Raw genomic sequence first — 117,242 nt, forward strand, 5'->3', positions numbered from 1 at the left:
CTCAAACTTTTCCTTGAAAAAATTTAGCTTCTTTATTTGTTGTATAACAAAATCTTTTTAAAAGGAGGAATTTTGTGAAATTTTGTCACTTCAGGCTTGTTTTGTTATTGTTAGATGCCCTGTCTTAATAAAAGTAGCCAAGTTTGGAAAATTTTAGCCTGTTGGTAAAAAAGTTGTGACTCATTCAGCCTCATGTTATACTGGTGGGATTAGAGAATAATTCTGGGAAAGACTGAGGATATTTTTCTTTATTTAAATGTGGTTAATGTTGCTGCTCTTACAGACTATAATAAATGGAATGTAAAGGTGGCACAGCCCATTGGTGTGTTAGAGCAATGGTTCTCAAATGGGGGTACGCAAGGGTACTCCAGGGGGTATGCAAGATTCAAAGATATTAAAAAAATAGAAACCAAGCAAAATTCCTTTATCACCATTTATTTAATCAACATTTGAATCCAATTTATGTTTAAGTTCATAAATGTGATACTATACTCAATAGACACTAGGGGCACAGTGCTATGTGCTATTTTTTTTTTCCATCCAAAACTGCTTTGTGCTTGTCAGGGGGTATTTGGCGGGAAAAAAAAAACATATCATAGGAGGTACATCACTGTAAAAGGTCTGAGAACCACTGTGTGAGAAGACCACTCTTTGGCTAATACCATTGAGAGCCATTGCCATCTGATGCACTGAAATTTTATGAAATATTTAAGAATCAAAAAGCAACCAAATCTGCTTTAAAACAAGCATAATAACGGTACTATATCTATATCTATATAGTTATTGGCTAGCTTTTATAATTTAAGCCCCACCCAAAATTGGTTTGGCCCACCCAAAATTGAAATCCTGGCACCGCCCCTGCTTGATTCTCAATGCAATGAATGTAATGCTAAATCTCTATGTAATGAAAATGACCTCCGAAAAAAAGAGTCTTACCCACCGAGCATTAATAAGTCATCTTGTTCTTTTTTTTCCTCTCCAGGTACAACGCTTCTGACTTTGTCTGTGGTTCAGGAGTGGCTTGACACCACGAACACAAAGACAGCTGTAGCCACAACCCTTGATGCGTCTGTCTTGCTCTTGCTGTCTGACTCCACCTCCCAGTTGAGGGTGTCAGTGACTGTCTTCTGAACAACTTCCAAGTCTGTAGTCTCCCCCCTGCTTGTGAGCCAACTGAACCAAGAGATCACTCAAAGACCAGGGATGTCCCGATATTACATTTTCACTTCCGATACGATACCGATACTGCAGCATTGAGTATTGGCCGATACCGATATTAATCCGATACGATATAAACATTAAACATGCATACTTTTATTACTTATTTTGTCGTATGTCTGTCATGTTAGAAAAGGCTTGATTAAGTGATATTATTCAAACAAAGAACAGTAATCAGCAACAGTATGAGGAAAAACTGACCTAGTTATCATTAACCAATGGGTAACAGAAATTTTAACATTAAACATAAGAATACACTAGTAATTGAATAAAATAAAGAATAAATTAGAAGACCCAGACAATAACCTAAATAAATCAAATAAAAACAGCAGGAGCGGAGTATGGAATGGACTGCTTGTATCAGAGATTTTAGATGCATTCCGATACGATACCGATATTTATTTTTTTGCTGATATCGACCGATATCTGATATCAATATCGGACTGGGACACCTCTATCAAAGACTCAGGGAACCTTTGCAGATGTTTCTGGTAAATTTGCTGATGAGAGCGTGACAACATGGTTTCTGAACTAAATGGATACATTTATATATTTTAAAACCCAGGCTCATATTCCTGACACTAAATCCATCAAAATGCCTTAAAACTGATTGTGAATGTTTGCCTCTTGTCTTATTAGCTGCTTGAGGTTTTTATGTAGAGAGAATCAGTGAGAAGAACAGAGTAGATTTTTTGGAGAAACACAAGCAGACAAAGTGATTCAGACTGACAACGTACAGAATTTTATCCTTGAATCTTTGATTATACCAGAGCGGGGAAAATAAATGGATGTGAAATTGAAGGAGAATGAGTAATTAAAGTAATACTTGAGCACACAAATTAATCAAACTTTGACCTGATGGAATTCATTTTATCGAAGGATTTACCGCAAAAAAACTGAAGCACAGCATTCAGTCCCGTTGTAGAGACGCGTGTCAAACCTTGAGCATTGTGCCTGCGCTCACATTCGTCCTTAAGCATATTCATCACTGTATATTAAGAGGTTACTTTTTGTCTGGTTGAATAAAACTTTCTGATAAGTGGCTGTAAACATTTATGTGTATGTTTGGTTTGAGCAAGCTTTTTTTTATTCAAAAACAAGATAAGTTTGTTAACAGCAGAGAGAAGTGAGGCTTTTAGCCTTGTTAACTCTCATAGACTGCTTGTGCTTTTGAATGTAAATCAAGTAGATAGCTCCTTAATGTCTCAATCGAATTCTCCGCTTGTTTATTTGCTGCTTTTTAATTTGTTTTCCCTTTAATTTCAGAACTAAAACCACAATAGATTACAAAGCACTTGAAACTTCAGACAGACCTAATGAAGGGGAGCTTAAATGATGTTAAATGAGTTTAACCTGGACATCTCTACATGCTTGATGAGTATTATTTCTTTGAGAGCCTTTATTTCCTGAAATGCAGATGTTTTTAATGTGCACTGATGGAACCAACCACATTTAATAGTACAGCTCTGAAATAACACAGAATCTATTTGCTCCATCCTCAGTTTCATCTCTCTATCTCTTTCTCTGACCGTCTAGCTGCTGCTCATTTTTGCCGGTACATAATACATTTACAACAACCTCAAGAGTAAATGTGAGGTGTATAAAAAAAAAATAGTGGATGGAGCGTGCTGTCAAAGTAAAGGCCCCAGGTACACCCAGCCTCTTCTTCTCTTTTGTGTTTTTAAATGCCCCCTTTCATAGAAATGGGGAGCAGGCAAGCTTCCTTTTGATTTTCTGACATTTATTTGATGCTTGGATAGGGAGAGCCGTGCAGACATGAAAGATAGCAGTTCCAGGCTGATGTTTAGGGGCTCAATTTCCATGATCACCATTGATCTCACTGCTCTGAGAGGGAACCAGAATGGATGAACTAGTCAAAGGAGGTCACCAGTGCCTTCTCTCCTCTGTTGCCTGGCAGAGGGAGAGCGGATCTGACTCACTTTATCCTTTTGTGTCATTATGTGCATCATAAGTGATGAGGGAGGACCTTTGCTTTGAGGGGACCACACCGTAGGCAACTGTTCAGCTCCAAAAAGACTACAATAACTGCTCTACATTCATGTGTTTCCTGTTAAACTACTGGTGGGTCACAAGTTATTTTGATATAAAGACATAATGCACACATACTCTCAATGATCCATGGATGGAGTCTCTGAGATGTCATACTGTAGTTTATGATACAAAAGTTTTAGAGCCCACCTTCAGCGAGCTCCATTTGAAAAAGCTTGACTCAGCCGTGCTGTGTTGGAGTGTGGATGAGGTAAAGAGGGACCTTCCTGTGAGACAAGTCAGCCATGTCCTGAAATGGGCACAACCAGTGGCGGACTGGGACTGAAAAACAGCCCTGGACTTTAACTCAACCCAGCTCATAACAACGGCTAATTAGCCTTTAGCCCGGGCCGAATTGCTCTATAACACAGTGTCTAAGCTGTTTGTGCTAATATTCATTCCAACCCACATGCAGCAGTTATTCTACAATGGTCTGTTTAAATTTGAGAGTCTATCAATAAAATGGAGAGTGAGGTTATGTTAGCTCTGCTTGGAAGATAATTAGCAGGACATCACCAAGATTTACTAACGTTACACATTACAGACTTAGAGGTGCAGACTTAGAGCACCGGGCTGTCAGCTGCACTAAATATAAATGGCTGATAATCTACTTATAAACTGACAGTGTTAACTTGTTGTCATGTTAGCCTACAGATATGTTGGAGCACTGGGCTGCCGGTAGCACCACATATAGCCGTTAGCTTGATGTCATGTTTCAAACCGTATAGCTACATAACTGTACTGATAAATACCTTAACTCAGTGCATTGTATCCAGTTTAAAGTTGTCTTGAACAAATAAATTTGTTTCAATCCAATCTCCATTTAATTCCAAAACAAACACATGCTGAAAGAAATTTACAACAGTGTGCGAAGACTCCCGGCCAGAAGGTGGCGAGGGAGTGCAGTTAAAACCATTCACCAGTGGTGGTTACTTGTGTAACAGTTAAACTATGACCTACCAGATGCTGGCCAGGGTTGACTATGTTTCATTTGCACACATACCCACAGGGGTGAATTTAAATGTTTAATCTGAATACTAGAGCTGCACGATTTGGGGAAAAGGTGCGATTTGCGATTAGGTGGACAATATTGCGATTGCGATTGTGCTTGCGATTTAATAAAAAAAGTTGTGTCAGGATGAGTCTACACGCTTGCTTGGTTATCATGGAGAAAAATCTGAATTGCATGTGCTGACATTGCGATTGCGATTGCGATATCCTCTTTTGCGATTACATAATTGCGTGTGCTGACATTGCGATTGCGATTGCGATAATCGTGCAGCCCTACTGAATACACAGCAACAACACGGCACACAGAAAAGTATACCTCACTTAAAATTGCACTTTCTCTTAAGTCATTGAAAAAGAAGCTATTAATCCACAATGCCCAGGTTATCATAAAGCAATAGGCAATGGGTCCAGTTTGTCTAAGTCTTCAATAAATTAATAAATAAATGTTATCTCAAGACATTTTCAAAACCTGGTTCTGCTTATGTTATATTATTAACAAAGACCCATCAGTCTCATGTTAGACAGACATTCACTTGTAAAGACCACGGTGACACTGCAATAGTTGTAGCAGCTGGAGTTCAGGTCCAGCTCTAGCTAAGCTTTATTAAAGACACTGTGAGGAGGATCTGTTTTAAATGGACTGCCTCGCTACCTTCTGGCCCAGAGTCGAACGTACACTGTCTTGAAGATGTGACTTTTAACCAGGCGTGTTTGTTTGGGAACAAATTTTCTTTGTTCAAGACCGGATACAGCGCAACGAGGTAAAGTATTTATCAGTACAGTTACGTAGCGCCACTGTTTGAAACATAACAAGCAAATGTAAGTTTGTACCGTACGTCAGTAGCTGGCTGTATGCAGCACTACTAGCAACCCAGTGCTACGACTTAGCTGTAGGCTAATGTGACAACAAGCACACTGTCAGTTTGTCAGTTTGTACAGTAGTTCAGTAGCCATCCATATGTAGCGCTCCTGGCAGCCCAGTCCTGTGAGGCGTGTCTGTAATGTGTAACATTAAATCCTGGTTAGCTATGTCCTGCCAGTCATCTACCAAGCAGAGCCAACGTAACCTCACTCTTCATTTTATTGATAGACTCTCAAGTTGGAACAGACCACTGCAGAATAACTGCTGACTGTGGGTTGGAATGAACATTATTACAAACAGTTTGTCCCCTGTGTTAGCCTGTATCTCTGGCTGTATCACTCTCCTGTTTATCTTTCTTCTGCTCTTCTGTCCTTTTTATGTTGGACAGTTAGGCTCCAGCATCCACCATCACTACAAAATTAATCACAGAATTTTTTTTAGCAGAGAAAAACACAGCTCCCTCTTCTCACCTCTAAACTTCATCAGCTGGCCTGGTGTTGTAATAGAGACTTATACGTGTCGTGAATCTATCCAGTCCTGCTCGACCCGATCGGATAGCTACAGAGTAGCATTTTGAAATATGATATATTGGTGCTGATTATCTCATTTTAAAGTATGGATTACGATCCGGCATATATCTAGAAGGGAGACTTTTCAAGATCACTGAAAAAAATCTCACAGCCCCTTTAAAGATGAAAGTTTAAAGCTTACTTTATGTCATAAAGCTTTATTTCCAACACTGTGGGTTGCGTACAAAATCACAAAACCATCTGATAAAATCATGTTATGAATAGGTGTGGGATAAAACAACCATCATTTTAGAAATGTCAGACTTTCAAGGTAATGTATTATGTTTGTGATGCTCAGCTAATAGATTTTTCCCCCATTCACACCTTGGAAATAAAAGAATGTACCATTAGCTAGCTTAAAATAATCACCAACCTTTTCCCTTTATTGATCTGTGTCTAATGAGGAGCTTGGGAAGTTCAGCAACCAAGGTTTTTTAAGTTTTGCCAGTATGCTGTTTTGACAGCTCCTGTGCTGTAAAGAACGGCCACAGTATGACTTGGGGGACTGACTGGGTTTTGTGGTACGGCTAGGTCAGTTACATGTTGACTTGGTTCAGGTTAAGATGGACTCAAAAGTGCTTCGGTGAAAGTTAACTTCGAAGGAAAGTTTTGCCTGAATAAGGTCAAAATAAGTCATTTTGCTTCATTTAATGCAAAATCTGAGAGTGTCTGGGCGTGAATGGAAATGTTGAGAGACTAACATGTTGTGGATGATTGTAGGTGGAAAAGTGTTTCAACAAGCAGACCAAGGCGTCACTATGAGGGTGTAGTCTGGAGATGCAGTTATTTGTCCTACAGTGTTTGAGTGAAATGTGTGAAGAGGTCTGACAGGTGCAAGCGTTCAGTGGAGATTAAGTAGATTTGTCAGAGGCTTTAAAGGTCCCATATTATGCAAAATTCAATTGCGACTGGTTTTGAAACAGTAAAATGTGTCCTCAGCCTGTCTACAAACACCCCTGAAATAAGAAAATTCTATTGTCTCCTTCTCTTGCTTGCTCCAGACAAAGTTCGCTTTCAGGACGTGTGTGCTCAAACCATAGACTGTAACACGCAGAGCTGAGATCTGCCCTGCATGACGTCATGATCCTACAAAAGTAACACCTCCAGGCCCGCCCCTTGTACTGCCCTTTCTGTGCCAACTGTCCAACTGCTCTACCAAGCACGATAGCCTGATGAATGTGGTTTTAGTATGGCAGCTAACGTAAGTTACGGTTCGTAACTGAGTTTCCTTACACTACGTTAACACACATGAGTAAATAATATCAGGGGACATTAAAGAAAGGATATATGGACACATTTTTTACGTGAAGCTAGCTTTATATACACAATGTTATCTTTTGTTTGGACGGATGTGACTACCGGTACTTGTCGCGGTAGCCCTCAGTGGAGCTAATGTTGTGCTACAGGGTAGCGAACACACTCTCAGCTGTTATTATGGACGCTAAGACCACTAATGTGTGTGTTACTGCTGCAGTTTAGTTTGCTTGATAGATGTCCCTCATGGTACTGTCTGGAAACCCAACAGTCCAGGCTGCACACAGTTCTTTCTGCTCGGTATGGTGGTATAACTCTGTTTAGCACCAAGCTGCTAATGTTAGCTTTGTTTACCTGATGGTAACTGCAGTCGTTACTAACCACTCGGAAACGTCCTGCTGCAGTCGTAGAGTTTGGATTTCTTCTGGCGCCTCCTGGATCAAACTGGTATGACTGAACCACGGCGTTTCTATGAGCCATATCACCGCAGCATGTTACCGGAGTGAAAGCTACACCCTTGTCCTAAGAAGTTGTGAAGGAGGCGTGGACAGGGCAGCTCATTATCATGTAGAGCTACACCCACAGAAACAGCTTGTTTTCAGAAGCGCTCGGAAGAGGGGATTTATTTTACCGAGTGGCTGAAGTCCAGGAAATAACTGGATTTAGAGGCAAAAAACTTTAAATTGACTGTCCTGGGACCTCTCAGACCTATTTAAACTTGTTGAAAAGTTGCATAAAATGGGACCTTTAAAGAACACGTGTAACATGTTAACCCGGGGCTGATCAAAAGAAAGTGCTGGGACTCCAGAGAGCAGCTCAGTAAAAGAAATCCCTCCTCTGAAGTAAACTTGGGTGACAGACATTCTGAATTCAAGGGCTTGATGAGTGTGTGTGTGACACAGCTAGCTAATGTAGCGATGATGTAGTGATGGCTAGCTAAAAACAAAAAGGGAATGAAAAGTTTGGCTCAGTGTGAAATGTTTCAGCAGCACCACAAAAAGGAGGGAGCACATCGATAAAACTGCACCACACACTACGGTGCAGCATGAAAAACATAAAGGATGAATGTGTTTAGTATTATTATTAAACATGATCAAGTCAAGCCCCTGATGTCATTATCTGTGTACTCCTCTACTTACTGAATGTATTAGTGTCCTTTTATTTCATGGATCATTCAGTGTGAACCAACGACTTGAGATTATCATTCACATGTTTGCACATAGTAACAAGCTTTTGTGTCTGTTGGCTCTCATCATACAGTGAGCTCTCACTGTGAGTATACTTCACAGTGATCACAGCCCATACACACTTGAACCCACAATGGGGTATAGTTTATGAGTCTCATAGAGTAATATGTCCTCTCTGTCTCCCTGCTTCATTCAAACCCTCCAACATCAAACAGTTTCTCCTGAGACGTTTGTCAGAGCACAACATGTCTCATCAGTCTACGTACGACTGATGAGACGGTCCTGCTCCGCTCTGTAACATTACCTAAATGGAGCTCTTACGAAACATTACTGAGCTAAATGGTTGAGCCTTTTATCTAACGCCAGATAATATGATAATGTGATACTTAATCGATCCTCCCAAAGAAAACAGTCTTTTATGAAACTCTTTGTATATTTAGGAGGTCAGAGGTCTTTTTGAGTCGTAGCTGGGAACCTTGGGACCAGCTGCAGATTTGTGTTATGATCAGGGTACTGGGGGGTGGGCAAATGGAGTATTAGTGAGGCCTCTCTTGTAAAATAATGGCTAAAAAATAAGGATAAGGATTGCATGTCTAATTTATGTTCAAAACTAATAAATAAGACAGAGTGAAATCAAACATTATTCTTCCAAAACCTGGCTTTAAACTGTTTTGTGAATCACAGAAACTGCTTAGTGAGACAATTGTCTCTGTGATTGGTGGATTACTGAAACCTGACAGAAAATATTTCATTTCTAATCGACATTTCTTGGAAGCGGCGCTCTATGTTTCCAATACCATGGTGTCTTTAATCAGAGGAATGTGGCCCCATGTGACACATGCACAGAGTGACAACGCAACAATAATTCAATAACAGTAATGTAACAAGGTAATAACGAGAGTAACTGAATTGTTCCCTGGAGCTGGGTCGAGGGGGGCGGAGAGGAAATGATCATAACATGGTTTCAGATCCCTCAGGATTGGTCACAAGAGAGCATCTGAGAGGGCAATCATCACAGGATACGATTACACGTAGACAACGCTGTAGTCCATTCCAGGCATTCAGTTGACACAGATGCCATTTCTGTGCAGACACAGCTTCACAGACACACTTCCCCCTCGCAAAAGATTCTTGAAAAACTGCACGACCAAGGAATCTGAGCCTCTGCAAACTCTGTAACTTTAGCCTGTACAGCATTGTGATAGTGCAGCGTTACACTGTGCGATGCTACGAGTAACATGCCATTTTCTGCACCTTTAGTAAAAAACCCTTTCTTCTGTCTTCAAATCTGACCCAAACTCACAGCTTTCTGCATCCTTCCATGAAGAATAAACAAGATATTTTTCAGGGAGTGAAGTATTTATTAAAGGTTTTACATGAAAGAAAATTGATCCATGACAGAGAACGTGTTGTCAGATCAAAACATACACATTTGGTGCATTTGTAAATTGGAAATGTAAAATAGACCCAGAAGGACACAAAATACTTTGAAATCTACTTTTTATCAAAAATGAGACATATATTATGAATTACCACAAACTAAATATGTCATGAAAGTGAATCTTAATGAGAAAAATAAGACGAGTGTTTGAGTACAAATACAAGTGAGCCAGAGGCTGGTTCTGTGTTTACTGCTTTGGTCAAATAATTCAAATGTTCCCCTACACATGGAAAAATATGGAGCATTAAGACAGCAGGGGAACAGGTACATCATCTTATAAGTATTTAGTGTTCACATGTTTAAATAAAGGCACTTAATACTGATCTAAACAAACGCAGGAAAGAAAAAACTTCAACTGAGAGTAAAAAAGGAACTGGTGTATCACAACAGGCAATAAATACAGCTCAACACTTTCTTTTTTTAAATTTAAATGTACGAGTATCATTGAATTACTATAAAATCTCCCCTTTCACTCTCTCAGTGTAGGGTGACAAATATCTTTTTACAATATGGCTCTAAAAATATAAAATATGTCAACTCCTTTAGTGTGTCTGCTGGATTGTGAAGCTGTCAAATATATACTTACATAAACGTTTTGTGACACACAACCTACGTCTGTTTGTTCAGGAATGAAAAAAAGTTAGAACTATGTTTTTATGTTTTTTTTTCTTCAGAAAGGACGTGATACAAGCTTTATGAAAACAAAGCCCTTGAAAACAGAAAGAGGAAGAATGTATTGAAAAGCTTTATGGTGTGTTCTTTCGTGCTGCACGTCGTCTTCAGTCAACGTTTCTGTACCTGGTGAAAAGGTTGTAGAGGACACGGAGCGTGGATTTGAGGTCACAGTTCACAATATCTAAAAGAAGGAGAGGAAAGATCAGTTATACTCACACATGCATCAAAAACTAACGTTTTCATCATCACTTCCAAAATGGTTTGCATATAGTTGCTGACTAAGTTTTTGTGCTGGGCACAGATTAGGTTGTTTGTTGAATACACAAATAACTGCTTGATAAAGACACGTGACAGCGAGTTGACCTGTCCTCTAGCGCCAACATCAGGCCAAACTTTTAAAAGTTTTCATACAAAGCCTCTCAAATTTACTAACAACCTTAATGACCACAAGAGTATGAGCCTTAATGGTTTTGGTAATGATATGACCTTTCCTGTACAACACCATCAGGTCAAACTTTCAGTTTGAGAGTTAGTGGATCTTAAAAATCTTTCATCCAAATCTTTTCTAATTTGGGGTGATTATTCATGACTCTCACAGAATGATCCGTATTGACTGATGTTGGTGTCCATGTGTCATTGTAATTATTAGGAAATAGAACTCCACTCAAAATCATCCAACCCCAGTTTTCATAGTAAAGCACTAAAAGTTTCTGTGGCTGAAGTTTGCTCACAAGTTTTTGTTTTCTTTTCTGTGGAGTGATAAAACAAAAACTTTAACTTTTTAGGGGCATATAGAGCAGCAGCTTGTTTAAGAAAGAGTGAAACAAATGTTGATAAGAACACCCCCCTTACGAAAGAAAAATATATTGCAGCATATTGGAAAATATCATGTTATATATTAGGTAATATATTCCCAGATATGAGATTTAGTATTTATATTTTCCAATATATTGCAATATATGGAAAGCGGCAATCATTCATATATTTTGCAGTATATTGCAATATATTTCATGAATATATGATATATTGTATATGTGCCCTCATATATTATTCCATGTATATCATCATATATCAATAATATATTACAATACATTTTAAAAAAATATATTGGTACATATATTTTTATTTCATAAGGGCCCGGCTAGAGTCAAGCATGGTGGTGTCTCTGTGATGCTCTGAAGCTGCTTTGCTTCTTTTGACACTGGAAACTTGCATCGTGTGGAGGGCAAGGATGGTCTCAGAAGAAGTCATGGAACATTTTATAGTGGTTATCACAGTCAATGGACTTGGACCTCATAGTAAATCTCTGGTGAGATTTAAAGAAGGTGGTTGAAGCATGCAAACCCAGTAATATTATTGAACTAGAGGCTATCGCTCAGGAGAAATAGGCTTATAAATCTAAGGACCACTGCCAGAGGCTGGTGTCTGTTCATGCAGGACTAAAGCTGCTTGTCATGAAAGGCTGAACTAGCCAATGCCAACACAAAAGTGGAATTTTGTGTTGAAACAGGAGGAATCACTTGCAAATATCAATTCTTTCAAGCAATTTAAAATGTTCTCATTAGTTTGTTTGCTCCAGAAAGTTGAAAGTTTGTAAATTCTCATTATAAAACTAATTTGTGAGGAGGGTTGAATCTTTTTGAGTTAAACTGTATATGCAAATAACAGTTAAGGTTTTTCCATATCAAAGGAATTTGTTGTTCACATTTTTGAATATATTTTTTTCAAGAGATGGGTGTCGCACCCTCTGGTCGGGGTTTTGGTCTCTCCAGGCCTCCATCCTGCATCAGCTCGAAGGAGAAGGACACATTGTGGACCTGCAGAGAGATCGACGGGTTAATAAGGTGCCATAATGAATACTGCAGTTGGACAATATTCACCTCCTAAATTTTACACATTGAGGCAGAATCAGGTAAGTACGAGTCATGCAGCTCCACAGCCAGCTCCTCACTGATAAGAGCACTCAGGCACTGGTTGGTAAATCCTACAATACACTGTGGATTGATTCAAATCATGCGACCACAGCCTCCTGTGTCGGCAAACACAACATGGCTCTGTTCTGTAAGACCATAAGCCTTCAGCAGCTGCACAAACACTCTGCTCCCTCATGAATCAACAGATAGTTGTCAGCAGTGTCACTCAAAAACCTCCTTACTCCAAGAAAGTGATACTAACACTGAAGCCAGATCCTCCAGTCACAATTGTTTAAATGAAACTTTTAAAATGGGGTAAATGTGGACAACTAACGTGCAGCACGAGGAGACAGAAACAAACAAAGCACAGACTGGGGTGCTGGATTAGCTCAGTGGTTAAATTGCATGAAGGCAGCAGCCATGAAGCAGCAGACCCCAGTTCAATTCTCACTCTTCAGCACATCAACCCCCACTCCTCCCTGTTTCCAGCCCTGTCCACTGACCAGTCCTCTTCGTAAAGGCGTCATAATCCAAAAACAAAATCAACAAAGAGATGCATTTTATTTTATCTTATGGACGTAACTATCATCATTCAAACCATGAGGCAGAAATCTTGTCCAGGTAAACCAGTTAAAGATTATTAGATTTTCAGTCCCTCTTCATGCTGATGCTCTATGTAAGAAACCAGCGAAGACATCTCAACCTATTCGACAGTAAGCATCAAAAGAACTACAAGACAAGAGGAAACCAACCAGAGGACTTGAAAGATCTTTTTTATTCTCTGCCCATTGTATCCGTGTGTGTGCGCGCTTCCTGCTGTGATGTGCTAAAAGCTTTGCCTACAAGGGCTTATTGTGTGAAAAGCATGACCATAGCAATCTAATGCAGTCAAAGAAAGAAAATGGAGGAGAATAAGAGTTACATAGAGATCTACCGAGAGATAGCAGGAGTGCTTTCTTGATGCCTCGCGCTACCCTTGGTGTAACATTGATAGGCTTCTAGGCTCACACAAACACATACACACACACAGGGACAAACAACCACACACAAACACGAGCTGAGCCCCCGAGCCACTCCAGTCCTTCCCAGTGCAATACGAGATTACAGATGCTGTGGGGATGGTGCCTGCTCTTCCAGGCCAGGAGAGTCTGTGTGTGTGAACATTGTAGCACGGATGCCCATTCCGCTCGGCGCTCTGGCAGGGGCTGCTGGCCAAGGCCCAAACAAAAGGCTACTGTGGTGTCTCCACAGATTGCCTGTTCAGAATACCGTAGTACTACAGAGGCCACTGGAGAGCAGAGATGGCTCTGCGCTGAAAGGGCTCAGGAAACGGATGGCATTTATCAAGCTATTGAGAGGAGAGGCCTGGCTCCGAGTGCATGATGCTCCTCACAAATGAAGTGTTGATTTAAGAGCGGTTTCTAAACTAAAGGTCGGGATCAAAGATGGGTCACAGCCTTTTTTTTCCTCTGCTGCCTTTAAGGATTTCTGTCTTTCTTTCTTTCTTTCTATAAATATATATATATATATATATATATATATATATATATATATATATATATATATATATATATATATATATATATATATATATATATATATATATATATATATATATATTACAAATGAAAAAAATTATACACTTAATTAGTATAAAGCTACTTCTTCTGATTCTGTCTCTAGCTGATAGGGTTAAAAACAAAGCTAAGAAGTTAAAGCGGATTACTTTGAAAACAAAACATTATGGGCAAAACACTGTTACCTTTGTGTTCACACAAATTAAGGCCAAAGGTGTAAAGATAACTACACTGATCACTGAATAACCACATAAACTGCAATTAGCCTGTCAATGAGAAGTTGTTTTGGTACCTTTTTTGAGAAAGAGACTGTGTGTACTTTTACTCCCAGGCAAATCTTCCACGATGAAAACCTTTAATTCAAAACCAAAATTGCATGCTAAGGTTCGAAATTACAAGAAGTCTCTGGGTGTTTCTAGTGGTTCAGTAATTTCAATGCAAATGGACTTTTTGTTCCAAAAAGAACAAAATCTATTGGGCTAATTCTTACTTGTATGCACACCAAACTCTTAATGACTATCATTTACTTTTTACATTTGTCATTCTCAACCAAGATGAGCCAGACTGGCTGATTGTAATCCACTGTAAAGGTTTGCTCAAAGTTTAGCAGTTCAGAGCCATTTTCAGTTTTGTTGAGGACACAAGCTACAAGGAAATGTTTCTGGCTCAGTCTTCCTCGATTAGTTCAGCTCACTGACATACTGTTAGTAAAAAGTGACACTTTACCTTCTGGTCAAAATTCTCAGGTGTGAGGAAGAAGTTGTAGAGTGGTACGAAGTATCCCTCCAACAGTCCCATCAGCAGCACCAGGTAAACACCGTCTGCAAACTGAGACGTCAGCAGAGAGAGTTCAGCAGACTGACAGAGGAGGCCTTTGTTAGTGCATGGATTACAAGTTGAGCTGGTTTGTAAACATCAGGTGCTTTTCAACCACAGGAACTTTCTCCCAGAACTATGTGCTGTTCTGCCCAGATGAGCTAGAGTCCAAATTTAGTCTGGGGTTAACATATTTACCCCTGAAAACAGCTTTGCTTGGGGGGATATACCTTCTAGTTGTCCAGGGACTGTAAGTGTGACCCTGTAAACTGGAGACCTTTAACCCAACGTGTCAGTGGATACTGAGTTTAAAACAGCTATTTAGGCACAGAGGAAGTCCTCTAGAATTCAACCTATTTCAGTTTTATTTTGGTATATGTAGGGATGGGTTCCGAATTATGTACTTTAATAGGAACCAACAGAATTCTATCAAAGGTACTGGGTACCGATTCACATAAAAATCAAAAGGTACCATGTCCTTGGGACTATAAGGGAGAGGACGAGTAGGCAGTTTTCCATGCTGGACATGAACACAGCACTGCAAGGTTATATACTGAAGAATTAATATGTTAGATTGAGAAAATAAAAAAATATATTTTCAAACAAATTGATATTTTTTACCACATAAACATGAAAAAAGTACCAAAAATTGGTACTGTTGAGTACCGGTACACATTGCCAGGTAACAGGCATTAGTACCGTATGGTTTCTGATGTAAAAGGTACCCATCCCTAGGTGTATGTATGCCTTTATTAGACGGCAGAGCAGCCCTGTGCTTCTCCAGTCAAAACTTTTTGGGGCTTTTTAAACTGCTTCAACCAGCGACTTCTTTGCCACCAGCACTCATCCCCTTCCCACGTGTAGCAGTAATAAAAATGCCGGCCTGTTTGTCTCCTCCTATGGGGTAGTTTTTGCTGGTTAGCCTTCACGTTCATCTTACTGCCCTCTATTGGTCCAGTGGTGTCCAACTCTAATTACACAATGCACTTAGCCCTGCTGTGGAAACTCTGACAAACAAAAGGCCACAGGAACCATGTAGTTCCTGGAAGTGTTTTATAGTTCCTGGACCTTCTGGTCAAAAAGCACCTATAGCTCTGCTGTATTGGTTTTTAAACTCTGTTTTAAACAGACTAAAATCTCTTCAGGTCAAAAAAAGAAATCATCAAAATTTCACTAAAAGCAACAGCTAGCTAGATAGATAGATAGATAGATAGCTTTATTTTCATTGTACAGAATACAACAAAATTCTGTTTGGCAGCATCTCTCAGCAGCAGCAGCAAGATAATTCAAGAGGCAACACAGATAAAGTGCAAGTCAAATTGAACTAAAGTATTTTGGTGAATTATACGGTATAGAGCATTAAAGAGTAATGAAGTAATGCTTCAAATCAAATTCCACAAACGTCATACCTGAACAACCTGTGATTTATACATAAACGTTCTGTTATTATGGCTCCTCTTGAGTAACGCGGATGGCAAGCAGAAACAAACCCCATTGAACAGAAACTGATATGAACAGGGTTATTGAATGGCTTTGTATTAACGGTCAACGTTAAAGACAGTACCTCTGGAGTAAGAAGAGCCTTAAGTATCACCTGCTATTTAAGCACATAGTTGTGAAAGAGTGCCCTCCTTCTCACAGTTGAGAAGGGCAACATACTTTGTAACGTGGATACCTGGACAGCTGGACAGGCAATAGAAAACTTTCAAAAGCAAAGGCTAAAGGGACAGCTGCAGATTAAAGGTGGGAATAGTTTGTATCTCATCCGATGACAGCACATATGAAATGTGTTCAAGAGCCACCAAGATCATCTGATCCCCAAATCAAGGCACAGATCAGAATTGATTTACACTGATAATTAAGAATTTAAAAATATTTGACCTTAGATTAATAATAATACAAAATACTAACAGAATTGTTAGACTTGGTGTTTTACTGCAGTAGAGGAGCTCTCTGATAGAAGGCACAAAAGTAGATGTGTGATTTACCTGTGTGTCTAACTCAGAAACTTCAAGGTTGAGCTTGTTCAGGTGTTTGTTCACAAAAGTGATTAATGTCTATGGAAACAGACAAACAAAAGACGTTGGAACAAGTGGGCAGTGACTGAAAGAAGACAGGAAATACTGACACACACATGCAGACTGATATGTTCATTAAAAATCATCTACTACATGACACTGAGAAGCTTTTTAACACAAGGCATCATGAAATACAAAACAGCTGAACCTTTTGATGATGTCTGATTGGATGTAAAACTGGAGGCACTGTTCAGTGTCATACAGAGAAAAACAAACAGTAATGTAAACTCATAATAGGTTAACCATCTTCAGTCTTTGTACCTTTTTGACAACATTCAGTTTGTCTGGAGCGTGGTCAAACAGAGTGTCGAAAGCATCACGTTCTGTGGAGAATGAATGACATAGATTTTTTTTTGCACCACAAAAGGGGACATATTTGTGTCAACATTCCTGAGAAAAGATTGCACCATGCACATTATACTCTTCTGTATGGCTACATACCATGTCTGCCAGAGAAAGCCCTGCAACAAAGACAGAATGAAATCAGAGACAAATATTTGAAATCCACAAATCTGAATCAATTCCAGCTTCAATATTCATTAAAAAGAAAAACAGGAGAGGATGGAGGACAAGTGCTTCCAGTTCAACCACAGAGGAATGTACCGAATGGAGGGATAATGTTGCAGAAATGAGAAAACAATGATGTTGTTATGGTATTATAATTTGATTAACAATAACAGAGGCATACATTGGGTATTCAAATAACACGGGTATCACTACAGGGATGTTCACAATGAGCGCTCACTGAAACAATGCAACAATCTCAACAGCAGAACAAAACTGCTGGGTATTGATACAATGAATAAAGATGTGCCTGTCTGTACATGCAGCTTTCTATGGGAATGGAGGGTCTCTCTAGTCTATTATAACAGTGTTAGCAGTGTGGAGGATGTTTTTGTTGGAAAGGGTCAGGTGCTTTTGGAGGACAGGGAACACTGCAGTGTGAGAGTCCCCTGAGGAAGACATATCGCAGTGGGCAGGCCAGCAAGAAATGATACACACACACACACACACACACACACGCACACGCACACACGCACACACACAAAGAGCTCTCACACATGTTCACAGTGTAATCTGTGATGGCAAAGCAAGGCAAGTCTGGGCAATGGTCCTGGTTGTGGGGTAATAACCGTATTTCCACTGTGATCGTAAGAGTGTGTGTGTATGTGAGCATGAGAGCGCGCATGTGTGTGTGTGTGTGTGTGTGTGTGTGTGTGTTATTAACAGTGTATCCATCTACCATGACTAAATGTTGTGCCTGTGCCTGTTGGCCTGCTGTTATCTCCCTCACTGCTGCTGTCGGGCTGCAGGACAGCCTCCCAGGTAGAGAAGTCGGTTTGTGCTTGTTTCAAATTGTCTAATTCTTCAAAGGGTGCCATCACATGTCCCTATTCTAAGACTTCCTTTATATTAATAGCAGTGCATTTCTTTTTCAAGTCAGAGAAAGCAGTGTGCTGCAGATTTGCGAAAGGATGATATTCAAAGTTTTTGTATCAAGTGCTATCATGGTTCTTAATCCTACTGTCATGATTTATGCTGCGCTATGCTATGCAATGTTACATTACACCGTGTTGCGTTGGGTTGCTGTTTTGTTATGTAATTTTATGTTAAAGCATAAAGCATTATGCTATGCTTAGTTATGCTTTGTATTGTTGTGTTATGCAATGTTGTGCTTTGCTATGTTTTTATGCTTAACTATGTCATGTTATTCTACCATAGACTGTGTAAAATATGGGCCTGTCACGATAATCAATAAATCGATTCACCGAACGATAAATAAAAACGTCCTCGGTAAGTTTGTCAGCCTCGATAAACTGACACGTGCATGCATGTTTGTTTTCCTCCTCTCTTTTGACCAAAGAGGCTGAATGAGAAGATGGCTCATTACGTCTATCTTTCCTAACATTGGGGTGCAAAGGTTCTATAGCGGATTTATAGCGGATTTATAGCCGAGTGAGCATCTGTCAAAAATGCGATCTTTGGCATCTTTTGTAACGGGGCTGCTCGCACGTACACACGGAGGGAGCTGAAGCGAGCGTCCTGAGGGGTAAGGAGGAAACACACGTTAATATGAGTGATGCCACGAAAGACACAGTTCTTAAGCCGCCTGCCGCAGTCCCAGTGTGGGAATATTTTGTTTTTTATCAGAATGAACAAAGTGTGAGCTCATGAACAACAACGAGCTGATATGTCGCATTTGTTTGAAAATAGTGGCGACGAAGAAGAAGAAGGGGAGGTGCAGCGGATCCTTGTTCTTTGACAATCGGCTCTTACTGAGGCTTTTGGTCGGCAAAGTAAATAGAAATAAAAGCACCAAATGGTGGCGCTCAAAGACAGCTACATTGCCAAAGAAATGCAGCCCTTCAATACGGTTGAAAGCCAGAAATGTTAAAAATGTTTGACAGACAGTACGGATTGACTGGGAAAAAGTACTTGTTACAAACAATTCAGGAACTGTATAAACTCCCTTTTATTTAGGCTACAGTTTTTATTGTTTTTTTTGGGGGGGAGTTTCATTTTTTTCTTTAGAGACAGGGTCTATGTTTTATTGTTTTTGATTAGTATTAATTATTTTCATTGACATGTGTTTTTTTTCTAAAAGAGAGTCCATTTCATTTTCATTGTATATTTTTTTTCTCTTTCTTGTTTGTTAAATTTATTATATTTTTTGTTTAATTTATCTTATTTAAAAGATCCTGACCTTTTAATTACAGTTAAATACTCTTAAGAAATTAAAGTTTCTTGATTTTGATTTGGTGTACTCATTTTATTATCCCATTTATCATAATTATATCAATGAAAAAATAGAAAATGGAATGGAAAAAAAATGGAAAAAATCAAAATAATATTGACAATAATATCGTTTATCGGCAATAATATTTTGGAAAATTATCCTCTAGCAAAATTTGTTATCGTGACAGGCCTACAGGGACGTAGTCTCCCTGACGTCACCTGTCTGTTTCTGAAACGGTAAATGAAGCACATCGGCTATAGCGGCCATATTGGTAGTGGCAAGGGCATCGCGTACAGCTATAGGGCGCCTGTCAGTCATGTGATCCTGAGCTGTGCCTCTGATTGGGCAAGCTTGGAATCTTAATATCCTCTAAATGGCCGGGTCAGAAAAAAATTTACCCCCCATACAGTGTGTGCTGATAGTGAAATTAGCGACACAGACAGGAGACGTTTTTTTGAACCAGGCTGTAAATACGTTAATTTCTGCTTTGAAAACAGCTTTTTTTCTGGCTTAGTGTGTTTGTGTCTTCAGGTACTTTCAGAGCCAACCCCAAGCCGACACTCGAGAAACAGCAGATTTTAGCACTTCAGCTTTATCTCATATTCCTAGACCAGAGGTTGCTGCTTGTATTCTATATATAAGGGCCATTAATAGCCAAGCAGAATTTAATCACTGCCTTTTTTTCTATTGTTTGGTTTTCCTATTTTTTTAAGCCACAGGACTTGATCTGATAAACTGAAAGGAAGTCATTAATCTGGTAAGTTTTTAACTATAAGTAGACTATCTAATATCTGTCCAGCAGATTTCTGAGTGATTTACCCTTAACTATTTTTGAACAGCTGAATCTCAGCATTTCTGCATCAAGTAATTCCGACACTTTGCTGAACTGATGTGTGTTGTACCAAATGCCCACAACTTAAGAAGCTTTCAGCTGTAATGTTGTCCAAACCTGCTGCTTCTCTCATTGATACTGCTTACATCTAACCTTCAGCTTCAAATCCAATGAAATTTTCTGACAATACAAAAGAACAAAAGGTCAAAATATTCTGTTTGCTCTGGCAGTGATAAGTCAAACATGCTACAACTACACTGCTACATGTAAACATGAGTTAGACAACTGAGACTCTAGTTTGGGAAAGAGCTGTGAGGCCACTGCGCACATTAAAACTATGCAAATGAGCCGGAAAGACATTGTACGATTTAGAAAGGACACACAAAGGGTTCAACGCTCTATAAATATCTCTGCAAAGCAAACCAAGTCTCTGCGAGCGAGTGTTGTTTGATTATATTTAAATGAGCCATTAAGCATTCATTAAGAGCAAAACTAGCTCTTTTTATATTCAAATGAGCATCATTACGAATAACACCCTAATTTACCAACACTGGAGCTAAACACCCAAAGCACCGTGACAATATGTCACTTCTGTCACCGAATCCACTCCCACATAAAGTGGTGGGAACTCCCCCCTCTTCTCTGTAGATCTGATGTCGTCAGGATAAGACGTCACAGCACAGATCGGAGATGCTAACAGCTCATCTCAGTCACAGTCAGGTGCAAAACCGGAGTACAGTGAACAGGGCTGCAAAGTGTTGAAGGCATTTCTGCACAGAAATACCATGGATGCAATTAGCTTTGTGAATCAGACCAGTCTCTTCTCTGTGGATTAGAGTACTCACTCTGTGTTACCGGTGATTTCCTCTTGAATCTGTCTGGACTGAAGGATGCCCTCTCTTTTCTATAAGACATGACAAGACAAAATGTAAACTTTTAACGTTTGTATTTTACTAAAGTTGACTTGATTCATTTAGTAGCGCATAAGTAACAGGATAAAAACTCATCTTCTGTTTTATTCTGCATTCAAAGTAATTTCACACCCACCTGGACAACGACAACTTGAATCGACACATGGTCTGGCAATCTGATTGGTGCTCTGAAGTGCTGTGACAGCGCCACCAGCAGGTGCAGGATGGCAACAATGCTCTTAGCATGAACAGCTACCATGGAGGAAAAAAAACAACAAAATAATACTGAGAGGAACTGAACAAAGTGATGGTGCATCAGAGCTAACCACTACTATTTATTTGTGCTTCTTTCAGACCTTTCTGCACATGTGTAGATCAGCGCGAGTACAAAGACAAATGCTTTATTTCTTTTCTAAAATTCAGACTCAGACATAAGAGTCCGAAGTCTTTTAAGTTGCAAGGTCACATACCTTCAATAAAATGAAGTACACCATTCAAAAGTCAAATTTAAATCAGATGAAAACAGGCAAACACTAAAAGTTTCTCCGCATGATTTAACCTGAAAAAAGCTCTTATGTGTGTTCAAGCACAAAGATCTTGTTCAGTCACATATGCTGAGTGACGTGTCTAATGAGACTTACCTTTGGACACACGAAACAATCTCAATCAATTAAGTGCCCAAAGAAGCCTTTGATTGTAAGCAATGGCACTGGCAAATCACAGAGAGCAAGCTTAAGACCTTCATAAAACCTATTAGATCCCTACTGCATAAGAGCATCCTAATAGGTTATTCACAGACTGGAGAATGGAGGGATGAAAATAGGGACAAACAAAAGTTAATTGATTAAAAGAAATCCAAATAAAAGGACAGAAAAATCAATTAAATACCATGTCATTCACTGCGCTCTTTCCCATTTACAGAGAAACATCACACAAGAGCTTTCAAGGACAAGCTTTAACCAGAGTTACGTCCAAGAATGTTATAGTATTAGGTTTCAAATGAATTCGTCAGATACAACTCTTCTTTTCTAGGCCTCCATCAAAAATGTTCTGTTCCTTGTCCGAAAAGATTTCTGTTTCTTTCAACCAATCCATTTTTCTTCTGTGCTCATACAGCAGTTTGCTCAAACACACCCACATTTCCTTCTCCCAGCCTCCATTTTTCTTTATACATCTTGTATCTGAAAAAAAAACATTTGATAAAGCTAAAGACACACTGTAGGTACAAGGTAGTGTGCAGGGAGACAGAAAACTATGATCCTTACTTCCTGCGCGACCAAGAGTTTTGTCGAAGGAGTTGTAAAGAGCTCCACTGACATGCAGGGCTTTGTGAATTCTCATTTGAAAGCTTGGAGCTCAATAAGTAGCATACCAATATGGACAGACAGGTATGTTAATAAAAAAAAGTCTTTTTAGGGGTTATATAAAAAAAACTTGGCATGGAGCGTCTACTTTTATTTTTCTCATCTGATGTTCTGACTCCTTATGGCACCTTGGCAGGTAACACAAGACCTGTATTTGTGTAAATTAAATAGGTACAATTTAATCTGTGATGATGAAAAGAAATGTGCCTTGATGACATATTTGTTTATCAGACGCACTAAGTGTAAATAGTCTGGCTGAAGTGTTGTATGTATCACAGGATGTGGCAGTCAGTAATTGCTCTCAGCCCAGCACGTCACATGGTCCTGTCGCTCTGAGGCAGCTGAGGTAATCACAGGGAGACATCAAACAGTAGCTCAGCAAACAAAAGGTGTTGTTGTGTAATTGTACGGGAGGATAGTGGTGAACGCTCAGCCTGACAACAGAAGACTGACAAACTACTCACTGTTTTCTGAGGCTGATTTAAAGAAATTTTGGTCTAGAGGTGCAACTAACAATTATTTTTGATGTAGACTAATCTATTGGTTATTTTTTCAATTATTTGATTAATCACAATTATTTATGTTTCAACCTAATTTGGCCTTCAAAATGAGCAGACCTTTATGATTAAACCAGTGTGTTGCAGAGTTAGGTTCTAGCCTCTGATTGGTCAGCCCTGTGTCATGTGAGTAGGTAACAAGGAAATGAAATGTTGTTTGCAGTTTTGGCAAGACCGCTTATAAGTGACTTTGTGCTTGTTTCCTAATGTTTAGTGGCTTATTGGGGCTTGCTTTGCTCTCTGTCTAATACAGCCTTATTGTCTCCCAGCTCTCTATGACAACACGTTGAGTTTTGCTTCTCTGCATGAGACCCTTTCACTTTGCCCATGCCCACCTCCCCAAATCATTGCCGATGAGACCGGTGCTGTATGAGCGTGAATGAGCTCCTTCAGATAAAGGTCCTAATTTTTAAAAAGTTATGGCAGTTTTGACACTAGTATGTGACTCATATCCTGAAAAACTGTCTGTAACAGAGAGTGAAGGAGACTCATAAGGCATTAAACACCGGGAGCTGTCAGTCAGTCCAAACCAGAGATGCAGAGCCTCCGTCAGTGCGCAGTGCTGTTGAGGTGCAGAGATTTTTCCTCATCCTTCCTTATGTATGAACTTAGCGATTTTTTCCCATAAAAGTATCCTTTAACGTGGCGCCTCATGCAGTGAACTGAAGTCACAGATGAGCATTTACCACCTGGTTTTTCATTTCACCATATAACAACATCAATAAAAACAATAATATGATGCTTCAACAGCTAAAGCTCTCATCAATTAATTTTTATAGTCAACGTAGTCGATTATGTGGACTAATTATTGCAGCTCCATTTTGGTCTGAAGTTTTAAATGGTCTGCTTTTATTTACTAGCACTGTCCTTCCATTGCTGCAGATTCGCTACAATTAACAAAATGAAGTCCATGTATCTATTTATCATGGATATCTGTTGTATACTGTTATTCTCCTTTCCCAACCAGCCTATTCCCTCTTTACTCCACTTTCTTTTGTTTTCTCAGGTGTATTTTCATTGACCTAACTGTATTAAGAGTGTTGAGTCGAGAGCAGCTGTCTGAGAGAGAAAAAACAAAGTTTAAGTGCATCATTTTGATTATTCAATAGATTATTTATAGAGCAGGGAATTTTTTAAGTAACTATTGCAACAGCAATAAGCCTAAATATCATCTGCATTACAACTATTAGCATTTTGTAAATAGTATGTGTATCTCTAGTTACAACCAACAGGACAAGTAAGTTGGAGTTTTTATGTATTTAGATAATTTAGATTTATATTTAGATTTCTTTTTACATGATGACTTTAACTGATGCCTGTGCTGGTGCAGGATTAGCAAAAAGAAATACAGGTTGGGGTGTAAACAGAGGCATTCTGAGTTGGGCTGAATGAGAACATAACACAGCCTGATGTAGACACTCCAAGCACGTCTACTCAAATGGAAAGGACATTGGTTAAAGGTTAATGCATTAAAGTTGAATAAGAAGTGAGAAATACGTATTTAGAGATATGCTTACAATCGACATTCCACCGAATGTTCCTGGTGGAGAGTTTGAGCGAGTCGTTGATTCGCTCTAACACAGTCTGCAGCTTCTGTTTCTGGGCAATCTCTGACTGAGTCACCTCGGCCACATTCAGCTTCTCACCTTCAAGCTTTTCTGAAACACAAGACAAAAACAGATGGGTTCAGGTTAATAAGCAGGAGAGGAATCTGCAGTTCACTGTGAGTGAAACATCATTACAGCTAAGGACTGTTTGTTAATAGAATAAAGACCAAAAACTAAATGCACAACTAAGCTAATGCCTGCAGCAATGGTATGGTCCAACTCCTTACCAAATAGTTTCTGCAGCACCTGTCCATCGTACAGATCTTCAGCAAGATCTTTCACAATGATTCTCTCCCCCACGAGAACATCATTTATCCAGTCGATCAGCACCTATATGAGAAGAAAAGGGGAGTTATTATTTTCAATTCTAAAGGTAATATATTGACAAATATACTAAAACAAATATATGAAAGAAATTTGAATAAGATAGAGTAGGAAACTGGGTAGAACGGGGAATTTCAAAGGAACTTCGGGTTGGAATCAAACCTGGACCACCTGCTTTGAGGGGCACAGCCTCTGTGACTGAACCAGCGCAGAGTGTTGAATGGCCTTAAAGTAGTCATGTTTACTGGGGTTTGCTTACCAGACTATTAAAGGATATTTACCGTGGCCAGTAGGTGTCAGACGATTTGCAAAAGCCTCAGCATGAATGCAAACGCCACAACACAGCAGGAGTACAGATATTAGATAGAGTCAATTTAAATTTCATTTGTTATTTATCTTTCCTTGTGCATATGCTCAGCGGCCACTTTATTAGGTACACCTTGCTAGTACCGGGTTTGACCCCCTTTTGCCTTCAGAACTGCCTTAATCCTTCATGGCATAGATTCAACAAGGTACTGGAAACATTCCTCAGAGAGTTTGGTCCATATTGACATGATAGCGTCACACAGTTGCTGCAGATTTGTCGTCTGAACATCCATGATGAGAATCTCCCGTTCCACCACATCCCAAAGGAGCTCTATTGGATTGAGATCTTGGGACTGTGGGGGACATTTGAGTACAGTGAACTCATTGTCATGTTGAAGAAACCAGTCTGAGATGATTCCAGCTTTATGACATGGAGCGTTATCCTACTGGAAGTAGCCATCAGAAGATGGGTACACTGTGCTCATAAAGGGATGGACATGGTCAGCAACAATACTCGGGGAGGCTGTGCCAACAGGCTTGAGCCAAGAAAATATCCCCCACACCATTACACCAGAAGCAGCCTGAACCGTTGATACAAGACAGGATGGATCCATGCTTTCATGTTGTTGACGCCAAATTCTGACCCTACCATCTGAATGTGGAGCAGAAATCCAGACTCATCAGACCAGGCAACGTTTTTCCAATCTTCTATTGACCAGTTTTGGTGTTGCTGTGTGAATTGTAGCCTCAGTTTCCTGTTCTTAGCTGACAGGAGGGTCACCCGGTGTGGTCTTCTGCTGCTGTAGCCCATCTGCCTCAAGGTTGGACGTGTTGTGTGTTCAGAGATGCTCTTCTGCAGACCTCGGTTGTATCCAGTGGTTATTTGAGTTACTGTTGTCTTTCTATCAGCTACAACCAGTCTGTCCATTCTCCTCTGACCTCTGGCATCAACAAGACATTTTGTCCCACAGAACTGCTGCTCGCTAGATATTTTCTCTTTTTGGGACCATTCTCTGTAAACTCTAGAGATGGTTGTGGGTTAAAATTCCAGTAGATCAGCAGTTTTTGAAATACTCAGACCAACAACCATGCCACGTTAAGTCACTTAAATCACCTTTCTTCTCCATTCTGATGCTCGGTTTGAACTGCAGCAGATCATCTTGACCATGTCTATATGTCTAAATACATTGAGGTGCTGCCATGTGATTGGCTGATTAGAAATTTACATTAACAAGCAGTTGGACAGGTGTCCCCACTAAAGTGGTCGGTGAGTGTATTTTTCCAAATACCACATAACAAAACTACAAAACAATGCACATGAAAGTTAAATTATGATTGACAGTTTTAACCTTACCTTCATGAGTTCCTGCAGTTTGCGATCATTCTTGGAGTTGGGGTCAACCATGGTGCGCACTTCATTCTCCTCTAATAATGAAAAAAAAATACAGGAAAAAACACTCAAGTCACTCTCTCGAGTGAAGGAAAATATAATCTCAATCAATAATTCATTGGAAATAAATCTTATACCTATAGGTATAAACAGGCTTTGCAATGGGTGAATGTGACTAGCAGTGAAAACAGTTTGAGTAGTTAAAAGACTAGAATAGTGCTATATAAATAACGTCAAAAACCCTATTAAGTATAAAATTCAACTACGTCCTTTGAGCAAACATTAAAGAATATCTCTATTAAAGTTGACAGGAACTGAGGCTATTTACCTAGCATGGTGTCTTCAGGGTCCAGCTCATAGTGTGAAGGGCTGAGAGGAAGGTTAATGGCATTGATCCCTTCTTCCTGAAGCTCAGACACTGTAAGAGAGAGGAACACACAACCCATCAGTCTGTTTGACCAGACAAACAAAGATGTCATGAGACAGCCCTCCAACATTTCTTTACATCCACTTTGATTCTCAGTTTCTTCTTTATCATCAGTGTGAATAAGCTTAACTATTGGAAAAAAGAAATTGGCATAATTTCAGTTTCTCTTGTTAAAAAAAGTAAGAAGAAATCCAGTCACTTTGTAATTTTCTCTCACATTCCTATCCTGAGAGCCTTTCAACAAAAACAAGTTCAAGAGGTCGTGTCTGGTTCTTAGAAAAACACTTAAGATCTATTTAATGAGCTTGAAAATGTAGTTAGTAGAAAATAAAACCATCTTCCAGAAAATCTTTCTTATTTTCAGGTTCTCACCCAGATTATTTAGAAGCAGTTTGGTTGAGTAATTGCTGCACTAAGACGGTGCATTTAAGATTGAATACATATAATATGATCCAAAGTCTGGTCTGTAACTATAGATCAAACATATTATAACACTGATCGTAAATGGATCACCAATGTTCTGCACAAATCTGTCAATCATGGGATAAAAGAGCTCATAAAACTGCTAATAATGGCTGAACTACAGCATTTAAATCAAATGGCAACTTTTTTTTGTTTAAAAAAACAATACATAAAACGAAAGACCCAGAGTTTGTTTGGACACTCTGTGACAGGGTAACTGTTTCCAACGGTTGAGATTGGCCTGATTTGAATCAGTCAAGATTAAGATCTGTCAAAATAGTCGTGGTGCCTCAGAAAACAATTATTTGCTTTCAGGTCGGTCTTTGTCTCAGGCTGCCTTAACAGCCAATCAATCAAATGAGAAAGACTGTGACAAAGACAGAGCTGCTCCCAAAATAAACTTTCCAGCAGCATATCGTCCACAGCTCCTTGAATGTAACCTTAATCTCACAGTCAACTTTAAGCGAGACCTCGATGAAACCCTTTTGATGTCTGCAGACACAGACTGCTGTTGCTTCCTGCTTCTCAGCGGGCTGTACAGAGGCCCAGCATGCCGTTCTTCTCAGTGTGTCAGATACCTGAGGAGACGGCTTCGCTGCTTATCTGTGCGTGTGACTCTGACCGTGTATGTGTGATGAGCGCATGGAGCGAACATCCTGTGCATTTCTCTGCCTCTGCCTCTTAATCAACACCATCCATAACTGCACTGCACACATACTCTTTTGCAAGCTGCACACAGGAAACATATTGGCTTCATGACAGATGTGGCACATGACATCACAACATTGACACAGCTGTGAGGACATCCCGGCTTTATAAGAGTCATCAGCATTGACCGTCTACAGGTACAGTGGAAGAGACATAAAATTATTTTTTCAGTGAATTATCATTAGTACATGTCAAACAGCACATACAATAGGGCTGGGACAATATGCTGTTCTCAGGATTTGATTCTATTGTGATTTTTGGGGTGCTGATTTGATTTTAATTGCGATTCTTCGATATTTGCATTTTTTGTGATTTCTAGTTTGTTTTTTTGAACACCAGACCATGTACAAAAAATGTTAAATGATGATGACAATGTTTACAGACGATATCAGGAGCCATATTTTCACATAAACTGCACATCACGTGAGTCAGCGATAAACATTTCGCCCTCTGCTGGAGAAAAGTGGTAACGTTTTCCAATCCAGTTTATAAACAAAGACTGAAATTAAGAATTTGCATTTGGAAAAAAACATTTTTTACATTGAAGAATCACGTTTTTGATGTTGCCAAACAAAAAATCCTGAAATATCAGAAAAAGTTTTTTTTTTCTCCCACCCCTTATATACAATTTACACAACAGCTACTATTTTCCAAACAGCCTCTTTGCCATACCTGTAGATAAGTCGTTTCTAAGTCTGAGTAAAAAAACAACTGTCAGCGACCGCCAAACCTCAAATCAATTACTCTGTAAGTGAGATGGTGTCAGAAATGTTCAGTGGAGTCAGAAAGCTTTGCTAAAGTGTGGTTCTTCACACTGATCCCTGCTATGTGGTCCAGCAGGACTGTGATAGTCTATTTCATGAGAGACCGGGGAATGAAAAGCACCCACATCCAAACCTGCTACTTTCTCCAAGATCACACTGGGATGACCTGATAAGCTGGAGGCCCAGCCTGACAGGACTGGTTGCTATAACAACTGACAACAGGAGTAATGTTGTCAGAGCAACTCAACAAGTGGCAGAGGTTGCTGTGGTTTGGTCACAGACTTTGGTCAGTGGTGAGTGGAGCGCTGAATGAAGTGATTAAAAGACACCAGAGATCTATCTGGTATTTCAGCCTAAATGTGAATATGATTATTGATATTTTCTGACCAGTCCTGCTTTAATGTTGATTTAAAAAATAAATAAAAGAAATACTGAGATTTAATTGTATTTTTACAGCAATGTAAAGTCTAACGTTAGTGAATCCTGGTTCTGTCCTACCAGTGCTCATCTACCGACTCCAGCCTCACCAAGCAGAGCTAACGTGACCTCACTCTTCATTTTATTGATAGACTCTCAAGTTTGAAAAGACCACTGCAGAATAACTGCTGACTGTGGGTTGGAATGAACAGTATCACAAACAGTTTAACCTGTGTTTTAGCCCAGTGGTTTTCAAAGTGGAAGCCACAGCCCTTGGGGGGGGCACCAGTGGGCCTCAGAAGATTGGAGGGAAGGGGGAAAAAATCCTGCTTTTTTATTTTATTTTATTTCGTTTCTTTTTTTCTTACAACCATTTGTTCTCAACAAACAACACGTAAAGTGCCATGATCGTCAGATCCTTAAGTTTCCGATTGTACCCAACTGCACCTTGTGTGACAGCTGCAACTTTGACATGATGATGTCATGATCCCTGTTAAACCTGGAGTTTTTTGCTTGTTATAAAACTATTTAAAAATCTAAACTGAACTTTAAGGCTCTTCCCCTGTCTAACTACTGACTACATGGAAGAAAGGAGTACCCCACCGTGGCTGACAAAGCCCTGAATCGCCCTCTTCCCTATGCAACAACCCACTCGTATGAGTCTGGCTATGGTTTATTCACAATTTCCTGTTCTAAACAAAGGTAATAATTATTGAAAAGTGAACAAAAGTTAGAAAATACGTTCTTAAAGTTGGTATTTCTTTACATATTTTGAATCACTGTCTGTATCCAAAGGGGGTCCCCAGCCAGAAGCAAATGCTGTTTGGGGACCTTGGCATAGGAAAGTTTGGGAACCCATGTTTTAGCCTGTTCTCTATCACTCTCCTGTTTAGCTTTCTTCTGCTCTTCTGTCCTTTTTCTTTTTGTCCATCCAGCTCCAGAGGTCACCATCAAAACAAATACAAGAAACCCTTTCTCCAAAAAAGGGGGACAGATCTTGTGTGTCACTTGGTCAACTCATTTCTTACTGCTAAACTTTTCTTTCAGGCGAAGTGTCATCAAAGGGACTTTTGGTCTATGTGCAGTAAAGAGATTCATGTTCTTGTGGGAAAACCTGAACTGACCACAGACACTGACATAATATTTACCAATAACAACAACACAATTGTTGATTTTGAACAGGCCGAAATATAATAGTGAGACTATTTCAAGATCACTTTAATAGTCCTCACAAAGTCTTTAAAGCCAAAGATCACAATTTTTTCTTCCTCTGAATGTTGTGCATTTGATTCATTGACTGCTGTGATTAGATAAAAAGATCTGAATGTGATGGGAAATCCCTCAAGAATTGTTACTAAATAAATAGTATGTACTTTAACTGTCTCATCAAGATCAATAAAAATTTCAAAAACAAAAATAAACAAGTTAGTAAAAAAGTAACTTGTGATAGAGCATATTTTTCTGTTCAAGGAACGTGCCAAAGACCTGACAAAACGTGCACAGCTCATGTGTAGTGAGACATTTTCATTTATTTATTTTCAAAGGTACAAAGGAAATGTTTCTTTCCCTGAAAGCAGAAAATTAAAGAAACATTTTTAATGGTTTGTGTTTTCAGGAACATGTATTTTTTATAGCTCCTCAACATGATGTGATATGACTGTAGTCATCTTGTGTTTTACATTGATGAACAAGGAGGACCCAGTGGGTTAATATGAGAAGTGCTGTGGTGACACGTAGTGAAACGATGAGGTAGTCATCTTCCTAACCAGCTGTTTGATTTACTGGTTAGTCTAACACGTCTGCTATGATTTAGTGTTAGTTACAGTATTTTGTTAACTTTGTTTACACATTCTTCCCCTGGTCAGCGCAGATTGTATTTGAAGTCAGCGCAGACAGCATGAAGAAAAGCCACAGACGTCCTCAGTGTCCTCACTGCATTTCACTCCTCCCCCTCTGGACCAGAGTCATAAAATGCAAATCTACCCACTCCGTTAAATAACGACAACTACAAATGAAAGCCACAGCAATGGATGCAGCCATCAAGTGCATGCTTTCTGTGTGATGTCTTCACTTAGAGGAAAAGAACATGCTGATGTTGTGCCTTACCTGGAGGGCAGAGCGCTCCGCAGCCCATGTCTGTGTGTCTCCGTCCCCCAGATTCAAGCATCGTCTCCTGGCTAACAGGAGCCGCGCTCTCCCCTGCAGCTCAACCTCATTAAGCTAAGCACAAGTCTCTCCCAAACTGACAATGATGGAAACTCTCAGTCCTCTTTTTTCAACTAATGTGAGTGTTCTGGTTTTATTTCTACACACAGACACAGTTAGTGTCCATGTGGATACAGAGCAGCTCCTCTATGTTTCCTAACCTGAGCATGTCATCTCTTTCTAATCAAACAGCCTGTCCCTACTGTCCTCTGTTTCAACCTGAACGCCCTTTATTCATCTTTTTATCTCACTGTTACTCACGTTTAATCTGGCAGGCCATCCATTCTTTACTCAGCGCATACAGCGACTGCTATAAACGTCACAGGGACTTAAATTTAATCAATGCTCAAGACAAGAGCCACCAACCTACGGTTTCCATTAAATCCCAGAGCACTCACACACTCAAACACACACACACTGCACTCAGTGGACCTGTGTGTATGTGTGGTGAACACAAGACAACACACAGTATAAGGTGATTGCATGCATGTCCAGTAGACAAAGGCATAAAATGGGGCACAGCTGTGCTCCAGCATCTTGAATGACACAAAGTAATCATCCAATTGAAAGCAACCTTTCTCATTTGATGATAAAACCTGGATTCAAACAATGAATGTCATCCTTTTTCAATCCTTCCGTATTTTCCTTTCTCATCATGGCTATAACCGGAGTCTAGTAACTGAGATGGAGACGTCATGGTAACCATCTTTATCGCACTCTTCGGTGGTTAAAATCCATCAGATGAATTCACAAGCAGAGCTGTTAGTCATGATGCTTTCATTGGGATCTTATTCCTGCTCCCAGTTTGGCTGCTAAAGTAAAAGTTATGGAAATAAGGTCCGGATCAGAAACCAGGATACTTAGACATATTGGATCTGTAGTTGATTATTAAAGGGAAGTTACACAGAAAAATCAGCAGTGTTAATTTAACACCTGTAGCTTTAAAACATACATATTAAAGAATAGATATTTTAAATTAAATTTTTTAAATATTTTTTACTAAACAAATTGATATTTTTTTACCACTTAAACACAAAAAGTACAGAAAATTGGTACTGTTGAGCACCGGTACCGGTTGCAAGGTACTGGGCATCGGTATCATATAGTTTCAAATGTAAAAGGTACCCATCCCTAAACAGACTAGATAGCCCTATGCAATTTATCCAGTTTACATGACGGGATGCAGTTATACATCGTCAAGTTCACATTTCTCCTCACGCTGTTTCTTGCAGCGTGTTCACAGACACACAAACACGTGCGCACATTTACGTATACAAACAAGCACGTGTTTGTCTTGATCTCGTGTGTCTGTTTTCCGCACGAGACAACTCGCGGAAAACACAACACAGCCTTCATTCTGCATGGCAAGTTCCAGCGCCTTCTCTGTGAAGATGCAAGACTTGCTTGTGTGCTGCCCCCCCACGCTGCCGAACCCCCCCCCCCCCAAAAGGCTGTAAACACTGACCTGCATGCCCTATTGTGGGATCACACTGGTAATGTTTGAGAAAAGGCAAAAAATGAGTACATATGGAACAACTGAATTTAATATTCATTTAAACTATAGAAGATTTAAATGTGTATGGATTGTAGACTGGTAATGCAGCAAAAACAAAGAAAGTGCATCAGAGGAAACTTTTCAAACCAAGTGGACAAAAGCACAGGTTAAAAAAAGGCATAGAGCTGGTTGCCTGAATCAGCACCATGGATTAGCCCCTTCCAAATGACACTGATCCAGCTTTAAAGGGCTGGACTGGACCGGTACCCAACACCAGGATCGGTACCGGTGCAAATAACCTGGCTGTGAGGCCTATCTGGAAAAGCTAGTGTTTTTCCTGAATAAAGACTCTGTTTCCCATGAGCACTTGCAACCACTGTTGTTGTGATAAAGTTTAGTTTAGAGGTAGTGTACATATTTGAAGAGATGTAGCTCTGTTGTTTGAAATGTGACAACAAGCAAACTTGGTTTGTACCGTAGTTCAGTAGCAGCCTATATTTAGTGTTTCTCACAGCCTGGTGCTCTTAGACATGTCTGATAAGCTTAACATTAGTGAATCCTGGTTATGTCTTACCTGTGCTCATCTACCAACTACAACCTCCAACTGCTGCATGTGGGTTTTAAAGCACATCATCACAAAAAGCTTATCCCATGCTTTAGCCCGTGGTCTATTACTCTCCTGTTTAACTTTCTTCTGCTTTTCTGTCCTTTGTCACTTTGCCAGTCCAGCATCAGCACTTAGCATTACTACATTATATAAATTTAAGAAATTGTTTTCAGCAGAGAAAAACACAGATCTCCCCTTTCAACCAAACTTTACTGGTCGGCTGATGTGGTATTGTCATGGGGACTTCAACGTGCCGTGAATTGGAATGGGTACAGATGCCTGGCACTTGGCAATCGGTATTGGTACTCAATGGTACCAATGTTAATAAATTAATTTGTTTGGTAATTAATTCTCAAAGTTTTTCAATTTAACACATTTATTTCAGAATACATAAACTTAAAAGCTTTGTTCATGTTCAGCATGAAAAATCACCTGCTGTTCCACTCTCTCATGGTCACAGGGATGTACCAAAACATGGCACCATGTGATTTACTCAGTACTCAGTAGTATTGACGGAATTTGGTCTTTACCTATAGAAGTAGGCTACCTAATCTGGTGCCTATCCCTAGCCAAAAATAAATCCTGTTTTGTCCAACCTGAGAGGAAAGCTGAGAAATAGCATTTGGAAATCACCTACCTTGTCACTGATAATCTCATTTAAAATTGTGGATTACAATCAGATATGTATCTAGAAGTGAGACTTTCTCAAGATCACTTGGAAGGTCCTCACAGCCCCTTTAACTCCCTGATTCAACAATAGCTCTTTTTGAACAGAACATCAATTATCTCATATTTGAAAGACACACAAGAAAACTCAATATAACTCACTGTCATACTTTCAGCTCTAACACTGAAAATCCAACACCTATGATTTTTCTTTGAACACACTCTATAAACATAGTTCCAAATAGGGCTGCACGATATTGGAAAAAACTGACATTGCGATTTTTTGGGGGGTTGCGATATATTGCGATATTTATTGCGATATCAAAAAAATAATAATTTTCACCAGATGACTTGAATAGCTCTGTTTGGGAAGAATTTGGTTGACTTACAATGACACCATTGTATTCTTATAATACAGTTTAATCCAGTCTAAGGGGGTTTTCTCTGTGAATGATGAAGATTGCTGTATATGAAAGGGATCCAGGAGGCCATGTCTCTGTACAAGATAGAATAGGTTTCAATTTCAGTTGCTTTTTTTCCATTTCTCCAATAAATGAGGGAAATGCGATAGTCGCATCACATGCGCGATGTGACTATTGCACATTCGCATATTGCGATGGCGATGTTCAAACGATATATTGTGCAGGCCTAGTTCCAAATTTGTGTTACCTATAATAGTTATTTAAAAATACAAAAGCAGACAACTGCACTGTTTTCTATTTAGGGTACCATATGAGGTACTTAAATAGGTACCAACCGAATACAATCTGTAGTACCGAGTACTGATTCACGTAGAATCAAACGGTACCATGTTGAGGTACCCAAGTAGAGGAGGATGCAATTTTCCATGCTGAGCTCAAACACAGCTTTGTGAATTTATACTTGATAAATAAATATGTGAAATTGAAAAACTTTGAGATTTAATCACCAAACAAATCAATACTTAATAAGGCATAAACACACACAAAAGTACCACAAGTTTGGTAGCATTGAGTACCGATGCTGATTGCCAGGTACCCTATCATTTCAAATATGGAAGGTACCCATCCCTTTTTCTATTTCACCTCAAGGCTTTCGGGTCTGGATAAGCTTTGTTTAGCTGAAATTGACAGCTATTTAACTTTTACAACAAGATGAACGGTTTCCCAGCCCAGTTTTTAAAGAAGTCTGCAGACTTCCTTAGACAAATATTCAATGTGAAATATCTTTGTGTTCCAACTTTCTGTTTTCAGGAGCTCCAGTGCTGCTGTGGGATAACATGGCCCTGAACCTATCAGCCTTTCCCACCGTGTTTCCACAGTGTGTGTGTGTGTGAGAGTGGAGCCTCCTGCCTCAGTCAGTGACGGCCTGTGTTTACTCATTCCTCACTTATTACAGTAGTAGAGGACTCAATGCCTTACATGGGAACAGACAGCCCGCGGCCATGAAAACACACTCTACCAAACCCACGCCTCAAATCAGAGTTTCTCCAAAGCTGGATTAAAAAGATCAAAGTCAGATACTGTGCTCCTGAGACCGTGTTTAGTACTCCAACAGGCCAAACGTCGCTAACTTTAAAGTCTCCAGCTCCTGCTGCAGGCGGACACTTTCAAAACTCCAGTTATGTCATAAAAGTTTCAGGAAACAGTGTCACCACACAGCGGATAAAACCAGCAGAAAACTGTTCATTTAATTTGGCAAAAAGTTATTTTTGTTTACCTTCTTTGGCTTTTTTCCTCCTTGCCAGAGTTCCTCCGAGTTTTCCCAGGAAAGAGTCATCTTTCTTTCTCGAAGACGGGGATTTGGGTGTCGGAGATTTCGGTGAGGACGGAGACTTCTGGGGCGAAGACGCCATTGTCGTCGCTGTTAATTTAATCCCAGAGAGACAGAAAACTGTGTGTGGACGCGGAGTGCAAAGTTGTTTCGAGAGTCAAGTAAGAAGAAAAAAAATCACCGTCCACTCCCTAAAGCGGAAACGGAATTCCAGACATTTTCTGTCGGAGTTTGGCCGAGTGAATGGCCCCTCCTCTCCTCTCCTCCTCTCCTCTCCTTCTTTCCTCTGTGTGGCGCAGAGGAGGACAGAGCAGGCAGGACGGGGCTGACCGCGGGAAGTCCTTGGTGGACATGCTCAGGAACCACAGCAGCTGAAGAGGAGCTGCTAAAAAGTGTTAAATAAATACATGTAAACATTGACTCCATGTGAGGCCATGCTGAGCCACTGTTATCAAAAGGAAAAACAAATCAGTAACAACTTGTGTGAAGAGTAGTAGTAAAATATACCATACTTATAAATTTTTAGAAAAAATGTATCAGGCTCGATGCACGCCTGACGTGAAGTGTATGCAAGTCCCAAAAGGCCACAATTTAAAAGATTTTATTTTACAAGTTATTGTACAGGGGCGTATTTAGTGGATTGGGGGCCCAAGGCAAACCCAGTCAATGGGGGCCTCCATGACTTGTCATGCCTTCCCTGGGTCCACTGTCTCTTTCCCAGAATCAAGGCATGACACAGTGCTAATCTTGTACATGGTAACTTAACGCAACTAAATGCATTCCCTCAAGTTCTGTACTTTAGTTTGATTTTGAAAAAAGTGAACACATAATTTAGTCCACTTTGTCCTGGATTTGAAATCTTTTATGGTCAATTGACAGCTTATTTGTCCCACAGTGGGGAATTTACAGAGTAACAGTAACAAACAAGAAAGTATGAAGTGAAAAACATTACAATAGGTAAATATTGAAAAATATTATTTAGCGAAGAAAAAATATGTAAATATCAAGCACAACATAAAACTGGAAAGAAATCTACTGAAAGAGGTGATATTTACAGTTACCATACTTTTTGGTACTATTATTTTAAAGTTAATATATTTTTATTTGACCCCCTGTCCAGTGAGTTTTGTATCTAAAAAAGAGATTTTGTACAATAATGTTTATTACAAAATCAAAAAGTTTGATTTTGAGAAAATTATCCTGTTTCCGGGGCTAGATAAAGTCCTTAAAATCCTAAAAGTCTTATATGTTTATCTCAGATCTCAGAGCAACATTGTTTTTATATCCGACTTGGTTGAAAATAGAAAAAAAAGGGGAAAAGAAGTGTTTTTTACCACTTTCTTCCTGAATCAAATTTTCAGATGTGTTGTAACATGGAATAGCCCATTGAATAAGAAGGGAGGGGGAGTACCCAAAACAATCATTAAAGATGGTGTATTTTGAAGCATGTGAAGTAAGATTTAGAAAAAAGAAATGCTTTCAATTGAAGAGAACTTCATAAATCAGTTTTTAAGAGATGCTTTGGGGGCCCCTGGGAATCTTGGGGCCCCAGGCAACTGCCTGTGTTTGCCTAATTGTAGCTACGCCCCTGCATGGGTTAAGCATATTTTTTTACATAATGAGATGCTTAAGTTATGTCAAGACAAAAACATTTTCTCAAGATCATTTTCAATCCAAATATCAAACCAGCAGGTTGATCGCTGTTATTTACAGAGGCCCTAGAAGGTCACGTTACTTTCCATTCTCTCAGGGTTTTTTTTTTTTTTTTAAATATAATTCAACTTAAGTTCTTTTCTTGAAATCTCAACTAATTTTTTTTGGTATCTGCAGGAAACTTTTTTCCCTCCACAGACTATTTGACATATGGATGCAGTCCATGTGCCGTAACTCACCTGTTCATGATACAGAGTAGTAAAGCAGAACGTTGGCAGAGGCTATATTGGAATTGCTGACTCAAAAGGCAGGGCTTCACGTCTCCTCACTTACAGCTATAGCGCAACAGACCTGTCAGTCACATGAGCTATGGCTCTGATTGGGCAAACTTGTGATCTTAATATCTTCCAAACTGCTGAGTTAGAAAAAAAATCACCCCTATACACTGTGGCGATATTGAAATTAGTCAGCCAAGACATTTTTTGGACCAGACTGTAAAAAGATGTTTAAATGCCGTAAAAGTTTTTTTTTTTTTGGCCTGTTCTCTATGTGGTGTCCAGTCTTTCGGCTGCCAGCCTCAAGTGGTCACATGCTGAACTGCAACTTATGGCACTTGTGATTTTCTTAAAGTGACAGGGTAATTCTCTGACATTCTAAAAATCAGATCTGTAGGTCGATTGCTATCATTAGACAATATGGCATGGCTTACTGCCTCTCTGCTGATGTACACATGATAGAGGTAAGTAGAGTCTAGCTTTGTCTCCTTGTGCTTTTTCACAAAGTAACACTTTGTAAAATCTTGGGAATATCTTTGATTTCTCATGATAAATAGATAAATAATAACAATATCTACAGAAAACAAGATTTGTTTTCTGGAGATAATAAGAAAATTATGTCAAGATCTCAAGAACACTACTACAAGTAACTCATTTTTACAAAATATTTGAGAAAATAAATTGTACTACTGCTCCAGCCCACATGATTGAGGTAAAGCACGTAGAAACTCAGAACTAGGTTTCCTTTATCTAAATCATATTGGTGGCATCAGAGAAGCAGCTTGGTATGCTGTTTTCTGGCTAATGATAACAATAAAACAGTTGGCAAAAAAAAAAAAAAAAAAAAAAAACATTGACTTGAGGAAACACATAAACTAAGATTAATGAGAGAATAACTCAAGCTTTCGAAAAGAACAGAAAAAGAAAACAACTGAAATCAACTCTCTAACTCAAGAAAACACAGAAAACAAATTGGTTTTAATTATGGCCTTCCAGGACTTCTGTAGAATCAATTTAGTTTTCTCCCTTTAAGGAAATAAAAAAATACTAAAAAGACAGAAGTTTCAGTAACACAAGTCTAATTAACATGTGTGACTTTCAAACAATCTGATACAAGAGAAATGCTATTAGCAGTTATGTATGAGACTGTGTCTGCAACAATACTATTTTTTAAAAATGTACTTTTTATTAACATTTTAAAGGTATAAGCAGAATAAAACAAACATTTACAGAAACACTTCAAATCCATACAATGTTGAAAAAGAAACACAACTCAGCGTTTAGCCATTCACAGTGAACCTGACATGAACCCATGAAGCATTGTAGGGTCTTGTCCTGGGTTAAAACTCATGTAAACACAATGTTAGTTGTCTCTTGTAGAAGATGAGGCTGTGAGAGCTCACACACAAAACAAGCACGAAAAAAAAAAAATCACAGTTCAGCTAACAGTAGTTGGGTGAACAGCTTTGAAATTAGACAAATCAGAAAAGTGCATTCTTTGCAGATTATTTTTTTCATGTCTGTCTCAAATTGCATATCTGTGAGATTAAAAAAACTCTGGTGCAATCTGTATCAAACGTGCAAGATGGTTTTAACCTGTGCAAATGAAGCTTTATGGGTCAGTTTCATGTTAAAAGGGATAATTTCAGGTACATTTCAGCAGCTGACAATGAGTACATGGCAGTACAAATCTTACTTTGTGTTAAATAGTGTCTTTGACTATGTAAAAGGATCAGTTTTGACTTTATTAGAGAGTGTTAAGGTATAAAGTGAGAAAACATACTTAATAAACAGAAGTGTAAGAAACAAATAGCCACAAAGTGATCGACAGTGTCTTCATACTAATGAATTTAAAACTAATAAAGTGAAAGACACAACTTCAGGGAAAGGGTTGAGTTGCTCTTTGTGCTGTCCAGTGAGGCAGTTCAGTGCTACATCAACAACAAATAAAAAAAACTTCACAACAACTTTACTATTAAAGAAAGCAACTAAACAGCTGAGGTTTGCCAAAAACTTTACAAGACACTAAAATTAGTCAAAGTAGTTCATCCTATTGTATTTTTCAGTCAGTTTTAAGCCAGTGTTGGGACATAACTGATTACAAAGCCAAGCACAGATGTCACAGACATATCATTAGCCCACATGGAAAGCATGCTAATCTTGGGATCCATTTCCATTCATTTGTAGCATTCAAACTCTGACAGCAGCAGAGTGAGACGAGATGGCGCTGCTGTATTTGATGTTTCATCCTCAAATTTTGCAGTTTTAGCCTCACGGAAGGAAAGAAACTTCTGATGTGAGCTGTCACATTTTTAGGTCAAACAGTGTCATCACATCCTCCTTTACCCTCTACGATCTGCTCAGTTCATCCTGAGGTTCAGTTCAGTTTCTCCTGCCCCCAGCTGTCATCGGACTGGATCCAGTTAAACTCATAACCCTTGAACATTATAAGGCTCTCCAGGTCCCTGTCCTCAGCCCTCTCCTTCAACCTCTGCTCCTCCAGTATGGACACCAGCATGTCTCGTTTCTCCACCGTCCTCATGATCTCTGCCAGGATCTCCTGCTCCTCCTGCAGCTCTGAGGCACTTTTGCTTGTATCTGGAGAAAGGTAGAAAAAAGCAGAAAGAGAGAAGGTAAGAAGGTTTATCCAACGATCAGACTGTTTGATTTTTGTGCTTGATCAATGTTTACCCTCTGTTGCCATCCGATGCCGCAGCTCCTGCTGCAGTCTGCTCTGTGTGTCCTCCAGTTCAAGCTCCTGTGCACTGCAAAGAGGAGGACGTTGGTTTGGGAACTACATGAAGCAAACATGATTCATGGTTTCTGATGCTGTCACTTACAAGATCATGAGTTCAGACTCGTATCGTGCCAATCTGTTCTTCTCCAGGACGAGCTTAAACCACGACTGATAGAGCAGGGCCTCCTCGCTGTCATCTGTTGGAGATGATCCTTAGAGCGTTAGAAAGAAAGGACAGAAGAATGAAAAAAAAGTGTGAGAGAAGTTTTTTTTAAGGAATGAAAGAAAAGAGAGGGATCGATGGTGAAGGATGTGGCCCGGTTGGTGGGGGATGAGAGGAGACAAGTCGAGAGAGGCAGAAAAATATTTTAGTTTTTACACCAATTATGTGAGGCCATTATTAAAAATACATACTTGAATCATCCTCTCACACAAAAAACACAAAGGCTACGCGCTTTGCCTTAACTTGACAAGACCAGGCTATTCACTGAACACAAACAAAAGCCTGTGCTGTGAAAAGATGAAGTCTCTCTGTCTATTGTGAGAACAGCCATTAACTGAACTGTGTGTAGAAGCTTTTAACCAGACCTGCATTACAAGGCAATGCTTTTTGTAAATGGTTTGAGAAGTATTGGCACATCAATAAATAGAGTAGAAAAATGAAGTATTCAAAGTGGAATTCCATTGGGTATTATATTGAACCGAGGCGTATGGTTCAGAGTTTTATCAGTGAAAGTAGCTTCTAATGTCTTGTTCAGACTCAAGGACCTTTGTAAATCACTGGTCTGTGGGTGTGTATTTTGTCCAGTACCTGTTTCTCCTCTTATAGTCTTTTCAATAGCCACTCCTCTCTCTTCCAGATCTCTCTGCTTCTCCGCAACCTCCTCCAGTTGTCTCTGGATGGCCTGAGAAACACAGAAATGTGACGTTATACAACACACGGTGGCTAAATACTCTGTTCAGTGACAAAGTAACTTGCAAAAGAAAGTCTCACTGGCATTTGGGGATACTTAGGCAGTAGAAATATACTTTTTTTTTTTCATTTTAAACATATTGTTATCAGCTTCATGGTGTTGAGGTCATGACAGAAATGCAACTGTTACTATCCCAAAACCTGAAGGATGCCAAATAACATGAGCATGGCTTGATTTTACTTATTATTTCAATTAGATTTAAAGAGGGGTCATTAAGTCTTCTCGTACAATAAGCATTATAAAGTAACAATGCTAGATGTCCATACTAAATGCTACCTATTTATATGTTACAGCAACATCAGCTAGACAAAGCATTTCGGGTCGATTGGCTTCAAGCATTTCAAAGTTTTCTAAAACTGATAATTATTTAACGCCATTAAGCTTAAAAAAGCACAACACCCCCCTCTTTAAATTTGATGAAAACACTAATAAGAATCATATGCTTTTACCCACTTAGAGTGGATCCTTCGGACATGTGACTAATAAAAATGCACAGTAATTCACTGAAATACACATAGAGAGAGTAGAAATTTTGTCTTCAGTTTTATTTCTTTTTGAAAGCTTAGATAGATGACACAATCTAGTATGACCTATCCATCACATACTGCCTTAAAGGTATACATGTGATTTGCTTTAATTAAAGCAAATCACAAGAAACTGGAAAAAGACTTGAAAAAGTGGTTAGAAATAGTGGACAGATTTTATAGAAAGGAAAAAATAACCCAGAAAAAAATAGGAAGGAAAGGCTGTTTAAAAAAAGATGGGCCTCCTTTCATATGAAGTATAAAACTAACAATGTAAACGTGGAGTAAAATCAGATGGAGTGAGTTTTCTTATGTACATGTATAGCTTAAATATGAATTAATCTGATAAATGAAATGATATAGAAAGCCAATTATTTTATTTTATTTATCTTTTTTTCTATTTTATTGTTTTTTTTTCTGTTTGTATATATAATTGTTAGTTTTCTTCTGTTACTTTATTATTATGATATACCCTGTTTCAATGATATATAAATAATGGAAATACATGTTGTGAATGTAAACTCAATTTAATGATATTTTTGGAAAGTTGCTGCCAAGTATATGCAATAAATTTGGAATTGTATTATTTATCCATTATTATGATATTATGATCCTATGAGTATCAGTTGTTTATGTATGTATTATATTCTGTCTGGGTGGTGGTGCACAAAAAAAACCCCAGAAGGGAAAAAAAGTGTCAATTTTGTTAGAAAAATTAAGATATGTTTCATTGTATTAATGACGCCAACTGACACAGTAAAATATAAAAATATAAAGGTATACATGTGCATATGTGGTACCCAGCCCTAAAGGCATATACACGTAAATATTGCATCTAAATGGTTTAAATTCAGTATGAAGTTAGAGCTAGCATCTTGTTAGCTTGGTTTAATATAAACCCTAGCATAGCCATCCTAAAGCAACTCTGACATGGTGTCAAAGGTGAAACCCTCACTTCCGATACCTCTTGGTGAAATCAAACAGTAAGAGTCTCACGCTTCAAACATGTCAGTGAAAAAGCTGAGCTTTTCAAAGACAGATCAGTACCTGAGCACGGTGAAGCCTCTTCAGCTGCTCTCTTTTAGCCTGCTGGGCGACGATCTTCTCCTGATTCCTCCTCTGTTTCTCTGTAAACAGCTGGAACAGGAAGAACATCACGATAAATTCACAACCTATTCCTGCACCAGTCACAATGTCCTGCAGCGCCTCAAAGATAACAGCCTCCACCAACCTTCTGATTGGATGTGACATTTTCATCTTCATCATCACTTGAGGAAAGATCCTCCAGACTCTGTTGACTTGAGGCTACAAAAAAAGACAGAAAGAGTCAGGACAATGTCACTTTTTGACAAATACCTATGAAAGCTATCCAATAAATATGCAAGAAAGCTTTTTCCTGACATTGATTGATTTAATATCATATTAAAAGCTGGCTTTGTTATCTGCTGGGTGTGTCAAAGTTAAACATATGCATTGCTTTCTTTATTTATAGAAATACATCTATGTCATTTTTAGCATTCCATGGCACAGCTTGTCTCTTGCTTCATTGTTTTAGAAAGTGTTTTCTTTTCAGTTGAAAGTGTGTTTAAATGTCAGCGTTGTGAAAAAAAAACACTTGGTCATTCAAGGATTGTTCAACAATGTTGATATTGTGGTTACTTTAATGCTTATGAGAAAGCGTTGGGAAATCCCTGTAGCTACCTTTGTTACTGAGGTTTGTGAGGATCGTCATGATCTCCTTCTGCATTTCCTGGTCCTGCCCCTCGTTTTCTGCCGTCCTGCTCTTTTTCAGCCTCAGGGATGAAAACAAGTTGACCCTCTTGCGCGGTAAAGATGCCATGTCATCAGAGAACACCCCTCCAGAGTCTCGACGCCCCCTGAGGGACACACTCTGTAACAGCGAGGGCAGGTCCTGTCCAGACTCCCACGGATTGCTCCCCACAGCTGCCCACTGAGCATCGGCCTTGTTTTCATCTCTGGATGGCTCTGAAGCCGCGGTGCTGAAGAGGGAGGAGAGGCCTATGGCTCCTAATGACATCGGCCTCTGTCTGCGGTTGCCTTCACGTTTGGGCCTCCTGATGAGTAACGAGAATTAATCACAAATTACTTTAAAATCTGAACATAACTAGCACAGAAAACATCACAGAGTTGGTTTGGGCCGTATCTTGGTTGTGGCATTTTGAACAGGTTTTCATAAAAGCAAATATTAGATACAAACATTGGGACCGCAGCGTTGGAGTTGCTGGATGGATTGGTCACACTAAATGTCCTCCTGAAGGCGTTGGCTATGAGCTGGAAGGCTGAGGTTGATGAGGCAGAGGTTTGGCTCTGGGATATTTCCCCATCCTGGCTGTGGTCCGTCTGAAGCTTATCTGCTTCTGTCTCTGCTTGCACCTGATAAAACATCAGAGGACAGAGGAAAAATGTAGTGAGGAGCATAATCTGGAGCAGAAAAACAAGCATGTCCAAGTCTTTGTTTTCTAGAAGAAATGAAAAAGCTCCGTTAATAAATGACTCACTTGAAGTTGATGAGTGTTTTTGTTGTTCGTGATGCTCAGGGTTTCCTCAGGTGTAACCAACTCGTCCCAGCTTAGAAGCTTCTCTTTCTCAGAAAGAGATAGCATCAAGCGTTTCTTTGGAGAGGATGAGTTGCTGCCAAGCTCCTTTGTTGCTGAGGGCTCTTCACTTTTCTCACTTCCCTCTGAGGAATTCTGAGTATCTGCCGATGTCTCTGAACTGCCGTTGGGGCACTGAAAAGTACAGGCTCTTGTTAGTGCAGAAAGGATACAGCGTTGCATAAAAGCAGTAGTTCATCACATCTTCTCTCAACATGTTTACCAAGTTTTAGTAAACTCACAGTTTGTTTTTCTGCTGCGATGATCTCAAAGTCAGAGTCTGCTTCAGGGACAGTTTCTGGTCCCAGTCTGTCTTGGGAACACTCCCTCTGGAAGTGTTTGATGAAGATGAGAGGGAAGGCTGTACAGAGGCAGAAAGTCAACGCGTTTATCAAAGAGATTGTGATATTTGAGGAAAAATGGTTATATTTAACTTTCATCCCTGTTGAAGGTGTCCTTGCTGAAGAAAGTGAGAAAATTGGATAAAAATATCAAAAACTACAATGAGTGCTTTCAAAAATGAAGTTTTATCAGTGAGTCAAAGGAAGGCTGCTAAAACCAGTGAACACTACCAAGAAAGTCTCAACACTCAATCAATTCTTTAAAAGAGAAAAATGCTGACTCCTAGTGGTGTTTAAAACTCATTACAACAATGTTCATGTCCGTAGAGCAGCCAGCCACTGCATCCTGCCATGAACATCACTTTAACCATAGTAAAGCATGCAGATAGTGAAGAAAGTTTAACTACACATCACCAAATCTCTGTGTGATTTCAGGAGAAAGAGATCCAGCTCTACTAATCAATCAAACCCCAATGAAAAAGTCTTTGACACCAGGAGAGATACAACAAAGATTGGAGAAGTCATGCAAAGAAAAGCAATTTACATCGAGGTACCCACTCGCTCTGATCTTCCTTTTCCATCGATTATTCTGTTTGGTCTTACAAAGAACCTCTGAGATAGGAGACAGAGACCAAAACACACGGAGAAAGGCAGACTTTGAGTTTTAGGGGACTTGACAAATAATCTGTTGGATTAAAACAGCACAAAGACTGAATTCTCCACGGTGTGTTTTCAGGAAAGAGTGCTGGCTCTGGCTCAGCTCACTTTAGCTCACTGCAGGCGACGTAATGAGAGATAACAGGCCGTGAGAATGGAGTCAGTGCCAACAAGGAACCAACATGCTCTACATTAATTGCCAACTTTAATATTTAGATAAGAGGATGCAAAAAATGTAAACGAAGCCAGAAAATAAAGCACCAGTTCAAAAGACACATATATAGATCTAATTGGTGGGTAGGAAAAGTCAGGATGAAACAAGAGACCCCATGATCCATCCTCTGCACACAGGAACAAAGACAACTATGATCATATGTCCAAAAGTTGTTCCAGCGTGGCAGAGGACTAATAAGTACATTATCCCTCTGCTCCAACGGTTAGTACAGGAAATATAAACCCCAAGAAACTCAGACCTAACTTTCTGCGAAAAGCATCAAACTAGAAATATTCTACAACTTAAATGTCTCTCTTTAAAATGGACACCTTTGGATTTAAAAGCTTGGTTTTAAAAGAAAGAAAATATATGATCAGTGTGGGAAAAAAATATTAAAACTGGTCACATGATCTTTGTAATATGACAGAATAATTTTTTAAACAATGTTACCGCTGCCTACATGAAGCAACACCTTTCACATTTGAACAATACGGTACCCAAAATTGGTACCTGGCAATTGGTATCGGTACTCAACGGTACCAATTTTGGGTACTTTTTGTGTTCATGTGCTAAAAATTAACTGTTTTTTTAAATAATAAATAAATTGTTCAATTTCACATATTCATTCTTCAATAAGTAACCTTGCAATGCTGTGTTCATGTCCTGCATGGAAAATCACCTCCTCTTCCACTCCCTCACAGCCACAAGGATGCATTTAGGTACCTAAACATGGTACATTTTGGTTTTACGTGAATCAGTACACAGTACTTTTGACAGAATTTGGTCAGTACCTATAAAAGTACCTAATTTGGGACCCATTCCTTGATACAGCAATGTCTCTCAGAGGAAATCAAAGCAGATCAAGAGTTTCTTTTCCTGCGACCTTGAGAAGCAAATATTGACAAAACACTTTTTTAAAAGCTTCAAGGTCTTGTGTTTTCTAAGTATGACATGATTTCTCTAAGCTATCAGATCATCTTTTCTCTGAGAGATTCTGATTCTGAATTTAGGAAACCCTGGTCTACTTTATTTATTTCCTCATACTCATAAGATTTCTGTATATTACAATAGTCAAGATATTCCAACAGAATTAAAAACAACATAATAATTAATATTTTCTTTCTTTTTATTCCCTTACAGGATGGTAGATAAACCCAAAACACCCTGCAAGGATCTGCACAGACCACACTGACCTTTGTTATTCTCTTGGCTCTTGGCTCCTGTTGGATCTTTAGCTGTGGGTTTGGCCGTACTGGACTCATACAGAGCTTCAACAGCCATCTCTGTATCTTCAGGAAGTCTTTTCTCGTGTTTGTCAAGCTGATGGTTGGATGAGCCTGTGGATGCCCAGGCTGCAAAATAAAAGCAGTAAATGTCGGACTTAAGTTTTTCATCATTTCTGGGTGAACATCACATTTTACCAAAAACAAACAACAAAAACTGAAAAATAAAAAAAATCTTGACTGTTGCTAACATCATGCATCATAACTAACTAGGTCTCCAGAAAAGGTTTAAAGTTACTGCACTTCTTTCTGCCACATTACTTAAAAAATCTGTTTCAACAGCCCTGCAGCAAATATATCATTACATACATTACAGACAGAAGTAAAAGTTTCTACTGAAAACAACAACATGGCACATGCACTCCATTACAGCTTTGTTATTCCACAGTATATTAATCTCTATTTGTAACACAAGCACTGATAAATCATGTGACATGTCCATCGACAGTACTCACAGAGTAATGAGGTCAACATTGTACAGAGGAGATTCCACTTGGTCAGAGCAAAGGAATGAAAGTGTGTTGATGAAACCTTTGTGTGTAGTGTGTCGGTCATTACACGTCTAAAGCTTTTTATTTTAGAGTTTTTTTAAACAGTTTATCTTGGTGTGTTCATATTGGTGTGTCTTAGTGTTGAAAGAGGAAACGTAAGACAATCACAAGGGGCAGAAACTGACGACAAACCCAGAGGAAAGGATAGAGCAGACCCACGAGCAGAACCCACGAAGAAGTTGACGAGAGGAACAGACTGACTGACGAAGGGATCAACAGGGTTAGATTTGAATCAACTCAACAATATTTGGTAACAGCTATGCTTCATTAGTCTTATGTCTAGCTCTATGAGTTATTTATCATCAGTGTGAAAACTGGTCTCACAGTGGAAGCCCAATGAAAGGCAAACTTTGTGCGTATGTCCTGGTGCGTCTCCCTCTCTGCAAACTATAAGGCTTTCAGCTTTTCATTAAGTGTTACAAAGCACATGTTATTGTTGAGTTAACAAAAGCTGTGATGGCAGAAATGATTTGTCTGGGTGATGTTACGTTGACTTAGCAAAGGGATGGAGGAAGGGTTTGCTTCGATGGAGGCCTTTTGACAAAGTTGGACGTTTAAATCATGACACAGGTCACCTGCATCATGATTAAAAGTTAATTTGATGATGCAGTTTGGTTATTTGGTAACAAATCACGAGGAAAATTATCAGATATAATCGATTTGATTTATTTTTAAAGAAATCAACAGCTTATAAATACCATAAATTACGCAATTTTACAGTTGAGAAAAACAAATAACAAGGCTTTTAGGCTGCTTCAATACCAAAACAGAACTATGAAACACAGAATACAGCCGACAAAGTGTATCTGGAAGTGTGCAAAAAGCTGCTATGGTGCTGCAGATCTCCTGAGCAAAGTCTAGGAGGTGCATGAGAGAGATCTGGAGAGGGGCTCTGAGGGGGGGAGGCCTCCTTCTGAAACAGAGGGAACCACAAACAGACCACAGACACGTAGACACAACTGTTACTGTCAGATGGGCCTGAGAGGAGGGGAGGCGGCTTCTCATGCTTCTCATGATGCACTAAGAACAATATGACGATCAGGAGCAATCCACAGGGTGTTTGTTGTGAGGGAGGTTATGAGGGGGACACACCACGAGTAGGGTGTTAGTGGGGTTAGTGCAGCAGTCAGGACTAAAACAGACAAACCACAGGGCTACAGGTGCATCAGCGTATCACTGCGACAAGTTTCCAACAACCTCTGCACTTCTTTCTGTGAGCAGGTCAGCTCATGGAAAACTATTTTCTTCTTTAAAATGGAAGGGCTGTAACTCAAGCTAGTGTACAGCTTGAACAGCTCTCTTAGGCAGAAAAGTCAGGTTTGTCAAATAATATCCACCTGAACCAATAAATTTTATCTAATAGTTCTGTCCTGAAATGAAGTTTTAGTACCGTCTCATTTCAGGGTCAGGTAAAGTTGGGGTCAATTGGAACATTTGTGCTTTCGCAGGTAATTGTTCAACCGAAGTTTTGGACTGAAAATTCTGAAAGTAAAACCAGTGAAGGAGCTGTAAACGAAACATAACTTCTGTAGATTCATTGACTATTTGTTTAAATCTTTCAGTTCAAAGCAAGAATGGATGCACCGCTTGCAGACTGTTTTTATTTAACTATAGCACTTTCTCATGCAACGAGCAAGCTCAGCACAGTGAAACAGGCCGACAGCCTGATGTTGGTTTTGATCTATCTCAGAGTTTTCAACATCAGCTGCCTAAAGACGAGCAGTTTGAATATATCTTTAGACCAAAAGCTAGCCAATCATCATGCTGGCAGAAGTCAGCCAATCAGAGCCCTGGAAACTTGAAACAGCAAAATAATTACTTTGAGAGGGGGAAAGGAAGGATTAAGAGAAGGAAATAAGGATAGAAATGAAGGATGGAAAGAAACCAGAGTGCTGAGTAATAAAGGGTGTGTACAATGTGCAATAAAGTGATGAAATAAAACAAAGCATAAAAATAAGAAAACAGAAGAATAAGATCCTCACTTTTCAAAATGAAACCAATGAACAAAAGAAAAGAAAAAAGAAAATACAAAAACTTTGAACAACAAAGGAATAACAATACAGTGAGATATTTTCACTGAGTCCAACCAGACATCCAAACATTTCAGTAATTTGTAATTTTTTTGGTGTCTCTTTTTTTCAGGCAAAGACTGTGTCTACTGATTAAAGAAGAGAAAATCAACCTCTGAAAACCAAAGATAACACTCTGTGTTTTTGGCTTGTTCTTATTTCCAACTGAAGAGCATAAATTTAGTCAAAAAGGCAAAGATTGATCTAAAAATGTAAAAATACTGTAACATTTATAAAGCAGAGACAAGGAGTACAAAAAGTAAACATAAAAAATGAACAATGAAAATACATAATACTGAATGTAATAGGTCAAGTGCAAATGCAAAACAAAGAAGTACTAACACTGATACATAGATTATAGTAAGATAACAATACTGATAATATCAAACCTTATTAAACCTTATTAAAACATAACCCTGTTTTGGCATTTCCAATGCACATCTCTGTGGTGAGACGTTATAGTGCAGCAGGCAGAATGCAGGGTCAGTGTGAGTGTGTTGGTAACACTGGCAAACACTGTTTTTCACATCATCTATGCTGGTCCAGAGTGCAGGTAACAGGGTTTAACTGTTTGGTCATGTTTGACAAAGATGGATTTCATGAGGAGGAAAAATAATTCCCACAGAAGCTTTTGTGTATCAACCACTCAGCAGGTTGTGTTTGATAGAGTCAGAGGACAAAGGACCAAGGGGACAATCTGTTCAAGATGGCTTCTTGTTATCACTGTGAGCAAAACTCACACCAGGCAAGGAATAAGTTTATCAAGCAAAGCAGATTATAATACTAAGCTTTGCTAAATACCTTTAATATCAATAACTCTGGACTGATAACACCTTTTTTGGTTTCTGATTTAAACTTTCAGATCCTTGGTTTAGCTTTTTTAGGATTTACACGGAAAGTTCCTGCGTAACTTCCCTCCCAGTAGCAGCCAGTCAGACACTGGCTGCTACTGGGCCAGCTGTGACTCCTGGTAGATCTGCCCCAGCACCTCGTGCATCATGCAAAGAAGAGGACAACCCAGGCTCAGCAGCTCATACAGAAATATATAGTCGTGTGAGTAGCTCCTCATGTGGGATCCCACAGCTGTGAAAGACTCACACACACTTCCAAACAGCTGCTGGGGCAACACACACACGACCCGGCTAGCTCGCCTGGGCCAGCTCAGGCCTTGCCTAAGCAAGGAAACCAGGGTACCTGGGGACTGGATCTGGACGCTGCCTATGGCTGAGAAGCTCCCGCTGGACAGAGAGGGTTTGGTGCGGCTTTGGTCTTCCTGTATCATAAGAGTCACAGATGGAGATGTTTAAACACATTGAACTGGTCAAAAGAAAAATGAGTGTGTTTAGATAGAACAATTGGATATTAATAAAACAAGTGACATTTTTGGGGGGTGGGCATAAACTCTAGCAACTTTTTCCAAGTACGAAAAAAGTGTTAAAGATGCAGCATGAATCAGAAACAACATTAAGACACAGGATGTTATAAATGAAAGGAAGACATTTTCTTTAAAAATAACCTGCAACTTCTGGAGCTCATAAGCTGCACTACGCTGAGTCCATATGCAATGAAGTCTTTTAGATGACAGCTTTTAAACCTTGAGAGGAAGAAAAGATTTTCTCCACTGGGTTTTACTGATCAAAACAGGCTGCTAAGAATTCAGTTATTTTGACAAACCTGGATCCTTGAGTTATAAAATCAAACCAGAGTTCACATTACAGTTAGTCTACGGTCGTCACAGAAACAATGCACAGTTACCCTGACTTATTCATCTCAAAAAGCCTTTCACACTGAACTTTTTGCCGGATGAAAACAGAGACTTTCCTCTTTATTCTGTTTTGAGGCAGGGTCAACTCCATTTGCACTTCAAAATCAGCACAATTTCAGACTCAGACCTCTTTCAACCAGACTGCCTTCAGGAGGAAAGTGATGGCCAAACAACAAATCTGCAGCTGAGTAGCAGCACATCAAATCATCTTGGAGCAGGTAAACAAAAGCCAGAGAGTAAAGGAATGAAAGCACTCCCTAGGTTTTAAAAGGCAGCTGAGCTTCAAGTATAAATGAAGTTCCTTTCTCTTTGAAAACGTCTTTTAAAACTGCTTTTCTAATTGTACTTTTTCTCTTTTTTTTTGGTGTAAAGCCATGAAAGTCCTCCTTACCGTTCTCCTCCTAAACCTTCCCATGTGAGTGCTGGACTGGCGTTGGGCATAATGCATCTTACAGTAGAATTTTCCTGCAGAGGAAGCACAAAAACGTCTCAGCCGTCATTCTTTGTAGCAAAAAAAAACTACACACACACACACACACCATATATGTAATATATATATATATATATATATATATATATATATATATATATATATATATATATATATATATATATATATAATATATATATATATATATATATATATATATATATATATATATATATATATATATATATATATATATTCCTTTAAGTAAACAGGAAGTTATTTGTCTTTATAAAGTGGAATCAGTTATATAAGGTTTAAAGGTCCCTTATTATGCAAAAACTACTTTATTAAGTCTTTTAGTGAAATTTGTGGCTCTTTGGCTTTCCTCCCTGCCCACAAAATGTGATATTTAATGACAAAACATCTACTTAGTAGTGCTTGTGAATGTAAAATCCTGACCTAAAATGAGCTGTATGGAATTTTCGGGATTTGCCGACGTCAGCGATTCCCTTTTTTGACCAATCAAGAGCAAGTCTGAACTGATTGGTCCACCGGAGAAGATACCCCTGAACCCCCTCCCCAATGCCAAAGTTAAAGAGCCATCACTGCTTTGTTTTTTGGCTGTAAACAGCCACATAGTTCTATGCTCAAGCTTCACACCTCGGAAAAAGACAAGACTGAGTGGCTACAGTTCATTTATGAGGGAAATGTGCCAACTACACTCAGTAAAACTGTGCATGTGTGTGCTAGTCACTTTACGGCCAACTGCTTTTCCAACTTTGGACAGTACAACAGAGGGCTAGCGAATAGACTGGTCCTGAATCCAGGCGCATTACCAACCATCCACCAACAAACCTCGGGCCCTGGAAATGTGAGTATTTTAAATGCTGTGTGCTGTGGAGCAGATGTAAGAGCTTTTGCTCAGTGTCCCCCTGTCTCTGTGTTAGCTTCAGGATGCTAACTTTAGCTGAGGTTAGCCTGTTGTTTTAGCCTGTAATGTTATGGTAAACAAGCTTCGTTGTTTTCTAGACATTGTGCCCTCAGAGCTTGTGGCGCCGCTCTCAGTGACGCTGAAGAGCGGGGCGGTATCAGCGGTGTCTCATTGACATATGAAGGTCATGCCCACTAAATCAGAGCGTTCTGAACAGAGGGGCTATGAGAGCCTGGGCACAATGCTGCTGTGCTTGATTTATTGGCTTTTTGGACCAAATCATGTTACTACCATTTCATGAAGACATCAATGATCCATATTAAACTGCAGAAAATGAGCAGAATATGGGACCTTTAACTGGATGAAATGACCAAACTGCATTCATAAAACAAAATCTGCCCACTCATACAACCAAACACTCTCCCAGCTGGACCAAAGACATTAGCAGTTTCAGTAACTCAAACCTACCCTCATGTGAATCAAAGGCGTGCCCTCCAAGACGTAGGGTGGAGTTGCAAACGTCACAACGGAAACACTCTCGGTGAAAGAAGTACCCCTCAGCACTCAGTCTCTCCATCACATACACCCGCTTGGTGCAGAAGTAGCAGATGTCACTGCCACCAAGGCCAGGAGGGAAGTCCTTACGCACCACACACTGAGAGGGAGAAGAGCAGGACGGGGTTAGAGGTTAACACCAGACATGTCTTTGTTTAAGGGATGATGATTATTCCTGAGAGATGGCAGCAGAAGACTACTCAAAGCCAACGTTTTAACAGTCCAGCAGTTAGCAGGTACTCCCATCATAACAGGCAAGACTACACTTAAAAAACTTAGCACTTTAAATATAACAACAAAATGTCTCATGAGTTTCCCAAAGCTCACAAACATTTGATATGCTGCATGTGTGATACTTTAATTCTCCTACTGAAATAAAGTTTTGTGAGGAAGCAATGCTGCAAATCTGTGCCAAAACCAACACATTTGTACTGCAGGGTAAAACTACTTCTATAAAAAGTTAGTGTCAGTGATACTGATAAAAGTCAGGCAAGTTACTTGTGGTTTGCCACAGACTCTATGGATTCAAGCAAGTCAATGGTTTGCTGGAGATCCTGATTAGGCCTCAAAGATGGTTTAATATCCTGGAAAATAGATTTTTACTGAATTACAGAGTGGATGAGTGAAGCAACATCGCAGATAAGTCGCCAAACAACATTTATGGAGTTTTTTGTCACTGGTCAAGATTTGGGATAGGAAAAAACTTGATTAAGAAAAAAAACAAACAAAAAACAAACAAACAAGAAAAATGACATGTTGTTACTCTGGATTAAAAATGAAAGATCGTTCAACAAAAATGAAAAAAACAAAGTTTCTCATAATGATGCATCATGTTTTGGAAAACACTTCTTTAACTTCAGCGTCTAAATTTAGAATTAACATTTTTTAGGTCTAAGGTCAGCTCTAGGGTGGAGCTAAAGTCACGTCAACACTTTGTTAGTTCAGTGAACCAATGTTTGTAGCTCCATGCTAAATTTGTACATAACCAAGTAGAGAATTTTACTGACTTGCTACTGAAAACATCCACTGATCAGGTTAGTTCAATGTAATTTCAAAGGTCAATGTCCCTTAGCCTCGTTACACCCACTAATTTAATCTCTCTGTACATTAAAACTCAGTAGTAGCCTTGTAAAAAGCAGTGACGAAGCAGAGCTAAGGGTAAAATGTTCCTCTGGTAGAGTCATGCTGTCAGTCTGTCTGATAGCACCTGACTGCACTGAGCAGCAGCAGCTGAAGCCTCCGCTTACCCCATCTGCATTTATTTGGCTCAAACAAAGTTAAAACTCAGCAAAACTGATCCTAAGGTGTCAATATCCACACGCAGATGTGTATAAGCAAGCTTATAAACCACCAGCTAGCACTAAATAGCCACATACAGGCAAAGCACAGCCTATTTACCGCCTTGGGACCCCTTCGTTGCCAGGGAACAAGAGCCTGCAAAGGCGGATCAACTTATGTCAAAGAGGTGAGGAGCAGGAGGACAGAAACATCCTTCCTTACTCTTAATTTGCCATTTCCAAAAAGCAACAACAAAAACAACAGACTGAGCAGATGTTTTGAGTTAGGTTTGTGTTGGACACTCCACATGCAGCTTACCGGCGTGGCATTGGGCCTGTGGTCTGTCTCATAGAGGACGGCCAGTAACTGAGCTTTAGCATCTATAGCTGATGATACCTTCCCAACAGTACGCTACAGTACATGTCAGGGAGACACAAAGGAAGCAGAAGGAGGAGGGGAAAAGAGGAGGAAAGCACAGGGTAACCACAGAAGAGAGTGAGAAGGAGGAGAAGGAAATAAAGCTTTGAAGTTATGAATTATTTTGAACCAGAGTTACCTCTTTCAAGTAACTCGGAGCTCCAGTTGGACAACTCTCAGAGCGGACAAATGACTTATGAGCCACTTCTTTAGGGCTCTCAAAAGTGCAGCTCCCATTGGGCTGGATGAACACCAGAATACAAGTCACTCAAAAGGAAGGTACTTCTCATTAGTCAAATAAAAAAGAAGAATTTTTCAGATTTGTTCTGTTTTTCATTCATAAAACTTTATGAGTTCATAGTTTTTTAAATCATATTCATTTCCTGGCACAAGAATAAAACATACAAATTTTAAAGATAAGTCTGAAGTTCAGAAGTCAAAAATACCTACCCTACCACACTTCATATACATTTAAATTTAAAGAAGCTAATTTTTCACTTTCTTAAGTCAGTCTAACTTTCCATAAATTAGGGACATACAAAAAAGGGTAAACAGCTTTATTTATACTTTGCAAAAAATCCCTTATCATCTCTCACTAACTCACCAAAATGATTAGCAACCACAAACTTTAAACCCTTGAATCTCAATAACACTTTTTTAAAGCCTTTTAGTGGGAATAGGCTGGTGTCACCACAATGATTATTTTGTTGTCCTTAAGAAGATGAAGAAATTCAAAATGTCCTTTCTTCCTGATTTAATGACTGGTGTCTAACCCCTAAGTCACTGCGCAAAACAAGCAGCTGGTTCCCTGCTCAAAGCATGCTGGGAGACCAAGCCGAACATATAAGAGAGACGCGCAGATCTCATAATTATCTAAAAACAGAGACTGCTGGTGGAACACTGCAAAAATGGAAATCTAAGCGAAAGTTGTTGTTGTTTTTTTAGCAAAAAAAAAAGTCTATTAAAGTCGATATGAGCCATATTCACATTAAAAATCGAATAAAATGCCATATTCTAAGATATCAATTGACAAAAATAATGCCTGAATTATTTTGAAAGAGTAAAAAAATCTCTCAACGAGGTATGAAAAAAATATTTCAGTTTCTTATTTTAAGACTTTCAATAAACTTAACAAACAAATTCTTGTTAGCCCCTTGGCAGATTTTTTTTTTAACTTTGTACACACATTTTAGGCATCACTTTTTTTTTCTTTAATATCCTAAAATAAGACATATTTTCTACAAAATAAGACAAACACTTGCTCATATTTCTTTTTTTTGCCATAAAAAGGCTTGTGGGAAGTTGATTTGAATGAAAATACTTGCAAACAGGAAGGATGGTGGATGTTAGTGGGCAGTTTAAATAAAAAACTGAAGAGCATGAACTTCTTAAAACTTTTGGTGTAAACAGGTTTTAGAAAGCCTTAAGCTTAATAAACTGAATGTGGGATGTTTTAAATCGAGACCTGAGAGGTAACACTGCTGACTAACAGATTGTATGGAAGTCTGTGGATGAGTGAGGGGGTACTGTTACCTTCGTGTGATTGTCTTTTGACAGTTTCTCATTGTAAAATATCCCCTGAGCAGTTTTTTTAACCTCTTCTTGCTCATTTCCCGACTTTTTCTCAGAAGTGTCATTTGTCCTCTCAAAGTCCTCTTCGTGCACTACAGTTTTACAGGTTTTATCAGAGAGGGGAGAGGAGATCTCGAAGCCATTTGAGGTAAGGGCAGCAGATGTGTTGTTGTTGCATGCTGGGGAATCAGCAGGACGTAAGGACATTTGATCTGTTCTTTCAGAAACAGAGAAGAAGGAGGAGGGAGATGAGTCTTTCTGTTTCTTGTCCTTGTGTCCAGCAGAGTGCAAAGGGACAGAGGAGAAACCAGCCTGGACAGCAGGGTCAGGGACAGGATAGATGGTGGAGCTCTTGGATACAGAGGCAGAGGAAGGAGGGGGTGAGGAAGAGCAAGGAGATGAGAGGGAAGGTTCCACCTGGAGCAGGAAATTCAAAGAGAAATTATCAAAAGAATAAAACAAAGGTGTAAAAAAGAGAAAAAACTATTGTTGGGTTAAAAGCATTTTTTACAAACTCAAAATATGGAAAGTATTTTAATGGATGCCAAACCACTGATAAGAAAAAAGAGATCACAAACAGCTTTTTGGTACATCTGCTGGTTTCCTTCTGATTAACTTTTTTCTTTCAGCCTCTTTATCTGTTTATCACTGGTTTTCAATGAGCCAGGCCGAGGTGAAAAGAGACACACTGCAAAGTCATGCACCAAACAAAGAGTGAATTATGTAAAACCAAATCCGTGCTACATTCATACGTAAAAGTGGGATGAGCAGCAGAGCTGAGTATGAAACATTTGCCAAATCTTTTTTGCCAGTGCCAAACAGCTTTTCTTCTGGTAACATAAATGCACCATAAATGCATGATCCTTACAAATGTGGCACCAGGTCAGAATGAAACTAACAAGCGTCCTAACGGTATAAGATTTATGATCAAGAAGCAATGTTACAACAAAGAAATGATCAACCCAAACACAACAATACTTACTTATTGTGCCAATTTTATAAAAATACATTTTTGTGAAGGTAATGATGACACATGCAAAGGTGACATATCAAAGGTCGGGTGTGGAGCAAGGCTGTAAAATAGCTGCATGAATTGGTTGAATTGAACACACAGTGCACTGAAACTTCCTAAAGGGACTGTGATGTGTTTATGGTCATTAAATGAATCCTCAATAACCGCCTCATTCCTGCACACGAGGAGAAGGGAGATTGTTTTCTATGAATAGAACTTCTAGGGTTTTGCTCATAATCTGCTCTTTTAAGGGTGTTGGAGCCATTTCAACCAGCAGCCACTAATGGTGCTGTGAAAAGGTCACATCTTATTTAAAAGACCACAGTGATTGTCACAGGTGTGGTGCATATGGGGACCTGTTGTTTTTTGACCGTGGCCTGGCTTGGTATGTATTAGATCAGGGATCTCAGATTCATGCCATAGAGGGGCAAGAGGATGCAGGTTTTCTTTCCAACCAAAAACTTCACCAGCTGATTTCACTGATTACATCACCTTCAAGCATAGAGCATGGACTAATCAGTGAAATCAGCTGGTGGAGTTTTTGTTTGGAAAGAAAACCTGCAGCCTCTATGGCACAGGTTTGAGACCCCTGAATGAGATGGATTGTGAAGCAATCACTCTTTTCATTGAAATCAAAATGTTTAAAAAAGTAAACTGATTATTATAACACATAGCTAAACACATCGCGATAGAGCAATGTGTGAAATTTTACTTCAATTTTTGAACATCATGAATTTTGATTGGACATGAGCATGTCAGCTAAGTTATACCATACATTCTTTAAAGGAACTCAAGCATGCGTCAACAAAGGGGTATTTCTACAAGTGTTGTGCGTGAACAAATGAAAATGAGCGTTCATTTGGCACGCTCATATTTTCATGAACGGTAAACTGAGTCGCTCAGTTTATTACTCATGAACCGGAACATGAGCAAAGTTCACTCCTGGGGCAGTGAGCGGCCGCTCATAATCCGATGCACTGAGATAGATCGCAACAGAACTCAGATACACCACCACCACAGTCTCAGTGCACAGTTCACACAATACAGTTATGTTTTTTTCTGTCTGTGATGCTATGATGGCATACAGGGATTCATTTGTTTGAAGAATTAGCTCAAGGGATATGGATTAAAGCATAGATGGCTTTACCAAAAAAGGGACTTGTTGCAAAAAAATGAATGTGAACAAGTTTATTCTTTTGGAATAAGCTCAAAATTTTCAAAAATGAACAATGAACATGAGCTAGTTTGTTTAAGCTGGTATGAACTGGACTTTGAGCTAGCTCACTTTGTGTGTGAACTGGCACAACATTGACTTCTACAACACTGAGCAGATCATGCTGAGATCTTTGGTCAAGCTCATGAATTTAAAGACCTTCAATCACTGAGCAGTCCTCAGATTCATTATTATTGTAATAAAGGGCATTTAGAAATTCTAGTTTATCAGGATGAAGATTGAGTCATGCAGGCTTAAGCACCGCTGAACTGATTTGTTTCTAATATCCATGCAAATATGTGTCAGTGATTCACCATTCCATATAAAAATGCAGGACACTTCAGAAACTCCCACTGAGCATGTGACATGGTTATCTGACAGATTGGTATGCATGCTGATGATATGAGCATGCATTTATCACAACTTTGGCAGCCGAGCATTAAGAGGTGGTTAGTGAAGTACACCACCTGTGTTTCAGAAAGAGGAGACAGACAGTCTGAAGGAGGTTTCTTGGACCCGGGGAACATGGAGGAGAGGAGTACAGCTCTCTCCTTTATACTTCTTCCAGAAAATTCTTTAGCAGACATTCTCTTGGATTTACTCTGGGCAGGAAACAAGTTGTCACGAGTGAAGAAGAAAACAAATGCCGTTAAAAACAAAGTCAAGGTTGTTGTGAAAAGTTTTAGGCAGACTGTAGACAGAATTCACCTGCTGCACCGACTCCTCTGACCTGTCAGAGGAAAGATCCAGAGTACAGAGGGAAGAAGCAGAGAGCTGATTGGTTGTCAGGTGGGGAGAGGTACGCTCTGGGGTGTAATGCCTTGTGACTTTAGGGCTTGGGGAGCGGGAGGGGTTTATTGGACTTGTAGAGCGCGAGGCAGATGGAGAAACACTGCAGTCCCACTCAGAAGGAGGTTTCGGGGTGTAAAGAAAACTGGTTTCCTGAGCAACAGCATTTGGATTCTCCAGTAAGCGAAGGTAGATGGAAGGCTGGAAACAGGGTGAGGAGGAAAAACTGATTCTTAAAGAGTTACACAAGCTTCATAGAGTGCTCCTTTTAACAATATAATCACATTGTTTTCAGGAGGAGGTCTACCTGCCACTTAGGGCGAGGAGGAGGCGGGGGAGGAGGACGAGGGACTTCTTTTGGCTTTGCAAAACGAGGGTTTTCTCTCTCCTCCTCCTCCTCGTCATCTTCATCCTCCTCTTCAGAGGAAGGAAGTGGGGAAGTGGAAGGAGATAGAGGAGGAGAAAATGAAGGGCTGGTTGGGTCTTCATCAGACTGATGAAAGAAGGAGAGGGAAGAAAAGGAGAGGAAATGAGGAAAGGGAGGAAGGATTCTAAAGAGATAGAAAACTCATAACCTGAATAACACAATCCTTGAGCATGTTTGGAAAGAGGATGATGGAGAGAGGCACATTATGGTGCAGGGGCCTCACTAAACCAAACGCTTAAAGACAAGATCACGATAAGAGAAAGCATGTTCAGTGTCAATAAAACAAGTAGGTTGTCAGTGTTGGAGCTGACATAAGATTGGGAATATTTAAGGGATATGGTTGGAAGACAATCAGCTTATTTTGGCTGCTTATGTTGGTTATTTTAAGGATTGAATGGGAAGGACAGAAACAAGGTTTGGACTTCAGCTTTTTCCTTTTGTGGTCTCTGCTTGTGTGAATCTCCTTGTTTGAAATGTGCCAGAGTAAACATGTAAAACTGTTTATTCTGTGTTTTTGTGAGGTGGATGTTCATGCTAATCTGAGTTTATGTCAGACACCAACTACGTATGCTGGACTGTGACCAAAGGTGTCAAAAGTATTCACATTCATTACTCAAGTAGAAGTATAGAAGCTAGGGTTTAAAAAGACTTTTTTAAGAGTTGAAGTGTCAACTTAAGTAGATGTGTAAAAGGTGTAAAAGTACTGCTTTCAAGACTACTGAAAGTATAAAAGTAAAAGTAAATTAAAGAGGGGGAAATGCAAATCAGGTCAAAAGCTGAGGCTGTGCCACACAGGCGTATAGTTGATATAGTTCATCCCCCACTCCTGAGTCACAGACTAGCGAGGCTAATTCTTAAAACATGCAGAGTAGAAAGTAAAGATATTTGCCTGAAAATGGAAGGAAAAGAAGTAAATGTAGGCTGAAGAATAATTACTTAAGTAAAGGATGGATACCCAAAATGTTTACTTAAGTAAGGTAACAAAGTATTTTTATTTTAATTAATTGACACCTCTGGCTGTGAAAAGCTGAACTAAAATAATGGAACAATAAAGGATGAGGAAAGAAACAGAAAAAGTCAGATCCCTGTATTTTATATACAATGTGAGTCACATGATGTGAGCAAGAAGTGAACACAGAAGAAAAACTTGAGTATTGTGGCGCTATTATCAAAGCAGAAACAGGATTGTATGAGTCTGTTTTAAAGAAACATTGTGTAAAACAGTGAATCAATCTGACTCTCTTTCAGGTTTTGCCCTCACACTCCTTCTCTGACAGGACAGGTGGTCACGCTGTCTGCCTCTCACCTTAGCACCGCTCTTTGCTGAAGAGGAGTTCTCCTCAAACTTTGCCAGCAGCTGTGTCGCCATGGAGCGGACCTTGTTCTCCCGTAGCTCTCCGTCCTCACCAGCAGGGGGAGCACTGTGACAAGATAGCTGAGGCAGCGCAGCAGACATAAAGTGGTGCAGGAGAGAAAGAGGAAAAGAGTTGTGAGAAGAATTAACTTTATAATCAAAACAACTGCAAACAAAAACAAAAACCTGCCACTGGACTTACCTCTGTGAGGTAGTGGTTGCCTTTTCGTCGCCGTTTGTGAACAGAGTCTTCATCCTGTTTCTTGTCAACCTATGACAGTACACACCACAACAAAGATATCAAAAAAATGTGGTTGGCTGTCTGAAAAGTGAAAAAACAAACAAACAACGAGCCACTAAAAGTGTCAAAATGTTGAAACTTACTTTCTAGTCAGGTTGACAGTGAGTGCTCATGATCAGACAGCACATAATAACAGTGCTTAATGTCCACGTTAGCTTTATTGCTGTGTGCTACTGATAAAAGATGAAGGCCCTAAAGACCCTCAGCAAAAAGCATCAAATCGTTCCTCTCCTTGGTCATGTGCAGGGAAACGATCTGAGTCAAAGAGAAATTTGTTGATTCAGACTGATGGTTTCTCGTCTTACCCTGGGAATCCTCTTCCTGGGCTGAGGGGGCTTGTTGTTGGTTTTAGCTGGATGTTCCTCTGTATTCTCATCTGGCTCTGCTACACCTGAAATAAAAACACAGTCACATTAATTTATTCAGAAAATTCTCTCAACATCAATTCAATCTCATGTAGTAGACAATAAATTAATCTGTATAATGCATGTCAGATTAAAGCCATGACATCAAAGTTTCCCAGAATAATCAGGAATAAAGAGCTATTAAGTATTAACATTTTTTTTTAATAAAAAAGAAAAAAAAAGATAAATAACCAAAAAGATAACTACTGTTGTCAAAGTTACACAAACACCTTCTGTTTTTGTTAACTTATTCTAACTACCTATAGCACAGCAGGGTCACGATTACAAAGCTGAATCAATTTATTTCATTTATTCAACAATAATTATTTTTCTTCTATTAAAAACAGTTAGCTACACTCGTTTTAAGCTGTGTTCATAGTAACATCCTTTAATGTCAGCAACTGTCTTATAAAGTTGAAAAACTTTAACTCATCTGCAGTAACTAGCATTTAACTTAGCATTTCCACAGAAGAAGAGGTATTCTGCTGTTTTTGTTCCATTTCTTGTTTTTCCCACTAAATTAACTTGCTTCTTCCCATGCATTGACACAGTTACAGATGGTCTACATTTTCTTTTGGGAAACCATCATCCATGTCCAACATCCTGTACATTCAGCTCTTGGTATCTTTTAACCACTTTCTCAGTTTATCTCCTCTCTGATTTCTTTGCTGGTGACAAGTTTCTCTGAAGTGCTTCTCCAGATAAATAAAAAGTGATTTTGAAAATATTCACCATCTTGTATTAAAAATGGATTACAAATGGAAACTGATGTTTTCTGCTGCAGTGACTATGGGATGAACTCCTGACATGTGAGATCACGTTGTCTCTGGTCATGGTAAGTTAGGGAGGATGTGTGGTGAAGGGTCAGGGTTGGAAAAGACCCAGGCTTTAGTCTCAGTGAAGGGACTCTGAGTTACATAACTCCTCTTTACCTCAGATTATCCTGCTTATTTCACAGCTACTGGCTAAACTCATAAACAAACTGACACTAGATATTGACTCAAAGATGTTTTAACTGATTTAATAAATCAAACAGGCTCTGTACTAAAAATTAGTTCTTCTAAATCCACAGTTGGCTGCACCACCATGCATCAAGATTCAAACATCAAACTTATAATCAGCTAACTCTTCGGCCAAAATGGTGAACAAGACTCTGCAGGAATATTTCTCTTCTGCATATTTGTTTTTGTGTATTTTATTGACCGTTAGTTTAGACCAGGGGTGGCCAACCAGTCAGAGACCAAGAGCCACAAAAATGACCGTGGTACTACAGAGAGCCACATCACGTACGTGGTCTTACAAACACACTTCCTCTCACACATAAATGAAGTGACATAAAATGTAAAATCAATTTATTTCCAATTTTCAAAGCGAGGTTTATTATGTTAGTTTGTTTAAGCTTGTACTAAAGAAGAGAAACTGAAACTTAAGTATCAATCTATACACCCAAATATTGATCAACACTGATCCCAACGTTGGCATATATCAATATTTTAGATTGATCGGCACACTGCTACTTAAAACTATTTATATATTTTTATGAATGGATCGAAGAGCCGCCCACCGAAAGGCAAAGAGCCTCATGCGGCTTGCGAGCCACAGGTTTGCCACCCCTGGTTTAGACGCTCGGTTGAACAAGGTTTTGTCTTCATTTGGACCTCTTTCTTTCAGAGCTCTAAAGTTGATACAAAGCTTTTAACACTTTTGCTATCATCTCTGTAGCTCATGCTTTAACTTTCTTTTAACCCATCAGTAATTCAGAAATGCACTTATGGAAAATAATCTTTCAGACACAGTTTTTAACAATGCTACAAAAGGGACCTTACTCCTTGCCTCTGTGTCAAATAGCAGATTGATTTAATGCCACATCCAGGATCGACTTTCTTCTCACATTGCTCTTGTTATGCAACATTGATGATGTAGTCAAAGGGGTTGACAAGGAGTTATGAACAATGAGAAACAAGTTGTCAACAGAGTGGGGAGCTCAGTAAGAAGGCTGGGTATAAATGACCAATCAGGTGGTATTTAACACGAGTGATAATAAAAATGTGGCAGGGGTCATTTTTGGACTCTAAAAGTTTGATCATCTTTAACAAACTGAACAGAAACCAGCAGAGCAACTTCATGCAAGATGTTCGATTCCTTCAGACACTAAAACTAGATTTACCCTTAACTTCACACTGAACATATCAAAGCCAAAGGAGTAGTCTCTTCTGGCAGAGGAAATGGCTGAAATGTTGAATAACTGCCCTAGCCTTTCAGCAGTGTGGATTTCTCCCTGGTGACAGCGGTCTGCAGAGCACGGACATTAAAGAAGACTAGGAGAAACTTAACCACGGCCCGATCCTACAGTAGTGCTGTGACCGAAGCTGAGGGCCTCCAGAGTTACACAGGGAGATTGGATATGGCTTCTACAGACATAGCACACATACCAGTCATGTCTCTGGCAGGGACTAACCTGACCATGGTTGTGTAACGTGCAATTCTAGCTCTCCCACTGGATAAAATAGACGCTGAGCTTGTCTTACATCGAATACTTTCACAGAATTCAGAGTTAGGGTTCGTTGAGTTATTGTGAAGCAGTCCCCCACATCTTCAGCTGCTTCAAACTTTCTGACAGTGATTTCTACAGATATTGTGTTGTACTGTTACAGCCCAAACAGGAAGAGCAGAAGCTCTTTTTCCCAGCTCTATAAGTGAGAGGAAATGAGCCAAGCGATGCTATTGTCACAGCTCTTTTGGTTGGGTATAGTCTTACACACTTTTCTGTGGCTGAGGATGAAAATGTGCCTCTAACCACACATCTCTCCGGCCTGTGTGCTTTTCTTTCTGTTTGTTCTGGACAGCTGGATCTCTTTTCATAAGCTGGACTCAATATGTAAACTGATCACTTTCCTTTTTGCACACAGGGGCGAGAAAGTCAAGGAGGCTGTGACATGAAAGTCAGAGGAAATTTTGGGAATACTGCTAGATTTTATAAATGCCTTTCAGAGTTCCTATAAACTTTAAATAGATTGCATCACCAAGGTGTAACAGCTGCAGGTCTCATAACTCATCAGCTCTGATCTGATCTGTGACAGACGCAGCGTGGAGCCTCACCGTTGTTGTTGTTTCCTGGCGTGTTTCTGAAAATCTCGTAGAACTTGGAGAGGTACAGGACCATCAGCAGCTTGTCTGGCTCGGCCTCTGCTGCCATCTCCTTCCCTCTCACCACCGGCTGGATGCCAAACTCTCGCTCTGCCACGTCAAATGCCAACTGGTTGTTCCCCGCCATGTCCTCCTCATTCAGAGAGTCGAAGTCACTGAGGAGGAACCAGAGTGAGAGGAGTTTAGCCTTAGAGCTGATAACCTTACTTTGGACTGTGTATTTTCCCAGTTAGATGCTATGCTAGGGTGAGATTAAACTGAAAAGTAAAGGTGAATGATATTTACTCTGAGTTAGATAATCCAGTTATTATTTTTGTCTACAAACTTTGTTCATGATGTACAGTTCTACAATTTCCTTTAGTAAACACTTATGTCCAAAGCAACATACAACACAAGCAAGAATTTAGACAGAAGGGAAACCTTAGTTAGTGCAACATAGTGCTACAAGTTATTTGGCTGCAGGATCTGCCATTAAGCGCAAGAATTAACACATTTCCCCCATGCTGAATAATGAACAACAATTAATCTCTGCAACGATGTAGTACTACCTTTAACAACATTCAGTAGTAGTGCTGAAAAATCACTAAGAGCTGAGTCATAGACCTACTGACTCATTGTACCCCTAAGGACAAAGAGGAGAAGGGTCAGCTTAAGTGCTGAACAGATGAGTCTTCAGACATCTCCTAAAGTAGAAAGGGACTCTGCGGATCATAAGGAGTTTGGTAATTCATTCCACCATTTAGACACAACAGAGGAGAATAGTCTGGCTAGTGATTTGGAGCCGTGCTGGGCTGAGAGCACCAGGCATCTTTTACAAGCAGAGTGTAGTGGGTGAGAAGGAGTGTAGACCTAGATGAAGGATCCCAGGTAGACTGCTGCATTCTGGGTAATCTGTAGAGGTCTAAATGTACATACAGGGAGGCCTGCTAGGAGGGAATTGCAGCAGTTGATGCGTAAAAGCACAAGTGCCTGTACTAGAAACTGTGTGGCCTGTTGTGTCAGGTAGGGTCTGATCCTCCTGATGTTATAGATGGTATGTCATATGATGAGCAATCATGACACCCAGATTTCTGGCAGAGTTTGTGTTTGATGCAAGACAACACATCTCTAGTCTAGTGCATAATTTGAAATTTATCAAAAGCACTTGTGTTAAAAAATAGTCTTCATTGAAGAAACTCACATACTTTGCATGAATTCATTGTGAAGGCTAAAGAGTCACTTGTTTGACATCCACACAAAGCCCATAGAAAAAGAACAAAGCATGCAAACATCATCTCCATGTGAGTGAAGATAATACAGTATGTGTGAAATCACAGCTTCCTGCTATAACAGGGAATTATATAAAGCATGACTAAGAGCACTATCACTGATGTCATTTCCATCAGTCACTGTGACACTTAGATTAGCTTTCTTGGTCGTGATGTGGACGTCAATACGGACTTAACTCCAGCCCTCATAAAAACCATGAATCAAATGTTGGTTTTTAAAAACAAATTGGGCAGAGTTTCTTAAAAAGATCACATTCAGACTTATTAGACTAAATGGAAACGTGTTTACAACTTTCTGACCTCCACAATAAACACACATAAAGTCTGGGCAATTAACTGAAATTATACAATATACAATAATATTTTTGTAGTCTGACACAAAAATCAATAAGTGAATAGACAATCCTACCAAGAATCTATTCACCACTGGCATTTAGAGAGCTTCAGCAAATCATCAATTCAAAACCTCGCTGTTGTAGCTCTTAAGATATTTAGCATCCCAAGTTTAGTTACGAGCTAACAGCTCTGACATCAGAAGTCAGGACATGTTGGCCTCAAAAGCTTCACAAACAACTTCTGAGCTGAGGAACACTGCCGGTGTTTGTTACAGCTGGGATAATCCTGAGGGTGGAGACATTGAAGAGGATGTGTTGTTATGATAGTTTGTCTGTAATTTTTGTTCCCACCCAGCTCTCTCTGTTTGAGGGAGCTGATGTTTCTCAACCAGGTGGTGACTATTTAAGCGCTTCAGTTTAATGATACGTATTCTCCTGCATAATCACAGGATCATCATGCTCAGTTCAAACAGAGCCAGTCTGGACATGATTTTTAAGAAGTCACCAACTGACAAAACCTGAACCTGAATAACTGCCACTTTGATGTGTGTACAGGATGGATTATGTTCTTTTGTGTGTTTCCTTACATGAGATCAGGCCTCTGGTGGTGTATAAGAGCACAGAGGGCCAGGCCGTTCCTCCAGGACGACGTGAGGTTGGTGACGTTCACCCTCCTGTAGCCTTGAGTCTGCCTCTGACACCAGGTCAGCAGCCGGCCGGGGCGTACCTCAGAGTCTGAGGAGAAAAACACAACACCAGTGATGTCAGAGAAGTCCCCTGTGACACAGAAAACACTTAAAACCCAGTGACACACATGTGGGCTCACTCTGGTTTTGTTAGTGTAAAATTAAACCTCCCTACAAGCCTGAAGCAAAGTATCTCATGGAGGGGAAACTCAGACACATTAGACCTGCTTTAATTCAAGCTCCTAAAGCTTAATCAAACCTTAATTTGTGACTTAAAGCTCAACATGTTGCTTCTCCATGTTTGGCTTCGTTCTTACTGTGACCTGATACACAACTCTACATGATTTCTCCTTTTCTTCTTTTAGAGATAGAGTGAATGAGAGGGGGCGTAAAAAGAGGACTCAGCACAGTAGAGCAGGTCAGCACACGTCTGTGATCGGCATCACGTCTGACCCTCATGTGGGTGAAATGTTATCCACCTCTATTGTCTATGAAGAGGTGTGTCAACATGTGACCGAGATAAGGCTAAAGTTTCCCCTCAGAGGAGCCTGGGTTCACATGATATCAGCTTTTCTTCTCCAGTAAACCATATTTAGGAGCTGATCTTCAAACTGCATTGATGGTCATTAAGTCCACATTAGTCAGCACAGAGACAAACTCATTTACAGTCCCAGTGTCTTAATTTAACTCATGAAAGGCATCAGGGAAAACTTGTATGCAGTGCTAACGGGGCTGTGGATGCCTCTTATCTCAGCAGTGACTCATCGGCTCATCAGATTACCATTACAGCATAATGGAGAGCTTTGAAACTGGAACACAGTCCTATCTGAGTGTTTGGCTGTGACACGTAAAAACTTCACGATGAGTCTACAGTCCATTTCATAACAGCAGAACGAACAGATGATTCATCAAGGGAGCACTGCCACACTGCTTTTAAAAGCTTCCTTCTTTTGTGATTCAGACACTCACTGCTCTCTGCATATGTAATGTAATCTACTATTTTCACTTTATATTTCAATTAGAGGCACTGTTATCATTTCTTATTTCTATATCGACATTTTCATCACTGGCATTGCCATCCCTTTTCTTGTACATCATGTAATAATTATCAAGATGAAATCCTTCTCTCACCCTTTCTCGATAAGTTTCCAGATCTTCGTCTTGGTCCTCCTGTTTCCAGATGACTTGACTCCTTTTGGCCATCAATGAACAGATGGCGTACCTGAAAGAAAAAAATTAAAACAATAAAAATCAGAGAGGATGAAACATTCAATTTACACTGTAGAATAATAAGCTTTATGCTAAAAATTTGTGTTAAAATGTACTTAAATTATTTAATGTACTTGATCAAACATAGACAACCTGAATATTGGTAAAATTGTTTAGCACAGTTGTAGGGTTAAGTTCTGATGTTGGAATCAACAAGAGCAGAAATGTTACAATAAAAATCTTTTAAAAACTCTCTTACCATCAGTGATTTTTGATAAAACACCTTCTGTTAATTCCTGGACCTTTTCATAGATATTCTCCTTTTATATCTTCCTCATACAGAAGAACTTTATTTCTTAACAGTGTCTTAAATAAAGTCATCTTTAAGCCTTTACTGCCTAAATTAATTTACAATTATATAAAAAAAGTTTTTTTGGGGGGTGTTTTGCATTCTTACCGATGCAAAATTATAAGAAAAAAAATATAGGGATATATTATTTTCACCATCTGACTAATACATTGGTAACATAAGGTGTGTTTGATACAGTCCCTGGTATGTGCAGAATATGAATTTAAAGGCATGCAAATTTGTGACAACAGGCATTGAGGGGTTAAAGGGCACACAAAATAAATCCGTCCAATAAATAAACAGACAATTGTTACAGAAGTAAACTTTTTTTTTTTTTTGAAACGACCATTTTTTTTCTGTTATCAATCCAACACATCCTGACATGGTAAGTAGCAGTCTACAGCTGGAGAACAAGCAAAGTCAAGCAAGCCAACAAGACAGTCAACATGTCGTCACCAGTGTCAAAGTTTTAACTGTTTCTAATGAGGATGATACAGTTGTAATTTGCAAAATATGTGCTACAAAAATTTCCAAGGGTGGAAAATATTCTTCACATTTTTACTCAAGTTATCTCACAGGACACCTGAAAACTCATCACTGCTGCAGAGATGCTAAGGAATGTGAAGTTAGTTAGCATTAGCAAGAGAAAGACCTGTGCTGTCCTGCCTTTAACGAAAGGCATTTGGAAACTGTCAGAAATTTGCCATTGGGGGGGTTAAAGGACATAGACCAGTGGTGTTGATGATCATCTTTACTCTGCGTTAAGAGTCTAATGACACCCCACTTTCCTTTACTGAGCTGTTGTTGTTTAATATTGTTCCACTCATGTTTAGTTTGGAGGCCCAGTGGCTAGATGAAGACTTTAACATGACAGAATTAAATACAACAGGAGAGCTCATGTTCACACACAGCAACTCCATCTATCCAGCCTTTGAAACCATGCTCCAGGACAGGATGCACGTTGGGCTTAAGATGATGCACACAAAATGAGCTATGGAGGAGTGTGGTGTCAAAAGCTTGGGCGTATGGACAGACCTCACAGTTCTCTCTGCTCCCCACACTTCCTGTCTTTTCAGATGTCCAACCAAATGAAGGCAAAAATGCCAAAAAACACTTAAAAATAACTGTTCTCTGTTTTTGCCCAAGTAGCACTGCCTTCAGATGGTGGGTTTATGATTTGTAAATCCATTTTGACGAACATCTCAGCCTTTCAGGTGTTCACTGACCTGGTTTGGACGTACACAGCTGGAGTTGAGGTTGGGGTAGCGAGTGGCGGGATCAATAGAGTACTGCTCAAAGTTTTTACTGATGTTTTCTGTGGTCGTCTGAGGCAGCAGGCGGTACAGACTCTCCCTGAGGAACAGAGCAACAGACACACTTAACTGGCAGAGTCTCAACAAGATCTGAGAACCACACTTCAAAGACAGCGAACACAACAAAGAAGGTTTCTTGACTCAAAAAAACTCCACTCTTTTCTGGGGTAAATGTTCAACACTCATTAAGACAGGTCTGTCTGGTAGTTGTCGAGTCGTGTCGCTCTGGAGGTTTAAAGACAAACTGTCTGACTGTTAACAACTGTCTCAAATGATGCTTTCATCTGTGAGGACAAAATGAATTAAAGAGCTCAGAAAAGTCTTGTTTCCTGATGAAATTACAGGACGTGGATCAAAACCCCACTCGCTCACCTCTCAGCCAGCGTCTCCAGAGGGCTCTTGCCTTGTGCCCAGCCCCTCACCATCCAGGCAGTGTCGAAGGCTGCGAGAAAACCACGAGCACAACCTGTACCCATCGGCCAGAAGGGCTGAAAGCAGAGAGCGTGATGTGAGCTCCAACACAACAAAATTATCTCACAATCTGAGGATCACAAAACCTCTGCTAACCGTACCTCCAGCAGACTGTCTCCCACCAGCGCCACCACCAGCTGACAGCCGTGCTTCTCCCTGATCAAGGCGGCGTTCTCTGAGGCGTACATGCTGGTGAAGTCAAACATGGCGACGTCAGGATGTCCATAATGGTTGATGGCGTAGTCCAGGGATGGCAGCTGGTAGTTTGTGCCAAAGTCTGCTGCTTCACGAGCGTAGGAGAGCAAAGCTTCCTGGTTGACGTTGTCAGGGCTCAGCAGCTTTTCTGTCTCCATGTAGTCCTGGACGAACAGACGAAACACTGCTGCAAACCAGGAGCAAGAACTTTTCCCTTTATCACGATTGTTCCCTGTTCATCTATGTTTGATGGCCTTGGTATTTATCTTCTTACATTCATTTTATTCATATAATCTCTTCGACATTTGTTGTGCAAGTTCAGTTTTCTTCTGATTTAATATCTTCATACTTTTTTCTTGGTCATATTTTTGTCAGGCTAAGTATATTCTTCTATAATTATGGCACTTAAGTACAAATAGATCTCATTCTGTTTTTAGACATCAGGCCTCTCAGCAGCTCTCTATGTGACACCAATGTGTGTTTCAGTAAGTGCAAACTTGACAGTGAGCAGCTAGTCTAAACACACTTTCCACCCAAGGAATGATGTCATTTCCCTTTCAGTCACCCGGGAAATATGTTCGAGTTTATTATTGTGTTTGGGTGTGTGACTCACTCTCAACATGAGTTCCTTTCAAAATAAAACAATCAGGGCAGCAGCACAGACACAAAGTCCCATCTGGAAATGATTCAGTCACAAAATCCATATTTCTTTAGAAATTAAATCAAACAAATCCAGACCACAGGGTTGTGAGAGGGCTTCTAGTCGATGTGGTATCAGTTGATTGAATTCATGACTTATCATGACTGATACGGCCTCTGAGGCCTCGACCCTCCAAGCACACTCTCATACAGCTGACACAGTGTCGCAATCACTCTGCACTGTAAGGCAATGTAAGATGAGATGGAGACCACTGAGGGCAGAGCCAGGCTGGGTTTCAGCACCTGTGTGTATGCATGTGTGTGTGCGTGTGTGTGTGTGTGTGTGTGTGTGTGTGTGTGTGTGTGTGTGTGTGTGTGTGTGTGTGTGTGTGTGTGTGTGTGTGTGTGTGTGTGTGTGTCAGCATGTGTAAGTGAGCAAGACATCGGGCAGTCTGCACGTGTATGCCACTGCATCTGCAGTTCATATGAGAGGGAGTGTGTGTATGTGTGTGTGTGTTTCTGGCTGTGTGAGCAGAAAACACTTTGACTATCTGCTCTGAGACGTGGCTTTAAATATAGCAACCCGTGTGTGTAGGACCTCAAGTGTTTTCCAGTCTTCAGTCTGAATTTTGTTTGGGAACGATTTGCTTAACACAGCAGTTCATGACTGCTCTGCAGCCGGTGACTGTCAGTGATTTTCCTCCAGTTATCTCTATCACTTTGACTGTAAACCAGTGGAGAAGTCTTTGCCAGTCTCAGGACGCAGTCACACTGGCCATCCAAAACGTGCCGTGCCTAAGCACGATTGCCCCCCTGCAGCGCTGTTCCCCAGCTAAAGAGCACGGCCAGCGGTCACACTGCCTCAATATGAACCAGACCTTAGCGGGTATCAGACACGCACACAGCCCGCCTACGTCATCGTGAAGCATTTGTTTAAATGAAGCACGATCTCATCAGAGTCAGCACAATGAGACACAGAGAGCACTGCTACAACTTTAGAGACTTTTGGACTCATATTAAGTCGTTTTCGCCCGACACTGCACTCTAACACCCCCGCTTTGTTTAAAATGATTGTCGAGAGATGCGCTCGCGGTGATTATACGTAATGGATCGCACGCGCTGTCCGCGTGCTTGTGCTCGTGCTCGTGCATGAAGTAAACCGTGCCGAAGCCCACATCTTTGAAGCGTGCCGAAGCACGGAAGGGAATCGTGCTTGAGCACGGTACAGTTGCGGTCACACTGGCCATTCCAAACGTGCTTTACGGCTGAAGTGTGCTTAGGCACGGCACGATTGGCCAGTGTGACCGCGTCCTCACTCATTCTTTGTTCCTAAGTAGAGTGCAGCAGATTTCCTCAAGTGACACTAAGTGAATGAGTGAGTGATGGAGGTTAACTCTGTCTAATATTATAATCATTATATACTGGGGTTTGTTTGTACTGATAGTTTTTGCAAGGTGACCTTGAGTGTCTTGAAACACACCTAAAAAACTGAGACAAAACGTTATTTCTTTGTTGTAATAATTCTTCTTGAAAATAAATCTTATACAAATGTAAAGCCTGTTTATTTCCCGTTTAACATTGACACACACCCGTGTGTGTGTGTGTGTGTGTGTGTGTAGGAGTGGACTCACATTTATGATGACCCCTTTATCCAGCAGACTCTGCTTCTTGGCCGTCATGACAAAGTAGTGTGTGTTGTCTTTGTAGTAAACTATGTTTTCCAGGTCAATTCCTGAAATAAAGGGCAAATCCACTCAACACAGTGTAAACAGTGAACTTTCAGGATAAAGGCTTGAAGAAGTGAGTCAGGTGAACACACAGCACTGCATGGGTACACAACAAACAGAAGAGGTTGTTTAAACTGGGTTTCATACCCGTCTCCTCCTTCAGCTCCAGAAAGAACTTCTGGTTAAAGATGAAAGCCACACCACTGATCTCCTCCACTTTGGCCTCTGCGGTGGTGTTTCTGTTGACAAAGTTAGCTGTGATGGCGATGGCCAGCTTGCCTCGAAACTCTTTGCGACTAAAACCTGCAGAGCAGAAATGAGCAACTAAGAAACCAGAATCCAAAGAGAGAAAGATCTGTTGACTCTCCTCGCTTCAGTAAGTCTGCACAAGATAACGCCAGCACTTAATGCTGGAAACAAAAACTAATAAAAAACTTTCTAACAAACTTTTGAACAGTGTTTGTACAATGTGCATATAGACAATCAAAAATTACATATATGAATTCTTTAGATCTATGAGAGCTCTTGAACATTTCATGAACCTGCCTGCACAGAGCTCTCCTTACATACTTAAAGCTTCCACTTAAAAGTACGTGGAGAGGAAACGCTTCAGCCGCTGACACAAAGCAGCTTAAAAACACCTTAACACTTGTCTATTTGTACTAAATGCACACAAAGGACAAACTTTCTCAGAGGAGAAATTTTGAAAGTGTTACTTTTCGCCACACAGCACAACTCTAAGTTTTGGGATCTGTCACTTTTCCCTCCTTTCTCACCATCTAATGTGCTTTTCCGTCCGTCTGCCCCAATTATGACATCAAAATCAAAGTCTGAGACGGGATGGCCGGAGGGATGGACCTCCGCTCGCCAACCAGGACCTGAGGAGGAACACATTAGGATACATGAACAAGCTTTAATTTGATTATTTCCTTGATACAGAGAAAAAAACAACATAATGATAAACTAGAAAAAGTGCAACACAGATGAGAAGATATCTGTTGACCAAAAGACGTGACTTTAGATGCTCTTGACATTACATAGTAGTTTCTCCAACATATGTTATTTAAAGATGCTCATTTTAGTTTAATTTCTATTATATTGGCATTCGAGTGTAACACTACAAAGACTACAATTTTTGTTTATATCTTTTCAGTAAAAGTTGTCTTTTAGACTTGATATGAGCCACATTCAACTGAAAGGTCAAAAACATTTTCTCATTCAAGATATTAAAAAACAAAAATGACACCTCAGTTTCTTATAAGAAAAAAACAACCTTCCTGTGCAGTAAGAAAGACTTACTTTTTAGTTTCTTATGCTATAATATTAATTTTATTTCAAGATATATCGATATATCAGCTTGACAAACACATTTTTTCTTACCTCAATGGCAGATTTACTCAATTCAAGAAACTCAAGTATCATTTTACCTTTTGAAATATTAATCAACCAAAGAAAGTTCTTTTCTAACTTTGTTGTTTTTTCGAGCCTTGAAAAAGGTCTGTGACTGAAACGTTGCGATAAACTTCTTCTTTCTGGAAGTTGGCAAGTGTGCGGGAACTTTCTTCTGTGGATGTGTGAGGATTTTTGCTGTTCCAGCTTTTAAAATCTTAAAATAAGTCCTTATTTCGAACATTTTTACAACAAATTGGTCATTAACCTTGCTTTGGTTTCAGTTTTTGCAGTGCACACAGCTACTTTCCAGTATGGTGCTCTGTCCGCCAAGTTCACAAGTGACTGTATCATGTTCCCTGGAGATGTAAAGTCAGAGGGTCCCCAGAATATCTGGGGCATTTGGCATATTTTTGGAAACAAATTCAAAGAACAACAAATATGTGACGACCAGCAGACTCTATAAATAGACCTGGTTTATTTCCACACAGTCCACTCTGCCACTGCAGATCCCTCCTCTCCTGTTGATCACTTAAACTCACAGGTTTGTTTTTTTAGTAAAGATCTTTCCACATGTTAAAGCGTCCCTGCATGTGAATCCCACTCACAACATCTCCACGTACATATTAGAGCACACACACACACAGACTTACTGTCGTCAGTCTGTTCTGCTGGCGGCTCCAGAAGCTTCACAAACTCTACGTTGACGTGAATCTCCACTCCCAGCATCAGACTGATTTTCAGCAGCATCAGCTGGAGCTGTCGGATGCCTGAGAGCGACACACACAAATTTATCATAAAGAAATTTGATGAGCCCACTACAGAGGTTGAATCTTTTTTTACAATCCACTTCCTCCAAATTCAAAAACACAGTTTAACACTCACTGATGTGATCGATGGAGCCCGCACAGAACTTTCCATAAAACTTTTTAGCTCCAAGGCCCCTCAGATCGTGGATGGTGAAGGGCCACAGATGAAGCACATTGTTTCTGGAGAAGCTGTCTCTCTTCTCGATCACAACCACCTTGCAACCCAGCAAAGCCAGCTCAATGGCAGTTCTTAGACCACATGGACCCCCGCCGATGATCAGACACTGAGAAAGAGCCAGAGAAAGGATTAAGTGGGTGGAATAAGGAGATAGAGGAACTGGATTTACATCTGTGCATCAAAACAAGACTGTGAATAAAGCCACACACTGCAAATTATTCAACACTCACCAAGATTTCAATCCTTATATTCAGACATGTCTGGTGCCTAAACTTGTTTAAAAAGTTTTTGTACTTCTCTGAGTGAATAACCTAAAATTGAACATGAACATGTCTTTTTGGTCTTAATTAGTCAAGGGATCTTAAAATGCTTTTTTTTTCAACTAAAAAAATAAAAAGATAGTCTACATCATACCTTTCTAATACTGAGTCATTTTTAACAAAACAAGTGGTACTTTTCTTGAGGCATTCATGTGCTAAAATCAAGATTATTTCAAAGATGTTATGAGGAGGATCTGGCTTGATTGGACTGTCTCGCCACCTTATTGTGACTTTTAACCAGGCGTGTGTTTGTTTTGGAAAAAAAAATCTTTGTCGTAAAAAACTTTTTACTGGATACAGTGCAACAAGGTAAGGTTTTTATCAGTACAGTTATGTAGCTCCACTGTTTGAAACGTGACAAGCAAATGTAAGTTTTGACCGTATGCCAGTAGCCGGCTATATGCAGCTCTACTAGAAGCCCTGTGCTACGACCCATTGGTAGACTAACGTGAGAACAAGCAAACTGTCAGTTCATACAGTAGTTCAGTTGCCTTCCATATGTAGCGTTACTGACAGCCTGACTATGTTAAATGTAACATTAGTGAACCCTGGTTATGTCCTGCCAGTCATCTACCAAGCAGAGCTAACGTAACCTCACTCTTCATTTTATTGATAGACTCTCAAGTTTGAACAGACCACTGCAGAATAACTGCTGACTGTGGGTTGGAATCAACATTATCACAAACAGTTTAGCCCTTTTAGCCTTTAGCTCGTGAGCTTTCACTCTTCTGTTTATCTTTCTTCCGCTCTTCTGTCCTTATTCTGTCAGGCTGCTAAGCTCCAGTGTCCACCATCACTACAAAATTAGTCACAAGAATCATTTTCAGCAGAGAAAAACACAGAGCTCACTCTTTACTACTGAAGTTAATCAGCCGTCGTGGTGTTGTCATGGACACTTAAATCAATCCAGTTCTGCTAAACACTGTTGGGAAGACATGAAGTAGCATTTCGCTGATGATCTCATTTCAAAGTGTGGATTATAATCAGGCATGTATCTAGAAAGAAGACTTTTGCAAAATCACTCAGAAATTCCACACAGCCCCTTTAAAAATAAGGAAGCCTTTTCCGCCTATACATTGTATCACTCAGTACTGTGCTTCAGGAAGTTAGTTTTGAAGTGTTTCATTTAAAAAAACCTTTAGAAAAGCCTTTTCTTCTTTTTTTTTTAAGCACTTGGGAATACTTCTTGATGCCGTCTTGTTTCAAGATTTCTAGTCCAGTAAAATTAACCTGCTACACAGACAGATAATTTGACTAATTTTAAATAATCCTCATAAAATCCACGGTGGTTTGCTTTGCATTTTGGTGCCTTTTTTCAGTGCACCCTGACCAGCATTCTATTCTTCATTTAATAGTGTGCTATCAAAAAACAACCATTGCTATGGACTTGTGTTATATAATGACCAATCATAGTCAGGAAGTACTCCACTTGAATTTTTCCTAACATGCTCACAGCTGGAGTTTGAGTGACATGTGTCAATCTTTTATTTTTACTTTTTAATAACAACACGATTAATAAGTATAGGAATTTCTGTTCAAACTCAGTTTTAAATGTCATCAAATCAGAGCTGTTGTTAAGTTGATGCAGTTAGTCCTTATCTGCTCTTATCTTACAGCACTATCATGAGAAAACTTCAGCTAAAAGAGTCTCAAAGATCCCCTGTGAGTACAACTAATGTGCTGTTTCCACATCAGTATGCAACGCTACATTTTAGACTTACATAAGGAGTTAAAGCACAGCCTGTAAAAGAAAGATGATTTACTTTTCCATATCTCATACAGTGTTGGAAGATGCCAAAGACTGAAACTTTGTGTTTGAAAATGGAGAAAACAAAGTTCCTACGAAGCTGGAGCTCCAAATGGCAGTTTCTCCTGAAAAAACAAGGGAGCTGATACTTTAGTTATTATTTTTGGCCAACCCTCAGCCCAACCCATCACTGCTAATCTTCCCCCTGCAAGTCTCAGGCCTCTTTCCCCTCTGGACGTCTTATCACTTCCTTCCAACACGGGGTCATTACAACACTCGGCTACATTGTCTGATTTTCATACTCAGACATGGATGGTTGGATGGTTTTTGGTATTTCCACCACGTTTTCTTTGACCTTCCAAATCCACTCAGGAAAAAGAACTCAATGGTTGTTGAGCAAACTACTTCTGCAGTTTATGTTGTGGATAGAGACACGGATTGAAAAATACATATCTCATATTCTACAGATAGAAGCAAAGAATGATGAAACTGAAAGGATGTTGATACACTGAAGCTGTGCACAGACAGTAATCTCTCTATACGCTCTAAGAACATGTGAAACATGTGACTGTATCTTTGTAGCTTGGTGGTCAGTTTCACTCCTGTTTTCCACTTCATGCTTTCAGATATCTTCATTAAAGACTGTTTGGTGCATGTCAACTTCACAACAGGGAATAATTCTGCATGAGATAAGAGGCAGTCCTGCTTTTTCTGTGTACTTATTTATTTTTAATCCTAAATGAAATCTAAAACTGGAAAATCTTGTCTCAAATTACGCTCTGATGGAACTGCTGCAACTTGTGGATTAACTCATGGAGGATGAAGCAGATCCAACAGCATCAAATTAAACTCTCTGTGAACTCTGAGGGTCCAATCTGCATCATTGACCGATTTCCAACCGTCTCGACAATTCTGATCTTTTGACTGATGAAAAACGCCAGCTCTAATTAGACGTGAGGTATTTGCTGCTGAAGCAAGCAAACTTTATAACTAACCAAAAACTAAGCATGCTCTTTGGTTACAGTCCTTCCCAGAGGCCCTTAGTGAAATAAACAAAGATGACAGGTAGTGCCAAAAGTAAAACTTGAAAAAGTTATTATGACTTCTTATCATATCATGGGTTAGCCACCTTCCCTTGAAAGTCTGTCAGAAAGCATTGGATTAATCCCTTTTTTTCAAGTATTCCAACAATATGGTATGGCTTCATGTTGTGGTAAAACTATAACATTGGACTGCTAAAAATCAGCACTGAAAAAAAAACAACGAAAGAAAAACTCCAGTGTGTGTCATCACAGTTGGTCACTCACCCTGGTGCCCTTGCATGCTTTATTCTGGCTGTAGACCTTCTGCTGTGCCCTCTTGTCCAGTTTGGTCCAGAGGGCCTTGACCTTCCAGCTGCTGACGGCAGCTTTTAGAGAGCTGTAAAAGTTACTGTAGTCCAGAGGATTCAGTTCGAGCTGCCTGCAGAGGATGCTAAAAGCCTGCAGAGTCCCTTTACAGGTAGAGGCCTGGACAAAGTTTTCAAAGAGCCCGCTGGCCTGAGCCGTACGCTCATCCTCCGTCTCGCCCATCTTCTTAGATGGCAAAAAGTGTCCAGTCTCCTCCAACAGCCCCTCACTTCACTCCTCCTGCTTCCTTTTCCTGTTCACTCCTTCCACTCTGTCAGGACTGGACTTCTAATCTGTGGTAGGAGCCGCCATGTTTACTCGGTTCTGAAAGAAACAGAAATAAGAGAATGTCAAACAGAGATACAAAACCCTGATTTGACTACAGCCAATAAATATATGACCATCTCAATGTTTGCATTATGTTGAATCACAACTGCCTGAACTCCAGTAAAAGAATTATCTTCTAAAAAAAACCCATAATAAAAATTTGTCCAGGATTAATTTACAATCATCTTAATGAGTGATCACACACCAAACACTGGGAATGTTTGTGACTCCTGAAAATAAACCAGGGAGGTCAATGAGCTGGCAAACAGCCATTTATTTAGTATGAGGCACACAAGAACTTATACTGCTCTCTGTCAAGACAGATCATCTCTAACTCTAAAGAAGAGAGAATAAATCTTAGGGAATAGTATTCTAAACCGTAACTTGTTTCAGTGGAGAACACGTATCTCTCAGATGCTGAATATAAAAAATAAATAAAAATGGGGTTAAAAAACAAAACAAAAAAAAACTGACAAAATAATGGCAAAAACCTCTTTAACAGAACTTTGTTTGGATTCATGTCACGTATGGTGAGCAAAGGTGGCAGATTTATGATAAAAGGTAACATAGACCAAAAGGGGTCACATTTTTATGTTTTTGCTCCCTCAGGAAGTGAGTGATATTTTTCATTGCAGAGGAAAATTAAATCCAGGACAGCGTTGTTGAAAACACAAATTTTCACAGGACATTTTTAGATATTTGGAGCAAATACATACTGCTAACAAAGAGGGTTCAATTACAAAGAGAAATTAGACATGAGAAAGACATATTTTCAAAAAAGGAGGATGAGAAAAACATCTGATTTATAGAGCAAAGATATTGCAGGACCTGAAGCATTAAGACTGTTAGCTTGGAGTTAGAAAACTACAGACTGGAAACAGATTATTGAAAATTTTGAGTTTCAAACAAAAAGGAATGCTATCCATCTTAATATTATCATCCAGATTAGGCTCTAACAAGTTGCTGAATTTCTCCAGATCTTCCTGCACTGGAAAAACAAGCTAGTGACAAACTCATTTCAACAAAAAACAGGAAAGAAAGAGAGGAAACTGTTTAAAACATCAGCGTGACAAGTCTCCGGACACTGCAGTTTCCCAATGAATGATTAAAATCAATGAGGAAACACCTGCTTACACGTGCAAGAACTTACTTCATGGTTCATTTGGCAGACGGGGGGTAAAATTTTCAACTAGGAAATAAAAAAAAAAAAAAAAGATTCTTGTCTTAGCTTGAAAGGAGTTTATCTTTACAATACTGCCATGTCTAAGATCTTTAGAAAAAGTCACTTCAAGGGCTTTGATGACTAACGTGAGCTTGGTGGGAAGGATTTCTGCAAGTGGCTAAGTTATACCTGCAAAGAGTAAAAAGTCCTGGCTGAGGAGAGGGAGACACCTACTTTTATTCAAATACCTCAAGACGCCTTCAACTCAAACATCGATAAAGGATATCAAGACAGCTGATCTTAAACAATGACAAGATGAAGAACTGAACATCAAGATAACTGAAGACTTGTTGCGGCATGCTTGGTTTTTGTGCTGGAAAAAGTTGATACACATGTTGATAACTCCCAAACAGAAACCAGAGGAAAGCAGCACTGAGTTCTGCTACTGGACAGATTGTGGAGAGGTAATGGTTGATCATACACATTAAGCCCTCCTGGGAAAAAGTAGCAACTTATCTGAGAGACTCAGGGCTCACCATCAGTACAACATTCATGTGGTTATACTTCAGGTGTACTCCTGATGGACTGAGTAAACATGAAGCTCACCTCTAAAAGTTTTTCCTAACATCAACTGTTTTTGTGTTTTTATTAAAAACCAGTCCCTGCTAACAACAACAAGCCTTCAGGGTTCAAATAGTCACCAATTAGGCTGCACATTTTTTCTCTACAACAAAGGTATTTTCCTCCTCGAGCTCCGCTGAATGCCTGATAGGATTATGACTGAGTGCACACTTGGAGAGGTTTGGGTGAGCAGCTGTGGGGGAGGCTTGCACAGCCGGTTCACATGAAAACAGCAACCTGGTGTAAGATGCCACAGGGAGGAAATCTTTCCATCGGTAAATAAACCTGCTGTCACATTAGTGACACCTAAACCACTGGGTTCAAGTGTGCATCAAGAAAAGATAATTGCAAATGAGAGACAATGTGTTGACTCACTTTAAAGTTTCAGCCTTAGATCCTCAGATCAACTAAAAGTCAGTTGTGTAACCAGATTAACTTCAAAGGCGACATTGTAGAAATTTTGCTTCAAGTTCTTTCATTTTAGATTTAAAAACAGTTCAGGACTCCAGCTCCTCAAGTTTCAAGTTATTCTGCAAAAAGTTTCAGGCTGAGGGTTCAGATTCCAGAGAGTTCTTTTTTTTATTTCTGTGTTTACGGACAGAGGGCATTAAATGGTAAAAAGAAGAGAGCAGCAAATACTGTTCAGTACACTTGCTGTGAGATAAAAACATGCAGATAGTGTGGTAGCAGTCCAAGAAAGACCTTATCAATGACGGTGTACCTGTGTACCAGCCTACATGTTGGCAGTGATGGTCATCCAACCCAGGACTCACAGCAGTGAGCACAAACTCATCTCTGTTTTAATTAACTTGTGAAAACTTGTTGTGTACAGCAAATGGAGCAAGTTATTTACAGATAAGCAGTAAACCCTCAACTTTCTGGGTTAAAATTCAATCATAGCCAAATAATGATTTATTTACATCTGGTGCCAATAAATCATGAAACAAGTTGTCATTGGCTTCTTCACCCTGATGTTTTAGTCAAGCCTCTGGAAGTAATACATGAGCGTGTGTATCCATGCAGGCTTTATCATTTGGCTGGAGATGCACTCTTCGTCTTTTTGCCCCAACATCTGAATTCAACTTATTAAGGCCCCGTTTATACAACAACATTTCACCCCAAAACGCAAAAAGGCAGAGAAAATCTGCATTTACACAGAAACCCTGAAGAACTAAAAACACTGTAGTAAGCATGCCAGGCCTGTAGTTGGTGCTATGACTGTCTTGTCCAGAAGCAGATTTTGGTAAATCGCCATTGAAGTGTAGTTGGACCAACCATCTGGTGTATTGGTGAAGACTAAGAGCAAAAGTGGAGTAACAGATGCACATTTTGTTGAAAGACAGTCAGCAGTTTGAGCAGTAGTCTGTGATGATTTTAACAATGGTAGTCTTGTACTGTTGTATGCATATTCGTGAAGCGGAGCGTGGCAGCAGCGTTTTAGAAAAAAAAACTTTGGAAGCTGTTTTCAAAACTTTGGGTTTTAGGTCTCCTAGAATGTCTTTCCATGTAAACAAGAGGCTGAAACACTACAACACTTTTTGTTTCATCCTAAAACTACTGTTGTGTAAATGGCTTCTAATTGAACTCCAGGGCTGCACAGTGAAGCACTGGTTAGCGCTGCTACCTCATAGCAAGAAGGTCACTTGTTCAAATCCAGGTTAAGCAAGGTGGGTCTTTCTATGTGGAGTGTACATGCACAATTGCCTGTAGATGTGAGTGTGACTCTGAGAGGTTGTCTGTCCCTATCTGTCAGCTATGTGAATGACTGGAGACCAACCCAGGATGTACAAAAGCCCTGTTTCAACCAAGCGGTTCAATTCCGTTTGTCCTGGTATGGCTTGCATTTTGTGGCGTTTCCACCGACTTATCCTGGGACAGGTCCCCAAATTGCCGACCCGTCCGTACCATCCCACTTGGTACCTTTCTGTTGGGGTACTGTGAAACAGCAGCTGTATTTCTCCTCGTGGCACAATCTCCTCTGAAACAAAGCTTGTGCTTCGTAACAAAGAGCCAAATGGAAATCACAAAGACAAATTGCTGGATGTCTTCCAACCTTGCTCTTTGTTTACTGTGTCACATTTTTCTTCGTTTGATTAATTAGCAGGGTACACTGTTGTGCTGCTACGGTGTCATGCTATTACGTAGCTGACGCAGCTATCGGCATCTAGTTTACACGCCGCCTACCAAGAGGGGGCACAATTCACTGTGGAAATACAAACAGGAACAGGCTTTACTGATCCAACCCATACCAAACTGTACTGATCCGAACCGGACTTCTTGGTGGAAACGAGGCTTAAGACAGCTGGGACAGACTCCAGCTACAGCATGATTCTAAGGGGACATGGCTGGAGGTCTTCTTCAAACCCACGATGACACATCAAAACATCACAGACAATATGAACTCTTCCCTCCTATAGGTTAAGGACAGGAACAAAGTGGTGAGTTTTAATCCGTGTGTTGAAAGGAAAACTTTGTCCTCCGCCAAGATGAGTGATCTTAATCTCAAGAAGCACCAAACCAAACAACATGCTTCTGCTAAGCTAGCAGTCAGAGAGCCTAGCGCTGTAACCGGTGACCCAGGTGGAGCTTACCTTAGTTTGGCAGAACATGGAAGAGCCACTCCATCCAAACAGCTCAGACTCCATTCAAAATCACTGCCAGCTCTAAATCTGTAATCCAGGATGGACTGAACAGATGGGCTGCGGCTAACGTTGTTCGAGACATACTTTACAGATCAACTTTTTAGTCCAGATACGTACACACTCGGCAAAGTAAAACCAAACTTCCTTTCCAAATTAACTACTACACTTGGTAACTGTTCAAATTTGATTGAAAGTCTGGATTACTCCCTCCGAATTTAAAAGTTCATCTTTCAATGCTTCACAATTTTTCTCACACATACATTAAAGTCTGTACAAACGCCATGGGTCAGAAAGCACACGGTCAAACAGTCTTGAAACAAAATCATCTAAAAGAAATGCTGAGGATGTTCTCTCTGTGCAAACAGCGTGTGCGTCAGGGAAAGGAGAGTGCTGGCTACGTAAGGACATCACCTGGCTGGCCCTTTAGTCTGTTCCAGATCCCATATCTTGTTGCACTCACACACTCCGCTGACCAGGATACAAACACTTTGATGTAGGTCCTTGAGTGGCCCAAAGGGGGTCTCAGATCTCTGCTGCCCAACAGCCTGGCAGAAAACAGGAGCTTCTCGATTACTATTAACCCTCCTGTACAAACACACACACACAAACTTAACCCTTAGACCTTTCATGCCATTTCACTCTTTGTCAAAGATTAAAACTTCTCAAAGCTTGCAGCCTTTGAGCTGTCTTTGAAGTGTCTGAATTGGAGTTTTTAAAGCATTTATTATTGTTCCCGTGGTCTCTTCAGCCAGCACAAATTCATATCTGTCTCTCCAAGTATGAGACGTGTAAATCTGTCAGAGTTGGGCTATACACTTAAGACCGCCAAAGAAAAACAAACCCTAACCCTGCCTCAACTACTGAATGTTCCCGAAGCACAGGAAACCGTGGGACAGAACGAGCTGGAAACAAGGATATTCAAGGAATTTGTTTGGAAATAACCTCCTGATTTCAGGTCAGAGAGAGTCTGTCCTACTTCTGTGTGGCTCTGATGAGCAGATATACCCATGGGACTAAATACTCCTCAGCGTCTGCTGATATAAACTGGGCTGCAGATGGAAAAGATCACAAAATGTAGATGCTGACTATATATATCCACATCTGGCAGGGTGCCTTCTGGGAGTCTCAATACAGGAAGTGGTTCACTTTGTGTCCTTTCTTTTTAAGTTGAGTGTTTGTCTGTGTGGGAGGGTGTGGGGGTTTCCAGCGTCGGAAGATCAGTGGGCATTTCTGGGCTTATTTTCAACTGAGTGGATCCAACACCTTTAGAGAGTCTTACAAAAAAGGAGAATTTATAATATTGCTCATAGTACATTCCAAAAATGTGGGTATTTAATTTTCCAGTTTCACTTTGTTGTCACTGCTCTTTTCTTTGACTCTAACAACTAAACATTGTTTGTCGTTCAAACCAGATTCACACACAGATGCCAGAGGCTGCTATGTAAAGTGCCCGTCAGTATTAACTAATCCCATTCACACACCATGGCACAGCACCAGGAGCGGTTCAGGGGTTAGTGCTCAAGGACACTTTGGCATGTGGACAGCAGGACCTGGGAATCGGATCCCGACCTTTCAATTTAGAGACGACTGTGTGTCTGCCACTGAGCCACAGTCGCCCTATAAAGAGGTTTTACACTGTCCCATATCAATAAGAGGGTCATTACACATGTTGGGCTGTATCTTTGATGAACATGTGCCCATGCAGCTAGCTGCAGCCACAGTATAATTAATTAAGGCTTCTCTTATTAGCTTTCTATGTCAGGCTTGGCAGCATCCGTATTCTTTAAGTGTCTGTGAGGACTTAACTGGTTATAAAAACACACTCAAATACATCCTAATGCCTCTACGTGACCTTAAAAACTGTCCACAAGAAGAATTAAATAACTTCACACTGCTGATACAGCTTTAACACTCATGATCCACATCAAAAATCCTACTTGAGAAATTGACTTCTTCTCGTGAGTAGGACAGAATCCCATGTCGAACAAAACTGATAACATATTATGTACAAGACAAAATCAGCAAACACTGCTTTGACCACTTGAAGAATAACCAACTGAGTCCAAAAGTTCCGCGAAGGAGCTTTGATACATTTATTAGAGATGTCCCAGTCCAATATTGATATCGAATATCGGTCCGATATCAGCAAAAAAACAAATATCGGTATCGTATCGGAATGCATCTAAAATCTCCGATATAATATATATATATATATATATATATATATATATATATATATATATATATATATATATATATATATATATATATATATATATATATATATATACTCCGCTCCTGCTGTTTTTATTTGATTTATTTAGGTTATTTTCTGGGTCTTCTAATTTATTCTTTATTTTATTCAATTACTAGTATTTTTATGTTTAATGTTAAAATTTCTGTTCCCCATTGGTTAATAACAAATGGGTCAATTTTTCCTCATACCTACTGTTGCTGACTACTGTTTTTTGTTTGAATAATATCACTTAATCAAGCCTTTTCTAAGATGACAGAATAACTACAAAATAAGTAATAAAAGTTTGCATGTTTAATGCTGATATCGTATCGGATTAATATCGGTATCGGCCAATACTCAATGCTGCAGTATCGGTATCGTATCGGAAGTGAAAATGTAATATCGGGACATCCCTAACATTTATTAAGCCTTTTTGTGTTGCTATTTTCATGCATATGTAAAACCAAAGGGAAATAGAAACCTTTCACACCTGAAACGATACGGTATCAAAGCCTGGTACCTGGCAATCGGTACCGGTACTCAACGGTACCAGTTTTCGGTACTTTCTTTTGTTTATGTGGTAGATAATATCAATTTGTTTACTAATGAAATATATAAAAAAAATAATTTAACATATTTATTTTTTGATACATAACCTTGCAATGGTGTGTTCACGCTCAGTGTGGAAAATTGCCTACTCTTCTGTTCCCTCACAGTCACAAGGATGCATTTAGGTGCCTAAACATGGTACCTTTTGGTTTTACCTGAGTCGATACTCGGTACTTTTGACATAATTCGGTCGGTATCTATAAAAGTACCTAATTTGGTACCCATCCCTAAATAGAAATAATCTTTCTGCTTTTCTTTCGGAAACACTGGTGTATACCATCATGGGTCATCAGATAACAAATGGGATGTCTTAAGAACAAAATTGTGATGACTGGAAAAACTTTGCCTAGGTAACCAGAAATAAGCTAAAGATCAAGAGGATCCATTCACTTACAAATAAAGTTAAGACAAACTTTCTCACTATTAGAGAAATGATCATCTATTTCTTCATAAATATTCACAAGAAGTTGAAAAAAGACTGCATCTTTGCAAAAATAAGTGAACTTGGAAAGCCAAGTGCTTTGGGTCTGTTCTCCCAAAAGTGATATGTCCTCACATGTGCCACCAAAAGAAAACTTGGAATTGGAACTGGTTGAAAGTTACACAAGAGATAGGTTCCTGTTGGAGATCCAAACAGCAAACATGTATTTCAAGGCATCAGTCAAAGCATCATCAGTCTTTACACAGAGCCTGGTCAAATAGAGACAGCCCAGTGCACGCTCTAAAAACCAAAGACTAAGACAGACTCAAGTCAAAGACATCTTAAAGTATGTTTCATAATGTGGGCAGCAAAGCATGTGATACCAAGCATCCAGGAACTAAAGCTGTTTTAAGTTTTAAGGAAGCCACAACTCGGGTAGTCACAAAAGTCAATGTTTAAAGTCTGTTTTTATGGAATCAGTTCCTGGTTGTTGAAGGAAAAATACAAGGAACCAATGAGAGTAAGAGAAATGTGTTGCTGGCATTCGAGGATACATTCACCATCACAATTTAAAGTTCCCAAACTCATCTATAGCCCCCAGAGTCTTTTCACTGAGCTTCATGAGAGGTTTAATCTATCTCTCTTTTTTATTACTTTCTTTATTCACCACTGACAGTACAAAAGTGAAATATAACAGAACATCGCGTTAACATTTTTCCCCATATTTAACCCCTCCCCCAGTAACTTCCTGTTCAAAACAGAACACATACAAAAGAAGGGAAAAAAGCATGTTATACGTTATATTATACAGACACTTATATCAAAAGATAAAAAAAAGGGGGAACTCATTCATCACAATCAGATTAAGAGGACAAAGATTCTTTATGACTTCCTCTCAAATGAGCATAAGGAGCCATCGAGTGAGAATCTACGCTTTTCATGTTTAATGGACAGAAGTAGCTCCTTCAACCACCTGTTATAATCTATCTCTTTTTTATCAGAGTGGTGTCAACAAACATTTGGTTTTTATCACTTGCACTTTTGACTCACATCCAGTGATCTATAGTGATCTAAAATAAATCGTGTTTTTGGAAGTAAATCAACTTCAGCATGTTCTACAAACACAATATAGAACAGGGAGACCACGCTGCAAAGACTGAACCGTGTCTCGGCCTAAGAGATAAGTCGGACAGATTTGTGTCTTGGCTTTAGATTATCTTTATGAATCTCTGCCAAAGAGCTCTCAGAAAATCCCAGCATTTCTTCAACTATGTTTCCTCATCACATTTCTGGCTTTTGATGCTTTATCTCTTTCAACATTGAGAAGTAGATTTCTATCATGGCTGTCACACTTTTACAATAACACTCTTGGATCAACACATGGAAAAGAGGGCTGTTTTATATAGCTTCTTCTCATATACATGATCTACACAGTTTTTATAACATTAAACTGTAACCTAACTACTAGGGGTGGGTGCTGAATTAAGTACTTTTATAGGTACCGACCGAATTCTGTCAAAAGTACCGGGTATCGATTCATGTAAAACCAAAAGGTACCATGTTTAGGTGCCTGAACGCATCCTTGTGACTGTGAGGGAGTGGAAGAGTGGGTGATTTTCCATGCTGGACATGAACACAGCATTGCAAGGTTATTTATTGAAGAATAAATTTGTTAAATTGAATTTTTTTTAATATTTCATTATTTTAAAAAATGATATTTTTTACCACATAAACACAAAAAGTACCGAAACTTGGTACCGTTGAGTACCGTTACCGATTGCCAGGTGCCGGGCATCGGTACCGTATCATTTCAAATGTGAAAGGTACCCATCCCTACTAACTACACATTAATTAGCATTAACTAAGCACTAGTTAAGTATCAGTTGGTACCCAACTCATCTTCTGTAAAGCACTGTTACTCATCTGTTTATCATGTACAAATACAGTTATACATGTTTTATTACTGCATTCGTAATTGATGTTCAATAGTGTTTAGTTAATACAGAGTGTTACCCATTAAACTTGACTTTTTATTTGCTGTGAGGCCTGAATGCTATCGTTTTTTACTGTTATTAATTATCTAATTTCTCAGCTGTCTTACTTACTTAGTGAGGACAAGTTTCTTACAGCAATGGTACATCAGGGGAAAGTATTGTTAGCTTGTGGTTATGCTGAATGAACCACAGTTCAACTCCTGGCCTTGGCCCTTGGCTGCATACCATGATCGACTATCATCTGCCCAGATTCTCCTGACTGTCTTTACCTTTTCTATCCAACAAAGGCAGAAAGAGCACGTAAGAGCACTGGGTTGTCCAGATTTCCTTATCACGAACACTTCGAGAAGCTTTTCTTAAACCAGTGATGAAAAGGTAATGCATTTGTAAACTCAGCTTGTACCATAGTTTAGTGTACAGGAGATAAGATAAGATAAGATAAGATAAGTCATACTTTATTAATCCCCGGAGGGAAATTCAAGTTGTTTGGGCACTCTTCCAAGCAGAGAATTGTACACTCTGATGGCTGCAGGGAGGAATGATCTTCGGAACCTCTCGGTCCTGCAGCGCACAGAGGTAAGGCGTCCCCTGCTGCTGATCCTCTGGACTATGATGTTGTGAAGTGGGTGATCAGAGTGACGGATGATGGCCTCCACTTTCTTCTGTGTATACCTTTCCACCACAGCCTCCAGTGAGTCCAAACTGGATCCAACCACAGAGCTAGCTCTCTTCACCAGTTTTTCCAGTCGCCTCTTGTCCTTCTGCTTTAAACTATTTCCCCAGCAGACTGCACCATAAAACAAAGCACTGGCTACCACGGACTGATAAAACATCTGCAGCAGCTTTCCACAGACATCAATTGATCTGAGCTTCCTTAAGAAAAAGAGACGGCTCTGCCCCTTCTTAAAGAGTGCATCTGTATGAGCAGACTGTTTAGTGTTACCCACAGTTAGGTGCTCTAAGATTCTGGTCTGGCCATGAATACTGGGAAATATCATTGAAATAACCAATTTTTGTGCTGATAATCTTATTTTCAATTTTGGATTATGAACAGGCAAATACATAAAAGTAGAAGTATTTCATGATCACTGTTAAATCCACACAGGGGCTTTAAAACAACCCTCTGATGGATGGTCAAAATATTTTCAGTATTGTTTTTATATCCTGACACAAAATAGAAAGCAGAAAGATTTCTCTATTGATATCCTCAGCTAGGATTTTTCAAAATCAGCTTATAACTAACAATAACATAGCTTCAGTTATTTGAAGTCGGTGGCCTGTGTATGAATGTGTGTGCAAGCCTGTGTGTGCATGAGCGCATGAGTGAATGTCTGAAAAGTGGGATCAAAGCTGAGTCAACAAGTTCCTGCCCAGACAGACGAGACACCAACAGAGAGGATAAAGTGTTTAGTTAGGGCTCCATGGGCTCTGACAGAGAGGGAGTGTTAGGGGTGCACAGCACACTGTTTGGTTTCCCTTTGGTTGTGTAATGTATGGAATTTAAATTTGACCACAGATAGGGCAGTGTGAGCCAGGAGATGTGGAGATACTGAACAAGAGACTGACCAGCTCGAGGAGCAGCATGCTCTCTGGAAACAGACAAAATGAAAAGCTGGGGTGTTGGTGCGTTGATTTTTTGACTTTTTTTCCTAGAAACAGAAAAACAAAAAATCTGCTCCATCAAAGAATAAGAATTTTGGCTTTGTTAGCCATACAACGCTAAGACATTTAAGTTTCACAAAGACTATCCTTCAACATTCACAAATAAAATAGCCTATTTTTCTCCTCAGTCTCAGTTATCCTAGTTTCTCAGACTTGGCATCTTTCTGCCCAAGAAAGTTTGGCAATTTAGGATCATATCAGTAACTTTAACTTCTACAAGCTGAGCCCAGTTGAACACGAACCAAATTCCACCGAAGAAAAACCTATTTGCCTGCTCCAACAGTCTATGGCCCTGACAGAAACTGGACCAGAAAACCAAGAGCCAATATTTTCAGTTAACGTTCCCAACTTCTTTTAGCACATACATGTCAGTTTGCTTTAATGTCTTTATTTTTTACTCTTCATTAAAACAACTAAGCCTCTGCTTTTTTTGCTAAGAAAAGTCTGACATCATAAAAAGTTTTCCTTTTGACCAGACGACGCTGTTATAGTACCTCGACCAAACTAAATTTCCATTTCCTTTCCTTGATTTCATTTTTACTCTGTTTGGACAAAGTCCCTTTCCGCTCACACTGCACACAGCATTTCCTGGGAGGAAACTTGTGTGTGAATATCTGTCAGCCTTATCAGGCTCTTCGATAGCTCTGAGTGACACACCCATACTTAACTTTCTGATAAGGGGCTCTAAGAGGGGACAAACTATTCGTCAGCTCCATATTTGTTACTCTTAGCATAGCAGAAAACAGCACAGAGGAACACAGCAGAGGAAAAAAAGAAAGTATGATGTGACATGTGCATGTGGTCGTGGGAAAAACTGGTTTTCCCTAAAGAAAAGTTAGATGGTGGTTTGTTGTGAAGTTCCCATGTAAAAAGGATGTTAAAAGATGGATGAGTTTTCTGGTATTCAAACTATGATTACAGACAGGAGTCATAATTTTTGGAAACTCAAATTGTTGTTCATTAAAAAAAAAAAAAAAACTGTTCACACATTCAAACTTGTTTTACCAGGCCTGGCCAAAATGCTATACACAACAATGCCAACAATGCTGGCTAGCTGCTGAATAAAAAACATAGAAAGTATTAATGTTGGATTCAAACAATAGTGCTCCTTTGTTTTTTTGAGATTCAGGACCAGATCAAACAGCAGAGACTTTATCAACTGTCACAAAGCACAGTGATGAACTTCTTCCTTCATAAAAATGAACAAAACTGGGGTCAGCTGCAAACTTTGGAAGGACAAATACACCATATTTGTACAAAAAAGAACACTGCATAGAGTGAGCAAGCAGCAAACCCTAGTCTAAAACCATGAAGCATATTCAGAAGTGTTGAAAACTGCAGTCATTTGAGAATCTGCCTGAGGCTGTCTGCAGAAACACAAAAATCCCCTACACATCAAGCCAAAAACAGCAAAATACAGGTGTACAGGCTGGTCCAAAAAATGGTTTTGGGTCTGAACAGCCCATTTCAATATCAGCACACACTGTACAAGGGGTGGGTTTTTTTCCAGAAATAGTTATTTCTGAAGATATCAAACTTATTCAAGTGCGGTCTGTAATGGCATGTCTGACTTGACAGACAGGTGGACACCCTGTAGTTGTCTGCAAAGGTGTCAATGGTTCTTAACTTCAACAAAACAAAAAACAAAGCTAGATTGAGTTAATCAGTTCAAATAGGCCCCCTTCAATGACACGCTTCAAAACACTTTATCAAAAACTAGAAAATCATTCAGAGAGCGCAGACCTTCGCCAAGCATATTGTGATTGTCACAAACACTTTAGTCCTACTTTAATGTTATACTCCCTTTCAGTAGACTGTCCTCTACAATTTGGTGTTTGTTGTTTGTTACCCGACAGTGTTGAAAATTATGATGACCCAGTACATATTTCATATTTCAGAACTTAGTGTCCTGAATATTGCCAGGATCTGGATCGTACTTTGACATCGATCAGAAATTATCCTGACCTTGTGTTGTTTTTGCAAAGCAATACGACCATTTATTGTAGAGTTATATACACATATGGTGAAAACAGCCCTATATCACAATGATAAAGAATCCTTTAAAAGAATCCTGGATCCAGACAGTGATCCAGATCACCACCAAAATTTAATCATTTATTCTTTATCCCACTTTGAACATTTCCTGAAAATTTCATTAAGATCTGTTTATTAGTTTTTTAGTTACATTGTTCACAGACAAACAGACAAACCTAAAAAATGTAACCTCCTTGGCGGAGGTAATAAATGTGTGACTTTACAAAAACAACTACCATATATTATACAGAGTGAGACATCCAGAGTTGGGTTGGGTGGTAGCATTTTTTCATCATCCGAAGTTCCCAATGACCACCATACCACAGGGTATTTTGCTATGGTTTTTATTCACCGTTCTAATCAAAAAGCACTGCGTGAACTCCTTTGGTCTAAGAAACTTTTTCGATGCAACTCTGGAATCAAAAGCTGTCAGTCCTTTTCTCCATCGCCCCCAGCTTGGCCTCCAACTGTCAGTCAGTGAAAACAGGTGGCAGGTGATGAATCACCTTATGCATGCAAACTGACACAATCACCTGAGAACAGCCTGCCATGTCAGAGTTCTCCAGCTGACATAGATTACAGTGACAAAAGTCTTATCACACCTGCCCTGAAGCCTCACAGGGACTGATGACCTCAACAAAAGTGACTCACACTCAAACCAAAACTGAAGCACATCTCTTACTGTCTGCTGTCACAGTCACACAAGCTCTGCAGAAAAAAACTCTGCTACATGTACGTATATATTCTGGGGATTGTCAACTGTTGGATGTAACTTATACTATTTTCACCACACATGTAACAATGAGTCAAACCAGTCAAATCTGTTCAGTTAATGTAAAATGAGTTTGTCGGTAAAGACTTTGTACATCAGTTTGAAGTAAAACAAGACTCATGGCTGCTGGAAACTTCCTTCACAAGTACTGAAGAATTAAAGCACTGCAGATATCCCTTGTGAAAACATTATTGAATACTGAGGCAGATTATTACAAAGCCTTCAAGGAGCAGCTGAGTTTTATGACAAAACTTCCCGGGGTTAAAGTACAACTATGTCCCGATCCCTGTTTGACAGCGTGCTTCGAATCTGGCTGGCAGCGAGCTTTACTACTTGTTCTCTTCTTGCATTGAGGAGGTTTACAAAGTGCTTGAGAAGATCATTTGTGACTTGAAAATACCAAGTGAGCATGAACCTTGTGTGTTGAAAGCTTTGCTCTAGAGCGGACTGTGGAGCTATTATAAAACATTAAGAATGTGTCCGGTCTGACCACTGCTCAATGTCAACAGGAAAAAAGGAGAAGGAAAGAAGAGAGAGATTTGCATATCTTGTGTGTGGGTCATCAAATGGAAATATCAGGAAATAGTTGAACCTTTCCCTTTTCAACCAGTATTCAAATGCAGGAAAATCACTTCAGGTTTAGATTGCACGGGAGAGCAAGAATCACTGTCGTCTCAACAGCTGATGCCGTGCGTTGCTCTCAAAGTCAGTGCAGAAGTGAAACAGACTTAACTGATTTAACATTAACTTAACTAATTTACTGATGAGTCAGCGCCCAAGTAATGGCTTTAAATCAAGATTAATTACAGCTCATGATGTGCTTCATTGATAAGACGCTTCATACAGGAGTAGGGATGGTCATCACGAACTGGTAACAGATGAAAACCAGTTCCATCTGGTTTCGCTTTTATGTTTCAGCAGAGATGTGCCAATCCAAATCGGGTGGTGACCCTGACCATTGGCAAGGGGACAAATCAATCAGCACATCCATTCAAATCATGGTCCATGTTCTCATGTGTCAAGAAAGTCCTCCTCACCAGTAGTTGGTGCTACATAGCTGCAGTCTGACACCACAGAAAATATGTGTCAGGCCCAAGAGGCAACATCCAGCTTAGAAAAATGAAGCTTATGCCGAAGTGTCAAAAGTTGCTGTTCGTTGAGGATCTGCTTGAGGCTGGCCGCAGAAAGACCGGAGGCTAAGTACATACCCAGTCCAAAAAAACAGATCTTTACGGCATTAGAAAGCAAATTTACAGCCTGGTTAAAAAAAAAAAGGGGTGGCGGTTTTATCAGGGATGGGTACCGCATTAGGTACTGACCAAATTCTGTCAAAAGTACCAGGTACCAATTCACGTAAAATCAAAAGGTACCATGTTAAGGTACCTAAATGCATCCTTTTGACTGTGAGGGAGTGGAAGAGTGAGTGATTTTCTATACTTGACATGAACACAGCATTACAGGGTTACTGAAGAATAAATATGTTCAATTGAAAAGAATTAACATTTTATTATTTTAAAAAAATGATTTTTTTTTTACCATAAAAACACACAAAAGTACCAAAAATTGGTACCGTTGAGTACCGATACCAATTGCCAGGTACCGGGAACTGGTACCGTATCGTTTCAATGTGAAAGGTACCCAGCTAAGTTATACACAATCTATGGTCAGGTCCTGTTCTAACTGGATGAACTTAATGGTTTCACTATTTTCTATTTTTATAAAATACTAAAACTCTGACAGTTTATTTTATTTTGCACTTTTAATGATGTGTTAATAACAAATGGAAATTTTAGAGAGGGTTGTTTGTGTTTTATTTTGGACTAAATGGCAGATTGACTGTGCTGTCTTTGTTCAAATTGATCTGTCACCGTTAGTTAAAATTTTATGTATCAAAAGTACTAGTGGTGTTCATACTCAGTATAGGTGAGTACTCAAGAGGGAGTACTTGTACCAGTCTGAGTAAAACATCCCTAGCTAAAATATCATGAAAGATGATAACTACTGCAGCTCAGCAGTTTAGAGGTATTTCATATTAGATTCGCCGACAACTCTATGTTAGGTTGCAATAAGACATTTTTGAGGCTAAAGGCAAAGACTAGCATTCTTAAAACAAACAGAAAGAATAATAGAAGAGTTTGTTTTTCACGGGTAGGGACCAGCCCCTGACTGCTCATGGTGTACTGAATGAACCACAAAATGACCCAAGATACCAAACATACAACATCATGTGAAATCATAAAAAAAAGTTAGGAATTAATCTTTCATTCAGAAGTTTTCTGGTTTGATCAAATCATGAAACTTTCTACAATTATTTCAGTTCTATTCTCCAACATCTTTACCTCCATACTTGATCCTGACAGTGAGTCAAACTGTTTGTCAACAGTTTGCAAACTGGATTTCACAGGAAAATCTACAAGCTACATGGGAATATAAGTCAGGACTTACTTGGCCTCCCTTTCACACACTTCAGTAGCTAATCTTGAATGGTACGCACCATATGTTTGCTTTAATTGGTGCATGCGAGCCCTGAAATCAAACCCTTAATCCTCACAGTCTTAACACCGCACACTGTGTAGGTTTGGGAGCTGGATTAGGCTTGCGACTTGCTAGCAGTTGTGACATTACATACATCCCACATGTTATGTCCACACTGTGTCACATTCTTAAAACACATCTACAGCAAGTTAAAGGGTGTCTCAATATAAGCAACATACATGTTGTTGTGTGTGCTTAATGTCAGTGAAGGTGATACAACAGCTCAGAGACAAATCCTCCTTTAGGATGATTTGATCTTGTTGATACTGTAGTTGATCAAAAACTAAAAACTAAAAAGTATAAATATAAGACTCATGTTGCTCCTCTTGGTTGGTGGCTGTAGTACAGCCGTGCCATGCAATAGGCTGTCTAGACTTGAGATGATTTCAGATTAAATGTAACACCTGCAGTATGGGCTGGGATTTGGATTTGGATCCATGTGTCCTCAAGAAGTATAGGATTTTGCAGCCTAATTGGCATTAAACCATCAGGACTGCTTGTGTGCAGTATGTCAGCCTGTCTGCAAGCTGCCACATTCTCAATGTTTCCAAGTTTAAAAGCGCTGACTTCAGATCCATGTGATGTTCAAATGTGTTGAACAGACGCAGCATGAAAAGTCAAAGAAAGTCTACCCGTTGAAGAAAGCAGGTCTGATACACTACGACAATGTAGATGCTATAGACCTCTTACCTCCAATTTGGTTTCCACCAACGTTTGAATAAATCAGGCTCTCGAGAAAATAAATGTCAGCTATTCTCTGCTGCATAACTTCAGCTTCATGCTGAGCTCAAATATAGTATGGAACAAACTGACTGCATGTAAATCAAAGAACTGTAAATCACTGACCTTTTTCTCGAAGACTAAATGTAAGGAAAAGTTTCCTCCAGAGATCCATTTCACCCATCATCACACATCTTAAATTCTGGTTGACGTGAGAAAATCCTCTGACATACTGCAGCTCAACTTGGCATTTCTCATTTGATGGCAGCCCATCTGGTCAGCCGGTCACAGTGACACTCTGCTCCCTGGTGTATTTTTGTCTTGCTGCTTCTCCCCCTGGGCCGATATAGGCAGTGGCACCCCCTTATATGTCTACCAAGCATTCCAGGAAGCAACAGCTTGTGCAACGGCTTTTTCTGCTCTATGGACATCATGTTAGATAAGTCGGGAAGGCCGACATGAAACGGCCTGAGATTAACATCTTTAGGGTTGGCTTCATAACGGTAGGGAGGAGATAAAACAAAGAAAAACAAACTCAAAGGAAATTCCAGATGAAACCGTTGTAGAGCTCAATTTAGCTAAGTTTGCAGAGCTGGCAGACAAAGCGGCTTTAAGGCACAGTGCGGTTTGTGTATGAAGAGCCAAACAAGCTAGTTTACAGAACTGTTCTTGGAAAATTTCAGATTTGACTTGAGGTTTAGGATTCTGATTTCTTCATCTTGTAAAGACATGTAACACAAACTATCATGGTATAACCAAAAAGATGTTTTTCTGCCATTTTCTCAGACAATCAAACCCCCAAATCATTTTTGGTATGATCTGACTCATTGGTTTATTCAAACTACATCCCATTTTCAAACTTGATTTATTGCTGTCTATTGTCTCTGTGTTGCCCTCTGTGGGAAACTTTTTTGTGCTGCTGTCTTGGCCAAAACTCCCTTGCAAAAAGTGAACTTTTATAGACCAATATGTTTTTTTCAGGGCCAATACTGATTATTATTAGTCAATGAGGCCAATATTCAGAACTGATATTTATTTGCAGTCAAAGTCAAAAATATTGGCGTCAAAATTTTAAATGATACAAACTCCAACTCTTAACTTAGTTTAAATGCCTTGAATCATATGTTTATTAAACAGCTCCCAGGCTCAGCATTATGTCTTATAAAGTAAAAATAATAACACCCACAAGTTTTCTACAGTAAATAAAGTTTTTAAAAAATGTCCCTGCACGTAACCAATGGGTGGGTAACTGTGGGTGGGACAATGAGAGACAGATTACTGACTATAGAGAAGCACGGCTGCAACAGAGGAAAGAAATAACACAGTTTTTCATTAGGGATGCATTGATATGAAAATTTTGGCTGATAGCGATATCAATAATGCAGTTATGGCCAATATTTACCAATATTTACCGATATCAATATTTGTAGAGATGACACCCCCCCCCGAGATGATCAAATTTTGTTCGTACTGAAAACCACCATACTGAATTTTTCAATATCTCCCTTTATTTTCAAACTTGTTTTCTCTGTCCACTCCTCTTAAGAAGTTTTGGTGTTAACATAGTCATAGAAAACAATATTATTTGGGTCTTGAAAGATCTTTCAAAATGCTCTAAATGAGTAAATATCGGCCCACTTTTACACATCGGCCAATACCGCTATTGATACAGCTATATTGTGCACCCCTATTTTAAATTGATGACTTATCAGCAGTCGAATTAACAAAAAAGGCCGATGCCAATATGCCTCAAAATGCCAAATATTGGCCTGGCTGATTATTGGTCTATCCCCAATCTCAATGGAAATATTCCTAGTGAAATATAGGTTAAATAAATGAATCTAAAAAAAAACTACAAGGGAAACATCAGCAGTCAGTTGTTGTAGCAGCTGTACTTCAGTAGATTACACCTCATGTGTATCAAGAAGAAACAAGTGTTAAAATTGGTTTTTTTTTTTTCAGCTTTTTTTCCACTCATCCAGAAAAGTAATCATGTGGTTTCTGTCCATGCGAGCAATAGTTGGGTTTTTCCAAGTTTTATCTGTAAAAGCGTCACAAACACAGCAGCATGATGTACAACCAGCAATGGACTTCACGTTTCTTCACTGATCAATTTGCAACAGGAAGTTGTCATGAAAAGTAGCAGTAAACTGACCCAGGCAACAAAGCAGAAGGCTGTGAGCTGGCTAACTCTGGGTCTATGAAAAATCACTTCTAAACTTCCTTCATGTTGCATATAACAGAGTATGGTTTGCTATTTATGTGTCTTGAGACCACATTTGACATGTATCTGAGGTATTTCAAGAAAGTTTGATTGACTAATTGACTCATAGTCGATTGAACAACTTTTAAAACTTCAACTTTAAAATCCATCACTTATTTCAAGAGTCCAAAATCTCTTTGGAAAAAAACCATCGATAATGCATAGGTGTACAACATTTGTCCAATGCTCCCTAACTTTTGCTAACAATCAAACATATTCCTAAGCACTTTATCAGGCACACATTTGACCTTGTGAGTCTCTAAATCTACCATATATCTTAAAATAATATCATTCAGTGAAAATGAAATGAACTGTCAGCTCTCTTTTGACTAAACCAATGCTTGTCAAAAAGAAAGAAATAATAAGTTAACAAGGTGAATACTAGAGACATAGCCATGGATACAAGCAATGCAAAAATGCTTAACATTTAAAGCTATCCTGAGAGTTTAGTTTGTTAGCTGGACACAGCCAGTGTCTTCCTTGTGGGACTTGTGTCAATGTAAAACTAAAACTCCACAGGGAACTTTTTTTGGTGAGCAAGAGGAGAAGTTTGTGGTTTGTCTTCCTAAGCATCGAAATATAAGACTCCTGCCCTGCCACGGAAAAGCTCTGTATTTTATAGCTCACCTTATGAATCAATCATAAATAACTCCTGATCACCTGATCTGCCACTGAAAAGCAGGTGAAAATGTTAGTTTGGATTTTTTATTTTTTTTAAAGCACAACATGAATTCCTGGGACCTCAAGCTACATAAAAACATTCTCGTGTAGTGTTCAGCAGATGGAAAGGTTTAAAAGTTCACATGGTTTAGTCAGCAGTAACGATGTAGCAATCGCAGCAACAAGGTAACAATAACCCCTGTTTAAAGCACAATTTAGCAGGGATTTGTTCAAGTCCTGGACCTCTGAACCGTTAGCCCCTTATGCTGACCAAGCTTCTCCAGACCGACACTCACACTTTGGAATTATAAGCTGCTTGCAACAATTGCTCTTCCAAATGGTCCTTTAGCAAAACCCCATAATCCATGTTTACAGGGGGAGCCATAACAACACATCTTCAGTGTATGATTATGGGATGTTCTTTACTTTCCACCCTAAAGACCAACAGAAGCCAGTAGCATGATATTTGGAAGCATTCATTAAGTTTGAATGACCACCCTGTTCTAATGAATACTAATCCACAACAGGACCCAAGTGCAAATTGAGTGAAAGTCTATCCCTCTGCTGAAACATCACTCCACAACAACTGAGTACTCAGAGCTGATGGTCTCACTAGACTGAATTTCAGGTCTCTGAGGACATGAAGCCACCTGCTGCACACAGGAATCAAGAAAAGGATTAAAGGAGCACGCTTACATAGACAACTTCAAGTGTCCCGTCATCTTCATACAACTAAGGGGACACTGTGTGTTTTTGTTTTCACTAATACTGGCAGATAATTTGTGCTCATTCACCTCTTCTTAGAGTCAGTTTATGGACCAGCAATCAGTTTCCATAAAACAGCTTCTAAATAAATTCAAGCTTTACTGCTTCATATGATCTGTGGATTAGAGCAAGTATTTATTGATTCCTGTGGGGCAACTTGTGGCTCAGCCCAAGGTAAAGGTATCTTTGAAAACCCATTTCAGTTTGTGAAGTAGAGATAGGTAGAAGCAGCAGAGACTTTACACACGCTGCTTTCTATAAACCATCTTGTAAACCATTTGACTGGTAAACCATTTTCTGAGGCCTGTCCAATCACCTGTTACAAATCCACCGTCTATTAAGTTACAACACTGAAAGAATAATTAAGGAACAGAAATGTCCAAAAACAGCACTGCACAAAAGAGATACAAAGAATATCATATTATCCATCTCTGTGTGAGCTGGGTAACAGGTATGAACAGTTTAACTTACATTCCCTGATAACCGTCAAGTCGTGCTCTCAAGCTTATGGAGAAAAGTGCGGCTGTCAGCTACTTACAGACACACAGCGGTCCCTGCGAAGTCCTCGGCGTGTTATCCACAAAGAGTCGAAAATAAAACTCTCCAACTATCCACACAGGCCGGTTAACAGATGGATGCCACCGTTTGTGTCCAGGTGGAAACCTGCTCCTCACATGAAAGCCATCCTACTTCTGCTGCCGACGCAGACTTGTAGACTGGAGTCAAGTTCACCCGTAAAATAACGTCACAACTTCCGGTTAGTATCTTCTGGAATAAAAGGCCTCCGCAGTTACTGGTCAAGTAGAGTAAAAATATTTGCACGGTCAATTGCCCTTATGTTCTAATTTATTGAAGCCACAATGAATTAGATATTTTCTTAAATAATTTTTAACAGATAGTTAAAAACAAGTCTTTGACGACAATGGCTACGGTTTGACAACTTTGCTTACCTAGCATACACTTATTGACTTTTGGCTTGTTTTGACCACTTGCAAGTATTAAAAAGACCAAATAAAAAATTAAAAGAAGTTGTAAATGGAATAAATGCATGAAATACACGAAAAATGATCTACATAAAAAGAATAATAATAATACTTATTAATGTATCTTTTACCCTTTAATATCCAGCCGGAGTTCTAAAAGGGGCAGATACTGAGGTCTTCTTTTAGCTCATATTTGCTTGTTCTATACAGCCAAACAAAACTCTACATACTGTAAAACGTATGCACGTGGTGGTCAGAGTTGAAGAAAAACTTTTATTTTGAAAATCCAAGTCGTAATTTTCCCGGTGCGACTTGGTTTCTCTTTCTGCAGCTTGACCTTCTCATTGCTGAAGTCAAAAAGCTGCGCCCCAGCACCTGGAATAAGGCATCCAATAAAACCCCGGCGTTAAACTTTGGTTGGTGTGCGTTTCGACAGCCAGGTGGCTTTTTTCCTGTCAACCTTTGAAGAACAGAGAATTTCAATAGTTAATGTTAAAGAGTTTCCCTATATCATATTTCAGGTAATATATTGACTCCTTGTTCAAAGCCCTGATAAAATACGCTACAGGGACACACCCATAGAATCGTATAAGCTGTAACAAAGCTGAAAGTAAAAGTATTTATCTGTGTTTAATCATGGCTTAATGAATAAATAAATGCTTTGGACTTTGTCCTGTATCTAATGTGAATGTTACAGTAGTAGCCATTTTCTTCATTTGTGCTTCTTAGAGCACTGTCTTGAAGAAACAGATTGTTGGTTGAAATGAGAAAAAGCAGAGCCCTGCCTCTGAATGTGAAACAGCTAACACTCTGACTTATAGAGAAGTGAAACACAACACCTAACCATAGACTGATTTAAATGTAATAAGTCTATTTTTTGTATTGATTTCAATCAGTTAAACAAAGTTTAAACAGTATAACCCCAAACAAGAACAGTCAAGGACAGCAGGGGTTTTTTTTTCTTTCATTTTAGAGTCTTTACACTTACTTTGAGCAAAAGTTGTGTTCTCAACGTGGAACTAGGGAGAGCACATCATATTATTCTTGGCTGACCTCTGACCTTTCTGTGGAGGGACATCATGTTATGTTGTTTTGTAGTTTGTGGAAAGAAAGGCGTGACACTACTCTACTCTAAGTTTGTCACCAGATCGAGTCAGCATCATCAGCATTCAACTCTGGGATAACAGCACATAGTCCTGATCATCAAAACACAGAATGACTGAAACAGTCTGATAAATCATTGCCCTTTGAGATTGCCCTTTCCCCTCACACACCTCTGACTGCACCAGCTGTAGAGTGAAGGCTCATTTATTGCTGTGACAGCTGTCTTCTGAATGCAGACATGATGTGCACTTACTCTGAACATGCTTCTACAAAGGCACCATGTCCCATTCCTTAGGTCAGAACCATGAAGCATGTATTGGTTCATAGTATTGGTTATTTTTTTAATGCAGTGATAAATGACAGAAAGACAGTTTTAAAAACAAATGTTTGAAGGTTGGGTGTTTTGAATGTTTATCTTTTTTTCTATTCTTTTTTTCATTTTCATAATTTTTGAGATACTCTATTAAATTATTTAATTTTTAAATCCAAAATCCTTAGACAACTCTTCATCACTTTTTAGTGGAAAGCTCCCCAGAGCACTGGTCTTTGGCCTCTCTCCACATCCAGGGATCCAGGGGTGGTTATGTAATGTAGCATAGGTCTACTTTGAACTTATTTACACAGAAAAAAGTCTGTCTTTGTGTTATCCCTGCTTTTGCCTTGCCAATTTCATGTTTAATATGCAGTTTCAGTCTTTTTGTTTATTGTCCTGCTCTGTCCCCTGGTGGTAAATCTCTGCTACTGCATCATTGTGAACGCGCAGAAGGTTTTGGTGAGCCAAAGTAAGGATGGTCTATTTCTATTAAGGACACTGAGGTCTTATTTTTAACCAAATTACTATTTGGTATTTTGTGTAAACAGGTCAAAGTATAATAAAGCAGAATTCACCGTCCTATAAAACCAAGGTGAGTTTGACTTTAAAGTTGGGTGTGTCTTTATTCTTAAGAAAACAGTTAATAAAAACCATATATGGTGTTAAAATGTGCTAAGACAGACAAAATTAATATCCAGTCAAATCAATTTCTGCTCATCATATTGCTGAAACTGTCCTACCAGAGCTGGGTTAAGCATTAATGAAAATGTTAAACTCAATGCAATTCTGTCAGAGCATTATTCACATTATTTGAGTGGAGATGGACTTGCAACCAGTTAATGAACACCCGTTAATAATGAGTCATAAACTCTGAAACTTCACTAACAGCAAATATGAATGAGTAGCAGTGTTTTTGCAGAACTGTGTGTGGAAATCGTGATATAAGGAGCTAGACTGAAAAAAAAATGCGTGTTTCAAAAATGGTTTGTACTGTGCAGAGTCTAATCCCTTTTCATTCAGCCTTGATAACAGAGGAAATAGAACCAACTTCTGAAAGCCAAACCCTCCAAATGGGTAGTGTGTCAGGACTACATTATGCAGTCCTCTTTTGGTGCATGAATCAATAATATAATTTAATTTATAACAAATGGGAAAGAGATGCTGCATATCAAAATATCAGTGCTAATGGTCTAATTATCCCTTCTTCTTCTTTTCTTTTTTTTTTACTACAGCTGAAAATCAAATACTTTGGTATTTACAGTTTGATCAGATCACAAAGATCTATATTCAGTTATGGAATATAACAAGGTCCTGAAATATGGAATTTTGAGGGACATACTTGATCATGTAGTACAGTTTTGATGGTTTGGGTAAAGTGTTTTGATCCACCTTGGGCCCCAAAGGACTGAGACACTACTCATGTATTTATATAAAAGCTTTGAAAAATTTACACGAGAATACTGTCAAAGTCATCAAGGCTATTTACATTTGTTTATTGAATACAGCTGTGAAGCACAGCAAAACATCACTGAATGGGACTTCATTTGATGAATCAGTTCATGAGCAGTGACAGAATTATTGCTGAAGTCTACAACTTTATAATAGTTTGTTGGTGGCCTCATCTTAATGAAATAAACTTGCTGTCTGCCTCTTCCTGGCAGCCCACTTGGTGTTTATGATGTCTCAGTTCAGTGTGCCGGGTTTGCAGACCACATCTGGAAGCCCCTGCTGCCAGCTTTGATCTTTTTTTACTGTTTGTTTTACAGTAAGGAAATCTCTCTTTTTACATTTCAACAACAAGCCATCTCATTTTGACATTTATTTCACAAAATGCAATTTGAACTTTTTCCACACTATTAAACCTGATTCGTTCTGGTTTATTACCCAGCTAGCACCACTCCTCGCTCAGACTTTCCACATAAAACGGATCCAGCTGTGTGCGGCTGTGCGCCCTCCGTGCGTCACTCTGCTCTGCTCTGCTGCTGCTCTGTGGACGGGGCAGACAGCAGTGACTCGGAGGAGGAAGAGAAGGAGGAAAGATGTCTGGGATCATGTTTCTGACTCTATCTATGAGTTTTTGCTTGTTGTGGGTGAACGGGGACTCGGCGCGGACTGGGACACTGATCCTGCGGGACGCCCTGGAGAGGAGTCCGGTCAGTCTGAACGACATGTTCCGCGAGGTGGAGGAGCTGATGGAGGACACCCAGCACATACTGGAGGAGGCTGTGGACCAGGTCTGCGTCATCTTTTATTCATTCATACAAGGGCTGAATTGTTGCTGCTGTGGCAGTGGGACACTGACAAAATGATCGTCATTTAGCGTGGGCTGTTGTGTTTTATACATCCAGTTCACTGTAACAAAGAAAAAGATCAATGTAAGTCACGTCATTTGTGGTCAGCTTAGATTTAACCACTAGTCTGAAGTAATAGTGGCAAGATGACCCAGAGTTTCCATGTCTGCTTACTGTCTGGCAGACGTCAGGTCTGATTACCAATTCTTACTAAAACTTACATCCAACTTATTTCTACCTGTAGACTCCTGGATGGCATCAGTATAACCTCTGTTATATCATTTGACTGGAGGGCTGAGTGCTGATGTTTCAGCACTTAGTGTCTGGTTTTTATCCTTCATGAGCTGTAGTGGTGCTGGGAAAGAAGGATTATTATAGGTCAGGTTTTCAGTTTCAATTTCAAACTAGTCTGAGAAATGTGTGAAATGTGGATGAAAACTCAGGTTGATAGTTTACATGTCATTTAAACACCAATGAAATAAATACTGTAGCATTATTATTATTATTATTATTATTATTATTATTATTATTATTATTATTATTATCATCATTTTACTCTTTATCTATTTATTTATTTATCCTTTTTTTCTTTTTTTTTTTCAAAAACCCACAATGGGTTTAAGTTTTCCCTTGTGCTTGTCATTTGTTTCAATTCTATAAACATCTAAAAACCAAGGAGACCAGTTTCTTGACTTTTGAGAGTTAAATGTTTCATTCTTGCCTGTCAGAGGATTTCAGTTCACTGCCTCCTTTGCTGTACTTTTTATTCCATGATGCACCAAATGTTATTAGCGAGTGGTAAGTCAGGACTGTTGGCAGACCAGTTTGGAACGTGAAGTCTTCCATCATGGTGTCATGTTGTGGAGAAAATGGGTTGGCATTGAATTCATGAAAAGGGCATTATCCAGATGGCAGCATGTTGCTCCAAAACCTGTTTTCATGATGCCATCCCAGATTTGCTACACTTATGCATCCCCATAACACCATGGGTGGTGACATTTGGTGACGGTGTTCTAATAACAAGTCAAGTGGTCCCCCTTCTCTTTGGAGCAGAAGGTGTGATGGATGAATTCTGTGAAACATTGTTAGACTGATTTGTCAATGGAATGACTGGGAGAAGTCTTCATTGTTTCTGGATCATGTCCATAAATGATTTCCACTTTGTATGGTACAGTCCAGGAGCGGAGCCAGTTTTGGGTGGGCCTTAAATTACAAAAGTTAGTAAATAACTATAACTATCTAGACATAGATATAGTACTGTTACTATTTACGATCTGAAGCACATTTGGTTGCTTTGTATATTCGATAAAATTTTAGTGCATCAGAGGACAATGGCTCTCGATGATATTGGCCAAAGAGTAGTCCTCTAATGCACCAATGGGCTGCGCCCCTTTAACTTCCCATATATTATAGGTTGTAAGAGCAGCAACATTAACCCCAGTTAAATAAAAGACAAAAAATCTACAGTCTTTCCCAAAATCATTCTGCAGTCCCACCGGTATAATATGGGGCTGAATGAGTCATAACCTTTTTACCAACAGGCTAAAAGATTGCCGAGCATAGCTTGACAGGGCACCTAAGAATAATAAAGTGAGCTTAAAGTGACAAAATTCTATGATATTCCTCTCTAAAACATTTTTTTAAACAAAAAATAGAATTTTTTTTTTTTTTCTAAGAGAAGTTTGAGGTGGGCCTGTCAGAGAGTGGGTGGGTCTAGCACTGCCCACCCATGATGCCGCCCCTGGTACAGTCTTTTGTAAACCTTTAGGAAATAGTGCCAGTTCATTTAAAAGAAGTGTTTTTGAGCCCGTGCAGTGATTTCCACTTCAGAGTCTGGTCTGTTTCTAATGGCGTGCTGCTCTTTTTATACCCAGTCATGCCTACCTGTGGAAAATTAACCTGATTTGTTGACCATGTGTACTCTGGTTATTTTAGGAAGTACTTAACCATTTTTTTCACTGTTTGGTTGTTCCTTGCTCTGACTTTTTAAAATCATGTTGCTGTTGAACCAAGTTTAATGAAACTTGATTACCTGTATCAAATCAGTTGTTTTTGTACCAATGTTTTATACAGCACCTTGACATTTTTGTAATTGTGGTTGCAAAGTAAAGTACCAGTAATAAAGCCACAGACAGGATTCCCTCATAAACAAATCAGGAGGTTGTATGATTTATAAACACCTTCTGCCTGGATTTTTATTTTAAGTACATTACATTTTACATTAATCTTGACTTTTAATCCAACAGATAACTACAGAAAGTGCAAAATCATCTTTACTGTCACTGGATTTGCTTCCTAACTACCACAACCAAACAAGCAAGACGATAAAGGATGGAGACCGCGTGGTCCAGGTCCTTGACAGAGTCGACAAGGTAGGGCCCTGGAAGAAAACTTAAGAGCCTTTCATTTCCAAGAGATACTTATTTCATCTCAAATGTTTTTCTTCTCTCTGAGGTCTGATTAAATGTGTTTTCTTTCTTTTCATTTGTAGGAAACGAATAATAAAACAGGAGAGAGTCATGTTTCACACACCCACATGGAAATGTCTGGCCTGTGGAACACAGTGAATCATGTGAGCCCTTCGCTTTCCTCGTCTGGTCTGTGTGAATAATTACAGGAGTATAGGCCTAAAGCATTCTGCCATGTGTTTCCTGTTAATTGGTTCCTCTCCATCTTGATGCTGACATTAGCACAAGTACACAAAATAGCTTATCAAGATGTGGGTCTCCGAGGAATGGGCCTTGGAGCAAGTAAACACTGCGTTGTGTGTGAGTGTCCAGCTGATAGCCTGTTGACTCATGTGTCAGGAAACGTGTGTTGAGTTTTTTCTGGGAGAAAAACAGAATCCAAACATTCCAGTTTCAGGCAAAATGTTTCTCTTTATTGAAATGATGCCATCTTTGAAGGAAAGGCTTTGAAAGGCACAGAGAGAATCTTCATCGTGTTATACCTCAGTCCAATAAGCAGAAGCGAAGACTACGTTTTATTTCTAAATGCCATCCATTCAGAGTGTGAATCGAATGTTTCCATAGCGGTATGCTCCCTCTGCTTTATTTACAGCGTCAGCGAGAAGAGACTAAATAGTGAAGTGCTTTCTGAGCTGTAGCTGTAATGTCTGAACTTGTTTTACAAAGAATGAGATCATCCAGCAAACATACCTACCATATACTTTTCTACTTTTCGTACTTGAACCATCAGGGGGCCAGCTTGGATAGAAAGGTTGTTAACTGCTTTTTGCTGTTTTACTTTACAACGCTGGTTTTCATCTTTTGCTTTCTTGGCAGCTGTGCAGTAAGTGGTTATGTTAATGGAGTCTGCTGCTGGAAAAAATACCAGAGAGGCAAGCAAGCCGGCAAGCCAGGACAGCCTCTGTGCTCTTTGGAAATTATTAACTGTGTAGAGGTTTTTGCTTAAGTAACACTAAGTTTTTACTCCAGGAAGATTAATCAAAAGCAACTGACTTGAGACTTTATAGAAAAAAAAGCCCATAAACAAGTTTTTATCCTGTCGATTAGCGACAGAAGGGATCAGAGTGAGAGCAGGGATACTCTTGGATGAAAGTGGATTCTTGTCAGATGGATGTTGGTATGTCGTTAGTTCTTCTTGTGTGAGAGGGATTTCATGGGCTGAGAGGTTGAGATTATCACGACACAGAGCTTTTAGAGATTTATGAAGACATTTAAACACATGCAGCTTTTAAAGATACAGCAACTTTCAAACAAATAGTGCAAATTACTTTACATGGTTGAATTGGAAGACACCTAAAGAGTAACACTTTAATTAAAAACAACAGATAAAGATTTGCCAGACTTAAGTTAGGATGAATACGATGTCCAGGATCATTAAATAAGCTACTTTTACAATGATAAAAATAACACAAAGGGTGTCAATAATGTAGAAATCATAAAACTTCAGGTTTAAGTTTCTAAACATCAGGTTTAAACTCATGGAGAAGACGGTTTCATGTATCCAAATGAAAGCCTACAGCGTTGTCCAGTTTACACAGCTTTGTCGTTATCTATGACAGATGAGCTTCTGAGTACTCGCTGCACAAATAACAGAATGAGTCATCACTATTAGAGCAGCATGATGAGAGTCCAAGTGCACCATTAGATCACCAGAACTGTCCCATCCAGAAACCACATGTCAGTCCGGTCAGACCTGGATTGTAGGGAGAGTTCGCTATGAGACAAAACACTGTCTACATGTCTAACTAAAGATTATTATAAGCCTCTTATGTAATAACCAGATCTGTTTAATCCAGCCTTCTGCAGCCACACCAGCAGGTATTATGATACAACAGGTGGGTTCCTAATGATTAGAGATGATTTCAACAATCTTTAATGAGAAGTTGTTTCATTTATTTATTCTCACTGGGTCCTTTTTACATCTTCCTATACATTCACCGGCCACTTAACCATGCACACCCTGCTTGTATTACATTGGATCCTCTTTTTGCCCTCAGAACTACCTTAAATCTTTGTTGCATTGATTCAACAAGGTTAGGTTCATCATCTCCATCATCCCCAACCAGCCTGTCCATTCTCTGTCATCTGACCTCTGGCATCAAGCAAGCCTTGTGTCCCAGATAAGTGCTGCTCACTGGACGGTTCCTCTGTTACGGACCATTCTCTGTAAACCTGAGAGTAGTGATTTTCAACTTTTTTTGAGCCATGGCACATTTTTAACATTGAAAAAGTCCCATGGCACACCACCAACCAAAAAGTATTTAAAAAATAACCCTCTGTAGCCTGACAACAATATAGTTTCTTTTGCACTGCAAAACCTAGGCCTGTTAAGATGAGCTCAAAGCTGATTTCTTGACTTATTTTACTGCGTCAGAGCCGAGCACCCCCTTAGCAATAGCTTTGCAGGCAGGTGGTAATAACGGCTCTGTTACAGTGTGCAACATTTTGGATTCAGCAACAAGTTCAGCAACGTGGTAGCTAGCTATGAGGACTTGCTCCTTTGTGGACAAAAGTTGGCTGTTTCACCAAGTTTTCACAGAAGTAAACAAAATCAACCACCTGCTTGTTTTGAAGCATCAGGTGGTTCATTTGGAAATGCATATACTGTACGCTTATTTGGGACCATAGCATTATTGGATAGCTTTTCAGCACACACCAAGCACACTAGAGCTGATGTCATTGCATCCTGGTAAAAGTAAATCTGAACGAAAGGCAGCCTTGAGTTCACCATCTTTGCTTTCTTTGACTACCTCCCATACTAGAGCCTTCATAAAGGTCTGAATTTTGTCCCAGACCTTTTTTGAGGTCCAAACTATTTCTTTTCAAAAATTTCTCCATTACTGTCAAAATCACTAAAGCTTAGTTTTAAGGCAATAGTTACCTGCTGCCACCTACTGACATGACAGAAAGTATATACTTTTAACTTACTTACTTTTAAAGCAACTTGACAATGATATGTTATCAGTATTTTTAGAAAAATTAAGTGAAACTGGATTATTTCCCACAGCACACTTTAGTGTATCTCATGGCACACTAGTGTGCCGCGGCACAGTGGTCGAAAAGCACTGCCCTAGAGATGGTTGAGGGTTAAAATCCCAATAGATCAGCAGTTTGTCAAATACCATGTTCAAAGTTTCTTAAATCACCTTTCTTCTCCATTCTGATGCTCAGTTTGAACTTCAGCAGCTCCTCCTCACTCTGTCTACATGCCTAAATTGAGTTGCTGCCATGGGATTGGCTGATTAGATATTTGTGTTAACCAGCAGTTGAACAGGTTTACCCAATAAAGAGGTCGGTGAGTGAAGGATAAAGTGGGTATTTATTTACAGTTTGTTGTCACTCATTGAGTTAAATTTGACTCAAGGCTTTTTCACATAGCAAATAGAGTAACTCTCTATTTATTGTTGACAGCTCCCTCTGAAAATGGATGTTATGATAGTTCACTGCTATTTGCTATTGCTTACTTAGAATTCAGCAACTCTTACTGCTCTTTCGAAATGTACATCCCCACACTGCGAGGCTGTTGGCACTTAGAGAAAACTGAGTGCTCTGGGCTTCATTCAGTATCTTTCTTGACAACCAGAATAATCATTCAGTGGTTTGTGGGGAACAGCTGCATGCGTGCTGCATGCGACAGCACAAGAAAGCACGAGTCCATCTTAGCTTGTTGATTTAACAGCTCATTAAAGGTTTGGCTTGGCCGGCCGCGATGTAACCAGAAAGCACTCACACTCAGAGGTTTGAAAAGGGCCTATTGTTCAGACCATGGTAATGCTTTTCTCTGCAGGCTAATTTGTAGAAAACAGTTACATAGAGTTATAGGTTGCTACTGGTCTTATAAATCTAATGACAGCTATAGTCATCTGGAACATATACAGAACACCATAGGTTATATAAATAGTATGATCTTTAACACCCAGTTTTTGTTGAAAAATATTTTATCTCATGGCAAGAAGTTTCTAACATCAGCTTCTCCATTCTTCCTCTTTCTTTGACAAAGTCAGGTCAGCTTTGATAGCGCAGGCTGTTTGAGGCACTTGATTGTGTCTGTGCCGATTTTCCAGAGGGAGCAAATCCAAAAGATAGAGACTCAGAAAAAGGAACATTAGGAAAGGGGAGTTCACAGCAGACCGCTGTTTCTTTTGGCAGAGGCTGTTTCCTCTGGCATAACTATAGCTCAAATACCTGATTAGCATTCAAGCAAGTCAGATTTTTGTTCAGAAAAAAACTTTCTAATGCTTCAAAAAGTGTTTTCAGCATGCATTCAGCAGCAATTTGTTGCTTAGATTTGACATATTGTGGATGTCTGTTGGGTAGTTTCCATGGTTGCTGGCAAGGACACATCCACTAAAACCATCTGTAGCAACTGCTGTGGTTGTCTACGTCTTGGTGGCTTGATATGTCACTTTTTCTGAGACAAGATTTTGGATCATTCTTCTTCCTGGATCATTTTCTTGTTTTTAACAATAAAATGTAGTTCAGCTCCTACTTAAAGGGTCTCTACATGGCTCGACAGTATAGGTTAAACCAGTTCTTTAAATGTATTTTCATTTACTTCTTTACTTCTCTTTCCCTTATGACAAACATTGTGTAACAGTCTTATCTCTTAACCTAGGACTGCATGGTGGATGAGGACTGTGGTGATCTGAAGTACTGCCTGTATGAGATAGAGAACTCCAAGTGCCTCCCCTGCATACCAACAGATATGGTGAGGATTGACTTCTGTGTCTTGTTTTTGTAGTTTTTTTAACTGGCTGCTTTTGGTCAAACTACTCCAGCAAATCAGTGGTGCACTGAAAAATAAGACAGACACACTTAAAGTCTAGCAGTCCAATGCTGACTCTATGTTGCAATGTTTAATATAAGTTGTGATTGCTTATATCAACACTTTGTATCATTTCCTCTTAAATTATTTGGACCTCTCTTGAAATTCTCTCCATGAGTCTTGTTAAAAAGTTTTATAAAAGTTAAAACAGTAAAAGCCATCTTGGGGAAATGATACGTGGTCCCTCTGGTCTGCGTTTCTGTAAAGGAAAAAAATAAGAATAAAGAATATGTGAGTAGTTGACTTGGTCATCAAAATATGTTAAAACAATCTTAAAGTTTAAAAAGCCAAAGTAAATATTCTCTATTAGAAATACTGAAGATGATCTGTGAAAAAGTGGGTTTTGACCTTGAAAGACCTTTGTTTGACTGCCTGATTGTGTTTCCCCACTCAGCCCTGCACTAAGGATGAGGAGTGCTGCTCAGATCAGATGTGTGTGTGGGGCCAGTGTACCGTCAACGCCACCAGAGGAACAGAGGGAACTATCTGTCAGGGTCAGAGCGACTGCAGGCCGGACCTCTGCTGTGCCTTTCAAAGAGGTGAGCGTAACCACCGACACCTCCACTGACCCCATTATGACAAGAAATAAGACAGACACACCTACTTAACCTGTCTCAGTCAGCTCCATCCATCACATTAATAATATGAGCTCCAAAACATGCTCCAGGTTACGCTGTCTGTTGAGCTCTGGTGAAGTTATGTGCGCATGTTTTTGAAGATTGCTTAAAATGTCCTTCTCCTTACACAAACCCTATCCCAGTTGAATCATTTTTAATCACAATGTTTTACTAGCCTGTATTATGTTTATCTGGAAAGACACGAAAACCATCAACAGCATTAATAGCCTTAGTCAATCCTTATCCCAAATGTTTTACTGTAATTTTCCACAGCAGCACAAATGTGTCTCGCAAAACTGAAATCATTCTCAAAGTCAGAGTCAGTCAAGGTAAGTAACAGACACCACTGCAGAGTCCTGTCATCAGCTCTGATTCTGACTGAACAAAAAGTCCCTGGAGGTTTTAACCAGGTAGTCTGAAAATTGTTAAAGTTAAAAGAAACTTTTGTAAACAAAACTAAAACTGCTGTCATAGCCAAATTTCACCAAAGATAACTAAAACATCACTATATGTTACCATTATTTATTACAAGTCATCTGAATGTTAGCGTGTTTTTGCATAAACTCTTATTCAGTTAGCACATTTATAGCAGCCAAATATTTGTAACTTGCATTATCAAGGCTTACCTGTAGAGGTCACTGGTGACCTCTACAGGTAAGGTGTGAAAGAGTGACATGAATGAAGTACACCACAGTGATGTCTGCATGCTATGAGGCCACTGGAGGTCAGCAAAAACAAAGAGTTTAAGCTGCTGAAGGATTTATACTCCTCTATTACCCACCTGTGTCATAACTTGTTTCTGACTTTGTCTGGACCCCACAGCACTGCTGTGTTATTTCTAAGTTTTGCCACATCCCTCACATTATTTTAAACATAGGTTGTGTCTCACTCTGCAGAGTTAGACTGAAACCCTCATTGTTTCAGGATTCCAGTCTGTTGTAACAACTCACTTGATACATTATCACCAACTTATATACAATCAGCCTGAACATCAATACTGAAATTTAAAAAGATATCATATCAAACGTCATTAAATTATAAATAACAAGGCAGGAAGTCCATCACAAAGCCTTTTCTGAACTAGTCTCAGCATCTGAAAAACTTTAGTATTTTTAGTATAAAGAGTATAAACCACAGCTTTAGAGTTCTGGTTTATAAAAACAAAAAAAAAGAAAGAAAGAAAGAAAGAAAGAAAGAAAGAAAGAAAGAAAGAAAGAAAGAAAGAAAGAAAGAAAGAAAGAAAGAAAAAGAAAGAAAGATTTCAACCTCTATAATGTTTTTCTCTGCTTCTTACCCTAGAGCTGTTGTTTCCAGTGTGTAATCCCAAACCAGAGAAGGGACAGTCATGTCTGAGCAACCCCAATCTTCTGATGGATATGCTGGCCTGGGACCAGGAGGGTCCCCGTGACCACTGTCCCTGTGCTGATGACCTTCAGTGTCAACCTCATGGGTAAGAGCAGACATATAATAAACATGAGATTAATCCAGGACTGACATGGAAACTCTGAGAGCCATTTATTCAATTCTATCTTGTTGCATGTGTCAGAGGTGTTATGTAGTTTTACATTTCATAATTCCTTTTTTCTCCACAGACGTGGATCAGTTTGCGGAGAGTAGCACCAGAGATGGAGAAAGATTGAAGAAAATATACATAATCCTTTGAAGGAACGGCACTAACAACTGAACTGTGCATTAACCAAAGAGTAGCCTGCCAGGATAAAGCTTCAGGGCTGGGCTTGCTGTGTTTTATTTATGCCTTAAAAACAATGTTTGTGATGTATCATTATGCAAATAAAAGACTTGTTTTCAGTTCTGACTGAGAACCAAGAAAATTGTGATCTTTGTGTGGAAATTGACAGGCTCATTTTTTTCTGAGTGAGTCATAATATAACTGTCCACAAGAGGGCAATCTTACTCTTTTACTCACAGAAATAAATGAGACTAACAGCTACAGGTTTACAGTGCCCACTAAAACTAAAAGAGACTTGTTTCCTCTTTTTTTCCCCACACACACTCTTGTGTGCAGACACAACTGGTACATATGTTGTAGCCAAAAACTCTTTAACTTACAGCTTAATATCTTAAAGTTTTAGAATTAGGACTCTGCTTTTCTAAATATGACACCCCCTTTGGACACATTTTAACGTTGATTAACAGTCAGTTTTCATTTGCTGGTGTAACTTGAATAGACTTTCCGTCTTAGTTTGAACCCTTATTAATTATACTTAATATTTTAATCAAACTTTCTAAAGTTCATAATCTACACTTTTAAGACTGCCTGTAGCCCACCATAGGCTATGAACATCCACCATTTGAATGAATGTCCTAGAGTCACCAAGAGGATTTAAGATTGACGTTTTAAGAAATATTTGTAACATGTTAAGAATGGTGAAACGTTCCTAATAAGTTTTCACTTTCTGCTAAATCATTATTTTGCATCAGTTATATATTTTAAGTAAAGACGTGAGACAAATGTTTTAAAACTGGAGTTTTATGTGGGCTGCATAAAAACATTTGCGTAACTATGTAGTGTGGAGTATGTGAGAAAATACAAAACCTGCAAGTATGCAAAAAGAATCTGGATGCTGTGTTTCCCACAATTCTCTCCACCAATTCTGTTCATCTTTTTTTCTGTTTATTGCAAACAGCACTCAGGTTTAGGTGTGTCACCGCCACCAACTGGAATTCGTCAGCAGTACGACTACAGTGCAACAATGCTAACGTTAGATAGAAGTGAAGTACTGTGAAAGAAACACTGGTAAATCTTGTCACTTCTAGTCATAAAAAAAACATCTTACAGGTTACTGTTTACCTGCACTAAATTCATTAAGGTCAATATGATCCACATTAACTTTTTTATGTGGATTAAAAATGCAGAAGTGATTTATCATCAGCTGTACAATCATATGTGGTAGGCAAGGGGCAACATCCATTTTTTTTTTTTTTTTTTAGTAAAACCGAAGCAGAAGTGCTAAAATGTGCAGTTCACTGATGGTTTGCTTCAGGCTGGCTGCAGAAAGACCAAAAACCACCTGATTAAAAAATAAATAAATTATTATATTATTTGCTGTCAGCACTTACTGTACAGGGGTTAATTTCTTTCTTTCTAACTTAGCATTTTAGAGATATTTAGGTTACAAGAATGTCCAATTAGAGGTGCAGCTCATGTGACTGACACATCTGGCACCCTGTAGTGAGAAGGCTCAAAGCCCGCCTTCTGAGTCAACATTTCCAATATGGACCCTATCAACAACTGGCTTCATTACTCTGTTTGAAGAGTCTGGTAGGTGCGGCAGTTTGGAAATCATCCTCTGTTACCCAAGAGCACCCGTACCCACTGTGCTAAGATGTGACTCTTGCCAAGCGATGCATTTATTTTGAATGCCTTTCCTTTGGTTCAGTCTGCTTTTGCAAGTCACAAAGAGGCACTGCTGTTCATTTTAGCTTGTTACATAATACCTGTACCATAGTACCAAAATTGCTTACAGGAGCTTTAAAAGAAAACTGCAGATTTGAGCATCTTATC

General features: G+C 39.4%; 3 protein-coding genes across 5 annotated transcripts; 1 reads left to right on the top strand and 2 right to left on the bottom strand.

Moving 5' to 3' along the window:
* Positions 1–9,501: 9,501 nt before the first annotated feature.
* On the bottom strand, positions 9,502–36,493 carry parvaa (parvin, alpha a). Its single transcript, XM_074678249.1, has 13 exons — positions 36,128–36,493; positions 27,007–27,096; positions 26,643–26,713; positions 24,886–24,988; positions 24,569–24,709; positions 21,267–21,382; positions 21,065–21,123; positions 17,092–17,111; positions 16,912–16,973; positions 16,561–16,629; positions 14,483–14,584; positions 12,011–12,083; positions 9,502–10,447 (listed from the first exon to the last, which is right to left on the bottom strand). The coding sequence occupies exons 1-13, from the start codon at positions 36,261–36,263 to the stop codon at positions 10,371–10,373; spliced, it is 1,119 nt and encodes a 372-aa protein (XP_074534350.1). The 5' UTR covers positions 36,264–36,493; the 3' UTR covers positions 9,502–10,370.
* Positions 36,494–39,323: 2,830 nt separating this feature from the next.
* mical2b (microtubule associated monooxygenase, calponin and LIM domain containing 2b) lies at positions 39,324–101,829 on the bottom strand. Of its 3 annotated transcripts, XM_074677326.1 has the most exons (37): positions 101,654–101,829; positions 79,612–80,016; positions 76,136–76,343; positions 75,904–76,020; positions 74,638–74,739; positions 74,009–74,164; positions 73,766–73,866; positions 71,402–71,659; positions 71,202–71,317; positions 70,743–70,869; positions 69,090–69,180; positions 67,860–68,007; positions 65,622–65,824; positions 62,424–62,509; positions 62,020–62,088; positions 61,770–61,898; positions 60,344–60,529; positions 59,956–60,237; positions 59,715–59,849; positions 56,984–57,439; positions 55,590–55,691; positions 55,352–55,444; positions 53,669–53,855; positions 52,231–52,304; positions 51,269–51,347; positions 47,365–47,523; positions 45,859–45,912; positions 45,202–45,320; positions 44,864–45,094; positions 44,563–44,738; positions 44,046–44,419; positions 43,576–43,649; positions 43,392–43,481; positions 41,658–41,751; positions 40,950–41,058; positions 40,801–40,874; positions 39,324–40,707 (listed from the first exon to the last, which is right to left on the bottom strand). In XM_074677326.1, the coding sequence occupies exons 2-37, from the start codon at positions 79,873–79,875 to the stop codon at positions 40,487–40,489; spliced, it is 5,544 nt and encodes a 1,847-aa protein (XP_074533427.1). In that variant the 5' UTR covers positions 79,876–80,016; positions 101,654–101,829; the 3' UTR covers positions 39,324–40,486. The 3 variants fall into 3 exon arrangements, with proteins under 3 accessions (XP_074533427.1, XP_074533428.1, XP_074533430.1); XM_074677327.1 differs by lacking the exon at positions 45,859–45,912; XM_074677329.1 differs by lacking the exons at positions 55,352–55,444; positions 55,590–55,691; positions 56,984–57,439; ... (1 more) ...; positions 59,956–60,237; positions 60,344–60,529 and having other exon boundaries at positions 39,325–40,707.
* Positions 101,830–105,435: 3,606 nt separating this feature from the next.
* Positions 105,436–115,523, top strand: dkk3b (dickkopf WNT signaling pathway inhibitor 3b). The gene is made up of 7 exons (XM_074677993.1): positions 105,436–105,749; positions 108,053–108,178; positions 108,298–108,378; positions 112,890–112,982; positions 113,494–113,638; positions 115,016–115,166; positions 115,309–115,523. The coding sequence occupies exons 1-7, from the start codon at positions 105,555–105,557 to the stop codon at positions 115,331–115,333; spliced, it is 816 nt and encodes a 271-aa protein (XP_074534094.1). The 5' UTR covers positions 105,436–105,554; the 3' UTR covers positions 115,334–115,523.
* Positions 115,524–117,242: the final 1,719 nt, after the last annotated feature.

This window comes from Halichoeres trimaculatus, unplaced genomic scaffold (genome assembly GCF_033239565.1).
Source record: "Halichoeres trimaculatus isolate MK-OKI-2021-1 unplaced genomic scaffold, fHalTri1.1 fHalTri1_scaffold_10, whole genome shotgun sequence".
Taxonomy (NCBI): Eukaryota; Metazoa; Chordata; class Actinopteri; order Labriformes; family Labridae; genus Halichoeres; species Halichoeres trimaculatus.

Bases quoted from the DNA above. Each gene is read 5' to 3' on its own strand.
- parvaa (XM_074678249.1), bottom strand. From the start codon at position 36,263: ATGGCGTCTTCGCCCCAGAAGTCTCCGTCCTCACCGAAATCTCCGACA. The intron at 26,714-27,006 runs GTAAATAGCCTC...TTTCATTATTAG, and splicing joins CCCTGAAGACACCATGCTAG to AGGAGAATGAAGTGCGCACC. The intron at 24,989-26,642 runs GTAAGGTTAAAA...CTTCTCATATAG, and splicing joins AACTGCAGGAACTCATGAAG to GTGCTGATCGACTGGATAAA.
- mical2b (XM_074677326.1), bottom strand. From the start codon at position 79,875: ATGGGCGAGACGGAGGATGAGCGTACGGCTCAGGCCAGCGGGCTCTTT. The intron at 65,825-67,859 runs GTAAGGAAACAC...GTTCCTCCTCAG, and splicing joins CACCAGAGGCCTGATCTCAT to TGACTTCGACTCTCTGAATG. The intron at 52,305-53,668 runs GTAGGTTTGAGT...CTTCCTCTGCAG, and splicing joins CGCCTTTGATTCACATGAGG to GAAAATTCTACTGTAAGATG.
- dkk3b (XM_074677993.1), top strand. From the start codon at position 105,555: ATGTCTGGGATCATGTTTCTGACTCTATCTATGAGTTTTTGCTTGTTG. The intron at 108,179-108,297 runs GTAGGGCCCTGG...TTTCATTTGTAG, and splicing joins TCCTTGACAGAGTCGACAAG to GAAACGAATAATAAAACAGG. The intron at 113,639-115,015 runs GTGAGCGTAACC...TTCTTACCCTAG, and splicing joins CTGCTGTGCCTTTCAAAGAG to AGCTGTTGTTTCCAGTGTGT.